Below are 120,196 nucleotides of genomic sequence, written 5' to 3'. Positions count from 1 at the left end.
TGCACCTCTGACATTCCTGCGCCGAGGGGACCGTGCCCATACGAAGGCGAAAATACGTACCTACCACACACCCGTTTGCCGCTAATCTGCGTCTGGTACTCTTTTCACCACGCCGCTGGATTCTGGCGATTCGTGGCAACGACGAGGACGGGAACTTAAAACCTTGTACAGTGAACGCTTCTATACACATTTAGAATATATTACTGGCATTTCTGAGGCTATGGCTTCACTGTTGTGATTTTCGCCGTGTAAAGGACCTCTCACGCACTTCAATTTTCCTGCCGCATATTTAGACATGATATTTCAATTTTACGTTGAGCTTCGATATAGCAGAGAAGCGTATTGCGAAACGTCTCTGACTGTAAAGCTCTGCGGGTGTTGGAAAAATAATACCTTTATCCACTTTCACTCTCCACCGCAATTGGGTATACGGAGCATCCGCGTCCAGTGAAGCCAAGGACGAGAACATATCCCATCATACCATGACAGATCAACGCCGCATCGAGACCCAACAAGCAAGTTCCCACCACCACCGCTGCCTCACGACCGACCTTCAACATTCCGCGCTCATCGCCTCCCCTGTAGATGACCTTCATAGCCGGCGAACCGCTGGGCGACACATCTCCCCAGAAACGACGTGATCAGTGGTCGATCGAACGGAATAATCCAACAACGACAACAACAACAACAACAAGTCACCGAGCTGCTGGTCAGCGACACGCCCTCTTTCCTTCTCTTTCCCTTATACCCCGATCCTCAACCCCACATGCTCACCAAACCCTCCCCCTCTCCCCTTCCCCCTTCTCCTCCGCCCCAACAACAACAACAGCTCTCCCGCGCCATTGGCGCCCTCGCCTCTCCCGCCGCGACGACGCGGGGGAAAGAAAAGTGTGTGTGTGTGTGTGTGTCGCGGCTGCTGCACTCTTCCTGATCTCGTGGGAGGGAAAGAGAGCTGCGGGAGAAACGCAAAGGACAGGGGAGAGAGAAAGAGAGAAGAGCAGAGGGGGCGGGACGAAGTCGTTGGCATCGATTGACGACGCCGACGACGACCCCGCGACGCCGCCGACGACGACGACGATGGCGGCGGCGGCGGCGGCGGCGGCGGCGGCGGCGGCGTTAGAAGCAAGTAGTAGAGAGTAAGGAGGAGTAACAGCGGCGGCGGCGAGGCCGCGCCGTCCTCCCCCCCCTCATCTACTCCCAAAGCGAACCAAATAAGCGTCGACCTACCCACGGCCGTGCTAGCTGTACCTACCTAGGTGGCTACTGCCGTGCGACGTTCAAGTCGGAGCGGCTCTGCTCTGCTCTACTCACCGGCCGGAGCCGAGCCGCTACCTACCGCCGGATCAGCGGGTGCGATGGTGCTGGTGGAGGAAGCCGACGGTGAAAACAAAAGGAGAGGCGGCGACGGACGTGGTTTGGGAGGGCCAGAACGCGGACGAGGCGCTTCTGCGGGCGAGCGGACGCGGGCGCCGGGCGCGGGCCCATGGCGAGGGGGGTGGAGTACCTACGTACGCGGTGGGGTGGTCCGAGGCGGGCGCGCGCGGCGGGCGACGCTCACGTATGCGGTGGATGGAGGCAGAGTTCAGGGAGTGGTCTGGGGTGGGGGCGTGTGCTGGCGGGTGCGAGGGTCGGCGAGGGTGTGGTGGATGTATTGGGGTTTCTTATGTTTTAGACGCTTACGCTTACGGGGGCGGCGTTGAGGGTGAATGGGGCGGAGCAAAGCTGGCGTTGATGTGTTAATTGGGAGGAATGGGGGGCAATGGTGCTTCTGGTGGTGGTGGTGGTCTTTTTGCGGCTGTGGTTGGACCGGGGCATGTACACGAGGCTTAATTCCGGAGACTGCAGCGCGAAGGCGTGAAAGGGCCATTTGGGGCGATGGGCTGGCAGTCGCAGAGACCGCTCAAACTGGTGAGTATGCTCCGCGATGGAGTTGTTCTCAACAATAGTTCTAACTATTTCACAATGGCGGGAATGGGATGTCGTTGCAAAGCTTCATGCCGGGTAAGTGCGGCGTGCGGGGGTTCTGACTGGCTGGGTGGTGAGGGCGATTTCGGCACGGCACCTTCAGCGACAGGCTCTACAGGTATTCGATCCACTAGCCCCTTGGAGTAATTCACATCGGCCAAGAGTGTCAGGTATATTAAAGTCTTGTGACTACTTCCAGGCCGAGTTTGGATGTTGGAGCCAGCTAGCATGGCTTTCCGGCTAAAGTGACTCGTTACGCGGCTAAGTACTCTTAGTTTACTCGTCAAGCTACTCTCGTCTCGCATATCGAAACGTAATCAAGTCGTAGCTTCCCGAAAGGGCCGTTGCTCCGCTGCGATATACAGGCGGCAAATGTGGGCAGCAGATCTAGTGACAGCGCGCAGGCAACTACAGTAGTGAGAACTGATCGACATGGCTTGCAGCCTAGATTCTTGGAAGCCTCGGATCGGGTTCAGCAATCCAATCCAGTTCACTGTGCGCCGCATGTCGTGGCAAAATCAAATTGTCCAAGCGTACCTTGCCGCGCGGTTCCGCAGGTTCCGCAGACGACTAAGCGCGACCCCATCGACGATCAGGGTCCAAGTGGTAATCCGTAGTACAGGTCGACTTAGCAGCTCGCAAAGCAGGTGGGGCTCCGACCGGCATACGAGAAGCCGTTGTTTAAGTAAACGGCATGGCGCTTGAGGCGCAGAAAATGACTAGCTAGCGCCACTGCCCTCAACACTTTCTCACCTGGGACGACACGAGGCTGCAATAGTGCCAAGAAAGTCCCGTCAGTTAGACCCGTATAGGAAGGCATTCCGCATGGTGCAATGGCTACGCCCGGTGTCACTTCAGAGGAACTTTGTAAAGTGGAGGCGTCCTGTAAGAGTGCGGCGCAGCAGCGGGCAGGCAAGACGTCGGGAGTTACCACCGACTCCACGGCATCCTCCGCCGCCGCCAGCCCAGAGCGCAAAGTGGGGTGTGAGGCGCCTAGTGCGGCACAGCAAGCGCGGTGTCAAGCCCGATGGTGTGGATGTCGAGAACAATTCCTAACTTGATCGAGTTGGTCATCCGATGCAGTTGCGACTGCTCTCTCCCGACTTTTCCCTACTCTTGCGGCTGAGCCAATAGTGCTTCGATCAACCGAGATCTGGACAGGTCTGCTGATATTCTCCGATGCCAGCTGCAGAGATCGCTCAGTGATCTCTCGGTGATTTCTCATCACTTCTTTATTTGAACGTGATCTAAACTTTATTCTCTCTTCCACCTGACATGTGAGAATTTCCTGACGCATATACGGGTCTCAAACACTTTATATAAGATTGATGATTAATAACGTCTGACTGCCGACGCTATTTTGGTTTTCAGTCTTTGCATTGGACGGACCGGGCAGTAAGACCCCGAAAGCCAGGGAGATCCTTGAGCTTGTACCCGTGCCATCTCTTCGTCAGCATGTCTTGGTCGTTTAGTGGATCGAGAAAGCTTTTGGATTGGCTCCCAAGGCGCCACCAGCAGGCTGACCAAACTGGACCGACCACAATCGAATGTCAGTGGGCTCATCTTGCAATGTCCAAAAAGACTTCTAAAGCACACTTGGTATCACTGCATCTCTTTCTAGCCGTGCCGAGAGGAAACCTTGTTTTTGAATGTCAGATCCATCCATCAAGGGAAGGGTGAGTAGAAGCGCGGAAAATGCATGTTTGCAACCTTGTCTAATACGGGTAAATTATTACTGTCCCCTACACACACACGCACACACACACACACATATACACCATCCACCTTGAACATCGACATTCTCACCCATCTACGGCATATGCCACAAATGAAAATCCTGCATCGGATCCGCCCACTCCGTCCCGGGCGGAAACGTAAACTGCAGCAACTCCTCCTCCGTCGCAAACGGCTGCGGCAAGACGGGCGTAAAAGCGTCAAAGTCGTTGTCGACATCGGTAGCGAGGGCGGCAGCAGCAGCATTAGCGGCAGCGGTCTGACTACCGTCGTGGGCAGTGGTGAACGCACCGCTCTCCAATTGGCGCCGTACGTCGTCCATTGCACTCCCACCAGCAGCACCGACTCCTGCCCCCGCTATCCCCGTCTCAACCGCACCCACCGTTGCTATCGCCGCCGCTGACGACGACAACGATGACGACGCTGCCGCCGGTTCGAGGCGGTCGACATACTTCTTAATCACAGCCCAAGGGCGGGACTCTGCGCCCTCGTGCAAGGCGACCATCTGGCCGAGGGCGGCAACGGCGCGGGCGCGCAGGGTGGCGTCTTCGGTAGGGAGGGGAGCGGCGGGGGCGTGGGCGTGGTCCAGCTCCTGCAGCTCGGAGAGGACGAGGAAGATGCACTGAAAGGCCGAGTGGGCGTCGAGGAACCACTTGAAGCCCTGGACGGAGGGGTCGGCGGTGATGGCGTTGAGGTTCTCGAGGAGGGAGACGGATTCGTGGAGGACTCTGTTTCGGGCGGAAGCGGAGAGAGAGGGGGGTGAGTGTGAGTGAGTGTTGTTTTGTTGTGTGATGGGATGTGTGCGAGCATGCGGGGATAGAGAGAGAGAGAGAAGTGGGGAGAGGGACGGGAGGGAAATGATTACTTTCGTCGTGCGTCGTCGGTCATGACTTTCTTCCTGAAATGCTTGGGGACGCCGCACCAGAAGGTGAGCCAGCACTTCCACTCCATGCTGCGCGACGTCATGAGGCACAGTTTCTGCAGCGGGGTGCTGTCCGCGTACGAGAAGCGGAAGTACGACTGGATGCGCTCGCGCACGCCGTCCAGCAGCGCGCTCGTGTCGTGGAGCAGTCGCTCGAATTCCACCATCGTCTGGCCCGCGAGTTCGTCCTCGATCGCCGCCGCCGCCGCCGCCGCCGCCGCCGCTCCTGGCCTCTTCTTCCCCCGAAACAGCCTCTGCACGTTGGACGCGATGGACCGCGCGCACGAGATCCAGCGCGACTTGCCGACCAAGAACGTCATGTCGGTCCAGCGGCCCTCTTCGTTCTCCATGTAGCAGTCCAGCAGGCCCGGGTGGCACTGGTCCGACAGCTCCGAGTCGTTGACGTTCTTGGGCACGCGCGTCGTCAGCGCGTCGTCGGTGACGGCGGGCACGACGCCCTTGAGTTCGGCGGCGCGCCACTCGAGGTAGCACAGCTGGTGCCAGATGCGGCGGCGGAGCTCGACGTTGACTTCGTCGGGCACGGGGCGGAACAGGGTGGGTTCCCGGTGCAGGCCCTGGCCGATGGCCATGCGGGTGGCGACGCCGAGCAGCGGCCACGTGCGGCCGATGGTCACGTCGCGGAGTTGGCAGCTCTTTTTCGAGGCGCGTTAAGCCGAGGAGTGCGGAGGGACGGGAGGGGTTTATGACTGACCAAAAGGAGGACGTAGGCTTGGAGGACCTCGAGGCTGGACGAGGAGCAGAAATCCGCGGCCAGCAGCGAGAGCTCGAGGCCTTTGCGGTACGTGGCCATCAGGCGCCGCTTGTCTTCGGCGTAGCCAGAGGCGGCGGCCTGGCTGTAGGTGGCGGCGTAGAAGATGGCAAAGGCGAGGGGACGGAACTGGAGCAGTCCGTCATGGTTGAGTTTCTCTTCGAGGCTTGAACAAGGGTCAGTGAACGGGCAACAGGGATTGATTCTAGGAAACGGCGGGCTCACCGGTCGTCGGAGCGGTTCATGGTCAACCATCGCGGGGTCACGTATTGCTGGACGAACAGGGCGAAACGTGTGTCGAGAGACGGCCTGTGCACCAAGCGCGTGATTGGGTCGACATAGAGGTAGAAGACGCGGAGAAGCTCGTAGCAGTCGGAAGAATCGGCGGGTAGGAGCTGCGTGACATGGCCGGTGGGCACGGCGAAGACGTCTGGGGTCGAAGGCTCCTTGTCGGTGCTCAGGATCTCGCGGATGTCTTGGAGCTGGGCGACACGTCAGCGTCATGGCATTAATTCGGTGATGCGGCCTCACCTCCGTCGCCAGCAAGGACCAGTGGTGAGAAGAAACAAACTGCGAGCCGCCCTTGGCGACCAGCAGGGTGCCGTCGCCGTCGTCCTCGGCCCTGATGGGCTCGGCAGACGAGGCAGCCGGCGAAGGGAGGTCGGGACTGGCGCGCGAGCTCACGTGGCTGGCGCTGGCGCTGGCTTGGCTCTGGTCTCGAGGGCGGGGCGCAGGGGGCCGGGCCGAGGCGTGGATGACGCGCTCGAGCAGGCTTTCCAGGCGCTCGAGGCGGGTGTCGATGGCGTCGAGACTGGAGTCGGGGCGGGGCAGGCGTCTGCGCACGGCAGCGGTGTTGCGGTGGCGGGGAGCGGCGATGCCGTGCTGCCGGACGGAGCTCTCGCTGTAGAGACAGGGGCGGCGGGCGGTGCGGCATGGCGAGCAGACGGGATGGTGGCGGTCGCACTTGACCTTGCGGCGGCGGCAGGTGTCGCACGAGGTGATGGCGCGCCGGCGCGTCCTGGGCGTCGAGGCGGCCGAAGACGACGGCCAGACGGACGACTGCTCGTCCATTGAAGCACTCATGGCTTGTTCGAACAATAATGTCAAGGGCCGTGGCGACCTGCTCAAACTCGGCCCATCCGAGACACCCGATGCGGAGTCTGCCGAGGCTCGGTTTCAGCCAGACTTTTTGCCAAAAGTGGTGGTGCACGCCGCGGCCACTACTTTCCGCCGCCATCCCTCCCCATGTGCACCGTCAGACTCCCGTTACCACTGTCCAGTCTCGGCCTCTACCAGCCTCTATATTAGAAATTATGCTTGCAAAACGACAGTCTCAACAGGACTACAACGTGTCGAATCGGACCGAACAATCCCCAAAACTCCCCCATGACTACCCGGCGAACACCGGCAGTGCGCACTCGGCGATCACCACCCGCCCTCGACAAACTCGTGGCCGGCAGACGGGCACGAAATCCGCAAACCACCACCACCACAGAAGCACGCTCTCAATCAAGTCTTGCACCCAACCGCCCCAAACCCCACCGTCCACCTCACGCTCCCCATGACGACGACCAACCCGCCGACGCCCGCCGCCAAACTAACCGCCCCATACACATACGCATGCCTCCTCCGCAGCGTCTTCAGCTCCAACACCCACGTGCTCACCGTCGTCAAGCACCCACAAAACCCATCCATAACCCCCTGCAACACCTGGCAGCCAACGACACTGGTACTGCCACCACCCCGCTGCAGATCAAAACACACGCCCAGCACGAGCGTGCCCGCGACGTTGGCCGCGAACGTGCCGAGCGGGAAGCGCGGCGCGCGCGCGTTGAGCCACAGCGAGAGGTGGTACCGCGCGAGGCACCCCGCGGGCGCGAAGACGAGGGCGAAGACGGCCTGGCCGCGCCACGCGTCGCGCGGGGGCCGCACGGCCATGATGACGGCGCCGAGCCAGGCGGGCCAGGCGAGGGCCGCGACGAGGGGGTCGAGGAGGGAGCGGGTTGGCGTTGGTTTCGATTTCGATTTCGATTTCGGCGGCGTGTTGGTGGTGGTGGTGGTGGAGTTCCTCTCCGCTCGGGCGTGGCGCGGTGCAGGGAGGGCGGTCTCGAGGAGGAGGGCGAGGTGGGCGCCGAGGCTGAGGGCGCCGAGGCTGGCGGCGAGTTCGAGGATGAGGACGGCGAGGAGGGCTTCGATGCTGTAGCCGGGGTTGCGGGGGCGGGGCGTGGGCGGCGAGGTTTGGCCGGCGGACGAGGTGGCGGCGGTGTTGAGGTCGGCCGAGAGGGCGAGGAAGGCGTCGCGCATGAAGGAGGAGAAGGTGGTGAAGGAGCCGCAGAAGCCGACGCTGAGGCCGATGTACGCGGGGATGGTCTTCTTGATGGCCGTGTGCTCTTTCTTCAGCTGCTCTTTGCCGCCGTTGTGTTTTTGGCTGCGCTGCGTGGCCGGGGCCAGGTCGCGCTGGAAGAGGGAGCGGTCTTCGGCCAGGAAGCCCATGATGAGCGTGCCGCCGACGTTGGCCCAGATCTCGCCGAGGGCGATGGGCGCGCCCGGGTAGATGGTGATGGCCTGCAGCCCGAGGCGTGCCAGCGTGCCGAGGATGGAGAAGAAGACGAGGTACGAGGCGATGTAGATTTTGGACGCGTTGATCAGCTTCGCGGCGGCTGGGGGACGAGCTTCTTCTTCGCGTGCTCCCTCCAGGTCATGTCGTCTCTCATCCTGGGCCGGCCTGTCGGGATGAGGAATGGACTGGCGTTGCTCGAGCGATGGGCCTTCCTCGTGGATGGCGACGGGGCTGGGCGCAGAGAGTTCGTCGAGACCTTCGGTTCCTTGGAGCGTGGCAGCGCTCTCGACCGGGGTTTCCTCCCCCGCAAGGAGGGGCGGAGGATCCACTTCTTTGGCGGACGGCATGGGGAAGGTGTGACAAGATGCTTGGCGTCTGGTGATTGCACGACGTTTGGGATGAAACAAGCCTTGGCCACGCACGTCAGTGGGTCTTGGCTCTTAGTGCGTGCCTTGATATGACTAAGCCCATCACGCATTGCTTGCACTTATCATCGAATGCACTTCAGGGGCCACAACGTGACTTCTATTGCTTCATCCCGCCTCTCTACAAACACCTGACATCTACATCTCTCACATCCCTTCCCTCACCCTCGTGCTGTCCTGTTCCTCGGAACTTCCCCTAGTTGTAACCCATCCAGCACTGGGTCACGCCCTCGTAGTCCCTACACTCGACATTGGACCCGCCCTGATCAATGGCAGACCTGATGCCCGGAGCGCAGGCGTCGTAGCAGTTGCTGTCAGGATCCTTCATCAGCCACCATCCACTCTGACAAAAAGAAGATGACTCACTTGGAGCTCTGGTAAGCGGGGCGGTGGCCCTTGAACCAGCCTCGGGCTCCGCAGTTCTGCGTTGCCATGGCAATTCAGTTGGTTGTGCTGCGGAAAGTAGGTATGAGCGTGCGGGATCTCACCATGCCGTCCCAATTGTCGTTGCGGTACGAGTCCAGGCAGTCCTTGAGAGCCGTCTTGTCGACATCACCTGGCCGACTTGTCAGTAATCCGAGTTGGCCCGAGTGGTGAGGGTACAGATGTGACGGACCGACTGCCTTGATTGTGGTTTCGGCGTTGGCCCAGACCGGGGCAGCGCAGGAAATGGCAGCGGCAGCGATGACAGAGAAGCGCATTTTGAACGATGGCGTGTTTGTGATGTGGGTTGGTTGTAGGCGTTTCGTTGTGCTTGGGTTTGGGGTTCCAAGGTCCGTCGACCGTCCTCTTTATATACTTGGTGTTTCGCTTTTCAGCTCCTGTTGCTTGAAGCGCGAGCTGACAACCGGAGGAATCGAGCCCGCAGACATTGTGGTCGTGTGTTGGTGTTTCCAGCCCCATGGAGCGGTCAGCTGAAAATGGAAGTCGTGCTGTCCGCATCTGGGCATACCCACTTTTCAACGCACCAAGAACTTCCTGTTTTGGAACAGCTACAAGGCCGTGTGCACCACAGACGTGCCTGGTACTGCCAGAATTAGATGTAGTCATCTCCACGCGACAATCCTTTGCTTACTCCCTCCTTGCTCTTAACAGGTGGTTGCCTGCAAACTTCTTCTACTGCCCCAAAAGGCGAGATTTACATCCAACACGGCCACACACTATGGAGCTGTATCCCGGACAAAAGAGATGATGCTCCAAAGAGGTAATGAAGGAATACCTATGAATGCGGATGATTCATGGTGCTCAATGCTGATTCGTTCAGCTCCATGCTGATTCGTTCAGCTCCATGCAACCCAAGACCCGTGCGTGGAGGCTATGTCTCTCTTTGGAAATACTCTTTCAAAGTACGTAATTTGAAGTGTCCATAAGCTTCGCCGAGGACCTCTGTCAATCCATTCCCTTTCCATTCCCTTTTCATTCCGCATGCAGCTCGTGCTGATGCGACAGCGATTCATGGCAGTGCCGATCAGCTCGCCCCCGATTGGTCGCTTACTCATGTACGCGTATCTGCAGGAAACTCAGCCTTGTGTATGACAGTCAAGTTGGCCGGTACGCGTATTTCGCAGCTGCACGAGCGAACATGCACATTGGCGTCTTCTACACGTCTTCTGCACTGCTAAATGACCATTCAGTGCTCAAGACACAGTCATCTCTAACCTCACAACTGAAGGCAATGATTTTTATTTGTTCTTGGCCTTTCGCCTGGTCGAAAAGAAACTTGTTCTACACAGTCTCTACTCTCGATATCAAGCAGCTACGTCGATGGCGTTGTCTGAGCCTCGCACAGTCAATACTCAAGACCGACTTTTATCTGCATGTCTTTCACACTCATCACATCAACACGCTTTCCCATCATCCATCATGTTTCCCAAGACTTCTGGCTACCTTCCATTCCTATTATTCCAGGCCACCGCCATCCTCGCGGAGCCTCGGACTCCGTATCCTTCTACGAATCAAACTCAGGGTATCCAGTGGAGCCCATGTGGCTTCGAGATCGAAACCTTGCCCATGCTCTGCGGATCCCTGTCCGTTCCGTTGGACTATCTCGCGTCCAACTCTACTGAAATGCTCGAGCTTAAACTTGCCAAGGCGGTTGCCACAAAGTCGCCCTCAAGAGGAAGCATCTTGTTCAATTTTGGCGGCCCTGGATCAGGTGGTCGCGCGGAACTGAGCTCTGTCGCTGCACAGATGAATGCGTATGTCGGCGGTGCTGGCGATTGACCTCGAGCGATTTCTGACAGGGATTCTCAGATACACTGGCGGCTATCATGATCTCATAGCATTTGATCCGAGGTAAGACGGTGCAAGCGCAACCGATCTTTCGTGAGTGCTGACGATGAGCGTTCAAACAGAGGAACCGTGGATACCATCCCGTTCTCATGCTTCGGCGACGACACGGAGAAGCTCCTTTGGCAATTGACCAACCGCCTCATCGCCGGCAACGCCTCGGACACAGCACTCGGAGATCTGTGGGCGATTTCCAAAAGCTACGCCGATACCTGCCAAAACAACACCAACGCCACCGGCATTGGAGGCGTCATCGGGACGGCTTACACTGCCAGAGATCTCATCTCGGTTGTCGATGCTCTTGGCGAGGATGGGCTGCTGAGGTTCTGGGGTGAGCAAAGGCTCCACGCTTTCCAGAGGTTCCGACTCCTGCTGACGCTCGATAGGTTTCTCGTACGGCTCGCCGCTTGGGGCAACTGTCGCCGCCATGTTCCCCGAAAGAGTCGACAGAGTCATCATAGACGGCGTGCTTAACATCCACCAGTACTGGCACTATCAGTATGTCTACAGTCCCGTAACAATGAAATGAGCTGACCCACGTCCTCTCCAATAGCGACACCGAAATGTGGGAGGGCACCGACAGGACCTTTTCGGCCTTTCTGGAGGCTTGTGTCGAAGCAGGCGACAAATGCGCATTGAATCGTCCCAACGCCACCGCTTCAAGCCTCGAGGACGGCTTCTACGCGTGGTTGGAAGATGTCAAGTATCACCCCATCTCGCTACCGGATTACTCGATCGACTACAGCGCTTTGAGAGGGTCGGTAGTCGGAGCGCTCTACAACCCGCGAGTCTACTCTGACCTGGCCGAGCTCATCGACGGCATGATGACCGGAAACGTGACGGACCCGGGCTGGCAGACCATGGTGCTCGGGCTCACGTCAACCGAGGCGAGAATCGGCATCCTGTGCGGCGACAAGGCAACGCGGTCTTCGCGCATGGAGGAGACGCTCCCCGCAATCGACGAGCAGATGCGGCTGAGCCGGCTCGGAGGCGACGTCTTCAGCTCCACCGTCATGCAGTGCGCCAGATGGCAGATGGATGCCAAAGAGCGATACCTGGGCGACTTCAACGTCCAGACACGGACGCCCATTCTCACCATCGGCAACACGTACGATCCGGTGACGCCGTTCGCGTCTGCGCTCAACGCCAGCAAGAGCTTCCCGGGCGCTGTGGCTCTCGAGCACCACGGCTTCGGTGTAGGTATCTGAATCCTGCGGCTTTTTATCTAAGCTGACTGATGGCTACTCTGCAGCACGCCTCGATAGCCCAAGCGTCCATCTGTACAGTCAAGGCGGTTCAGGCTTACTTTTTGAACGGCACACTGCCTGAGCCTGGTACCGTATGCGAGGTAGATCAGCCTCTGTTCTCGAATGTGACCTGGAAGGACGTCATCCCTACTGACCTTGTCTGATGCATGATCAAGCAAGGTTTTGTATCCTCTAAAGCTCGGAGTTGATGGCCTATTTACTTACTCGTCTTTTTTGTCTTCGTTTTCCTTTTTGGTAAGACGTCAATGTTCTTCGCAGCAATCGTTTGCGGTCGTGCTTTCATGTAATCTATACTTACATATACCCTTGTACGAAATCATCCATACAAACCCGCTCACTTTACACATTCCCACCGAGCTCCAAAACCTCAAACCCAAACGCATCACCACCACCACCACCACCACCATCATCATCCAACAAGCCCACCTCCCTCCTCGCCCAAGCCACCGACTCCCAAAACTCCAGCATCGACTCTCCTCCTCCTCCTCCTCCTCCACCACCACCCAACCCCTCACGATACTCCTCCGGCGGCCAGCAGCCGCCCATCGACACCGACAACGCCTCTTCCGCCTCGACGACGAGCCGCCTCCCCACGCCGCTCGCCCACCACGCCCTGGCGCCGTGCCGCTCGACCAACACGGCCCAATGCATCAGCACCAGCAGCGCGACGGGCCGCCCGCGCTCGACGGCGTCCCTGAAGGCGCGGCCGGCGACGATGGGGAAGCCGAGCCAAAAGACGTCGATGGCGGCGCGCGCGTCCTCGGCGAAGGCGCGCTCCAGGAACGGCAGGATGGCGCGGGCGTATAGCGTGCGGTGCGTCGACGTCTGCGATTCCGTCTGGACTACAGCCGCATCCGCCCGATCCCCCTCCGCAGTGGTAGTGAGACCGGGACCACCGAAACCATTAACCCCACCCCCATCCCACCCACACAGCCACGAATCGCACACGCGCCCCAGCCGCGCCAGCGCCGCGCGCGTCCCCCCGTCCAGGTGCGCCTCGGCCGTCGCCGGCGCCATGCCCATGACGATCCGGAGCGACTCCATGCTCTGGAGCAGCCAGTTGAAGCCGACGCTGCCAGTACCACTGCCACCACCGTCACCGCTGTCGCTATCCCCACTCCGGGCGGCGAGGATGGCGGCGGTGGCGCCGCGCATGAGGTCGAAGAAGGCGAGGATGGCGGGGAGGACGGGTGGGAGGACGGGGGAGTAATGGTGTTGTCGTTGTTGGGCGGCGCTGGTATTAATGCAGGGCAGTGCGGCGCCGGCGACGTCGACGTGCAGGGCGGCGAGGTGGGTGACGGCGACGGTGACGCCGACGAGGTAGAGCGGCTGGCAGTTGTCGCGGGTGATGGTGGTGACGGCGGCGCGGAAAGCGCGGAGGGAGCGCGTGTGGTAGGTGAGGGCGGTGCGGGCGTAGTGGTGCTGGCGTTGTTGGTGTTGGTGTTGTTGGGAGGTGGTGCTGGTGGATGTCGGGTTGCTGCTGGTGCTGGTTGAGGCTAGGTCGAGGGCGGCGAGGGCGAAGATGCTGTCGAGGAGCCAGGAGTGCTGATGGAGGCCTTGCTGGGGGAGCTCGGTTTGCATCATGGCGTGGTCGCGGGGGATGGAGCAGAAGCTGGCGTAGGTGCGGGTGGACCAGCGGTGGAGGAGTTCGAGCTCGAGGAGGCGCGCGGCGTTGGAGGTGGAGGAGGCGGCGGTGGGGAGGCGCGGGGAGAGGGCCGAGTTGCGCGGGATCATGGGGCTGGCGTGCGGGATGGGTTCGTTGGAGGATGAGGAGGAAGGAGAGGTCCGTTTGGCGGCGGCGGCTGGGTAGGTGCAGCTGGTCGATCGAGCTATGCAGTTGGCGCAGGGAGGGCCTTGTTGGTCGCACTGTTGGCGGTTGTCCGTCAGTTCCAGTGGTGGTGAGAAGACGATCGAGAGCATACTCTGATGTGCCGTTGCTTGCAGCCCAGACATCCTCGGCGGGATTTGGTGTGTGACCTTCGTTTCTGCATGGTGCCGACGCAGGGCGCGGAGAGATTCAAGACTGGCACGAGAGCGGTCCAACTTCCGGGCTTGAGGCTCGGGTGTGTGGTGGTTATTGTGGCTCAACATTCATGGGGTGTTTTGTGGGGTGGTCTTGGTATCTACAGCTCAGCCCCACGCTGTCTCCGATGCTCAGCCACGCAGCTGACGCCAAGCTGGATCCATCTCGGATTCCCCGAAACCACGTTGCTTTGTTAGGAAGTACGCCCCCAAATCCATCATGGAGCCAAGAGCTTTAGCCCTAGAACACATGTGCGACGGTTGCAAATCCCCGTGCCACCAAGGAATTCCAATCTGGGTCGACCACTCGACTTCAGACCGATCTCTCATCAAAAGATCGAATGTTCGAAGGGAAAAAAAAAGGGGTGGGTCAACTGGCTCCATCATTAGGCAAGCAGTGAAAGACTGATCGTGTTTTTGTCAAGAATCCGCTTTTTGGTTGAAATAAGGCGTTTAGTTATTTCTTCGCATCCAACAAAGCCAATGCGTTGGAAAAGGGATAGGGTAGGCATAGCGTTTTCACGCATCGAGCACCAGTTCCAATCTTCGACAGTTGGTCACAAGAGTGGTGGCCGTGTGGGTGCCAATCACGTTGGAGTCACAGCTCTGGCGCAACAACCATCAAACCCACGGCCTGAGGAATTAATACGGAGCCAGAATACAAATATAGAGAAAAAAAAGGAAAAAAGAACATCAAACACGACCAAGTCTCTCCTCTCCTAAACGAAAAACAGGGGAGAGAAAAACAACCAAAAGAGCGTCCCGCATTCCCTTCCTTTCTTCCCTCCCCCCGCCGATCCCCTCCCCCCACCTAAACCCATCACCACCACCACCTACCCCCCCTCACGGATAGACACACCCCACCGGCCCCCTCCCGCCCACCCTCTCCGTCCGCACCGCCCGCGCCCTAAACGCGACGCACCCCTCGCTCCCCCACGGGCCGCGCCCTCCCTCCACCCCGACATCGAGCCAAACCTTCCACGCGCCCTCCCAACCCGCATACTGCCCCTCCCCATCCCCGTCCCCGTCCCCCTCTGGACACGCCAAAAACCCCGCGTCGCCATCAAACGCCAAGTACTCGCCCAGCGCGCCGCCGCTCGCCTTGCTGCCGTCGACGTCGTGGTCGTCGTCGTGGTCGCTGTCGTCGCTGTTGTTCCGCAGTTGCAGCTGCCACGGCGCGGATTCAGCGGCTGAGGGCAAGGCCTCGGCGTCAGGGCCGTAGCCGTCGTCGTCGTCGGCGGTAGGCAGTGTGTACCGCAGCAGGCCCTGGCCCACGACGGGGGAGCGGTCGGTGTAGAGCAGCTGCTGGGAGGAAGAAGAAGAAGAAGCGGAGCCGGAGCCGTTGTAGAGGTGCAGGGTGGAGGTGGCGGCGTCGTGGAGGAAGGTGGCGAAGGCGGGGGAGTTGTTGTCCGCGTCAGGCCAGGCGCAGGTGGCGTTTTGGGGCGGGGAGGGGTGGATGTGGAGGGAGCCGTTGGTGGCGGCGAGGGCGGCGAGGTGGATGGAGGGGGTCGAGGGGGCGTCGGCGAGGAGGGCGAAGACGGTTTGGTAGTCGGACGGTGACGGGGTGGGCGTGGTGGATGGGTCTGGGGGGTAGGAGATGGTCGCCGCGTGGGTGGCGGTGGTGGCGGAGAGGATGAGGGCGGCGGTGAGGGTGGTGAGGTGCATGGTGGATGGGAAGTGTGGGGAGTTGTTTTGGAGTTATTGTCTGAAGTGAGAGCAGGTGGGTTGATGGTGGTGGTGGTGGTGGATTTCCCATCTCTTTATACTCTCTTCGGTGTAGGAGCTCTGTCTTGGTGTACGACGCGATGGCATTCTTTCGTGTAGAGACAGAGGAGAGGTCAGTGTAAGGGTTTACACAGCAGCTCGTATCAACATCTCTGCTACCCTGAGCCGAGACATTCTACAGCAGAGCAACGATATTGTGCCTGAGTTGGTCATGGTGGGGAGTGGCTTGGACTTTCTAGGAGGCACTATGCCGGTAGGAGGTGGGCAGGAGAGGCAGGAGCAGCCAGATGTGGGTTGTTTCTGGTACCTGCAGACGGGTCACGGCATCGACCGAGTAGCAGTCGCATCTCATCCGCCAGCTGTGGAAGGCTGGGTGCAGAGTGCGCGCATCGTGGCTCAAATTTGAAGCGACAGTATGGGTAGAATGTGCACGAGAATTTGGTCTGGCATGTTAGCAGAGAGTCTGAGCGAGGATTGTTGACGAGGGAGTGCTTGGCCGGGAGTAAGGTCCCAACAGCTATGATGTCTTCCAGCGTTTGTGCACCGTCAAAGGTTGTTCTTGTTTGGGCATGGTTAGCGGCGAGTATCCGGGGGATTGAGTGTTGCAGTGAGGGGTTTCCGCTCAGCAGCTGCGGCCGGCTGCAGTCATGGGGCGGAGATGAAGTGATTCTTGCGCAAGCTTGACCGGATTCGTCGATTGAAGTAGATGAGGGTGCGGGGTTGTCCAATCAGTGTTCCATGGGCTGATGCACGGCGGCCAACATCAGGCCGTCGTACACTCGCGGAGAATTTGAGATGAAGCAGAGCGCCGTTGACGGAAGGATTGTCACTCGGGCCCGGGAAGCGTCGGCTCAGGTCGACTTGCCGAGCGGTCGCAGCCATCTCAAACGTTTCAATCCGGAAAATAATACGACTGCGCTGCACCCAAGTAATAATTCGACGCTCGCTCGGTGCATGGACCCTGTCAGTAGTATTCAATCCGAACATCGTCCTTTCCACAGCCCGCAGCGTCTCGCTCGGCTTTCAACCTGCGGCGCCCTGGTCAACCTGTCGCATGCGCATCTCGAAAAAAAAAAATGTGACACCATGGTAGCGTGATCTCCGGTTCGCGTGACCAGTTCCAAAGCGCGTCTGCGTTTACAAGCGGCTTGAGCGAGCCGGAAGACTTCATCTCCCGTACCCTCTCCTCTGCCAGCTGGTCGTCGACAGCGAAATGGAGACGTCCGAGTCTCCTCTCCCGCGAATACTGCTCGCCGTGGTGCCCGCCGCCCTGGTCTTCCTCTTCTTCGTTTCGGTGCTCTTGTACGTGTCTCGCCTTGTGCTGCGATTCCTGCTCACCCGTCCAGTGTGCCCGTGGTGCAGTCGGCGTCGGAGGAGCTCCGGTCTCCCTCAGACGTCATGGTGCTGCTGGACGACAACGCGCCGTCGATGCCCTACGCAGCCTGGGTGGAAGCGCAGCGGCGCAGAGCCTCGTCGCATGTGTTCGAGAACGCGATATGGTGGGTCGGTTCGGCTCCCCTGGACGAGCGGCGGCGGCTCACAGTCTCGCAGCGCCATCTGCCTGGACACGGTGGAGAAAAGGGAGTGGGTGCGGGATCTGCCCTGCCCGCACGTATTCCACACGGGCTGCCTGGACGGGTGGGTGTCTCGCGGGCATTATTACTGCCCGCTCTGCCACCGGCTGGTGCTGCAGCTGCTGCGGGATGACGCGCATGCCGTCTGATAAGGGCGGCGGCCGGTTTCGTCGCAGCTGCAGTTTGTTGAGATATTGGATCGCAGGAGGCTTGAGGGCCCAACAAACCATGCTGTGCTGCTGCTGCTTCTCCGCATCGGCACGAGCGGATGGCGAGACCACCAGCATGCAGGGCGTGCGGGGCGCCGTGCAATGGGGCTTATCACCACCCTCGAGTGCCCCAAGCGCGTCCCAAGCTATAAAACCTGGGAGCTGTCCCCGGAGCCGGGAGGCGATTCGCGAGCCTGCCTTCTGCTCTGCAATAATCCCCCCTAGCCCTGCAGCTGCTGCAAGTCACTACTCTCCGCCTCAGGGTCCCCGACAAAGAGGTGACCGCCCATTCGTCGCTCCTTCCTCGACCCGTCCTCGCCCCGTCCCGCCATGCAGAACACCAAAGACACGTCGACAAAACCGCCGCACCTCACCCACTCGCCCCCGACTCCGCCGCCCGAGAAGCAGCAGCAGCAGCAGCACACGCACACGCACACGCACCATGAAGACGCAGCTTCAGATACGTACACCGAAGACGACGACTACGTCGTCATTGAGTGGGAGGAAGATGAGGCTGAGCGTGCAATAGACCTCGCCAACTCGGCCGACCTCTCCTCGTCGGCCGCCGACCTCGCGGCGTCGGCGTCGTCGCTGGACGACCTCAGCTCGTCGTCGGAGCTGCTGATGGCGCGCAGCACCGGCAGCCAGCGCTCCTGGCACGGCATCCCGTACGACCGCAACCCGGACCAGCACAAGGCCCACTGGTACCACGACTGGCTGCGCGACAAAAAGGTCGAGAGGGCCGACCCGTGGGGCTTCTCCAGCACCGGCGTGTCCAGGACCGCTAGCCCGGCGAGGGGCGCCACGGCTTGATATCGCCTCTCCAGGAGCACTCAAAAAAGGGGAAAAAGCGGGCGTCTTGCGGGCTTTTTTGCATCACTATCCAAACCTTTCATCATCATCATCCAACTGTACGAGTCGACGACGAAACGAACCGTGGCGAGAGGGGGGTGATGGGGCTGTGTTGGCTTGGGGAAAGTTTGTAATGTGTGGTGGATCTCGTTCTGTAGCGGCTTCGATTCGCTGATCTTCCCTGCTTCGTTACCAATCCCATCGCAGTCTTCTGATCTTGGCACACCTGGACGCGACAGTGCTGCTAACCACACAGCTCGCCCTCACCGACTACCTACCCTGACCGTTGCCAGTACACAGTACAGCGCACAGCGGCTGCGGGGCCCTTCGTACCCCCACATGCTCGCACCACGCGAAACACGGCTTCAACCCCAGCTCTGAACACGCTCCGTCGCTTTTGAGAAGGGGCGCGTCGGGTCGAGCCAGCGTCTTTTCCATGCAGCCGTCTGGCAACATGCACGTGAAAATGTTTGGCGTCGCAGCAACAAGCTCCGCAGAGATAAGGCCGTGCGGGGCACGCGAGTCGCGGACCACCAGCTGTGCAGCCTGTCCCAACCCGGCAAGTCCGTGCCCCCCTCCGCCTTCAGTGATATTCCAGAACCCCCGCCCTTCCCTCCACCTTGGGCAGCACATGGTTTTCACCAAAAAGAAGAAGAAAACCATGCTGTCCGACTCCGACATCCTTGCCAAACTCACAGCGCCCAACGGACTCAATCAAGTACATGAGTTTGCCCCCTCCAGCTCAGGCAAAAGGATGACCACAATGGACCCAGAGTAAGCCAGACGGCAGCATTCATCCACCACATCGACCGTCCACACAGAACAGAACTCCCCATCACCACCGTCCACGCCCCAGTCAAGACAATGCGCATCAACACGAGACGCAAACTTTAAGAGAAGAAACTCGGCCGCAGGAGGATTGTATTGTTGAGCGGAGATCGGGTTCCTGATTAACAAGGCTACTCATACCATCTAGCTCAGATGGTTTCGATGTTGCCACCTAGTTAAAGGAGCGTTACAGGCGGACGGGACTGTTTCCTATCGAAGTGTCGGCCCCCAGACTGCCCCACCTCTGACCCCGAAAGCTCTCCATTACCCCGCTGCGGAGAGACGGATCAAGATGCTTCCCAATCCGTTCTTTATCCACTGGCTGGCCAACGGGCGCGCAGCATGGGTGTCCCCTCGTCCATCAGTCCCCTGCGGCCCAAGAGCCCTAAGCGCACCAGCCGACCATATATACCTCGGGTAGAGCTCGCCTTCCTTGCCAGGCCAGACTTTATTTATCGAGTCGAGCTCCTCTGGCCTTTTTCCCCCAACGAACTTCGCCTTCGCCATCATGTCTGCGGAATACGTGGACGTCCTCATCGTCGGGGCGGGCTTCGGCGGCATCTACCAGGTCCACTCCCTCCGCGACGCGGGCCTGTCGCTCAAGGTGGTCGAAGCCGCGCCAGACGTCGGGGGCACGTGGTGGTGGAACCGCTATCCAGGCGCCATGAGCGACACGGAAAGCTACCTGTACCGCTACTCCTGGGACAAGGAAGACCTGCAGACGTACCCGTGGAACGAGCACTACCTGTTCCAGCCCGAGATCCTCAAGTACCTCAACCACGTCGTCGACAAGCACGACCTGCGCAAGTACATGGAGTTCAACACGGAAATGGTCTCGGCCGACTACGACGAGACGGCCAACACCTGGCGCGTCGGCCTCAAGACCGCCGCCGACGAAAACAACAACAACACCAGCAGCATCCGCGAGATCACGACGCGCTACCTCGTCACGGCGCTGGGGCTGCTCACCAAGCAAAACCGGCCCGACATCCCCGGCCTCGACTCCTTCGCCGGCCAGATCGTGCACTCGCAATCCTGGACCCCCGACATCGACGTCGCCGGCAAGCGCGTCGGCGTCATCGGCAGCGGCTCGACCGGCGTCCAGATCGTCACGGCGCTGGGGCCGCAGCCCGTGGCGACGCTGACCAGCTTCCAGCGGCACCCGCAGTACTCGGTCCCGAGCGGCAACAAGCGCGTCGAGCCGGCGTACCGCGCGTGGGTCAACGCGCACTACGACGACATCTACGCGGATATGCGCTCCTCGATGACGGCCTTTGGCGTGCCCGAGTCGACGCGCTCCTTCCACGACGCCGCGCTGTCCCCATCCGACCGCACCGCCGTGTTCGAGGAGCTGTGGGCCCGCGGCAACGGGTTTCGCTTCATGTTCGGCGGCTTCGCGGACCTCACGACGGACCGCGAGGCCAACGAGGCGGCGTGCGACTTTATTCGGGGGAAGATCGCGGCGAAGGTGCGCGACCCGGGGAAAGCAAGGAGGCTGATGCCGCGCGAGATGTACGCCCGCCGCCCGCTGTGCGACAACGGCTACTACGAGCAGTTCAACCGGCCGAACGTGGATGTCGTAAACCTGCAGGAGACGCCCATCGAGGCCGTGACCCCGGACGGCATCAGGACGAGCGATGGTGAGTGAGCGGAGCGAGCGAGCGAGATCACCCACTGATCACTTCCTCCCCACACTAACCCCCTTTCCCCCCCCCCCCCACACGGAGCCTTTTACTTCATCCCCACACACACTAACCCCCTTCCTCACAGGAAAAACCCACGCCCTCGACCTCCTCATCCTCGCCACCGGCTTCGACGTCATCGACGGCAGCTTCGCGCGCATCCGGATCCGGGGCCGCGACGGCCACTCCCTGCGCGAACACTGGGCCGACGGGCCCGTCAGCTACCTGGGGTTCTGCGTCGCGGGGTTCCCCAACCTCTTCACCATCGGCGGGCCGCAGGGGCCGTTTTGCAACTTCCCGCCAGCGGTGGAGAGCGGGGTCGAGTTTATCAGGGAGGCGATCGGGAGGGCGGAGGAGGAGGTGAGGAGGAGGGAGGAGGAGGCGCGGAGGGGTGGAGAGGGGGGTAGTGGGGATGGCGGGGTGGTGGTGGAGGCGACGGAGGAGGCGGAGAGGGGGTGGGTCGAGCTTTGTGAGAGGTTGTCGCGGGGGAGCTTGTTCCGGGATACGAAGTCGTGGATTTTTGGGCATAATGTCCCCGGGAAGCCGATTGCGTGTAGGTTTTATTTTGGGGGGTATAGCAAGCATTGTGACACGGTGAGGGATGTCATAGAGGGCGGGTGGCGCGGCTTCAAGCCGTTTGCGAAGAGTCGGGCGGTGCTCTGAGTGGTTTTTTTTTTTTTTGCTTGAATGGGTCATGGTCGGGCTGGTCTCCGTGTACGATTGATGCCTGGGGCTTGGGCTGGGGGTATGTGTTGTTGTTCTGCGTGGGCTGGTCAGAGAGTCGTCTGGGGGGTTGCAGTTGGTGATACCGGCCTGGAAATCCGTCGCTCTTTACGATCGATAACAGAAGTTGTTGGACATCACGTACATTCAATGACGTTGAGGATGATCGTCATCATCAACCCAACCAGGACATCTTCAACAACGTGTTATCACGAACACCCTTGTTGGGTACCCCTTTCTTCTTTCACCTATATAAACACCATGTAGTAGCAGCGTTTAATAGATCATCCAGTCAACTAGCTCCTTCCCGTGCCCGGCTGTGATCACCAACCGACAGAAGCGATTGACGCAGGAAACCGGGCACCTTAAGCATCAATCACCGCTTCCCATTCAAAACATGAACGATGAAGGCACGAAAATGTGAATGAGCGCGGAGGTTCCTTCCGATGCCATTGCAATTAGAGGTATCTGAAAGTGTTTTCTCTATTCCATGCCATCTGGTTTTCTTCTGAGTGGCTTCAAACGTCGATGCTATGAATAAATATACGTTGGGCTGCACATGATTATCCACCCAGCTCGCTAACAATCATCCAAAACTCCCACCTCCCAAGTCAAGTTTCCCTTTTTGCACCGATCCCGTCCATTTCCCTACCCATGCAGGAAAAGAAAAACTCCCAGAATACTCGTTGCCATGCTGAACGCTCATTAAAAACCCGCAAGAACCGACAAAAGAGACAACAAAACAACACCCTTCCGTCCGTAATCATCCCAGCATCCAACCGCAAACGACACCACGTCGTCCGGCCCATGGAAACTCTAGTACGCCGAGCAAACCGGCGCAAAATCGAAATACGCCAAGTCGACTCCGCCCTGGTTGTTCAACGACGTCCCGGGAGCCGCGCACGTTGGATAGGCAGCAAGATCGAACCGTTTGCTACACACCTCCGTCCCCTCAGGCACCTTCTCAGTCTCAACGGCGGCGGCGGCGGCGCTCGCAAGGTCCGTCGACGGCACAGCCTTGACGTCCAGTACCGTTGGCGGGGTGAAGGATTCGTGGTTGTCGTCACCCACCGGCGCTTCCGGGGAAACCGACGAAGAAGAAGAAGAAGCGTCGTCATGCCCAGCAAGCAGCGCTTCGTCCTGGATACCCTTCGTCTCGCTCTCGTAAGCCTCCGTCAGGGCGGCGATGATGGCTTCCATCTTCTCGAAGGCGGTGGCGAGGATCTCGGTCGACGCCGCGAAGACGGCATCCTTAGATTCGGTTTCATCGACGGGCGTGGGAGATGGGGGTAGGTCGGACGGGCTGACGCTGGCGGGCTGCTCCGACGCTTCTTCGGCCGCGGGGGGCTCTTCGTCGACAACAGGCAGGGCGGAGATGATGGCTTCCATCTTCGCGAAAGCGGTGGCGAGGATCTCGGTCGTCGCCGCGAAGACGGTGTCCTTGAAGTCCTCGACGTCTTGAGCCGCCATACGACCGAGAGTGTGGTCGGCGGCGGCAGGCTCCTCCGGTAGCTCTTCGTCAACAGCGGGGGCTTGAGGGCTCAACGTCTCGAGGACAAAGGCCGTGACGATCGCGGTCGACGTCTGCGTAGCGGTAGCGGTAGCGGTGACGGTAGACGTATGCAGGACCAACGCCTCCTTCTCCAGCTGCAGGTCCACCGTCACATTGTCGAAGCCAACACCCGGCAGCAGCTCCACCCCGTCGAACCCCAGCCGGCTACCCACCTCCATCACATCCGCCGTCTCCCTCACACCTCCCACACAAAGCGCCCACACCAACCCCACGACCAACACCCAATTCCTCCAATCCGCCAGCACCACCCACGCCGCCCTCGCCACCAACGCACCGAGCGAAACCTGCCTCTCCGCCTCCCGCGCCCTCGCCAGCCTCGCCTCCCTCTCCTCCCTCACCCGCCGCCTCTCCCGCCTCACCGCCTCCTTCACCTCCCTCCCCACCCGCTCCTCGGCCAGCCTCCGCTCCGCCGCCGCCGCCACCGCCGCGTCGCCGATCAGCCGCAGCCGCTGCGCCTCCGCCGCCTGCTCCCGCCCTTCGACCTCCGCTTGCACCGCTTCCGCGCGCTGCGCCGCCGCGGCCTGCTCCTCTGCACGCGCTGCTGCGACGGCGAGTTCGCGTTCGGCCTCGGCTTCGGCTTTGGCTTTGGCGGCGGCTTCGGCGGCGGCTTCGGCTTCTCGTTGCGCTGCTTCTGCTGCTGCTGCTGCCGCCGCCTCTGCGGCCGCTAGCTCAGAGGCAGCAGCGGCGGCGGCGGCAGCATCAGCAGCAGCGCGGACACGCTCCTCCTCTTTCTCCTTCTCCCTCTCTTCCTTCTCCTTCTCCTCCGCCGCCGCCGCCGCTTCCGCCGCCGCACGCTGCTCCTCCTCTTTAGCGGCCGCCTCTGCTTGCTGGCGCTGCTCCCTCTCCCTCTCCCGCTCGGCCCTCGCCTCGCGCTGCAGCGCGCGGTGCTGGGCGGCCGTCAGGTGCGGGGTGATGGCGACGTCGACGCGCTCCATCTCGGCCCAGGCGGCGGCCCAGGCGCCGGGGGAGGCGAGCAGGCCGTTGGCGGCGTAGGTTTTGATGGTCCAGCGGGTGGAGGAGGAGGAGTAGTTGGTCGAGGTGGTGGCGGTACTGGCAGCGGGGAGGTGGGCGTGGCATTCGGGGCAGAGGACTTCTTCTTCTTCGTCTTCGTCTTCTTCTTCGTCTTCTGCTTCTTCGGCCGTGGGGGATGAGGAGGTGGTGGTGGTGTTGGTGGCTGCTGCGGTGGTGGCGGAGCGGCTTGGGCTTGACGTCGGGGGAGGAGGCGGCGTCGGGGAGGCTGCTGCGGTAGGCGGTGATGTCGCGGTGGGAGGTTTTGGTGGGGGAGATGGCGGGGCTGCTCGCCATGGCCATGGTGGGCCGCTTCTGGTGGTGTTGGGCGAGGGGGAAGCAGTCCGAGGGCATGTCGGAAATGGAGGACGGCTCGGTCAGCTGGGTGCGGTTGGAGAAGCGACGGCCGCGGCCGGAGCTATGCGAATTGATGGTGTAGCGGCCGTCGGAGGATTGCGATGGAGGACCGAAGATGTAGTAGTCGTCGCGCTCGACGGGCTGGACGGGCAGGTCGGCGTCAAGGAGTGGGTCGTCGACGTCTTCGAAGGGGGTGATGACGGCCGGGTGAGTGGTGACCTCGAAGCGGTCTTTCAGGTGGATTGCGGCCATGGCAGGAATGTGGGGGGGCAGAAATGCGGAACAGCAGTGGTGTTGTGTGATGATGGTCCGAATCGGGCAAACGAACAGCAACGGCAAGCAACAAACCCCCAGCGACCAAAACAACGGGCAGACAGAAGCGAAAGGGGGAATTGGATGGTGTAGCAGAGCTGAGGTCTGGAAGTAGGCATTTATCTCGAGCGGCGGCCGGGATGGCTGGCGTTGGGCGGGCGCGAGGCGGCACTAGGTCGTCAGTCGGTGTGCCCGCCGCCTGATTCTGACGACAGAGCCAATCACTAGCCGCCAGCGCAGTCCGAACCTGGCAACCCTCCACCCTTCCCCAGACCCTCGACCAAGCGCATCGCAACCTCGCCTGGCGCCGCTCTATCCTAGCCGCCACGCCCAACCATGCACCACCGTTGCTGCCGCACCGTTGAGGCCATTGGAACGAGCACCAGCGGCAACAGCATCTTGTGCGACGAGTCGTTGCGCTGCTGTTCCTGCTGCACCTGCGCCCGAGCCGTCCCAGCCACCATCTTTTTCGCCTCGCCTACCATCAGACGAACGACCCATATTACGCCCTGCGCTCGCGGTGCCGTCTGAATCGTACATCCTCACCTTCTGCCATGCTTCCGCCAGGCCCGTTGGGCCGCCGCATCAGGAATTGGCGTGCCCTCGGTTTGGCCGCGGCCTTGGGCTGCTGCGAAGGCGCTCTCAACCAGCTGTCACCGCAGTGACCGGTGAGACAAATCCGCGTGCATTTCCCGCTGCAACCACAACACATCAAGCCGTCTGCTGGTTCCAATGGTTCCAATGGTTCCAATGGCCTTTCCAATGTATTGGCCATCTCGTCATCGGCGTCTGAGCTTTGGCGCCAGAAGTCGTCATTCCCTGATCAGGATTTCCCCGTCAGTGTGCGAGGCTGGGAACGCTCGGGCGCTTATGCGGGGGGCCCGAGGATCCACCCGCTGTGATGATGCGCGCATCTGGAGATCCGAGCTCCACCGCTCCGCCGGCTTCTTTCTAGACGGCTCTTGGAAGAATCGAAGGTCCGAACGCGTGTTTTGTTCCAGATCCTGCCGCTCATGCCGCGTAGAGGAAGGCGTTGAGCGGGGTGACGTTCCATGTGTTCGGTTGTCTAGCTCAGGGCAGGATCCTCGGACACACTAAGCTGCTCCACTGGTGAACCATCCTCTACTACAACTGACGTTACCGCCCGTCCACACGATGCTTGTGACGGTACGGAAACCTGCCACAATTGAGCCAAAGCTTCTCGTATTCCGTCTCAAACTCTTACTTCCTGACCCTTTACACTGGTCATGCCCTTTGACATCATTGTATAACCGAGACGCCCCTTCCAGACGCCCGCTAATGCCAAGATAGTACAACAAGCCCAGCCCCGACGCGTCTTGCTCTAAGCGTCCATGGCCTCCGACGGGGCCCCCTTCTCCGCGCGATCCATGGCGCGTTGCCTCGTCTTGGCCTTGGCCTCGTCCACCCACTGATCGTACGTGCCCTCCTTGACCTTCGCCTTGACGACACCCTTGGCCAGCTCGCCGACGAAACCGACGAAATTGTGCCTGCGCAGCGCATTCTCCCACATCCACGCCGTGCGCTTCTGCTCCTCCCGCTGGAGCCACTCGACGTCGCCGATGTCGCGGGCGCGGATGCGCAGGTCGCGCACCATGGCCAGCAGGTTGAAGCGGATCTCCGTCTGCGGGTAGCGCGCGATGCGGCGCTGCAGCACGGGTATGACCTTGTCCGGGAAGTCGTCGGCGGTGCAGGCGCCGTGCGAGATGGGCGCCGGCTGCAGCCCGTCCAGCTCGTACAGCTGCCCGTTGATGGGCGTGTAGGCCACGAAGTGGTAGACGTCGTCGTCGCCCGTGGCGGCGCGCTGCGTCTCGTCGACGAAGGGGGAGGAGCGCGCGAACGAGTTGTGCGTCTCGCGGATCAGGTCCGAGTTGGAGAGGGCTTCGCCGCGGAGCTGGGCCGCCTGTCAGTGGGCGCCGACGGAACGGGAGACGCAGGGGCATACGTACGTCGGAAGGAAAGGCCGTGGTGAAGTCCTTGAACTCGCGCAGATGTGGGCCGATGTCTACGTCGCCGTCCTTGTTCAGCAGCACCGACAAGAGAGCTTGGGTGCCGCAAGCATTCTGGATTGTCTGGGCGGCGAAGAAGATGTCTTCGGCGGCCTGGTGGTCGAAGGAACCGTCCCTGGGCGTGGCCGAGGGCTTCTCGTCGGTGGGGTATTTGAAGAGGAAAATGACGCCGTAGACGGGGCTGAGCTGGCGCAGAGAGTCGGGGTCGAGGGCAATGAGCTCTTCAAACTGCACGTCCTTGGCTCCGAGGTTCTGCAGCAGGTAGGTGAAGACGCCCTGCGCGCGCGAGGGTCAGCGGGAGAGGCGGAAGAGCAAGGAAAGGCAGCGCACAAACCGCGTCGGACTCGATAGTGTTCCAGCCTCCAGACATGGCTTGGTGAGGTAGCAAAGACAGGTGCGGGCGGTGGAGGGTTGGCGTGCGTTCGGACGTGGAGCTATGGCGGCGATTGCCTCATCGCTGCCGCCCGCGGTTTTGCCATGAAACGGGCAGTCACCTGCTTTCGCTTAAGTTTTTGACTTTTTTTTTGTTTATTTTCTAGGCGGCCTGTGCATTGGAGCCGCGACGAAGCGTGCAGTGGCAGAGTGGGTAATCCGTAGTATAGATCTTATTCCGCAAGGGCGAAGGCCGGCGGAGCTGATGGATCCGATGCTTGATGTGTGTTTCCAGAGGCGCGTGGGGCGATACGCATCATCACAAGTTACAACTGCCCAAGTATGCCGGGCGGCCGTTATCACAAACGGCCCTTGCAGCCTTGCTTGCAAATGCGACCGGCCAATTGCAGCGGGCCAGAGGTGGACGGTGCGACGCGGTTTCCTTGCGGGGCTTGGCGCTCGCGCCAGTGCCCGCACGTTATTTCTCTCCACCGATCCACATTCCTCACCTACGCTTTTCAACTGCAAGCTTTGCACCTGTTGCTGGGCGGCTTCCTGCTCATGTCTTAGCTGCCCCCAATTGCTCGTCACCTGCGACCACGTCTTAGCTGCCGCTGTGCATTGAGCGCTGAAGTCCCACAGATCCACGCCCGTTTGTCTCGCCTCTGCTGCGTATTCTTATCAATTGAATCCCCTACCGCTCAGTCAAGATGCTTGGAGACGCTCAGCTGGATGCCTGCGAGTCTCAGGTCCGGTCGTTCCGCATGATGAACGGCCAGTACTACGAGACGCTGCAGGACATCCTCCGCAAGTACGAGAGCCTGGTCGAGGACTATCGCATGCTCCGCAGCGACTACGAAGAGGAGAAGGAGAACCGCGAAAAGTACAAGCGCCAAGCCCGCGGCCAAGAGAAGAATCCTTTCGTCCTGCTGCTGGTCGACGGCGATGGCTACACCTTCAAGGACCACCTTATCAAGAACGGCCGTGAGGGCGGCGTCAATGCTGCTCAGCTTCTGGCCACCGAGATCCGCGATCGTCTGCGTAAAATCGGCTCTCTCGACCACTGCCGCGTCGTCGTGCGCATCTACTCCAACTTTGCTTCCATTTCCCACGTCCTGAGCCGCCAAAGCCTCGTCGGCGCACATGCCCGCTCCATTGCCCCGCTCGCTGCCGCCTTCACCGGCACCAAGGGCTACTTCGATTATGTTGATGCTGGAGAAAATAGTGACAATGTCTTCACCAAAATCGAAGGTCAATCATCTCGTGCAATCTGGACTGAAACACGGCTGATCATCTGAGTAGAGACTTTCCGACTCTTTGCCGAGGCTGGCCAGTGCAAGCACATCTTCTTTGCTGGCTGCCACGATACTCGTTACATCCCTCTCCTCAGTCCCTACTTGGGCAAGGCTGACAAGATCACCCTCATCAAAGCCCCCGCTCACCAGCCAGAGTACCATTCACTCGACCTCCCGGTTGAGAAATTCTCCTCCGTCTTCCGTGATGCTCCGCTCCCTGGTTGGACCCCCAGTACCGCTGCGACCAAGGGCGCTGCCAGCAAGCCGACCCTGGCCCAACCAGAGCCGGTCAATGGTTCTCTCAAAGAACGCAGTAATGGCGCTACTTCGAAGAACGAGCCAAGTGGACCCAGCAGTCTCGATGAAGAGTCGCTTGGTCCCAAGCCGTGCCCTATGTTCGTGCGCAAGCATACATGCAAATTTGGCAGAAACTGCAAATTCAGCCATCCTCAACCAGGCTTCGACTCCCCCCAGCCGCCTCAGATCAAGACCAAGAGCAAAGAATCTTGGCGGGATGGCAACGCTTTCGCCGACGATTGGGGGAACAACACGCCGGAACCACCTGCCTATGGAGATGACTGGGGTGCAAGCTCGAAGAAGCCGGCCGGCTCGGCCGATGACTGGGACAAAGGCCCCAGGCAGAGACAGGGCTCTGCCATCCAGTCCAAATTCGCTGGCGACTGGAGGGAGGGCCCGAGGCCTTCGACCGCTGGTTTCTCCGAGGATTGGGGCAATGGACCTCAGCAAAACACCAGGAACGGGTCCGTCTCCAGCACCAGTCTTCCTCCTTATGCCAAGAGGCAAGGCTCGATTTCGGAACTTAGCATGGGTTCCCGGCATCAAGAGGAGACGAAACCACACCCGGCCGAGGTTCTCCGAAGCAAATGGGCATCAGACACTCCGGAGCCGCCCAAGGCCAAGGATACCATGCCTCCTCCTGAACGGCCTGGGCCCAAGAAATTCACCAGCGCTTTCACTACTGCAGCAGACCTTCCTCGTCCAACGCCCGAGACGGAAGGCTTGATTCCGGTCAACAAATACGGCGACCGTCTGGACTTCTACCTGCCCCGTCCCACGGCTGAAGAGTATTCCGCATACAATGCCATGGCCAAGGAGCCCGGAAGGAAGCCCTGCAATTCATATCAACTCCGCGGTCATTGCCCCTCTCTTGCAGCCGGCATGGACTGCGAGTTCGATCACAACCCACTCAGCTCGGACCTTTTCCACGTTCTAAAGGTCATCGTGCAGGGCTACCCTTGCCCGAAGCAAGGCGCTTGCCGAAAGTCTGATTGCTACAATGGACACGTCTGCCAGCGCCCGGGCTGTCGAGGAATGTACCCGTGCAAGTTCAAGGGTGACTACCGCGCACACAACCTGGATCCCAAGGTTGCCGAGTGGGTGCCTGCCGTCGACATCGCGGAGCGTGAGGCGGACGATGCATCCAGCGTCACCATGGGCGATGAGGTTCCGGAAGCCGCGCCTAGACCAGCCGCTGCAGCTCCTCTTGGAGTCAAGGCCGAAGCGGAGGAATGGCATCCGGAGGCGGCGGCATGGAACCCCGATGTTGCAGATCAAAAGCCGCAACCCACTATGAGCTGGAAGCCGAACGCGGCGGAATGGAAGCCAGAGGCTACTGCCACCACGGCCACCCCAAGCTTCGATCTGAACAAGGGAATTTGGAAGCCCGATGTCCCCAGCTGGAACCCGACCGCAACGGTCTGGAAATCAGGTGACATCGATCGAAGCGACATTGACAGCGACACGGACAGCGTCGCGCCCCAGCCTGAAAAGGAGATCCTGGACCTCGGTGCCGACGACAACGCGGTCACAAGCATCTTCTCACCCAAAGCGCGCGACGGCCGATTCGACAGTGTCGTCCAGACCGTGGCCGCTCCACAGCCCGATCATGCCAAGCCCCTCGTAGACACTTCGACGGCGCAAGCCAACGGAGGCGTCTCGAATGGCAGCGAGCCGCCTGCGGCGGACCAGCAGCAACAGGCGGAGACGAACCTGATGGACGACGACTGGGGTAACCCGCCGGACGGCGCGGGTATGACCTTTGCCGAGACCGCTGAGCCGGTCAACTTTGACGACGACTGGGGCAGCGCCCCGCCCGGCGTCGACAACCCAACCCTGGCCGACGAAACCGTCGACTTTGCGGACGATTGGGGTCCCAGCAATAAGACGACGGCGGGGAAGCCCCAACCGCACATGGCCCCGCGCCAACAGAACCACGGTGGCCAGATGAACAACAATCAGTCGAGGCCGGTGTGGTGAGTATGACGGCTTCGGGTCGCTCTTTTGTTTCTTTTGCACCCTCACAAGCAGAGCCCCTGGTAACATCGTGTTTCTCGACGATAGGCCATCGGAGATTGAGAAGCAGAAGCAGAGCAAAGAATACGACCACCTCTTGTGGGTTCGAACAGTCGACTAGAACTTCCACGCAACCAGCGAAGAACCAATAGCAAATACGCAAAGTCCTGGAGATCTTCACCATCTTCCGGGATAAAGTTGAAAAGAGATATGAACAAAAAGTCGAAAGTTCTTTTTCTTCGACAAACGACCCCCTTCGGACTGGCTCAGCACTGACAGATATACAATTACACAACCAATTACAAACAAAGCAAGACCCTGATGAGATAAAGAGGAGTGAGGGAAGGAGATACTGCTACTCTGAGGAGTGGTTCACTAGAAACGGGACCACCTCCTTCGAGCTGGCTCACCGAACCCCATTCTTCCGGACTGGCCCACAGTCCAGTACATTTTCTCCGCTCGATCATTCTGCACATTTACTGAATTTTATTACTTTACACACCCAAGCGGCAAGGGAACGGGGAGAGAGGGAGAGATATGTAGATGTTTTGATAAAAGCTCGGGAAATCGAGGAAACCCAAAAGAGGAGAGGAACAATCTACGCTGCTGGGACTCGCTACCATGGGCTTCGTACAAAAATACCCACCGTACGTTCGTATTGCTTTGATTTGTCGAGTTTTTTTCTATTGGTTTTTCGCTCTCTTACCACACAACCTTGCCTGACCCAATTGGATATACAACGAACGCTCTAGGGCCATCTACCATCTTATTTCCTTTTCTACGAGTCTGTAGCAAAAAGAAAAGTTTCTTTTTTGAGAATCCCACGGTAAAAAAAAAAAGTGGAGCGGAAAAAGGAATACGTATTCAGCTAGCATACAAGACTTGTTTGAAAAGGCAATAGAGATTGGAGTTTGGCCTGTTAGAAAACAATTGCCCTCGAGACACTCGTGCGTTTTTAGCCGCGTTAGCAGGACAGGTATGAGCGGGAGGGTTTGAATCGGTTTGTCGAATAGCAGCGCAAAATCTCAGCTCGCTCATGGATGATGGATGGGAAACGAATGTGGAATGATGAACGGCGTGATGATGTCAAGTCTCTTCTTGGCAGACGGATGATCAAGGGGGGAAGGGGGGAAAAACGAGGGTGGCCTTAACGGAGCGGGATGGGATGGGTTGAGTGGTGACAACGCAACACAAGCTAACGGCTGGTAGATGTACATAGAATGGCGGGGGGCCAAATGACGGCTTAGCATTGATGAATCAGCCACGTATCGTGGTTGACGGACATGCATAACTCATGCCGGTGCCGTCCATAATAATATTGGACATGCATGCGAGGCTAGGAGAGAGGGAACAAAAAAAGTGGACGTAGGATTACTGCTGAGGGCAAGCACTCTGCTGCAGGTCTGAGACCTTGTTTTTTCTATTTCGGGAGACGATGCGAGCTGGGGCAAGCACAAGGGGGAGGATCCGGAATACGCGAGGCGCGACATGTGCTCTGCGATCCTGATGCTCACGGATGGGCCGCCGGGCCGCTCCTGTGTTGATGGTCAACTTAGCGCACATGACTATCGAGAGTAGCACGGTACACAAGAGGGAAAGGCAGCGAGTTGAGTGGGCCGAGGTGACGCGATGAGCTCGCGGTTGTGGTGAGTCAGCAGGGTTCCATGCCCGAAAGAAGGCGAGGCGGCACAGCTCGCTGAGTGTCTCCTCTCAGCTGGTCAAGGTAGATCGGTTGGCCGATGTCGGTCTTCCCATTACCGGTTTTCTTTCTGTTCGTCTTTTCTTTCCCACTCTCACCGCCCAGACGGCACAGGCGCATTGCTTCCCGGTCTGTTCCCGCCGATCATCCATGCCGGGCCTACACGCTCGAGGTCGGTGGGTGGTCATTCGGGTCGGCGGCGGACTGGCCGGTAGCCGAAGCAGCACCTGGCTGGCACTTACCCCTCACTCCACAGCGCAACGCAAATACGAGGAGCAAGGCGACAGTTCGGTTGCAGTGCGGGGGACATGCGGGGAGACGACTGTATAAGGAACGGTGATGTGGGCACTATCGACGGGAAGGCGGACGAGAGTGCTCGTGCTCGTATGTACAAATGGCAGAAGCGAATGGCCCGGAAGGATACGAAGGGATGGGTCGGTCGACAGGTCCGATTCAGGAGGTTCGGCTGGCAGGAAGGATCTAATGATGACGATGGAGATGGATCTTCTACAGCCTTCTGCCTGCCCGATCGAGCCTCATCGACGTGTATTATTCTCCGCCGCCTCGCTGAACCGAGGCCCGTGCCTTCCTTCACGCGACAGTCGGGGACGCCACCATCCGAGTTTTCATTGTAGCTTTTCCCCTTTGCTCGCATGCGTGCGAGGCGAGAGCGGCTCATTCCCCGCCACGAAGGAAAATTTCCTCTGTTTTTGTCTTCAATATCGAAGGTCGGCAGTCGACAGAGGGTTTTGAGTTGGACAAAGAATGGTACAGTCGGGCCTGGCCGGCAATTGAGGCAGAAGCGGCAATGGGCGAAAGCTTACCGTCAGTAATCCGTAGTCATGCACGCGGTGATGGGCAGAGGGAAACCATGGTTGAGCAGCGGCCAATGAGAATTTTGACGGCAAGACAGCGGGCGGCATGGCCGGTACGCCGTTCTTGGAGTGCGGACGGTGTGGGGCAGACTACAGCTTGGGGCCCGGTTTGTGCAGGCGGACAAGGTGCAGTTGTGAGATTAAACTGCGCTGATCGTGCTAGCGCAGCGTGGAGGATGGGCGGCGATCTCGACACGGTGCCCGTTTTCGAGCCGTGCGCCGCCAGTCGTGCAACGGGCCAGGCACGCACATGGCGGGCCGCCATTCGAAGACTCGATGTCCAAAGGCCCGTTTGGGCGCGGGTGCGGTTGCCACGACGGAGAGCCCGCCAACCGCGACGCGGCGGATGCAGGAACGCAGCGCGGAGCTGACGGGCAACGACGGTGGACGAGCAGACGGACTGCTGGCCGGCCGGCGGCCGACGCATGGCGCGAGCGAGCGAAACACGCGGCGTGGAAGGCGTTTCTGAGCGTTTCTGAGCACTCGGTCGCGGCGGCGGGCGGGCGATGAAAGGAGAAAGCGCAGGCGAAGCCACTCGAAGCCCTCCACGACCGGCCTGCAAGCAATCGGCCGCACGCCAATCATCGACCCGCCTGCCGTCTGGCTGCCACCCATGCCGCTGCATGCATACATACGAGCACCACTCGGCCCTGCTGACAGCGCAGATGCCCTCTCGCCAGACGCAGCACGAGCTGCAGCCTGCTGTGGGGTGACCTTGAAGCAGACGTTGGAGGCTGCGCTGCCCCGGAAAGTAGCGGCCGCCGCCTGCCGTTGCACCTGCCCGCCCGCCGGCCAGACCTTTCAGCTATTCTTGGGGTCTCGTCCGCAAACATCCAGCTAGCGCCTTGCCACCGACACCCACCACTGAGACCCCCAGCCCAGCCCATGCCAGCCACCGCCCAGTGCAGCCCGAGCAGACGGTTGCCCGCGCCGCCAGCGTAAATCCATCCTGCTGCCCCGCCCGCCCAAAGCTTGGCCAGTGACGCCATGCGCCGTCTGGCGAGACCACCACGAGGACCGCCCACTGCTTGCAGCAACGCCGTCGACACCCATTGACCGCCTGTCTCGCCCGCTGCCGAGTGCTGGACGAGCCGGGACACGAGCGCGGCGCGCCATTGGGCCCTGCTCGGGCCAGGACCAGGTGGCAGCCCGCTGGAGGCCGCTCGCGGTGCTGGGCTGTCAATATTTGTTTTGCTGGCCGGCTGGTCCGGTGAGTGGTGCGAGCTGAGGCATCCTGGTCGCCGCGGTGCCTGCCCAGCATCTGCTGTTGAGCCGGCTGCATTAGCTCCCCGCTTGCGTGCCCTACCGCCCCAGACCGCCGACACCACGCCGTGCCCCATCGGTCTCCTATACGGGATGCAGCCTCTTGCAGCCCGCCGAATGCGCCGGGAATGCTCCACCTCTCATGAGACCCGGATGAGGTCACAGCCGTTAAGCTTCCTGCCGAACATGCAACCCTACCCCAAACCGATCGAGCAAAGCCTGCTGCCCCGGGGGAGGGATATAGAGAGCCTCCTCCTGCCTCCCGCTTACTTTGGTAAATCAAGAAGCCAGCCCCGTGCTTTGATCCAGCCCCGTCAACGCAGCTCGCTCGCTACGGTTGCTTGAAGCCTTCGTTATATACCTGTCGCTATCCACCACTCAGCGCCCTCCATCCAGACTCCGCAATCATGCGTGCCTCTCTCGCCCTCCTCGCCCTGCTGGGCTCCGCTCACGCCTGGGACAAGTCCTACTCTCAGCAGTGGAACTCCACCACCACTGTCCCGAGCACCCACACCTCTACTCTCGTCACCTACGTGACTACCACCATCTGTCCCGTAACCGCCACTTCGGAGAGCACCACCTACACCACTTTGACCACCTCTACTCTCACCGTCACCTCGTGCAAGGGAGGCTGCACTCACACTCCTCCGCCTCCCTCGTCTACCTACGCTCCGCCTCCTCCATCCTCCACCTACACTCCTCTTCCCAGTAGCTACACTCCTCCTCCCAGTAGCTACGCTCCTCCTCCCAGTAGCTACACTCCTCCCCCTTACACGCCTTCTACCTCCAAGACGAAGGTGATTCCTCCCCCGTCTTCGGCGCCTCCGGTCTACCCCAACAGCACCATTGCAACCTACCTCACGAGCACCTTCACTGAGCACACGACCACTTACACCACCGTCTGCCCCGTCACCTCCTCCACCGTCTCTACTACGACTGCCACCTCGGTCATTACTGTTCCTTGCCCCAAGTGCACCGGCGGTAGCACCACCACCGAGACCGTCACCACTTACACGACTACTTGGTAAGCAGCCTTTTTCTCCCATACAAGCTCCTAAACTGACTGCTATGCAGCCCTGTGACCACTTCAGCGACTTCGTACATCACCAGCGTCATCACCCACCCGACCACGAAGCCGACTGTCCCGCCATCGTCCATTCCTGAGACGACTCTTCTCCCTCCCCCGGTGACGACCTCCAAGACGTACCCAGTGCCCCCGTCTTCCGCCCCCGGGACGACTCCTCTCCCTCCGCCGGAGACTACGACCACGAGCAAGATTATCACGCCTACGCCATCGACCATCTACCAGACGACTACCCTTACCAAGTCGTGTGCGAAGTGCTCATCTGGCACCACTCTCATCAGCACTATCGTCCCAGTGCCTCCGACATCCGAGGTGCCCGCCCCCTCGTCGCCTGCGCCAAGTGTTCCAGCTCCCTCTTCTCCCGCACCGTCTGCCCCGGCTCCCTCTTCTGCTGCGCCGTCTGCCCCGGCTCCGTCTTCTCCCGCTCCCTCTGTCCCGGCACCTTCGTCGCCCGCTCCTTCTGTGCCGGCTCCCTCTGTACCGGCTCCCTCTGTACCGGCTCCGAGCATCCCAGCTCCTTCTTCGCCAGCTCCTTCCGCTCCGGCTCCTTCTTCCCCGGCCCCAAGCGTGCCAGCGCCATCTTCCCCAGCTCCGAGCGCCCCAGCTCCGAGCGCCCCAGCTCCGAGCGCCCCAGCTCCCTCGTCTGCTGCTCCCTCTGTGCCGGCTCCTTCTTCTCCAGCTCCCTCTGTCCCGGCGCCTTCGTCTCCCGCTCCTTCTGTGCCGGCTCCTTCCTCGCCGGCCCCGAGCGTCCCGGCACCCTCTTCCCCCGCTCCCAGCGCGCCCGCTCCAGTGCCCTCATCCGAGGTCTCAGCACCGCCGGCTCCCTCCTCTCCCACCACCTACGCTCCTCCGCCCGTCACCCCGGTGCCCAGTTCCGCCGTGCCCAGCACGCCGGCGGCCGGCACGACGACCGGCACCGCTCCGCCCCAGTACACCGGCGCGGCGGCTCAGAACGGCAAGCCTGCTATGGCCCTCATGGCCGGTGTTGCTGCTGTCCTCGCTCTCGTCTAAGTCCCGTACGGACAAAGGGAACCACGACGGTTTAATGTTCAATACTGTTTCTTTTTCTTCCATTCTGACGACACCATGAGACACCGTTTAATGTGCCCGGCACTTGAAACACGTGTCGGGCCTATCACGCTCCTTTACGATACCAACGACCACACCAAACGGAAAATGGGCGGGGGTGGGGTGTTTATCTGGATTTTCAAGGGTGGCAAAGGGGGGAACATTACATAGGCGATGAACGCTTAGGTACATCGAAGGCGGCGGGTAGTGGTTAGATTTCTCCTACCCTTTTTTTTTCTTGTATTCGGACGACTCATCGAAGTAGTTGGTTGGATGAAATTCAACGAACGGGTGTGCTTCGTACTGGTACGTGGGATTAGATCCCATGTTGTTTGGCCGCGGATAATGATGATCAATTCATGGCTCTCTTGAACATATCATTTGGACACATGTACTTCCGAAATATTCATGTGATGGCCCGGTTTTCTTGCTAACATTTTTTTCTACTACGTATGCGCGGCTTGTAGAAGAATCTGCTCAGACGGGGAAACAGTGGTCTGGTGTCAACGATGTGCGGTATATAGGCAAGCCGGGTGGTCAGAAAGGGCATCGTCGATCGCATCATCCGATATTGACGTGTACTTCTCCCCCCCTCAACCTAACCTACCTACTTCTGTTTCTCGTCTTGCATTTCTCCCCCTCTGGGATTTGTACGGTCCCGTACGTGACGCGACAGGCACAGCAAGGCGACCCGCCCCTCCCTCCCCTCCCGCACAGATAGGTACCACACCACTCTGGCCTGATTTTCGCCCGCTGCGTCCAAGGCCCGCCAATCTACCTAGTCCCCCTCTCCCCTCCCCTCCCCTCACCGCCCGGCCCGGCTCCTTTCTCTTGTTTTCTCTATCTTTCTCTTTCTTTCTTTCTCTCTCTCTCCATCTCTCTTTCTCTATCTTTCTCCCTCTCCCTCTCTACACAGATCGGTCGTACAACGCTGACCGCATGCATGCATGCATGCAGTTGCATGGCGTTCAATGCAAGCCATACCGTACCGTAACGTAACCTTTCTTCACCGCCACCCCTTTGCCCTCCCTGGCCCCCCGCCCGCCCCGCCGCCCCGCCGCCACCGTCGTCGTCGTCTTCGTCGTCGTCTTCGTCGTCGTCTTCGTCGTCGCGTGCATTAGGCAGGTAGGCAGGCAGGTAGGTAGGTAGGTAGGTAGGTAGGTAGGTAGGTAGCCTAATGTGATATGCGGGTTCGCAGTGTCTTTCATGCGTGTCGTGTAGTCGTCGTTTGTTGTTGTTTCGCGTGCATATTGCTGCGAGAGGCTTGGTAGGTGATTTATCGTAGTACCTACGCGGGGTCGGTCGGTCGGTCGGTCGAGATTGAGCGAGCGAGGGGCGGGGGGCAGGCCGTGGAAGCACGAGTCCGTAGGTTGATGAAGGGTCGGGGCAGGGCAGGCGGTTGCTGAAGTTGTTGTGCATACCTCACGACCGGGGCAAAAGTGCGAGCTCGCAGCAGACGGGAGCCAAGGGGAGAGAGAAAAGGAAATCAAAAAGAGGTCGTACGAGCAGGGTATTCCGAGAGAAAGAAGACGAAAAAATAAACGGAGGACGAGTTACACGCAGCGACCTCCCATCCTCTCCATCCATCTACAACGCAAGCAACCCCTCTAGGTCCTTTCCCTCTTTTCTTTTTTTCCATTCCATTCCGTTCCATTCCTTCCCTCCCTTCCTCCAACTCCCCCTCCCCCCCCCCCCCCCCCCCCCCCCCCCCCCCCCCCCCCCCCCCCACCCCCCCCCCCCCTCCCCCCCCCCCTCCCCCTCCCCCTCCCCCCTCCCCTTCCCAGCACCCCCAAAGCCCTCAAAGCCCCCTCCACCAAAACGTCTCCCCCACCTCAAACTCACCCCTAACCTCCTCCCCATCCCCACCACCACCACCACCGCCGCCGCTGATATCCCCAACCAACACGTCATACACCCCCCTCTCGACGCACCACGCCCGCCGCAGCTCGTCCCAATAGGCCGCCGCGTACTTCTTGCGCATCTGCACCGCGACGCGCTCCTCGGCACCGGGCGGCAGGGACGACGTCTTGGCGAAGCCTTTGAGCTCCTTGACGGGGCGGCCGATCGTCGAGGTTGATGATCGCGGGGCGACGAAGACTTGGACGACTTGGGCGCCGGGGACGGGGCCGGTGTTGCGGACGGTGATGGAGAGGGTGATGGTGGCGTTGGTGGGGTCGGCGGGGTCGGCGGGGTCGTCGATGTGGAGGGAGTGCGGGGCGAAGGCGAAGGAGGTGTATGACAGGCCGTGGCCGAAGGGGAAGAGGACGGCGCGGCGGGTCTTGTCGTAGAAGCGGTAGCCGACGTAGACGTCCTCGCCGTAGAGGGCGCGGCCGCGGTCGGAGCGGTAGTTGAGGAAGGCCGGGTTGTCCTCGTTGCGGACGGGGAAGGTGAGGGGGAGCTTGGCCGAGGGGTTGGCGCCGCCGAAGACGACGTCGGCGATGGCGTTGCCCGTCTCGTTGCCGCCGTACCACGCGTGCAGGAGGGCGGGCGCGGCGTCGAGCCAGGGCATGGCGACGGGCGTGCCGGATTGGAGGACGATGGCGGTGCTGGGGTTGGCGGCGCAGACGGCGGCGATGAGGGCGTCGGTGTGGCCCGGGAGGGACATGTGGCGCCGGTCGTAGCCTTCGGATTCCCAGTCGCCCTGTGTGGTGTGTTGGTGGTGGGATGTGGTGATTGTTGGGGGGAGTGACGTGTGTTGTTTGGATAGGGGGAGGAGGGATGGGTGGGACTTGGGAACTTACGTTGAGGCCGGCAATGATGACGACCTGGTCCACCTCCTTTGCCAGCTGGACGGCCTTGTCAATCTCAGCCTGCGGCTCGGTGACGAGGGTGCCGCCGACGCGCACGCCGCCGCCCGCCATGACGGTGGCGCCGGGCGTCTTCATGTTGGACGTCGTGCTCGAGCCGAACTGCAGGTACACGTCGTACGTCTTGCCGGCCTCGAGCTTCATCGTGCCCGTCTCCTCGACCGTGCCCGAGCCGAAGAAGGTGTCGCCCTGGCGCTGGTTCTCCGTGTTGTCGACGACCAGCTCGCCGCCGACGAACAGCTTGGCCGTGCCGCATACCGACACCCCGAAGATGTACTCCCCGCTCGTCTCGGGCGTCAGCGTGCCCTCCAGGTCCATCCAGAAGGTGTCGCTCGTGATGGCCGGGTGCTTGTAGTCGGACAGCAGGATATCCGACGCCTCGACCGCGACTTCGTCCACAGGCTTCCGCCCAGCGTCCGTCGGCGGCGCGGTGAAGAACTTGGCCGTCAGCCCGGGATTGCCGTCCTTCTTCGTCTTGGTCAGATGGCTCAGCACCGGCAGGCTCCGGTAGCCCACGGCGCCCAGCGCGTACTTCACGTCTTCCTTCTGCGCGCGGATTCCATCGTAGGGCGTGACGGCGTAGTAGGGAAGCAAGTTCGCCGACCCGCCGCCCGCGTACGCGGCCATCTTCGCATTGGGCCCGATGACGGCGAGGGACTTGTCCTTCCTGAAGGGGAGGACGCCGTTCTCGTTCTTCATCAGCACGATGCTGGCGGCGCCCAGACGGCGCAACGCCGCCGCCGTCTCGGGCGTGTCGATGGTCTTCTCGGGCGCGTTTTCCGGGATGTTGAGCTTGTCGACGCGGTTGACGAGCTCGAGGACTTTGCGCACCCGGGCGTCGATGGTCTCGTCGCTGATGCTGCGCACGCTGTGGGCGATGAGGGTTTGCTTGCCGCGTACACGGGGCGGGCCGGGCATTTCGAGGTCGAGACCTGCGTTGACCGAGTCGGCCGACGTGTAGGTGCCGAACCTGTTGCAAAAATTAAGAATTGGAACAGAGACAAAGAGAAAGAAAGAGAAAGTACCAATCGCTCATAACCATGCCCTCAAACCCCCACTCATCCCTCAAAATGCCCTGCAGAATCTCCTTGTTATCGCTCATATGACAGCCATTGACCCTATTGTACGCCGTCATATACGCCGCGGGCTTCGCGTCCCTCTGGGCAATTTGAAACGGCATCAGATAAATCTCCCTCAGAGCTCTCTCCGTCACGATGGAATCCACCGCCTGCCGCTCGTGCTCCTGGTCGTTGCACACAAAATGCTTGATGGTGGCGGCCACGCCCGTCTCCTGGATGCCCCTCACCGTGGCGGCGCTCATCATGCCCGCGAGGTGCGGGTCCTCGCTGAAGGACTCGAAGCCGCGGCCGCCGAGCGGGGACCGCTGCATGTTGGTCGTCGGGCCGAGGATGACGTGCGCGCCTTTGGCTATGGCTTCGCGGCCCATGAGCGTCCCGCCCGCCTCGATGAGCCCCAGGTCCCAGGTGGCGGCGAGGGCGGTGCCGCACGGGAAGCAGGCGGCGGGGACGCCGTTGAAGAAGCGGGTGCCGCGCACGCCATTGGGGCCGTCCGAGGTGCGGATCGAGGGGATGCCAAGGCGGGGGATGGGTTTGGTGTGCCAGAAGTCGATGCCTGAGTGTGTTGGTACTGTGTTTTCTTTTTCGTATGTGGTTGATACGCACCAGAGAGCAGCTCGACCTTTTCGCTCACGTCGAGCTTGGAGAGGGCGTCGTCAATGTCTATGGGCGCCATGCTTGTGGTTTTATCTTTCAGGAACCGCGCCCCGCACAGCAGGACGGAACAAACAAGAGACAAGAAGGAGAGCGTTTATCTTTTCTTGGGCCAGCGCGAGGGCTGCATGTTTTGTAGTCCCCTTCGCAAAAATCTCGTGCTGGCTTCATAACCCTGAACACCACGGACCCAGGCGCCCCGGTGTACCTGGTACGGAAGATTATCGGAGCAGTGACGTGTAGTCCAGTGCTCTCGTTGGAAGAAGAGGGGCACAGCGCCGATAAGCGGGATCCCGGCCCTTGATCCCGTTAGTTTGCTGTATCATGTCCATTTCTCCGGCAATGAGCCGCGGATCGATGCCGGCTGTTGATCTTTTGTTGGTAGACTCTGGCGGTGGGAACACCACCAAGCGTTGCTTTATCTCGCCCGCATGTACTTCCGCCGACCCGGTCGCGTGTCTCATGGCCATTCGTCACCGTTTCTGCCCCGTTACTCGACGCCGACGGCAGACGCGGAAAGAGACAGCAACAATTGCAATCCATACCGCTTCCGGCCGGCATCCGGTGACGCAGTGTGGGCCATCAGCCCTAAGTGAAACGAAACACCAAATCACCCGATCCATGAATCATAAGTACGTACCGTGTAGTCCGAAGCCGCAGAGATCAACTCGAGGAATATTCATTGCCCGATGGGGTACCAACTTACCAATATCCTCCACCTTGCCAACCCATCTGCATCTTCACCATCTTCTCCTAACCATCTCTTACCCTTTCAACCCCAGGATCCTCATCCCATCCATCCCCTCGCCCACTCACTCATCGTCATCCTCACTACTCCCGTCCTCTAACCCGCTATCCCACCCCTCCTCATACTCATCCGCCAGCGACTTCAACCCGTTGGACAACTCCTCGCGCACATCAACACCGACGAGGCGACCGACGAGCAAGCCCATGGCGCGGAGGCGGCCCGAGGTGGCCGAGGACGTGGACAGCCCGGTGCGGATGGCGAGGTTGTTGTTTTCGTTATCGAAGGAGAAGATGCGGGGGTAGCTGTCGAGGGAGGAAGGGAAGAGGAGGGGGGTGGTGTATCTGTCGTACCGTGTTAACGTTAAGAAGAAAAAAAAGAAGACCAGGCACCACTAACCTCTGCACCATCGGCCCTCCCGCAAACCGATCCCTCGCCCTCCGATTCATCGCCTCAACCTCTCCCTCTCCCTCCCACGCACCCCTCAGCGCCTCCGCCCGCCCAAACAGTCGCGCCTTCTTCCCTCCTGCCCCCCTCCTGCCACCACCACCACCCCTCTTCCCCCTCTTCATCATCGCCACAACCTGCTCCTCCGGCCCCAACCGCGACAAATCCACATCCCACTCCCCGCCCCCGCCCTCGCCCTCCCCCTCCCCCTCCTCATCCTCATACACAACACCCGTCCTCCCCGTCCTCTTCCCAGCCGCCCCATCCTCCCGCTCCTTCTCTTTCGCCCTCACCCTCTCGTCCAACACCTCCCTCAGCCTCCCCTCCCTCTCCACGCACATCCTCGCCTCCACGACGCGCCTGTTCCCGCCGTTGTCGAACACCGCCTCCATCTGCGCCAGCGGCGCCATCCTCCCGCGGTCGCGCAGACGAGACGGCAACGACGCGGATTCGACGAGCGCGGCCTGCAGGGCTGCCGTGTGCCAGCGCGAGGCGGGGTCGAACGATGCGCCGTCGAGGTACGCTGGCGGCGGGCGGCCGGACGCCGGGCATGAGGCGGCGGCGAGGGGGATGTAGGCGGAGGCGGTGGAGGCGAGGCTGTGGAGGGAGAGGGAGTGGTTGGCGAGCTGGGCGAGGCGCTGGGACCGGGATTTTTTTTCTGCTGCTTCTTCTTCCAGCCCCCAGACCCAGATGCTGAGCTTGCCGAAGTCGTCGCGGAGGCGCTCGGCGTAGCGCGAGGAGAAGCCGCCCCAGGCGTCGTCGATGGAGGTGAGGAGTTGGAGGCCTTGGAGTTGGTCGCATTCTTCGAGGAAGGGGCGGAGGTCGCTGGTGGAGGGTGAGTGAGTGGGTTGGGTGGGTGGGTTGGCTTGTCGTTTTTTAGGATGGGGGTTGGGACGTACCGGTCGAGCAGGTCGTGCTCCTTGTCCAGGCCGTCGAAGAGCTCGTCGCCCACGGCCCAGCTCTCGAACGGCATCAACTGCGACTGCAGCTCGTACTCGTGCAGCTGGATCAGCCCTTTCGGGTGATAGTAGACCCGGTTGTAGTCGGACCAGTACCGCACCGTTTCCTTGGTCAGCGCGGGCGGCTGTAGGCCCGTGTCGAGGGCTTGCTGGTACGCGCTCGGCGGGATGGCGGGCGCCCGGTGGGTGACTGTGGTACCGGGCCTTTCAGGATGGAGATGAAGAGAGTCAGTGTAGAATCGGAGGTGTGGTAGAAACTATGATTCCTAAAGGATGCCCCGCTGCTCGCCGGCTGTGTAGGAAAGAAAGCTCGCTTTCAACTCTGGGCTCTGCTCTTTCGAGAGGGGAAATGAAAAAGGAAATAGGACGAAACAGTGAAGCAATGTCTAACGGAAAAAAAAAAAGAAAACTTACCACAACGCCGCATTCCCGTCATCCTCGGTTTCGTAGAGGGCATTAATCTTCCGCAAGCTGCCAAACGCACCCTTGAGGTCATAAATCACCGCGCGGGGCATGAAGGTATCCGAGCCATCGGCGCCGATGCCAGGCCTGAAGTGGATGTCGTGGTCCACAGGCGACGGCTCTGCGGCTGTTGCATTCCCTTTTTCCGGGTCGTCGTACGTGAAATACGACTCCTGCGCGAGGCAATGTGAGTGGAATGTTTCTCACGCTCGAGCTGAAGGCAGAGGGCATGTACCTGGGCATTCCAGAAGTGCGTACCGAGGTAGTTGGCCTGCTGGCCGAACTGTAGTGTCACGATTTCGTGCATGGCTGCGGTGTTGAGCGGAGCAGCGGGGCGGACGCGGGCGCGGCGTTTGTCTCCGCCGAAGCTGCCGGTTGCGTCTCTAGTTCGGGCCGGAGGGACACGCCCAGAACTTGAGCAACCTTGACGACGATGGTGTTCTTTGCGGGAGACGGTGAATGTCTTGGCGCGAACCTACCCAAGTACTGGCGACGTCATGTTGTCTGTCCCCGCTTCCATGACTCTTCTTCACCTGGCCATCACTTCTGCCGTGACAAACTGCATCGTGCTTGTTTCTTATCTACTCCAATGACCAGGTATCTATATATATTCCCTTTACCCCATGAGCTGCAGCTGATCGTGCGGTGGCCATCTTGTCTGCGCGAAGCTCAGGCATCGCTTGATGCTCTGCAGGTATTTTCTTGTCGTCTCGTCACTCATGATATGCGCCGTCGCCTTGTCGCTTTCGTGCAGCTTCTCTCGTGCCGAACGCTCGTGGATACCAACCATAGTAACCCCAATGGGCCAGGCACTGCGTCATGAGTTAGCAACCCCTCAATACGACCGCACGAGGATGCACTTACGCCTTGCCAATGCTAAGACGGAGATAGCCGTCGTTGGCGTCCACGTAACGCCTGTCCTGCGCTGCTTTGACAATCTCAACCACTGCCTCTAGCACGCTGTCGTCGACCTCGTTCTTCTCGAGCTTTCGGAACAGCGGCCGCAGATTCTCCTTGGCCTGCACCATCGAGTTGTATGCCTGCTTTCCCTGAAAGCTGGTCTTGACGCCCTCCTCGCGCTGGCTCAGCGCGATATCCCACTCCAGTAGCACCATGTTGAAGTATGAGCCAAGCTGTCGCCCAAGGAACTTCTTGCCCTCCTCGTCACTTGGCAGCGTGCCCGCCACCAGCATTTGTCCTCCAGGTACGGGCTCCAGCGCTGTGGGGATCGGGCCGTCGTAGAGCTTTGCCACTGCCGACTGCCCGGTAAGCCTCTTGTAGCGCTTCAACCGCTGCCTGTGCGTCTCTCCAAACAGTCGTGCGGGTTCTCCGAGCGCACGGAGCTTCTCCACCAGCTCGTCATCGGCCATGTCCTGCTCCCCATCGCGCAACGGCGTGTCCTCCTTCTCGCCGTCCTTGTTCTTCGGTGGCAGCTCGGACAGTCCCAGGCGCTTTCGACGCTCGCGCTCTTCGGCCTCCTCTTCCTCCTCGCGTAGCTTCCGCGAGTGCTCGGCCAGCCGACGCTTCTTCTCCTGGCGCTCGGCCTCGCGCTCCTGTTCTTCCTCCTCGAGCTTGCGTTTCCTGTCGAGCTTCTCTAGGCGTTCTTGTTCGGCTTTCTTCTGTTCGGCAAGGTAAGCCTCTTGACGCTGGGCTTCGACCTCGGAGCGCTTCAGGTACTTCTTGGATGAGTCGGCCGACGTCGAGGGGGTTTTGCTCTTTTCAATCTGCGCGGACATGAGCTTGGCGAAGTCCATCTTGAAGGTGTTTGGTCGAGCAGTGTATCGTGCGGAAACGAGGAAGACGGTGCATCGGACGGCGGAGGGGGAGGAGCCAGCGCCAGCGCCAGCATGGAAAGCGGCCGTCCGGCGAAACTCCGGCAGCGGAGGTGCACCGCACCTTTGTCGAAGCTGAGCTTCACCATCGCGCGCGCATTCTCCACGAAACCCCAAGCCATTGCGCCAGGGCACCTCAGCCTTCGCACGCGCCCACACCTGCACGCAGCCTGTCGCGCCGTCCACCAGCATCGCACACGACGCTCCGCGCGAACATCAGACCCTCACCCCACTCCACCCACGCGCAAATCGGCCGCACGACGAATAAACAGACAGCCCAAGCCCAGCCAGCCCGCAACCATGAGCAGCAGCGGTGGCGCCGCCCCCGCCAAGGTCGACCGGCAGACGACGACGCCGTTCCTGCTGAAGCTCTTCTACCGCAGCAACGCCTTCCACCGGCTCGACGAATTCTCACCCCACAGCTCCGCGCCGCCCCCGCCGCACCTGCAGATCTACACCTGGCCGACCTGCTCCCTCCGCGAGCTCACCCACCTCCTCGTCTCCGCGCTACCCTCGCTCCTGCCCGACCCGGCCATCGGCACGCGCCTGGCCTTCCGCCTAATCTTCCCGGACACGCGCAGCGGCGGCGGCAGCGGCCCCGGCGGCCCCGGCGGGCCCGGCGGACCCGGCAGATTCCTGAGCAAAGAGCTCGGCAGCGTCATCGTCGGCGGGGGCGGGCCGGGCGTGGACGAGGACGACGGCGGCGCGGCGGCGGCATCGGCGGCAGCAGCAGCAACAGCAGCGACGACGACGACAACGACGAATGGCCGCGGCGCGCTGGAGAAGCTCGAGGGCGACGCCGACAAGACGCTGGCGGACGCGCGGTTCGTCATCGGCGACTACGTCTCGTGCTGCATCTTGCCGCCCGGCGCGGATGGCTCCGTGGCGGCTGGCCCGCCGCCCGCGAGCCGGTATCCGGCTCCGAGGGAGTTTGGCGGGATGAGCAGGGGTGGGCCGCCGCCGAGGGAGAACGGGTACGGCGACAGGAGTTATGGCGGGGGGTATGGGAGAAGAGGCGGGGGACCGAGGTACGAGGGCGGCGGCGGGAGGCTGGGCAGCGGGGGGGTGCCACCTGGTGAGTGGAGGCGGGGCGAGATACCGAGTGGTGGACCGCCTTCGGGCAGTGGGTATGGAAGGGGGCGTGGTGGACGTGGGTCGAGGCCGTACTGAGCGGCAGTTGCTTTCGAGCGTTTATCGCGATCATCATGCGTGCCTTTTCGAATCTTTCCAAAGCAGTGGACGACATATCGGAGCTTGGAGTTGGCAAGCATCTCGGAAAATTCGACTTTAATTGGGGTCTTATGGCAGCTTGAGATAACCACCAAAATATCACGGCTACGCACTTGATAGGCCTGGGAAGAGGCACTATATAACAGCAGAGCAATTATCTGCATGTGGAGCTGGCTACGAGAGAAGCTGTCTGACGTATTCAGTGTCATTCTACAGCGATGCAGAGGAACCTTGAGCATGAGTCTCATGAACAACAAAACAATAAAAAAGCCATTCGAGAATATTCACTGAGAGCTTCGGCACAAGGATTGTTTCGTGAATACTGGGTCTCCCCAAGCCCGAGGGTTCCTCGGACAGTGGTCGTTGGCCGAGTGTCTGAGCGGGCCTTGGCAGGCGGTCAGAGGCGGTTGGCCGAACCAGGCCGTCGGGAAGTCGCTCACTTACACCGTCTCACAGAACCTACATCATTGACTGCAGGCTTCACAATCTGCAAGACTCAGTCGCAGTCCTCATCACTGCCTTCCGGCTCCGACACTCTTCACACCTAGATATCTTCCGAGCATCCAGCACCTGTCACATAGCATCCATCGCTCTCCCAACAACAAGCTCCCAAAGAGCGGAGCCATCAATACACGCGAACCAACTCCCGAACGACGACCACACCCACATAAACGATGCGACGACCACAGAGCTCCACCGCCGCGGCGTTGCTCCTGACAGCGGCGCTCCCGTCGCTGGTGTCGGGCGTCATGTTCGACTGCAAGGACGTCGTGGTCGACGGTGCGCGGTACGACTTCCACGAGCTGGGCGGGCCGCGGTCGGTGCACTGGGTGGAGAAGCAGCCGCCGGCGGTGCTCAACACGACCTTCACGGTGGACATCTGCAGCCCTCTGAAGCCGGTGAAGGGGGTGGACAAGAAGGACCAGTGCCAGACGGGCACGCGCGTGTGCGGCGTGACGACGAGCTACAACCCGACGGACAACACGTCGGCCATCACCAAGGTCGTGCCCATCGCCGGCAACTACGCGTCGTCGTCGGGCGCCCACCTCGACCCGCGCTGGACCAAGCTGAAGGGCTCCGACTCCAACGCCGACGCCGAGAAGGAGGGCCTCCGCCTCGAGCTCAACGGCGGCAAGTACCCGTTTCACAGCAGGAAGGGCCAGAAGCAGAAGGCGCTGATCGAGTTCATCTGCGATCGCAACCGCACCGGCACCGAGACCGACCTGGACAACCGGGATACGGTCGATGACAACGAGGACGAGGAGAAGAAGGAGAAGACGAGGCGGCAGTTGGCGAAGAAGCTGCGCGCGAGGGAGGACAAGAAGGAGGACGACGACGAGGGCGGAGACGGGGACGACAGCGACGATGACGACGACGACGACGACGACGATGATGACGAGACGCCGGACAAGAGCAAGGCCCTGCAGTTCGTCAGCTACAAGCGCGAGGACGACTTGGACGTGCTGCGGCTGACGTGGTACACCAAGTTCGCGTGCGAGGACGGAGGGGACAGCGGGTCCGGCTCCGGCAAGTCGGAACACTGGGGCTTCTTCACCTGGGTGATCATCATGTAAGTCAGATTCCGTGCTCCCTTCCCTTTTCTTCTTCGCCCCTTCTTCTCCCCGTTTTCAAACGCCGCTGACTCCCCCCACAGTCTCTTCCTCGGCATCGCCGCCTACCTCATCTTCGGCAGCTGGCTCAACTACGAACGCTACGGCGCTCGCGGCTGGGACGCCATCCCTCACGGCGACACCCTCCGCGACTTGCCGTACCACATCAAGGACTTTGGCCGCCGCATCACCAGCTCATTCCAAGGCAGCGGCTCGAGAGGTGGTTACAGCGCCGTGTAAGTATTTCTATATCTTTGTCGCACTGAGATTCAAAACACAACATCGTCTCCTAGACGGAGAAGACGGAGCTGGGGCGCCTTTTCTCCACCCCTCTCTTTTCGTGTATTATGCATCGACGCTGGGGGTCAGGGCAGGAAGGTTCAAAGGGTGGAAAGTAAAGTGAAGAAGGGGTCAGTGGAGGATACGGAAAGAAAGACGGAGAAGCAGCAGAGGAGGAGGGGCGAGGGTATCCGGCAGGAGACTTGGCAAGGCATGGCATGCGATGGTTGGTTACTGCATGCACGCTCCCTGTGTATCTCTCCCTCCCCCGAAGCAGTGTGCGGCACCCATTGCTTTTTTTTTTCGAAAAAAAAAAGCAAATCCCTATAGCGTTTTTCTTCTTACCCTCGAATACACACTACACACTACACACATACACCCCTTTCTGAGGAAGGACTCTTAATAACCTCCCTTTATCCGAGGCTACAGGACACTCTGAGCTTGACGGCGCATTGGAGAGATGAATACGTGCGGTTAGCAGAAGAGAAAGAGGAAGACATTAGATGGATGTTGTTCTGCGGCAAGCACGTGATTGCCTCTTCTTTTGTCATTTTTTTTTCAAAGGCTGCTTCTTTCGTTGGAACTTGGATTTGAGATGTTTTTTTTTTTGGTCGTGGTTACTTTCACTTCACTTTCAACTCGGCACCGAATTTAAGAGGCGTCTTTTCGCCGTAAGCATAGGTTAGGGCTCTTCTCCTTTCTTCTTTGTCGTTACTGCTCCATCATCGTGTAAGTCGTTCAATGGGTTACGACATTAAAGGGAAAAAAGGCATGACTACCGACCGGTATATGTGTGTAACATAGGCAGGCAGGCAGGCGCATCTAAAGAGAAAAGATTCATCTCTACTACATACAATCGAGCGCCGCTGACGGACTGACGCTTGCAGCATGCGTTCGTGCAAAAGGAAGGGAAGGGAAGGGAAGAAAAGCAGTTATGTGATGAGATACTGCTACTACTACTCTCGGGTGATGATGAGTCTTGCGTACACACACACACACGACACACCAAGAAACCCCCGAACGCATAGCCACCTAGGTATACCTGTACACGTTGCCAAGCCTCAGCCATATCGGCCCCGCCCCGCCGCGCGCCCCGCCCGCCGCACCCCGCCGCACGCCGCAACGCCGCCGGTCTGCCAAAAGCAGTAAAAACCACAGCAGCTCCCCCTTACGCTTCACAACTTCCAACGTCTTGCCAAGGGTTTGGCAAGGCTCGACGCGCCTTGTTGTTATTCGATCGGTCGGTCCCGCTAAATTAGCCGGCCGGCCGGCCGGCTGGGCGGCTGGGCGCGCTGTGCGGCGGCCCTCTTGGTTCTTTTTGTATACAGATGTTGATTTCTTTGCTGAAGGCTGTTATGAATAAGACTCTAGAGCTTCTCGTCCTTTAAGCTTTTTAGCCTTTTGGCATTATCGTCGCGAAAGGGAGGAGCGGCGGGGAAGAAAAAAAGAGGGGGGGAAAAAGACTTGGGAGTAAACGGACATGATCAACGCCTCGGCCATCCCGCCGCCGTCTTTTCTATTGCTTGGCAAAAACTCTGTGGTCCATTTTATTCCCTCCTGCTAGCTACGGACGGAGATAGTACTAATGCGTGCATAGTCTATATTGTCTTTCGAACGTATATATATATATACATACATACAGCAAGTAGTAGTGGTAGTTAGTAGTAGTAGTAGTAGTAGTAGCAGTGCTCCTTTTTTCTTCTCCCATTTCGCCATCTTTTCCCCTCTTCTCTTCCCGAACGATCCTACATGCCAAAAAAGAAAACGAGAAGAAGAAACAACGAACAAGGAAAAGAAAAAACTATTCCAAGATACTCCAGCCTCGTATCGTCATACGTACTTAACTTACCGTTACAGCAAGATATAATTCGTGGGGAAAAAAAAAGGAGTCAGTTCAGTCGGTCCAGCATGAAGTAAACATAAGCTCTTCCTCTCGCTCACTCGCTCACTCGCTCACTCGCTCACTCACTGTCTCTCCCCTCTCCCCTCTCCCCAAACGCAAAAAGCCAAGCCACCACCCATTGCAGGGCGCCCTAAGTGTAGGTAGGTATCACGCAGCAGACAAAAAGAGGGAAGGGCAGCACAAAGGGGGAAAACCAAACAAAAAACCCTCCCACCCTTAGGGAGAAAAAAAACAAGGACCCCCCAACTCCCCATCTTCCCCATCTCCCGCTTCATTCTTTCTTCCTTTCTCACGACACCGGCACCGCCACCCCATCATCATCATCCCCACCATCCACAACCCCAGTAGTCCCAGTCCCATTCCCCTTCCTCCCCCTCGCCCTCGCCCTCCCCCTCTCCCTCTCGCGCTCCCTCTCCCTCTCCCTCTCCCTCGCCGCAACCCCAAACTCCTCCCCCAACCCCACGCCCGCCGCCCTCGCCCCCGTCACCGCGCCCAAACACCTGCCAATCGCCTCCAAGTCGCCCAACAGCGTGACGTGGCCGCGATCGGAGCTGACGCACCCCCCGCGCACGACGCCGTACCCCTCTGGCACCTGCGCGGCGCGGGCGAGGACGACGCCGTCGCCGCTGGCGAAGGCGAGGTCGTCGTAGCAGTCGGCGTGGCGGACGTGGTCGAGGGAGGCGACCTTGGCGCCGTAGACGGTGGGGATCGACTTGCCGTAGATGACGGCGGCGGGCGGGTAGGCGTTGCGGCCGCCGTGGCGGAGGGCGGTGCCGAGGTGTGGCTGGAAGGCGAGTTCTTGCTTGAAGCGTTTTGTCTCGGCGAGGGTGCGGGTGAGGTAGGCGATGGCGGCGTCGCGGGGGATGGTGACGGCCGTGGCGGGGTTGCTGTTGTTGTTGGTGCTGGTGCTGTTGTTGGTGCTGTTGCTGCTCGTTGTGTTGGCCGTCGACGAGTATTCGTCGCCGTTGCTGTGGTTGCCGCCCATCTGCGGCGCCATGCCGCTGCCGGCCGCGCCGCCTTCGGCCTTGGCTTCGGCGTTGGCGGTTCTGGCGGCGGAGGTCGCTTTGGCCTTTTCGTCCTTGGCCTTTTCGAAGAGGTTGTTGCTCTTGGGTATGGAGCCCTTGCGGCCGAGAGATGGCAGGCTGGGGAGGGCGCTTGCCATGGAGCTGATGACGCCGGTGATGCCGCCGGAAGGAGTGCTGTCTTTTAGCGGCGGGAGAGGCGTTGCGACGACTGGCGAGAGGGCGTGGTCGATCCATGTCTTGGGATCAAAGAAGTCGATGTCGAATTCTTCTTTGGTGTCCTTGTTGAAGAAGCATTTGCCGTCGAGTGGCAATAGTGCGAAGCTCGTCCTGATGGTGAAATTGACCTGCGCAGTCAGGACTCGTGAGCTGAGGAGCACGTCATCTCCATTTCGGAGCGGACCGAGGATGTTGACGCATGTGTTTGGTGTGCCAGCATAGATGACGCCGGAAAACAGCTCTGGTCTCTGGTTGATGGCGTGGCGAGTGATGAGACCGCCGAGACTGTGCGCGATGACGATGGCGCCGCTCTTTTCTTTAGGCGTGCCTGGCTGATTGCAAGGCAGCTTCTCCAAGTACTGGATGAGTTTGCGGCTGAGCAGGTGCGGGCTCAACCTCCAGTCATACGAGTACTCATGAACGCGAAGTTCACCATTCACTGCATTCTCCGAAGCCCTCAGGCGCTTGAACAGCCTTCGTGCAACATCAACCGGCCCGACATGCGTCAACATGCCCCCAGGAATCACGCGCTCCTCCATCGTTTCCTCATCCTCTGGATTGAGACCAACCTCAAGATCGACTTTGCGAAGGTTCAGCCCGACTTTGATCGGCACCCAAAGCTGGCGGTGTGGGGGCTCCGCAGAGCGTAGGATCGAGCCTCGATAGCCTCCCAAGATAACAACGTCGCCCTTGAGCTCCTGGACAGCCTTGGTGAAAAACGGGTGGTGAGCAGCAGCGGTCTGTGTCATACCGAGAGTGGCGCTGCCAACTCTCGGGCTCTTCTTTGCACTTTCCGCGGTAGCTTTGGTCAGATTCAATGGGCTTGGGGTTGTCTTCCGCGTGTTATTTGTAGAAGAACCCTTCAGCGAGCCAGCTCGGCCCCGAGTAAGGTCGGTGAGAGAGGACGACAGAGACGAGGGTATATTGATGCTTGGCATTGAGGGCATGCCGGGAAGTTTGAAGTTGGCATCCTGCCACGAATCCTTGATCGCCTTCAACCGGCTGTTCACCTGCTCAGACACATGCTCAAATCGGCTGTCATCACCAAGAGAGGAAGCTCTAGACAGTGTACGGTGGAGGACAAGAGACTCGTCTGACGCCGTTCTCCTCAGACTCCTAGGTGTCAGCTGCCTGTTCATCGGTGGTCGCGCGGGCGTAGGCTTCTCGACAATCACTTGAGGAGGGGGCTCTTGAGGGGCAGGGGGCTGGTCGGGCGGGCTTTGTGCGCCGTCGTTCTGAATGGTCGAGCGACGGGTTTGAGCAGACACGCTGGAGCCACTTGCACTCTTGGTCGAGGTAGAGTCAATGTCCGGGCGAGGACTTGCGGGGGCCATCAATGTATTCGACCTCGCCTTCCTCGAACCCGGCGCAGTATCACTAGAGGGCCAACCGGGAAAGGTGAAGCCGTTGAGGAGATTGGGGCTCTTGGGCATGCTGAAGGTGTAGCGCTTCTTGGAGCCATCGGTCTGGGAGCCAGACGAGGCTCGCCGCCTGTGGCCGGCGAAGCTCTCCCGCAGCGATTGGCGCAGCTCGTCGGACCTCTGGAAGACCTTGGGGCCGGAGCGCCACGGCGACGGCAGCCTCTGGGGCGAGGCCTCGAGGCGCGGCGTGGCGGGCTCGGGCGGGCTTTCTCTGGGCGACTGCAGCAGCTGCGAGCTCTGGGCAGTCGGGCTGGAGGTGCCGGTGCTGTCGCCGGGCTTGGGGTCATTGACGCCCTCCAAACCATACTGGCTTGTGTCCCCAAAGGGCGCCTCCATCAGGTCGTCCATGGCGGCAGCCTTCTCGGCGGCGGGGGTGGTGGGCGAGGTGAAGTGGGTCTGGGCATGGCCGATGCTGACGCCGACGAGCGACTGGGCGTCGTGCGAGGGGAAGTCATGGGTCTCGTCGTCGGAGGGCGTGGAGAGGTCGGAGTGGTTGATGTCGCGGAAGCGGGCGTCGTGGAGGGCATTGGGGACGGTGGCATGGCGGGCGTGGCGGCGGGCGGGGGCGGAAGGCGGCGGCAGGGCAGACATGTTGTATTTCTGTTGCAGGGAGCACAACATGGGCGGGATGGAGCGGGTTACTTGTGGATAGGCAGTCGGGGCAGTGCATGGTTCCGCGCGGTGCCGCGGTTGCGGCAGGAGCGCGCTTACGGGCGTTGGTCGACGAACGGTGCTCGGGCTGGTGGGCCAGGCCGTGCCCTGCAGACATGGGGACGACCATAGGCGACACGTAGGGCACGTAGGGCAGGAATGGTGGACGCATTTGGGCGGTGCGAGCTGAGGGCCATGTCGTCATGTCGTCAAAGAGCGCGAGTTAGTGAGGATGCTAGCTGCGCCCTGCAGGGAACACCTAGCGCGGGCTTTCTGCGGGCTGCCCCTTCAAATTCCACTCCCGCCCACCGCCGCGTCCGCTGTGCCGCCCGCCGCTCGGGCCCCGGAACTCAGGCCCTCCGAGCCTTTCCCCGCCGTCGAGCCTGCTCTCCGCCGCCGCCGCCCTCTTGCCTGCCAACCCGGAGACGCAAACAGCGAGCCCGTACGCCCACTCGTCCGACCAGAAGTGAGACGTGTCGCATTCCGCACCACCCTCACCCGCCGCTGCCTCCTCGGCCTCCCGCCAGAACCGCTGCCTCCCCCGTCATGCCTGTCGCCGTGCCAACCCTCGCTTGCGCGCCCCGTTCAGGAGGCCCCGGCACAAGGCCGCTGTCGGTCCTGGCGCCTGTTGGTAGTTGCGCCTGTTGCTGAGAGCCTGTGTCCACTCCAGTGCCCGGAGGCCAGTCGCCAGCCACTCGTCGCCCTTCATCTAGGCGCCTGTTGGGATCCGCAGCTCTTTCAGGTGCTCCAAGCCCTTGACAATCGCAAGCTTTGTCAATGAACTCTATCATCATCAACTGTCGAGGTTGCCAAGGACCGCTGCATATCCAAGGCCTTGAGCACGCTCCATAGTGTCGATGCTGGCTTGCACATCCAGGTGAGATTTCTCAGCTTCCAAGGAACGGTGGTACCCTCAGTGTAGAGCCAAGGTTCTGCCACCCGACGGAAATCGCTGCAAGTCCTGCAAAGTCTGCTGTTGTTGTTGATTCGTTGTTGGCGCCGTGTGACGAGTGTCTTTGGATTGTCGTACTTTAGAATGCCATCAGTGGTTCAAAGTAGTAGCAGTTGTATAAAGCAAAAGCAAGGGTTTAATGGTGAACGCTGCCCGTTGCGATTTCTCAGGGCTTCTCAAACCATGGGTCACTGCGTACCAGCGTCCAGAAACAGTATCTCACCTGCATGGCCCGAGAGAGTCTGCCATTGCTCGACATGTTTCTCACAGCGGGGCCGCCATAATGGTAAACCCCCTCAGCTGTGCCCCAGCACGGTGGAGACCGTCGGTTCGCGTCGGAATGGAGAACACCGAAGGGCCCACATACTCAAGGAACCCCTCTTCCGCATCACAGCCAGTTTCGGCATCTAGAGAGGCATGTGCTCTCATTCATTACCTTTCTCGGTTAGTATGGCTTGACCGGGCAGGTAGGTGCCCTTTATCACGCCTTCCCCCCTGTCGATCTCAAACGGGGGATGCACAACCTCCACGCTCCTGGTGCCGGTGAGGACAACGTCGAGGTTGATCTGTGTGTCAATGATCCTCAGACGCTTCACAGGGATTAGAAGGTACTCTACGAGAAGTACAGCGAAAGTTGCAGGAGAACCGAGCCCTGCATCAAATTCCCCGTTTACTGGAGGTTTGTATGGCCTGAAGCTCTAGGTTCGAGCATGCGGGCCGCCGTTGGTGATGATGATGGGGTTTCTTTTGCCCTTCAACAACAATCTGGCGCGCCTTATTGCAGTCTTGTTTGTTCAGAGGGCGCCAATTTCCAAAGTCTCCAAGCATGGTTGCTCGATGGATGTTGTGCAGCTTCGTGGGGTAGTACCAGCCAGTACAAATTTGAAAGATGTCAAACGAGTCTGTTCGGCCTTCCCACCGCGGGGCTTTGATTGTATTCTTAAATTTACTGATTGACGAAACGCCTCAGTGAAAGGGGAGCTGCCGGCAAATTCTCCTGCAGTAATATCTGTCAGTCATCGCTGCTTGATGACATGAAGAATGTCGAGTTGTACCTACCATGATGTTGCGAAAGTTGAAGAGGGATGTAATCTTTCAGACCCTGAACAACAAGTTGGTAGCCTTACCTGTCTCATGCAGCATAGCCTTCGGATCCGCCTTTTTATTAACAGATTCGTATGTGCCAAACAGCGAAGTTGGTTCCCCAAGCACCGTTCTTTCTCAGTTCCTATGAGGTCAGTTGTGCACATCAGATGATTTTCATGCTCTCCAGGAAGAAAGCAGCCAGAGATCCTCCTTGATCTCCGGTTGACTTAAGGCCTTCGGCGATGTCTCCAAGGCCTTGGACCTCTTGAATTCCCGAGGGCAGCACAAGCGACGTGACTGGGATGGTGACGGAGGCGCGTTCCTGAATCGCTTGCCATCGCATCGACTGGCGAAATTCAGCATGGACCCATTTACAGCGACTAGTACAAGTGACGCACCTTGAGTTCGTCGACAAAAGTGCGTACGGCAGTGGCTTCTCCCTCGACGAATACGCTGCCCGGATAGCCCGGCTTCGAGAAGCCACCCAAACCAAGTTCCTTCGAAAGCTGCACAATCGCCCGGCGCTTGCTAGTAGCTAGCAGATGATGCATCCATAGAACCACGCGAAGAGCTTGAGTTTCCGAAATACTTCGGGTCGAGTGATGCTCAGCGCGCTCCTCGTCCCTTTCGCGGGCGGAGGCGTTAAAGTCGTCCAGAGCCTGCCGAAAGTCGCCAATGATAAGGTCGACGCACTCTATATCGGGCTCCTGCTGGTCTACAATGTCTCGCAAGTAAGCGCGCAACTGCCTTCTGCTGTCGTTCGGAACGTCGGATCCAAAAGAGAGAAACACTTGTGGGCCAGAAGACACCGGGTACGTTTTGGGCGAAAGGACGAAGGACAACGAGTAAGCAGGGCCGAGGCGGACTTCGAGTTCGAGGTCGTCATCCAGGCCTTTTGGGTGTTTGATGATTTGTAGCTCCTCAGGATACATGCTCTCCAATAGCGTGACTTCGTTCAACTGCCGCTCCCGATTTTCAGCAGTGGTTGCATGATCGACACCATCACCCCGCTTGTCCATTTCGAAGCAGACGCACTAAATGCGGTTCTGTTGGGGTTGGTGAAATTTGATGGTATCGCTTCCGAAGAGATATGTGGGAGTGACGTAACAGAGACGCGCCTCAGGCTTACGCGACTTGTGAGTGTGGACAGTGCGCGGCAAGGACTTATCTTCACCGGGCGACGCTTCCAGAAACTCGTTGCCAAGCACATTCCAAATCGCGTCAGCCTGGCCTCCACGCTCTCGCGTTGCCACCTGACCGCGTCTTCATCAACACCCTCGACGCGCGACGGCCTTTCCAATGCATCCGCAACCATGCTCAACAAACCCTTCAAGCCCCCGGCCTTGATCCGCAAACCCTCAGAGTCCCATCCGATACCGGGTCCCCCAGTTGAACCACCGTCTGCCCCGCCCTCCAAGAAACGCCGCATCTCCTACGACAATGACGATCCGCCGAGGCCGTCGCCTGCCCCGGTCCCAGCGCGCAAACCCCTCCTACAAGTCGTAAATCCTGCTCGAGTCGACACACCATACGATGACACTACGTCAGGCTACTACACGGTATTGTGGCGCAAGCCTACGGCAAAGAAGCACAAGACATGGGACGGCGACGCCATACTCTGCCTATCCAACGGCTATGCCCAGCTTCAGGATACATCCGGCCGCCCCATGGGAAAAACAATGTGGTCAAAGCCACTGGAGCCTGGCTCAACCCTCTCGGTTGGTGGCAAGGAGCTGGAGGTCGACGCTGTCATCTCCAAACAGGACTTCCTCGCAGGACGCCATGTCTTGAGCGCCAACGGTCCTGTCGCGCCTAAGCCTGCAGTGACCCAGTCGAGCAATAACAAACCCCTGCTCACAGTAAATCCCACACAAGTCCAGAAGATTGCAGTCAAAAGCTCGGGGAAACCAGACGTCGGACTTTCCGTTCCAGCTTCAACGCAGAGTCGCCCTCCGACTTCCAAATTCAGGAATCCGCTTTTGACGAGTACTACTTTACCGAAACAATCCAACACAACGATGCCCCAGGCGCGTCATGATCCCGACGCGCCCGGTGCTCTTGTCATGAAACGCCCACTGCCGATGCATATTCCCCGGGGCAAGCAAGCAGTTGACGTCGTGGTTGATCCAGTCCTCTCCAAGCACCTCCGCGACCACCAGCGCCAAGGTGTCCAATTCCTCTACGAATGCGTTATGGGATTTGGTGCCTATAATGGCCGAGGTGCCATCCTAGCTGACGAGATGGGCCTCGGTAAGACACTACAGACTATCACTCTGGTCTGGACCCTGCTCAAGCAAAACTTCGTTTACGATGACCCACCCGCGGTGAAGAAAGCCATCATTGTTTGCCCGGCCGGCGTTGTCAGCAATTGGCGTAAAGAGTTCCGCAAGTGGCTTGGGATTGAGCGACTTGGTGTCTTCGTTGCTGACGAACCAGGGAAACGGCTGACGGATTTCACTCGGGGTAAATGCTACAATGTCATGGTCATCGGATATGAGAAGCTGCTCAAGTCTCATGAAGATATCAAGAAGCATTGTAACGTCGACCTGATTGTCTTGGACGAAGGTCACAAGCTCAAGACAGCCAAAGGCAAGACGGCGCAGGCAATCCGTAATCTCGGTACAGATCGTATTGTGCTGCTGTCGGGCACTCCGTTCTCCAACAACCTGCTCGAATTTCATACCGTTGCTGATCTGGTCAATCCCGGCATCTTCGGAAAGCTGAATGCGTTCAAACGCGAATTCGATGGCCCAATTGTACGCGGCCAGCAACCAGACGCTACTGCCAAGGAGAGAGAGAAAGGAACTGCGCGATATGAGGAACTTGACAAGCTGTCCAAGCAGTTCATGCTCAGAAGGACTGCTGATATCCTCTCGAAATACTTGCCGCCAAAGACCGAGCACGTCCTTCTCTGTCGCCCGACTGCGGCTCAGGCACAAGTCTACCGCAGTGTACTTGCATCCCCGGCCTTTGGCGCTGCTCTTGGCAGCAATGAGAATGCACTTCAACTCATCAACATTCTTAAGCAAGTCTGCAACAGCCCAAAGCTATTATCCGCCACGAAAAAGGATGAAAGTCCAAACCCAGTCATGGCGGCCATACTGGAAGCGATTCCTTCCAAGCTGCTCAACAGCAGAGCCAGCGCGAAACTACACGTTCTCGACGGTCTCCTTCACCGAATCCGAACGACAACTGACGAGAAAGTCGTCCTCGTTTCGCACTACACATCGACACTGAACATCCTCGAGGAACTGCTAAATTCCCTCTCGTACACTTGCCTGCGCATCGACGGGTCCACGCCAGCAAGCAAACGGCAGGAAATGATCAACAAATTCAACAACTCCAACGCAGACCGATGCTTCGTCTTCCTCCTCTCCGCCAAAGCCGGCGGCGTCGGCATCAACCTCATCGGCGCGTCCCGGCTCGTGCTCTACGACATCGACTGGAACCCGGCCCACGACCTGCAAGCCATGGCGCGGATCCACCGCGACGGCCAGAAACGGCCGTGCAGGATCTACCGGCTGCTGACCATGGGCGCCCTGGACGAGAAGATATTCCAGCGGCAGGTGACCAAGCAGGGGCTCGCCGACAGCGTCATCGACAGCAAGTCGTCTTCGGCCAGCTTCACCAAGGAGGAGCTGCGCGACCTCTTCACGCTGAACGACGACGCCGAGTGCCAGACCCACAGGCTCATCTGCTGCCCTTGCGGCGGCCGCGGCAACGGGGGTGGCCTGGTTCCTGCTGCTGCTGCTGCTGCTGCTGCTGCTGCCGCAGACGAGAACGGTGGTGCGGCGAAGGATTCGGCAAGCGAAACCACGGCTGACGACGACGACGACGACGACGACGCCGGCAACGACGACGACGCCGGCGACGGCGACAGCGAGGACGACCTCCCGGACCTCCCGACGTTGCTTCGGGCGAGCCAAGTCGACATGGAGGGGCAGGAGAAGCGGCTGAGCGAGGCGCGCCGGGCTCCCAAGGGGGAGAAGGCGAAGATGGTTTCGCTCATGCAGTACGCACACGTCGACACGTCTCTCATCTCCGGCTGCTCGGACGGGCTAGCTGCCGCCGCCGCCCCTTCCGAACTGGTCGTTGCAGGTCCTTCGGGGGACGGTCACGCTGGCGGCGAGCAGGACGTTGTCGATTTCGAAGCCCTGATCGACGACGAGCCCCTCATGGACGTGATCAAGGAGGAAGGCTCGAGGGTCAGATTCGTCTTCTCGAAGACTTCGTCGTGATGTGGCCGTTGTTGTTTATTTTTGCGGGTCGGTATGTTTGTGGATTGTGTCCGTGTCCATCACGTCTCATTTTTAGCTTGCACGATCCTCGTCCATTCATCTATTTGTTCGAGAGCGGGGGCCTGTGCATGGTGAGTAGGCCTACGTAAAGCAAAATACATACGAGAGGCGAATGCGGACCACGCTTTTTTTTTCTCTTTCCCACACTTTAACAAACCTAACGAATACGGAAAGTTGCACGGTTAGATAGGCAATATACCCAAGCATTTTTTTTTTCGCGCCATTCGTCATCATCCCTTCTTCATCGTCGGTCGAATGCCTTTCTCTGTTTTCTTACTACTATATCATTATTTTCGCCATGACTGACCGACTGTGGCGGCGATTTCCCGGAGATTTGGTTTGCGCCACTCGTTCGATATCCACCTTCCTTCCACATCATCGCCCCCCCTCTCTCTTCTCTTCTTATCGTCCTGATTTAATTTAGCAAAATGATGAACGCAGGGCTGTCTTCTTCCGCTCTTGCCGACCCGGCCCCACTCATACCCACCTCTCTCTCGGCAAAAGCTTGTTCGAGACAAGAGATTGTGCTTAGGTACGTACGCACGCACGCACGAGCGAACGAGAGCTGCGCGTTGGCCGCTTGGTGTCTCTGCTGTCACGGCACGTCGCGTCGCGTCGCGTCGAGCCAATTGGTTTGTGCACTTTTTTTCTTTTTTCTTTTGACAAACGGAGGAAGGGAGGGAGGGATGAACGAACGAACGAACGAATGAACGAATGAACGAATGAACGAATGAACGAATGAACGAATGAACGAATGAACGAATGAACGAATGGATGGATGGATGGATGGATGGGTTCAGGTAACTCATTTGCGTCGTTGGATGAAACGATATTACTTACGGACGGGACGGGACGACACGGGGGCTGATGGCTGGTAATAGTCAGCTGGGTAGCTAGCCTAGCCCGACTTTTGCTACGATTGTTTCGTTTCGCTGGGAAAAAGGTAAAAATAAAAAGGAGATTCAGACGGTCATAGTAGGGATATGGGGAGAAAGATGTGGTGCAGACAGAACAAATGGGTTTTGTTTGATATTGGTCTGGTTCGGTTTTGGTATGTATATGGACAGCGAGCAAGAGGCGAAATATCCACAGTCAAGAAGAAGAAGAAAAGTACGACACCCCGACGGTTGACTGAGCACAGCTAGCCGTCTCTCACTTTCTCCCTCTCACACACTCTCTCTCCCTCCCTATGCAGCGAATAAAAAACAAAAGATCGATACACTTAAATGTACGAAGAATCAACCCAGTCCGAGTAATCGCTACCCAACACATCCGACATGGAGACGGCGGAGCTCAACTGCTCCGAGAAGCTCGCCCTGCTGCTCGTCGACGCGCCATCGCCCGTGTTGCCGTACTCGGCAAAGGTGACGGCGTCGGTGCGGGTGTCGGACGAGCTCCACTGGGCCCAGCCGGCGGCGTTGATGATGTCGGCGAGGGCGGTGTCCTGGAAGACGACGCGGGCGTAGTTGCGCCAGGGGCGGCCGAGGTAGATGGCGCCGGAGGCGACGCTGGCGCCGTCGGCGGCGGCGACGTTGGAGTTGCTGATGACGTAGTAGGAAGGGTTGGAGTCGCTGTCGCGGCCGTTGGCGGTGAGGTAGCCGACGCTGGCCGAGGCGACGCGGATGTCGCAGTTTTCGAACCAGGCGACGGCCTGCTGGCCGAAGATGAAGTCGGTGGCGCCCTCGATGTACGAGTTGGCGTAGATCTGGGTGCCCTGCTGGGCGAGCAGCGTGTCTTGGAAGCCGGTGAGCTTGAGGCCGTAGTAGCCGTGGTTGCCCGAGGCGTAGGCCGAGAGCGCGACGGCCTGCGAGCCCGAGCCGCGCGTGTTCTCGACGTTGAGGTTGTACACCTTGACGTTGCCCGTGTGCACGGCGAGCGTGGCGGTGCCGTCGTTGTCGAGCCCGTCGTCCTGGGACTTGCCGGCCGAGATGGTGACGGTGTTGCTGCCGTACGACGTCTCGTCGTCGGACTGGCCGTAGACGCTGAGGGCGCCGGAGAGGGCGGGGATCACGACCTGCTCCGAGTAGGTGCCCGAGTAGATGAAGATGACCTGCTCGGACGAGGACGAGGTCGAGAGGGCGTCGACGGCGTCCTGGATGGTCGAGTAGTCGCCCGAGGAGCCGACGGTGAGGGCGCCAGAGGGAGGCGAGCTCAGGGCGAGGGCCGGGGCCGCGATGGCGAGGATGGTGGTGAGGCTAGGCATGGTGTTTTGGTAACGATTGATGCTGTGGGACGAATGGTAAAAAGAGTGGATCACGGTGAGAATGGAAACGAGGGGAGAGAGAGTTCAAAAAGGCGCCTGGCCGGGAAAATGCTCGCTGGGAGGGGTGATGGATCGGGGATCATCGGCAGGGCGGGTGGAAGTTTATATACGGGAGAAACATGGTGCAGCGGTAGACGGCGGGCCGGGGGGTGTGAGGATCGGAGGGATTGGTGGAGCCATGTGCCCATGCGCGAACGATTTGCCGGATCGTGGAGGGTGTTGTTGTGTGTAAGTGCCTACAGTGAGTGTTTCATTAATACGCGGGAGAGTAGCTGGTTCGGGAAAGCACCGAACGCGCCATGGCCGCCCGTCTGAAACGCTCAGGTCGCATGCACCCCGCAAATAGAAGGCCGAGCCAAGCTTTCGTCTAGGGCTAGTTTCATATATGGGGCGATCTTGGGCGGCTTTGTTTGGTGGACTTTTGCCGGTTCCTTTGTGCCCGCGTCGCCCATGCGGTCCGCCGGCCGGCCATGCAGTCGACGGCTTCTCGGGGCGCATTGGCGCATCTTCTTGTCCAACATGGCTGCCCGCCAACGGCGAATTCGCCTTCCGCGCCAGGCTCCGGGCTTGGACGTGTCCGGGGACCACGCGGCCTGGGACTTCTGATGACGCGAGTGGAGTGTGTTTCATCCCTCCTTTTCTGTCACGACCCTGGTCCGATCACGGCCCCAAGAAACAAAACCGGCCGGCCCGCCGCAAGGGGGAAACAAGAAAAGAACATGACAAAGGCCTGACGCGCGGCAAAGCTCTACCAGGAGGCCGGCTGCACGCAGTATCTCCACCAGTGCTCCTCCGAGTCTGCCATCCTAAACACTGACATGCCGCCTTCGACGCCGTCGGCCCCGACCGCCCAGAGCCCGCTCTCGACCAGATCCAGCCAATGGTCCAGGATGACGTGCAGGGGTGTGTGGTGCCCATAGGTGAAAGCGTTATTGCCAAGCTGGAACAGCGAGACATAGGCTTCACACCCATGAGCGGCCCGGGTTTCGTCGTACATGCGCCAAGCATAGTCCATGATCTCGCGCCCGTCGCCCCAACGCGCCCAGCCGTATTGCCTGACGCAAAACGGCGTTACGAGCTGCACGCCGTCCTGGTACGAGTCGCGGTGCGATGCCCCGTCCATGTACAGTCCGCCGAGCACGCCGGTCAGCGTGGCCTTGTACCACCCGTAGAAGTCTCCACCGTCGACGTCGTCCTGCACCCGCTCATCTGATGGAAACAGGAGCACCGGCAGCGCGGCCGCATCTCGTCCGTCAGCCACGTAAGATTCCGGGACGGGCGGCTCTGCCAATATGGACTCGATGGTCTCGTCCGTGGGGCACTTGAGGCCCGGGGCTATGTAGTCGAAAGGACAGCCGGCGGCTCGAGTCAGGAAGAGGTGGAGGAAGCTGTTCCGGGGGGCGGCGGGGCCATGCTCGCGCAGCAGTGATGTCTCGGAGATCATGCGCTGCTGGTGCCTGAGCTGACGTTGCGCGGTCTGGGCCTCGGCGGGCATACGCTCCCAGATGGCTTGCATCAGGAGGTCGAGCTTGGCGATGGTCCTCTCGATCCCACCATTGGTTTCCCACGCCATCTTGGCCCACGGCGGGTGGACGAGGTCCAGGTCCTGCCGCTCTTCGATTGCTTTGAGCTGCGCAGGAGGCAACGCGACATACTTGCCCGCCTCGATCATGCCAAGATACGTCCGCAATGCCAGTTCCAGTGGGAACCAGTTCACGTCGGCGCCGACGCCGTCCTGCCACGGGAAGAAGTGTACCAGATTGTCGCGCTTGTCAAAAGCCAGGCCAAACATGTCTCCGCCCACATCCCAGGGCGCCTCGTAGAGGAGCAGCATATACTCACCCTCGTCGAAATGGTCGAGATACGAAAACATGGTGTGCGGGTGCGCGAGGCCGGCCAGCTCGTGGGTGAAGGCCAATCCTTCCTCGGGCATCTGGGCATGCTGCAAGAAGTCGATCAAGTCCGGAGTGAGGCGTTCCTGGATCTGCTCGGCCTCGTGCTGGTGCCTGGCCCACCATGTCGTCGTGTCCCTCGTCGCTGCGTCTCTTCCGCTGCCATTGTTGTATCCCAGCCAGCCCAGCTCGACGATGCGGTTGTGGAGCAAAGCGCAACGGGTCCAGTCGAGGGCAGGCCGTGGTGCATTCGGTACAACGAGGTCTTCGTACGGCACCCATGGTTCATGTTCGAAGAGGCGCGTGACCAGACCGACGTAGGTGTCCAGGCCGCGGTCGAAGGCAAAAGCGGCAAGTTTCACGCCAGCGAGGAGCGCGAAGCCAAGAGCAGCGTGCCGGACGGCCGCCCAATCGATGGCGGGAGCGGCCGGGCGCATGTCAAAAGGTTCATGTTGTCGGGTTTAGAAGGAGCGGTTCATGTCGAGAGCTAGACGTTCGTGGGATTCGTTAGTGCGGATGACGAGACCGCTTATCGCCTGCTAAGTAGATAGCCATGGCAACTTCCACGACGCAGTACAGCTCCGGTTCATGTAGAATGAGAATTGGCGCTACCCACGGTTTTAGCTGCGCACAGTTGCAGGTGAAATACATGACTTTGGGCACCAGAGTTCTACCCGACGAGCGGCTGAATTATGTCTACTTCTCGCACGACTACGCATTATAACAAGCTGAAGCAAAGACATGAATTCGTGATGAATTTCCCCCATCTCTATTTCACCTTTTCCACCATCAGGGGCTCATTTAGCCATCGAATGTGGGTTGCGAGTGGTATTTCCAACCGACATTGACCTGATTCCATGGTCTGATTGCAGCACCTCGCAGTGCTACGACACGCATTTTCTTTGGAAATTGAGCATTCATTTGATCGTGATTTTGTTTTCGAGGAGAGTAGTATCTCTCTGATGTGCCTCTCAGCAGTGCTGACCCTCCATCGGCAGCGACGGGAAGCAAGATTATAACAAATATAAGCAGCCAGCGCCCAAGTGTACTTCCCTCACCAGCCATCGCACGAAACCGTCCTCTCGCAGCTCAAGCGCACGAACGAACTCTACCTCCTCCCAGCATGCTCGCTCGCGACCCCACTGGTCGACCTGTCCTTCGGCGCCTCGCTCGCCACCTCTTCCGCACTCGCCGGCAGCCTCTCCTCGGCCGGCGCACCACCAACCGTGCCCCTAGTGCCCGTCTCAACGTCCTTGCCCAGCGCGCGCTGGCTCGAGAAACCCGGATCGTGCGCGTCGACCGTCGACTGCTTGTCCGTGGCGCCGACGCCCGCGAGCCCGCCACGGTTGCCGTCGTGATGCAGCTCCTGAGACGTCTGGCCGGATCCCGGGTGGCCGAGGCCGGTGTGCACGTCGCCGGAGGTGGCGCCGGGGAGGGAGTCGAGGGCCGTGGTGGAGCCGGGCGCGATTTCGGGGTCGTTTTGGGGAGCGTGGGTCGACGAGGCGGGCGCGGTGCCGGCCGGGAGGGTTTGGATGTGGAATTCGCCGGCGTGGTCGGCAGGGGTGGCGAGGACGCCGGGTTTGTGCTGTGGGTGCGAGGTTAGCTGAGGGGACTTTGATGAGGTGGAAGCGAGAGGTGAGTGGATATGAGAAGGAGATTGTGTGGAAGTGAGACGGATTGGGTCGACACTTACGCCGCCCTTCTCGAGAGGCTCAGACGGGGGGACCTTGGAGCTGAACTCTCCCTCCTGGTTGGAGACGGCCTTGACGGCGTCGTCGTTGGCGGTGGCGGACATGGTGTGAATTGGTGGAGTGGAGTGTTTGGTATTGGATGAGACTGAGGTGGAGCAGTGAAGGATGGTGTTCAGAAGTTTGAGTTGGAGCGCAAGCTGTAAGATGTAAGCTGGACAAGGAGTTTGCGAGCTGGTCTATATAGGCAGGCACCGTTCCAGTGACCATGATGTATGATGTAAGACTTTGCTGTTTCCCAAGTTGGTGGCTCTCTCATCGTGACATCACTCGTGCAGACGCCCAGACCCGACCAGACCCCACAAGAAGAAGCAACATATGGGGATCCACTGTGCATCGACGTGATTCGCATGTTTTCCACATCGAAATCGAAGTGGCAATCGCGAATCGCAGTTGATGGAGCATGCAGCAGCCGTGGACGGCCCATGCAGCAGCGTCCGTGCACAGATTATTGAGATGCAAGTGGCATCCCCGCGGCACAACTTCCGCCACCCGCTGGCTGCCTCTGGTGCCCATCACAGCCCAACCCCGCTGACGCCATCCGTGCCATGCCAGATAAGCCTACCCTGGCCCGCAGCCAGAGAGGCAGGGTCTGCAAGCTGTGCAACAATCTGGATCCGCGCAGCCATCCCGCCACCTTCCATGACCAGGACAGCACAACTCGCTCCATCGCCCGCCTCAGCCTCCGCCTCGACCCTGTAGGCCTGAAGCGCTCCGAGGAAAGCTGTCCGCGCTGTCGCCTGATTGCCCAGACGCTTGATGCCCACTTTGCGAGCTGGCGGAAGACGAAGCCGCGTCTGCTGTTGGATCTGGTCGAGTGCGCCTCTCTTCGGCTCGAGGTGCATCCTGCTGCAGCCAAATGCGAGAAGATAGAAATATATGCTCCCTTCCGTAAGTTGATTTTCTTCGCTTCGTTGACTTTATCTGGATCCATCCCCGTTTCTCGATACCATGCCTACCGCGAACCAATCATAAATATCGTACTGCTTTCTAAGCATGGCCAGACAAGCCGTTGCCATGGCCGACCCTGGCCTACGGTCACTCAGTTCCAAAGCATTCCAACTCGGACGACTCGTTCGAGTTTGCCCGCCAGGCCGTAGAGGACTGTGTCAAGAATCATAAACACCGTCTTTGTGGCCAGAGTTTACGCCACGATTTCATCCCAAAGCGGCTCATATACCTGGCCAAACGCCCAAATTCCACGCCCCACATCAAGCTGTGCGAGACCCTCACAACCAAAGTCAAGTACATCACCCTCAGCCATTGCTGGGGCAGCAGCGGTCCATCCTTCATCACCACCACCGCCAATCTGCCCGAGCGCAAGCGCCACATCGACTTTGACGCCCTCCCGAAATCCTTCCAAGACGCCGTCACCATCGCCCAAGAGCTCGGCGTCAACTACCTCTGGATCGACGCACTGTGCATCATCCAAGACTCGACCGAAGACTGGGAAGTCGAATCCGCGCAAATGGGCTCCATCTACGAGAACGCACACCTCACCGTCGCCGCCACCGCCGCCCCCAACAGCACCGCCGGCATCTTCTCCGCCCGCCCGCGCTCCCACACCCTCACCTACCGCGCCTCCCCCCGCGCCAAAAGAACCCACAAGCTCCACGCCCGCCAGATCCCCTCCCACCACCCCCACCCTCCCTCCTGCCACCCCTCCCCGTCATCCGCCCGCGCCATCCTCCTCCCGCTCGACCACTCCCCCCCAACCACCCCCAGCGGGCCCCTCCGCCGCCGCGCCTGGGCCCTCCAAGAACATGTCCTCTGCTCGCGCATCCTGCACTACACGGCGCACGAGCTCCTCTTCGAATGCCGCGTCGCCGCCCGCTGCGAATGCCTGCAGTACTACCACCACTCCCAAACCTCACCACCACCACCACCACCGCCATTCCACCCCTCCATCACCACCCCCGGCCTCCTCCCCCGCCTCCTCACCACCGCCGCGCCCCGCCGCCACGCCCGCACCTGGCGCGCCCTCGTCGCCGCGTACTCGGCCCGCGAGCTCACCGTCCCGGGAGATAAGCTCCCCGCTCTCAGCGGCGTCGCGCGCGGGTTGTTGGAGATGCGTGGCGCGTTTGGCGGCGGTGGGAAGGGGGCGGGCGAGTATGTGGCGGGGTTGTGGAGGGGGGGTTTGCTTGGTGCTGGTGGTGATGGTGGTGGTGGGGGGAAGGAGTTGTTGTGGGAGAGTACGGGGGTTGGTGGGGGTGGGGATGGGGATGATGGTGAAGGGCGTTACAGGCCCCTGGTGCCGGTGCCGCTGGCTTGGCGGGCGCCGAGTTGGTCGTGGGCGAGTGTGGATGGGGGTGTGGGGTGGGAGTGGGTTGAGGGGGAGGGGTCGTTATCATCATCGGCGACGGCGGGCAGCGGGGATGGAGAGGGCGGTTTGGGTGGCGGTGGTGGTGAGGCGGCGGCCGAGTCGTCGTCGTCATCGTCGTCGTCGTTGGTGGACGTTCAAGAAGTGGTGGCGAAGCCCGCGGGCAGGAACCCTCTCGGTGCGGTGAAGGAGGCGTGGATGAGGCTTGTGGGCCCGGTTTTGGGCCGTCATGGTGATGGCGGCGTAGCCGTCACGTTGGTCGCTGCGCCGGCGGCTCATGCGGAAGCGGCCGGCGTTGGCGGCAGCAGCAGCAGCAGCAAAATCGGTACCTCTGAGAGCGGGAAGCAGCAGCGGATCTCGAGATCGAAAAGGAGATACTACCTGAAGCGCGCGGACGGCGCGGGACGTGGCGGCGTTGTAGACGTGGTGCCGGATTCGCTGCTTATTGCTGTCCCTACCGCTACCGCTTCTGCTACCAATGCCGATGCCGATGCCGACGGCGGCGGCAGCAGCGGCGGCAGTGACAACAACAACAACAACAACAACAACAACAACAACAACAACAACAGCGTCAGAAGAGCGAGGGTGGGCGAAGAGCAGGAAATAGAGAGGACAGGCGCCGATGCTTTCGAGGCGAGCGTTCTGTGTTTGGGCGTTGCGAGATGTGAGGGCTCGTGGATTGCGGGGCTAGTGCTTGTCCCATCGTCGTCGTCGTCGTCATCGTCGTCGTCGTCGGAGGTGGCGGCGGCTACGGCGGCGGTAAAGGGCGATGGGAGTCGAGGGCCCAAGGGCGGGAAAGGTTTGGTGGACGAACGACGCTATAAGAGGGTGGGCACGTTTTCTTGCGGGGACGAGTGGTTTGCTGGGGCGGAGAGGATGGGGTTGGTTCTTGTTTGAGAGAGGAGTTGTGGGTGGGCGTGCGTGCGTGCGTAGGTGGATGTTTTGTGTATATATCCCTCTGGCTGTGGAAGGCCGTGGATATTCGTTTTTCGCTTACTCTTGCATGGCAGTAAGCACATGGCGATGCATGAAGGACGAGGACATAGATGTTACGGGGTCGTCATGACTGGACGCAGAAAAGGTCGCAGTATAGAGATTGTAAGTACTCAGTCCCATCTCTAGCCGTCGTCATAACGCATTCACCTCTAGGACTCTCCTTGCAACTTTTATGACCGTAAACCTCCCAGCAGACGTCACCACACAATTCGCCTCCGACTACGACCTCAACACCAATGACGGTAGGGCGAAAATTGCGGAGTTTGATGCAAGGCGAACCATGCATGGGCTAGCAAATCCATCGGGGAGAACCATCATTTGAGAGAGCTAGTTGTTGGGTATATGTGATGCTCTGCGAGTAGACGATATCACCTAAATACGAAGAATCACAGGGAAAAAAAAAGAGAACGCAAACACATCAGCTCATGATACACGCCGTCAGTCCGCCAACCAAGGAAGAACACATCATGCAATCCGCAAACTCCCCTCGTCCAGAAAAAGAAGAGAAGAGAAAAAGGAAAAGAAGAAAATGCGCTGCTCGGGGATCTTTCTCCTCTCTCTTCCCCCCCTTCTTCTCTTAAAAAAAAAAAAGAACTCCCCACAAACCAGGAACGGAAACCCCTGATAAAAGGAAACGAGAAAAAAAAGGCAAAAAGGCCACAACCAAACAAACCCAACCAACCTCCCCTCCCCATCCCCATCCCATCTCACTTCCTCCCCACCAACCTCTCCACCTCCCCATACACCTCCTCAGGCCGATCGAACACGGTCCAAACCCCCCTCTCCACGCCCTCAAACGCCCTCTCAAACCTCTCCACCGTATTCTTCGACGTCCGATCGATCTCCGCCACGCCCGTCACGCGCCTGATGAGCACCTTGCCCACCCACTCTGGAAACAGCCTCGCCATCTCGCCGTACGCCTCGGGGTCGCTCTGCGTGCTGTCGCCGACGAGCACGAAGCGCCTGCGCGGAAACATGCGCTGCAAGTCCCGCATGCGGTCCGTCTTGTACGCTTTGGTGCCGGCGGTGAGGGCGACGAGGAAGCCGGCGAGGTCCATCCACGACGCGTTGCGGAGGAGGAGCGGGCCGTCGGGGAAGCCGAAGCGGGCGCGGAAGTCGCGGAGGAAGGGGTACAGGTTGTAGGGCGAGGCGGAGAGGTACCAGAAGGGGGGGTTGCCGCCGAGGGAGGCGCGGATGTGCGCGTAGAGGGCGGGCATCCCCGCGACGGGCTGCGGGTCGTCGACGAAGGTGCTGCGGAGGATGCCGGCGGGGGAGGGGGTCTGGGTGATTTTGATGGTGTCGTCGATGTCGGAGATGACGGCCCAGCCGGTGGGCTCGGCGAAGGTGGTGGTCATGTGGCGGGTGGCGAGGTGGTTGATGGAGTGCGAGGTGATGGTGTCGCCGTCGGCGTGGCGGTGGCGGTCCGGGGTGCGGATGAGGGTTTTGGAGACGCCGCTGCGGTCGCTGGGGCCGAGGGTGGCGATTTGGCTCTCGTCGCCGTCGTCGTCGTTGTTGTCGCCGATGCGGATCTTGACCGTGTGGGCGGGTAGGATGGAGTCCATCCACGGCTCCAGGCGCTTCGCGATGGTGGCTTCGGCGTGCTTGTTGCCGGCGCCCAGGCCGGCCTTGTCGGCGATGTCGGCCACGACGCGGCCCCAGTCCCGGCCGCTGTTCTTGACGAAATAGGCGCACACGAACTCGGCCTCCCACACGTCCTTGGTCCCGTTGGGGCGGTAGGCCGTGTTGTCCTGCAGCCAGACGACGTGCTTGTCCGGATCGACGGGGCGGGCGAGCGGGTTGCGCTTGCCCAGGTACGACGACACGTTGTCGACGACCGAGATGTCGCGGAGCCGGCTGAGTGGGAGGTGCGGCATGGTCTTCTCAAAGTCGGCGAATCGCCCGGCCGTCCGCAGCTCGCGGTCGCTTTCCGTCTCTTGTGCGATGTAGCCCAGCGTTTGCCAGAAGGCATCTCGGGCGTATTCGACGGCCATGGCGCCTCCTTTTGTTTGGCGGCAGGTCCAATGGCAGGCAGTAGGGGCAGCGGCAGTCAGGTGGGCAATGTGATCTCTCAGGCACCGGGCTTAGGTCAGAAGGGGAGTCAGGGCTGGGGAATGACGAGGAATCAGGCGGGTTTTGTAGCTGGGCGAGGCCAGGCGCGGCGGCAAGGCGTTTGATGTGCCTTGCCTGAAGCAGGGCGTGTGGAGCTCGCTATGACATGTTGTGGTGTGGGAGGCAGGACACGCCAGTGGTTGGCTGCAGCAGCTTGGCCCGCGCTACCCGCTCCAAGCACCTGCAGCAGCGCGCCGGAGCCTTGGCGGCGACGGTAGCTTGGCGGCGAATGATGCGGTCATGTTGCGGGAGGCGGGAGCCGTCGTTGGTCTCGGGGATGGCGGCGAGCACTTGGCGGCCTGGGTGGGCGGAGGCTGAGCAGCACCGCGGCCGTCCTAAGGGGTGGTCACAGGGCGACCTCGAGTGCTGCCACTTGCACTCCCCGCAAGGCGCAGCGGGTGATCTCCAGGGACGGGTGCACGGTCACGGACGCGCATATGCACGGCGACTCGGTCGTGCCGCGCTCGCCGGGTGCGTATGCGGCGATTCGCTCGTTGCTCGAATGGCGAGTGTGACTTGCATGCGAGAATCAAGGTACCCACCATGTCCGTGTACTGTGTACTGTGTAGGTACCTGAAGGATCTGCAAACAGAAGGATGTCTCAGCCTTCCCCCGGTCTTGTGACACGGAGCTGCTGCATTGCACAAGCCAAGCTAGTGTGCCTTGCTTATGTCAGATGCGAGTGCGCCCAATGACGACTTCATGTCGATCTCTCTTGCAAGTTGGCAAACCTTCTTGCAAAAGGACTGCCAAAAGCCCACGTTGAAAGGGGAGACTCGTGTCGGGATCCGTGACTTGAACTCCACAGTGCTCATTATTTCGTCTCACATCGTTACGCATGGTGCGTCGGGGTTGCAGCACCTCGCTGAAACTTGTCTGATCAAATCATGCCCTCTCGGTGCTGCCGGACCATTTTGGCTAAAGTCGTGTGGTCGTCGACGAAATGGAGGGGCTTTGAGGTCAGGCAAACGGACCAGGTGCACCGGCGAAACCGGCATCCATAATTGTGCGTGTATAGGTGTGGGTGGGCGGGGACGAGACTGAGCCAGCCAATCAGAGCTCAGAACCTGTCACTGTCACTGTCAGCATTAACAAACTACTCCACCTCCTCTCCAAATGGCATGAGCCAAAGCAGCAAAGAAAAGGCCGCAAGAAAATCTCAGCCAAACAGTAAGGGGGATGAGAGGACGAGAAGAGAGAAAAGGACCAACCAAGTCTTTCACTACACCACACCGACTTTTCCTTACCTACCTCATCCTATCGCTACTCGCACGCTCATAATAATCCCAAACAATGGAGAAGAGGTGAGTTTTTTGGTGTGTCTTCCGGCCGCGAAGCCGTCTCCTCGCTCGTGAGTATTCTATAAACTACCGCTCTGAAAAGCAAAAGATGGATGGCTTTCTAATTCTATCACCATCTCCGATGGAATAAACACCCCGCATTGGCACCAGCCCAGCAGTTCCATTTACTCCGCCGCTTTTGCCTGCTGAATTCCTTGTTGCTGTCCCTGCGGCTGTCCCTGCTGAATTCCCTGCGACTGTTCCTGCGGCTGTTCCCGCAGCTGCCCCTGGCTTTCTTCCTCTCTCAATTGCAGCCTCTTCACACCTCTCCGTGTCCGCTTACCACCCTACTCGCCCTGCTGCTGCTGCTGACCATCCCCCTTCTCCTTCTTCTCCTCCTTCTCCTTCTGCTCCTTCTCCTCCTTCTCCTTCTGCTTCTTCTCCTCCTTCTCCTTCTGCTTCTTCTCCTTCTTCCTCTTCTCCTTCTTCTCCTTATTCTTCCCCTTAGCACCACCACCACCATCACCACCACCACCACCACCCCGCGCCTCATCCCCCGCCTCGGCCGCCACCTCATCGCCGCCGCCGCCCTCAACGCCCTTTTCCTCCAACTTCTCCTCCTCCGCCAACAGCGCCTGCAGCGCCGGGACGTACCTCTCCAGCTCCGCAAACTCGCCCACCTTGACGCGCATGTAGTCCGACGCCACGCCGACGCGCATGTCGCTCCTCGACCGGATGCGCGTCGCCAACGGCTCGCCGCTGTCCTCTGTCTTGAGCAGCTCCGGCGCGATCGGTTTGGGCGGGCCGTCCGGGTCGTCCAGCGGCTCGTTCTCGTCCGGTTCGACGGCCTGCTGTTGCTGTTGCTGTTGCTGTTGCTGCATCTGCTGCTGCTGCTGCTGTAGCAGCGCCTCGTCTTCTTCTTCGTCCTCCTCGCGTATGGCGTCCACGTCGTCGACGACGCCGTCGTTGTCGTCAATGTCCATTTTGTCGACGGCGTTGTCATCTCCATTCTCCGCCGCCGGCTGTTCGCGCTCGACGACGGGCAGCTTCTGGTAGCGCTGGCTGAAGTGGGTGAGCAGCGTCATCCGGGCGCGCATGCGGGCGCCGATGGCGAGCGCCTCGGACGTGGTGCTGTGCTTCTTCGCGACGGCGTTGCCCTCGAGGCCGTCCTCGAACGTGGCCTCGTGGATGAGGACGGTCGAGTGGCGGCCGATGCGCGCAAAGTTGGGGCAGGGGCGGCAGTCGCCGCTGTAGCTGACCTTGAACGGCTTGCTGGCCGGGTCGGCCGGGTCGAGGCGCGTGGCGTCGGGCCAGGTGAGGGAGACGGCGCGGGCGCCGTAGCAGTGGACGACGTGGACGGCCTCGAGGTCCTGCAGGCCGAGGAGCTGGGGGTAGAGCGCGCGCGGGATGGGGACCGGCGCGATGAGCTCGGCCTCGGGGGCGAGCGGCGGCGGCGCCTGCAGCCGGAGCATGGGGAGCTCGTTGAGCTCGTCGGGCTTGGCCCACGGGTTCTTGGAGCCGGCGGCCAGCGGGAAGAGGCGGCTGTAGCCGTAGTCCTCCACCGCGGCGTACTCGGCCAGCCAGTTGACCATGTTGAGGTCCGCGATCACGGCCAGCCGCTTCTTCTCCGACGCCAGGCTGGGGTCGTTTTTGATCGCGGCCATGGCCTCAAACGCCGTCTCGCTCGTCGGCTGGCAGCCGTGCACGACTTCGTACCATGCTTTGATCACGGAAACGATTCCTAGGATGTGGTCCGCGTGCATGTGGCTCAACCAGATCACGCGGAGTTCCTTGAGGATCTCGGCGAGTTCGGCGGGCTTGAACACACGCTGGAGCTGGCCGAGCGTATTCTCGCCGGCGTCAAGCAGATACGAGCCATAGCCTGGGACGCGGACCAAAGTGGCCGACACGTTGCGGTATTTGGAAGGCAACGCTGAGCCGGTACCCAGAGCAATGATCTCGGCTTCGGGCAGTGGTATCTTACGGCGCCACTGATCGAACTGCTCCGATGAGCTCTCCACACTCTCCTTGACTGTTTTTGCGATGGCGAGGACCTCCTCCGGAACCTCGGCAGATGTCTTCGGGTCGAAACGCGGAAGAGCTGATGTTTTCTGCAGTTCGAACTGAGGCTCCAGAGACAGCTTGAGGCCTCGTTCTGCCGGCGTGGCGAATTCAGGCAGTTCCTCTTTTTGAGATTTGTACGCAACAAACCTCTCCTGAGGCAACACATCATCATCATAGTGAGGCGCACCGTATCTCTTCTCGTCCACTCTCCCAAGGCGCAGAGTGGCTCCACTGACGCTGTCGAAGCTGATCCGATTTGGCAGAACATCAACCGAGGAAACGATGTGCTCCAAGTGGGCTCTATCCGCCATGAACTTCTTCAGTGCGGGATTGGCAGCCACGCCGGGACCGAGAATCCACAGGAATGCCCCAACGCCATCCATGATTTCTCCGTGGGTCCATTCTTCCCGTTGAATCAAAGGCTCTACATACGATGACGTAGGAAGGTCCACAATGGCAACTCCTCGGCCTCTCCGCGGAGGGTCGAGAATCATGTCGGGGGTAATAGTCTCGCCTCGCACATTCTGAACAGGCTCCCCAGCCTGGAGCTTGGACCATAGTTTACCTTTGGGGACGTCATGTTTGATTGCATTCCGAACATCGAACTTGCCCGTTTGAGGATGGTTGCGGATGATGTACGAGACGGCCTGCGGCGCAGGCTTGGTAGGCGGGAGAGCCGAGACCTTCACCGCGGGCCATGGCTCTCTGACGAGCACCTGAAGATCCGGATTTGTAGGATTGGGGATGGGGCCATTGTACTTCTCGATTGCCTTGGTCAACGAATTCCTGCGGAAGACTGTCGCCGGGAGCTTCACTTCGGACAAGGGCTTCTGGTGGAGAGCATCCAAGCGCCAGTTCGAGTTGAACATGTCGTTGACGACCGACCGAGTGAGCTGCTCGTGCCTCGCAGCCGTCTCCTCCGGAGTTTCCTTGGGTGTATCCGCTGCCGGCTCGGGGCCGTTGACTTCATCGTAGCTCCGCTTCCTCGACTTGGAGGCCGCCGAGGGCCGTTCGGGGCGCTCCGCGTCGGTGGGAGTGATGGACATGGCCCAGACGTTGGTGTTGGAATCAACAAACAGCGGGACAGGAGTGCCATTCTCGTCCTTTTTGACTTCTTCGTCCTTGATATCGACCGCATTTATGGGCATGCCCTTCCTGAAGATGAATCTTCGGCAAGCAGCGATAGTGTGGTTCAAGTTTGGCGGACCAAACATGGATAATATCTTCGGGGTGGCGTCGAGGCCCCTTTCTTGCTTATCCACATTGGACGCTGCCAGCACGTCAGACAAGGTCAGCATCATACCCATCAGGCCGCCGGTGTTGCGCCACTCGCTGCGGCCGGTGATGAAAATTTCCTGCGTCTTGAGCAGGCGTGCGCCCATCTGGTTCATCGCCCGCTGTGTGCCCTCACCCAAGCTGCCAAACAGGTAGCGCTTGTTGTCGAAATGGAGAAGGAACGTAGTGCCAGGCGTGTCCGCCGTTGGCGTGGTGAGGACCTGGACGTAGGCCTTCATGCTTTTGTTTGCGTAGTTCTTATCGAGATATTGGACAACCTGGTTCTCGGGGACAGGTCCGTATGGAGTGATGATTTGGTCGGACGTAAACGGAAGTTTAGAGCATGACTGGGTCGAATAAATAAGATGGGTGCGGTAGCGTGAGAATGGGTAGAGCGAGGGAGCGCGGTGGACAATGTCTAGCCCAAGGCCTGGGGGAGCGTGCGACCGCTCGTCAAACTTGCTTAGGTTCACAGGTAGAGCCGTATCTGCTGTTACGGCTACAGTTCGCTTCTCCTTTATCTCATCTAATACTTCACGGAGTGTGTCAATGGCCGGAGAAGGGTTGTCGTTGCGGGTCGAGGTCTGGCGGCGGCGAGAGACAGAAGCCGCAGGGCGGGCAGTCGGCAATCTCTGACGGGGGAAAAATTTCCTTTGTGCCTTTGCGACCGATTTTCGCTTCCACTTTATCTTGTCTAGTGTTTTGCGGATGGCGTCGAGGACGGGAGAGTCGTCGTGGCTGGTCGAGTTGAGGCGGCAAAAGGACGAAGGAAGGGAAGCCGCAGAACGGGCACCCTGCACGCGGCGCGCGTGCAGCAGAGGATTCCGCGCTGCAACAGAGACGGAAGCCACGGCGGACACTGGAGGAGCCGTAGCGGCGAGCGGGGTTCAAGGACGTGGAGGCGCAAGAGGCGGGCGCTGCATGGCCATGCAATGGAGCTCTCAAAAATTCGGGCGCGCTGCAGGCCCGCGACGCGCCAGTCTCGGTTACGTCAGCGGAGCACCGGCCCTTCCCCGCCGTCTACCCGCAGAGCAACCACCCGTGACGGTCGAATTGAGCTCACTCTGCAAATCCGCACAAAGGCGCCAGCTTTCCAGACTATGCATAGAATTTACTCTAGATCAAGTAGTGCAGTAGACACAGCTATACAACCAACGCTAATTTGCCGAGTCCGCTCGGGCGTCTCGGTGAAGACAAAAGAAAAAAATTGCTTGTGTAAGCGCTCCTTTTTCGGCGCCTGTGTCCACTCTGCTCTAAGGCAGGTCGAATCAGATTCAATCCCAGTTACCAAGTGTCGCTTCCCGTGCTAAAAAAGAGAGTCGTAACCAAACCCAAAGTCTTCGCTTCCAAATATTCACAGAGTCAAGTAGAAAGAAACATTGTCACTCGCGACGAGCTCTACAGCATCATGCTCTGCATCCTCTCGTACACCGCGTCGAACTTGGCCACCGTGCGCTCGAGGCGCTGCTGCAGCTGCTCCGAAGTCTCCTGAGCAACCACCACCTCGATGCGGCCGAAGGCCTTCTCGGGAGCGATGTTGCCGAAGATGGATTCCGAAGGTGCGGCAGCCGAAGGCGCGGGCGAGTTGTAGTACAGAGCGAAGTCGGCGTTGCCGTCATCGACCTCCTCGGCCTCGGCGACAGCCTCGGTGGGCTCCTCGCCCTGGATCTGGGGGCGCTCGATGACAGGGTAGTCAGGCTTGATCTCCTTGATCCCCTCGACGGGAGAAAAGGTCGAGTTGCCCTTGCCCGAGAGAATCTCAGTGTCGAAAGGGTTGGCGGGGCCCTCGGGAACCTCGAGGACGGCGAAGACCTGGGGCTGGCCGAAGTTGAAACCAGCGTTGAACGAGTAGTTCATGTTGTCAAACCCCATGTTGCTCGGCTGCTCGGGGATCATGGACATGCCCATTTGAGAGTTGTTCTGCGAGCTTTGCTTAATCATCTGGGGAGCGGGCTGCTGGGGAGCCGAAGCAGGCTTGGCCGGCTCCATGAGAGCTGGGTCACGGCTGAGCTCATCCAGGAAGGGGCCAAAAGCCTGGTGGCGAAGCAGGCGCTCGATGAAGGCACGCGAACGAGCGTTCTCCTCCATGAGAGCACGGTTCTGCATGCGAAGCTCCGTATTCTCGTTGCTCTTGCTGGCGACCTCGCCCTCGAGCTGACCGATGTACTCTGCAAGAGATAGTTAGCAAACGCGACTGAGAGCTGAGAATGGATGATGCTTACCCTTCCTACGGGAACGGAAAGCGCGGGCGGAAACCTTGTTCCTCAGCTGGCGGCGCTCCTTGCTGCTGAGCTTCTTGCCCTCCTCACTGGCAAGGAGCCTCTCGTCCTCGTCCATATCCTCCTCATCCTTCTTCATCTTGATGATGTGAGGAAGAGGGTTGGAGCCGCAGTCGGAGCCATTGGAGCTCAAAGTGCTGTTGTGGCGAATCTGGTTGACAACACGGGCAATGGTCTCCTCGGTGCGGGCATCGGTGAACTGAGCAGACTTCCTCTGGGCGTGCTGAACGCGGTTCTGCTGTTCCCTCTGCTGCTGCTGCTGCTGCTGTTGCTGTTGCTGCTGCTGGAGCACCTGCTGCTGCCTCTGCTGCTGGGCCTGCGCCTGCGCCTTGGCCATGGCAGCTTGCTGCTGGTGCATACCAGGGAAGAAGCGCACCTGCTGGGGCTGCTCTTGGATGGCGCTGGGGTCGACGAAATCGTCGTTCTGGCTGTTCTCGCCCTGGGGGAAGAAGAAGGCAGGCATGTTGTTGCCCATGTCCATGTCCATGTCGCCCAGACCAGAGCCCCAGCCGTCGTCGAAGCCAATGCCGGAGTTGCTAAAAGGCTGGCTGTAACTGCTGCCGGCGGACTGCGACATGCTGATGCCGGGGACAGAGCCCGAGGGCAGGCCGGTCTGCTGCTTGAAGAGGTCGTACTCATGGCTCGGCTTGGCCGGGGTCTGGTGCTCCGACTCGTGGTCCAGCGGCATGATGGTGGTCGCGGGGCTCGCCATGGTGGACGCGACACTCGAGGGCGGCATTTGCGACGACGAGCTGGCGGGCCCAGGCGAGGGAATGGCGTTGAAGTCGACCAGCGAGTCCATGTCGGGGTCATAGCACTGGTTCGGGAAGGGCGCGTAGCCCATGCGTTGTGCTGTGACGGTCGACATTGCGGGCAGATGTGAGCTGGAAGAGTGATGGGGATCGAAAGGGTGCCTCAGTGGGCGGCGGGAAGTCTGGCGCGGGCTTCCCGGGGCGGTGATGTCGACGGGTCTTGAGGTGGTGCGGGTCGCTGATGCTGAGGCTAGGCGCTAGCAGGCGTCGTAAGCTTTCTATTTTGGGCTACGGCCAAGGCTGCACCGGGCGGAGTGCGGGAGAGGCTGGGCAGGCGGCGGCGGGCGGGAGCGTACTGTAGTGCGTAACGAGAGAATCGGTCGGGTTGCTGCAGCTGCGGTTCTTGTTGTATGGCGGGCTCGCGTGGAGAGGTAGAGATGTGGGTTGGGACGAGAGCGAGGCGGGCGACGGGCTGGTTTTGCGTGGGATAGGGAGTGCGGCCGTTTCAGCTGGGCAGCGCGCGACTGCGCCCCGATGCGCAGGCAATCTCCGCGTCGGACGCTTGGGCACGCAGCAGGGCACAACTTGCCGCACTTGAGCCGGCCAAAGGTGCTGGGGCGTGCGCGCGGCCCTGCAAGTCCGGCCCTGTCGCCGCCATCAGCGCCAGCCCTGGAGCACCGGCCCCGACCCGTCGCATCATCGTGGCCCCGGTGGCCCCGGTTAGGTCTACTCAGGCTCATCGTCGGGATCGCGGCGCGCAACAACTGCCGGCCTGGCGCCGGTCTGTTTCTGCTCGAACTCATCAACCGCCGTCTAGCGCGCACCAGAAGCTGGCGGGCGGGCGACGCGCGGTGTGCCCGGAGTGCTGGTGACGGCTGCGGAGCGGCCAGGTGCCAGGGCGAGGAGGGCTACGCAGGAGGCTGTGAGTGGCCAGCAAGCACACACGCCGAGATCCGAAGCTTGCCAGGACAGCAGCCACTGCCACACTCTGGCGAACGAATACGCACCTCTCACCACGGTCGCTCCGCCGATCGCTCTGACAGGTCGTGGTCACGGCACCGCCGGGCGGCAGCTCGAGTCTTGACAGCCAGACGCTCCGGATCGGCCGCCGCAGCAGACAGCGCCGCAGCCTATCACCCCCCGAGCCGCATTCCGCTAAAATCCCACCACGCTACCCAGAGCCACCGTCACGGCCCGAGGCTTGGGGGATCCAAACGGCCCTCTGATTCAGGAGGGTTTCGGCCTTGACCGTCGGCGGTCGGGGCTTGCATGCTCGGAGATAACTTTTGTTATAGCATTATAGGTCGGACTTCTCCCAGCGCTTCCGTATTACATGACTTGGCTCGCCGCCCGCTGCTCAGCTACGGCCGACCAAGCCCGAGGCCTTGCAGCAGAGCAAACGCAAATTTATTTTTTTCTGACTCTGCCTCACTGGGACCTGTCGCGGAGAGACGAGGAGCTACTCATGCCCCCGGCCTTCTGCAAAGCATCAGCCACAGCAATGTGACGCGTGGTCTCGCGTGCTTGTGTCTTTCCGGCTTAGCCCGCACATGGGCCTCTCTGCGCCAGCAAGGTTGAATAGCTCCTCCGCAAAGCAACTGCTGCCGTGGTAGGTAGCCAAACCGTAAACGCCTGCTCGTGCTCAGAAATCACTGACTTCCCACAGGCCGCAACACACCCCGGCCGAACCGGATGCACTGCAGAGATCGCCCCGTTGCTATTGAATCAATAAATCCGCCCGCCTACCTGACCGCCTTTGCGTGCGCCCGCAATGGTGTTGTTCGCTGGAAACACAACTGCGCCATGGAGAAAAAAAAAAGCATACGCGGCCTTAGCACCCCCTGTCGAGCGTGCTATTTCCAGCGCACCGCAGCACTGCCGCACATTGAATTTTCGACAGAGACGGAAGTCTTTCCATGAGGCCGCCCTCCCTCTCGCCGCAGTCCTGCCTTGACTTTCCCTGGGTTGGACTGGACCATCCAGATTGATGAACGCACCCAGCACTAGGGATCAGGCCGCGGACCACGCTCTATTGCGGGTAGCTTGCCCGCCTTGCCTGGTCTGTGGAAGCACGAGGGGACGCTCGGCCGGCCGAAGCTTGGAGGACCGTCTGACCGTCTGGCCGACGCCAACCACTCCTCGAAAGGCCCCATGCCCTCCAGAGTCTCGATCGCCTCGACAGACACAATTTTCATCCCCACTCATGATCGCCACTTGGAGCTTCGGTTGAGGCTGCAAGCCTTCAAAGCGCCCGCTATCCGCCTTGGCGCACGACAGTGCCGTCCCTTCGCACAAAAGTCCAAGGCTGAAACTTTGTCGCTCTACATGTGTTTTGGCCGAGTACCCCAGCGCCACGCCATCGAAACGCGTCCCTCCTTGCAAGGAGCCAATCCCCGGCAACGGGCGAGTCTTGCCGGACGTCCTTCTTCTAAGACGTCTTCTGCCCCTCTCTGTCCCCATCTCAGAACGCCTTTGATGCCAAGAGCCACTTATCGGACCAAGACTGAGACATCCTGAAGGGATATCACCGAGGTCCGAAGTCGCATTGGGAACCATCCGACCTCGAACAGCTGAGCGGTGGAGTCTTCTGGCCCAATTAGGGCCTAAATGGCCCCTCTTTCCCGCTTCCGCTGGCATAAAGTTGCAAGGCCCAGGGCTGCCCCGTTCGCTTCTCCGTTCGCTTCTTGCGGGACACTTGGTGATCTCCTGAGCCACTGACGGCGCAAAGGCCCCTGATCACGTTTATCTGGCCATCCGCCTCGTTCGCACCCGGCCGTTTGTCTTGGCCGACCTGACAAGCATCTCCCTACGTAGGAGACGAAATCCGGGCCATGAGGGACTATCGCCTGGATCGGGAAACAGAACCGACATGGAGAGGACATTCCTTAAGGAGCGAGGGAGATGCGACAGCTCAGACTCGCATGCATTGATGAGAATGCCATGTTTGTTTCATTGCTGTGATCGCCCGTCCCGAGAAGCATGTGGAGCCGATGCGGCTGCCGGCTGTTGGCGAAACGGCCCTCAACCGAAGTCACAGCTTGGCCGAAATGTGGAGTCAGGATGCGACAAAGGGATCTCCCTATACACTACAGGCGTTGATCGCATAGGAAAGACTAGTCGGAGGCGAGCAGAGCGTGAGCAAATTCCGAGTAGAGCCCGATCGAACGATCTTTGGCTGTTCCTCTAGCACTAAGATCTGGATGGACCTCCTTCTGGCCGAACCGCACTCCTTCTAGAGCATCTTAGAGCCTCGCAATGTGCCAACTTCGCCGGTGTCGGCCTCGACATTATTACCTGCCAATTGGACAAAAGTCCGCTCCATCTAGCGCGCTCATTTATTACGGAGCTATCCTCATTCACTGTACAATAAATCCGGACACAACAATTATCCGGGGCATTGAGCTGGAGTAGCTCTGCCCTTCTATTGCGATAGCCGTGAAGCGGAGCATTAGCGTGAGGCTTAGTATGTATTGGAAAGCACTGATCCTGTCTTATGCACGGAGTCCAAGGGCTGGAGCTGGCGAGTTGTCACCGTTTCTTTGGGGTAGTGGATATCCGGTTTCCGTCGAGACAGCCCAGACAAGCAGAAGAAGTGAGGGCTTTTCCATAGCCGGATCCGCCGTCTGACGATCAAGGTACTCATTGGATGTATCAGACACCTTCCCTTCTCATACAAGCTCAGGTATGTTGCGAGACCCGCCTACCGTTTTTGTCTTATCACTCCATCAATTCTTCTGCGTCTCGCCGAATCTGCATTTTGCAATCTTCTCCTTTCAAGCTGAAGCTCTGCTTTGCGCTACCTTGCGATAAATGCCTTTGCAAATTTTCACTGCCTTGGCTCAGTCCTGCACAACCCCTGCTGCTTCTGCCCAGCTAGCGAGTACAGACTCCCTTCTCTCTTCTCGACTGCAAACTAGACTCCGCTATATTTGATATAGAAGTCGAAGCTTTGGAACCGAGAAACACCTTGATATGATGTTATACGAAGTACGAGTATTGAGATGGCTTTGTGAGACAATAGATGCAGACTTCTGAGGAACCATGCGACGTGCATACAAGCTAAGGAAAAAAAAAAAAAAAAAACTTCTGGCAGGCTCCCCTCTTCCCGCCTACTTCTCTTCCAGGAGCGCTGGTGAAGCCCCCGAGGTTGCCCTTCCCCAAAAAACCACTCAGCCTGTTGAAGTATTATTGAGACAGCGTTCTGCATCGCCTCATTCGTAGGTGGAGTCATAGGCATAAGCCCTAGCTTGTTGACAATATTATACGGGATATGCTTGGGAAGGTGAGCCTCTCCCTTTTTTGCGGCCTCCAAAATGCTGCCTTGTGTCAGGTCTGAGCTAACGTCAGATGCCGTATCCTAGATGGCGACGGGTTCTCGTAAACAGTTATCTACATACGTTGAGAATGGACTCTCCACCATTGCCATCAAAGTCCTCACGTGTATGACTATGGTGACTTGCATCTGGAGATGGTAAGCGACGGCCTTGGCTCCGGTTATGGACTCTGACCAACAAGCTACAACCTTTACCGACGACCACCACCTGACACGGCAAAATACGATGAACACCAATAGGAAAATTCGGGCAAGCACCGAAAGTCAAGTGGCGGAATGCATGGCGGATCCCCCACATTTGCCGACGTCGGGAAAAGGTTATGTATGTTGGGTCGGAAGTGCAGCAGAGCAATCTCCAACACAACTGAAACAAGACTTCCCCGGCGGAAGAACGAGAGACACGGCTCTGCTCGCTCACCTCGGTTTCAGGGCGCCGTGGCGGCTGCAGCACGCACGGCAAATCGACGATCCCATTAAAGCAAGCGAGACAGTTGCACAGCCGAGCCTCTTTTTCGGGCGCAAGACGCGAGATGTCGGTTCGAGAGGCTCTCTAGGGAAGATGGAGGGCGGTTCTGATACACGTGGCGTTGCAAAGGCCGGGAGTGGTCAGACCTGTCGAGGAGTTGGTGAGTTGCTTCGGACATACAACACACGGCTGACGTTGCCAGCGATGATGATGAAGTGTAAGCGTGCGGTGCGGAGGAGAGGGCGTTGCCGAGTTGGCGCCGTGCTGTCCCCCACAAGTTGCGGGACAGTGCGGAGTGGCTTCAGCGATCGCAACGGCTGGCCCCATTCCTTCGCACACCATCGCCGCAGCAACCACCATTCCCATCCGTCTCGCACGCTGCCCAGCCCTCGGCGCGCTCGAGTGATGCCGTCATGACCAGCCCGGCAGCAAAGCTCTCCCGTGCTCTCCCCTGCTCTCCCGCAGACAGCCTCGGGAGCAAGCAGCTCGCATGCCCCGGCTTGGCGACGTCATGGGCTATCCACTTTTATTGCTCGCCCCGGACAGCTGTTGCAACGCCTTATTTCGCTTACACACTGCGCTCCTTACTCATCCAACCGCCCGAACAACGCTGCACGCGTCTTCGTGCGCACCGTCGAGGGCAATGCCCAAAAGAAACACCACGGCTGCTGTATATTTTTCCCGCCGAAGGCAGCGAGGCGCATGCAGCCCGAGCAGCCCGAGCAGCCAGAGCAGCCAAGGCACGCTGCGAGCCGCGGCGATCGCTACCGCCGTAACCCTCTTCAGCCAAGCCATGCGGCGACAATCCACGCCAGCGGGATCTCTCATGACCCTTGAGGGAGGATAAATCGGGGCACAGCTGCATGTGCCGGTCTGGCCTGATTTTTCGATTCTTGCGACCAGCAACTGCGTGCCGACCGCCAATAAAGACGCGCCTACTGCCGCCTGCGACGCGTCTCGATCTTCGTCTCTCTTCCCTCCGCCCATCTGCTTTGCATCATTGTCCCGCTAGACTGCTAGTTTTCAGCTTCCTCTTGCACCATATAGCTTGTAGCTCGTCCCCTCCAGCTCCTAGAGCTCCAATTGACCTCTTGTCCCACCCCTTCCGCTGGCCTGTACACCTCCATCGCCGGCTCGGCCCTGAATTGACATTTGCTCAACCCGACAATGCTATCCAACATCCTCTCGCTCGGCCTCCTGGCCGTTGCACGCACCACACTGGCGCAAACCCCGCCATACTTCACTCCCAGCACCGACGTCAATCTCCCCGCCACCTTCGACGCCAACAGCACCACCCCCGATTTCTTCGTAGTCGGCGGCGTCTTCTCCATCAACGGTAAGTCAAAGAAACCTACCTGCCCACCCACCCACCCACCACACGCCCCCAATCCTTCCTCCCCCTCTCAAACCCTCGCCAAAAAAAAAAAGATCAAAAACCAAAAAACCAAAAACCCTCCACAACCCACGCACTAACCCCCATCCAGCAACCCAATCCGCCCCGCAACTCTACCTCCCCTCCAACAGCACCTTCGCCACCACCTCCAACGCCTCCAACCCCGCCACCTTCATCCTCCTCATGTTCGACCCGGACGCGCCCTCGCCGCAAGACCCGTCCAAAGCCCAAATCCTGCACTGGCTCCAACCCGGCGTCCGCCTCTCCCGCAGCATCGAGCCGACCGCCTCCCCCTCCTCGGGCGCGCCCCTCTCCATGCTCTCCGCCGCCGACACCTCCACCCCCGCCCTCGTCCCCTACCAAGGGCCGCAGCCCCCGAGCGTCGCGCCACATCGGTACATCGTGACGTTGTGGCGGCAGCCGAACTCGACGGGTTTTGAGGTGCCCGAGGCTTGGAGCGGGTATGTCGGCGGGGAGAATCGGACGGGGTTCGATGCCGCGAAGTTTGTGGAGGATGCGGGGTTGCAGGGCGGACTGGTGGCGGCGACGTATTTTTTGGCGGGGAAGGAGACGGTGGGCGAGGGGAGGGAGACGTACGAGGGGGACGATGCGGCGGCGGGGATTGGCGGGAACACGAGTGTGCCGGTGAATGCGTCGGGGAGTGCGGGGGCGGCGACGGCGACGACGACGACGGTGAGCGGGGGGAGTTCGAGTGCGACGGCGGATGCGGCGAGTGCGACGGAGTCGAGCGGCGCGGGGAGGCTGGGGGGTGTCGGCGCGGTGGTGGTGGCGGGGGTTGTTGGGGCGGTGGCGTTGCTTGGGTGAAGGGAGTGAGAGGGTGCCTGGCAGGTGGGTGGCATTGGGGGGAGGTGGATTGGTGTATTATTAGAGGAGAGGTGGAGTGTGGAGAGACGACTATTTACTATACCCGAAGGCTGGTCATTCCTTACATTGCGACTTTGATATGAAAGGTCGAACAACGAAGGCCGAGATTGCAGGTCTTGAATAGTGGAGATTATATGTAGAGAAGAGATGAGTAAAGAAATAAAACACATTCAAAGGGGAGTCAAAAGTATTCTTAGAGACGGTGGCATTTGTATGCGAACGTTACATATCAAAAGGACCGTGATGAGATTCCGGAAGCCGTATAGGGATTAAGATTCTTTCAGAAGAACGCCCGGCCTCATCTGTTACGTAGATCCAGAAGATGGCCGCCATAGGAAATGCATTCCGGAACCTGTGAAGCGAGAAAAATTTCCTAAATGCATTTATTTTTGATACTTGGAACGACATCTGGATATCTACTTTAAATACATATGAAGAACGGTCGTTTATATCTATCTTCGTCGGGATACGTGCAATTCAACTGCCTATACAAAGGATTGCCGTAGGTTGAATCCTTTCGTAACCCACTGTAGTTGCTTATGATTGCGTTGTATTGGTTCTAAACTGCACTTGATGTAGACGGGCCGTAAGATGGTATCTTCACTTTTTAATTCCTGCCAACCAAAGTGGCCGCTGCCTGCCCCGGAACGCCGTTATGCTCTTGAAATTCAACATGGTATGATGCTTTTTAGTCTTCGTGCATGACTGCCATGTCTAGCACTTCGGCTCTTGCGCGACCCTTCGTCTGTCCACTGATGAACTCGCCCAGCGCACGGAAGGCTCCAGGCTCAACGAATCCGGTGCATTCCCACTCGTCACCCAGGACATCTTGGTTCTCGATTTCCTCGACGTAGCTCAGGATGCGATCCTTGACCGTGCCTGTTGCCTTGTCCTTGTCCTCGCCATCGTCTCCGGCTTTCGGTGCAGCCTTGACAGCCTGCTTGAGGACATTGGTGGGGCAGGTGATACGCAGCCTCATACGAGCACGCGCAACGGGGATGGGCTGGTACGCGATGAGCGCCTTCATGGCTTCCAGTGCCTGGGACTTTGCCGACTTGTTCGAGTTGACTCCAGTCCATTTGGGCAGATCCTTTTTCGAGACCTCCTTTCCTTCGCTGTTTTGCGGGGTAGATGTGCCGCTGTTGGAGGCAACCTGGGCCGTCTGCGAGCTCAGCTGGTCGAGCGCTTTCTCAATCATGCCGGTCGTGTAGACTCTCTTCGACTTGGGGTCGACAAGCTTGCCAGCAACAATATCGATGACCTCGGCGTGCACGCGATCCAGCTGGGCGTTGCGCTCCTTCTCGCCGACCTGCAACTCGCCCTTCTTGAGGATCTCGAGGATGATGTCGTCGCGGGACTTGTCGGCGCCAAAGGCCTTGGCCAGGTCCTGGGAGTTTGCGGTTTGGCCCTTGCTGACGTTCAAGAAGACGTTGGGGATTTGGAGGACGTTGTCGAGGTCCTGCTCGACGCCGCTGCGCCATTCCAGAACCTTGTTCTTGTAGCATGCTATCTCGAAACGCTTTTTGCCTGCGAGCAACGGTCAGCTTGGGCGGGCGCATTGCAGGAGCAGCGGTGCTCGATACCTTTTTTCATGCGCACCAACGAGACGTTGGTGAGCTTGATCTGGTTGACGGGCTGGGAGCGGGTTAGCAGGATATCGCACAGACGGGCGCGCTCGTGAAACACGTACGGTCTGGATGATAGGCATTTTGCGGGAGGAGAGGGGTGGTGTTCCGGGGTGCGGGACAAGGCAGACAGCTTCCTAAGTTTTCGGGCTGAGCCCATCGAGCCACGGACGGCCGCTTCTGACGTCAATTATTAAGCCGCGCGCCAAGCCCAAGGCGGTTAAGCGGCAGGGCTCGCAACCCTTATCGCTGCGCATTGGCTCCACTCACGCGGGCAGCGCACGGCCGCTGCTCCCCCAACCTCCGCGCTTGTGCCAGTCCGCGCCAGGCACCGCCGACAGCTCATCTAGCTCCCATCCCCCAGCTCTCTCCCTTCTTCCCCGAACACCTCTTCTGGGACCTTTCCATCCCATTCATCTCCATCCATCGTCCATTCCATCTACCCCCTTCCCAGCCCAGCCAGACTCAGGCTGTGCTTGCAGCTCCATCGGCTCTTATCAGCTTCTGTTGTGTCGTCATAGCTAGCACCATGAGGGCTGCAACATCCGCCCTGCTCCTCGGCGCTGCCACCACGGCCCTGGCCGAGCAGCAGCATGTCTTCCAGATGCCCAGGCCTCTGGCTGAGGCTGCTGGATCTTGGTCCAAGCCGCTCCACAACCTTGAGGATGCCCTCAAGTCGTTGACCGGCGAGGCCCGCCAGCTCTGGGATGAGGTGGCGATGATGTTCCCCGACTCGTTCGACAACGCCAACTTCTTCTCCTCTCCGAAGCCGCACTCGCGCAAGCACGACAGCGAGTGGGACCACATTCTGAAGGGTGCCGACATCCAGTCCGTCTGGGTCGACAACGCCCAGGGTGAGAAGGAGAGGGAGGTCGAGGGCAAGCTCGAGCAGTACAGCCTCCGCACCAAGAAGGTCGATCCCTCGTCCCTCGGCGTCGACAAGGTCAAGCAGTACAGCGGCTACCTCGACGACGATGAGGAGGACAAGCATCTCTTCTACTGTAAGTCACGCGACTCCACCTCCCGCCTCGTTGCATTCTCTAACACGAAGCGCCGCAGGGTTCTTTGAGTCCCGCAACGACCCCAAGAACGACCCCATCGTCCTCTGGCTGAACGGCGGTCCCGGCTGCTCGTCGCTGACGGGCCTCTTCATGGAGCTCGGCCCGGCCTCCATCACCAAGGACATCAAGGTCAAGCACAACCCATACTCGTGGAACGCCAACGCTTCCGTCATCTTCCTCGACCAGCCCGTCAACGTTGGCTACTCGTACAGCGGCGGCTCCGTCAGCAACACGATTGCCGCCGGCAAGGACGTCTACGCCTTGCTCACCCTCTTCTTCAAGCAGTTCCCCGAGTATGCTACTCAGGACTTCCACATTGCCGGTGAATCGTACGCTGGCCACTACATTCCCGTCTTTGCTTCGGAGATCCTCTCTCACAAGAAGCGCAACATCAACCTCAAGTCGGTGCTCATCGGTAACGGCCTTACCGATGGCCTGACGCAGTACGAATACTACAAGCCCATGGCCTGTGGTGATGGTGGCTGGCCCGCCGTTCTCGGCGAGAGCGAGTGCCAGGCCATGGAGAATGCCTACCCTCGCTGCGCCAACCTGATCGAGAGCTGCTACAACTCTGAGAGCGTCTGGTCTTGCGTCCCTGCCTCCATCTACTGCAACAACGCCATGCTGGGTCCTTACCAGCGCACGGGCCAGAACGTCTACGACGTTCGCGGCAAGTGTGAGGACAGCAGCAACCTCTGCTACACTGAGCTCGGCTGGATCTCCAAGTACCTCAACCAGGATGACGTCAAGAAGGCTCTTGGTGCCGAGGTGTCCAGCTACGACAGCTGCAACTTCGACATCAACCGCAACTTCCTGTTCCAGGGTGACTGGATGCAGCCCTTCCACCGTCTTGTCCCCGGCATTCTCGAGCAGATCCCCGTCCTCATCTACGCCGGTGACGCCGACTTCATCTGCAACTGGCTCGGCAACAAGGCCTGGTCCGAGGCTCTCGAGTGGCCCGGCAAGAAGGCGTACGCTCCTCTTCCTCTTGAGGACCTCAAGCTCGGCGGTGACGGCAAGAAGATTGGTGAGGTCAAGAGCTCGGGCAACTTCACCTTCCTTCGCCTGCACGCCGGCGGCCACATGGTCCCCTACGACCAGCCCGAGGCCAGCTTGGACATGCTCAACCGCTGGCTCGGCGGTGAGTGGATCGAGAACTAAGGTCTCGACATGCACTTTGTGTTGAGTACGAGAATGTTCTCGCTCAAATTGTGACGATTAGGAATTGGAAACCAGGGTGTATGAAACGCATGTAGATATCCTTACCTGGGATACGGTAGTGACGGATTGGGATGCACAACTGGAAACGCCAGGTGCGGCGCAGTTTAGAAATCAATGTTTTTGTTCGAATCGTCTCTGGCTACGCTATAAATGTCGTGCGGTCTGGATAGGTCCACTCCATGTGCAATACTCGTCTGGGGATTCGTTCGCAGCTCGCTTCACTCACTTTCCAATGGGCATGGATTACAGAGCTCCGCGTTCCCCACCCACCATCAGCCGACATCTGCTCATGCAAGCCACGGTCACACCTCGTTTCTTCAACCCTGCCAAACCACCAATCGTAGTCGGTAAGAATTCGAATGCGTCATTTTGTCCGCAACATGCGCATGGGGCGGTAGACTTGATTAGCAGTGGAAGAGGAAATGTGGCGCTGCTGTGTTTTGCTATAAAAATGACTGGCTGCTTTGACACTCGCTTCCTCCGCTTCCTCCCTTAGATCTGCTCTTCTCCTCTTCCCGGCGAAATCCAGAACTGTATATCTCCCCCATCCTTGTGGTTTTAGTTAATGTTTGATTCCTTTTTAAAAAAAAAATGTGTGATATGAGGAGTCTGTGATTGTCTTTTGCGTGTATGTTTTTTGCTTCTACCGAGCAGATTTTCTCTTGTGTCGTTTTTGCTACACCTTTAAAAAGAGAAAGGAAAAGAAAAGAGCGACGCCTGGTGGACATCTTTTTTCTTTCGAAGTGATTGCGGCGGAAAGAAGACGACTATCGTTCATGGGAGAAGGAGGAGGGGGGAGAGAAGGAGGGGTAGGGAGAGGGGTAGAGGAGATAATGTCAAGTACTTCACTGATACCACGCAGTCGTCAGCCGTCACCAACCATCACCACCACCGCACGAGCAGAGGATTCGGCCGCGACAGCCGCAGGTCGGACAGCCTTGAGCAGCGGGAGTGGCGGAGGAGGAAGCAGCAACACGTCACCACCAAAACATGCCGCAACCCCACCATCGTCCATGGCCTCGTCCTCCTCCGCTCCGGTAGATGACGACAACGACCACGATGGCGACTTCTTTGCCCGCAACAAGCTCCATGCAATGGACAAGCTCATGTGCGACGACATCGCGCAGAGCCTGCTGGCGGCGAGCGGCTACGAGCGAAGCGTCGGGCACTACGCGTGGCAGGGGTGGTGCAGTTATTCGGTGTTGCTGACGAGGCGGAAACGGGGGGAGCAAGGGAAGGAAGGAGGAGAAGGAGGAGGAGGAGAAGAAGAAGAAGAAGAGCGAGACGATTACGGATCCGCCGTCCTTGTCCAGTTCCGCCCTCCCCGCCACGCAGTCGACTCGGACGTGCTGGACCTCGCGCGCGCCATCTACGGCGCCGCGCTTGTGCCAAGGTTGGTGTATGCGGGGACGGTGGCGCTCTGGCCGAGGGCGGTGTCGCCGGCGAGGGAGCTGGCAGCACTTGATTGTCGTCGTCGTCGCCGCCGCCGCCGCCGCCGTCGTCATGCGTCTACTGCTTCGGATTCCGGTTCCGCGGCTGCTACTGCCGGTGATGTTGGCTCTGCCTCTGCCACCAAGAGTACACGAAGTAGCAACGAAGAAGAGGAAGAGGAAGACGACGACGACGACGACGACGACGACGAAAACCACGAGCAACGCCTCTGCCTCCACCCTGCACCTACCCATCTAGACATAACAGCCACAACGCTCCTCCCGGGCCTCCCCTACGCCGCGGCGCAGCCCCGCCCCTCCCGCTCCCACCACCATCATCACCATCACCACCACCACCACCACCGAGGCGAACCCCCCTCCTCCTCCTACCCCCCCTCCTGTCCCCCACTCCCACCAACCGACCTCCACCGCCAACAAACCCTCATCCGCGACTTCGCCGCCTTCATGGCACGAGGCTGGACCCACCGCCACGCCAGCACCGCGTCCATCGCATCCACCGCACCCTCCTCCTCCTCCCCCCCTTTCCCCTCCCCCCGTTCCTCCCCAACAACAAAAACAACACCACCACCACCACCACCATCAAAACCACCAATCTCCACATCCTCCCTCCTGACCACCGCCCCCCGCCCTCCCTCCCTCCACGCCCGCACCCCCGCCAAACTCGCCCACCTCGCCGCGCACCTCCCCACCCCGGCCCTGCGCCGGCGCGCCGCGAGCGCGTGGCGGGCGTGGCTGGATGGAGGGCTGGATGGGGAGGATGACGATGACGATGACGACGACGAGCAGCAGCGGAAGCGACATCATCCGCGTCCGCTCGTGCCGCTGACGCTCAATCATGGGGATCTCGTGCCGGGGAATCTGTTGGTGTTTGGTGATGGTGATGGGGAGGGGGACGATGCGGGGCGGTTGGCTGGGGTGGTGGACTGGGCGGAGGCGGAGGTGGGGCGGTGGGGGGTGGGGTTGTATGGGGTCGAGTTTTTGGTGGGGTTTGTTTCGTCGGTTTCGTCGTCGTCGTCGTCGTCGTCGTCCGGGGCCGGGTCTGCTCGGGTGGAGGAGGGGGAGGAGGAGCGGAATTTCGGCGGCGGGGTGGCGTGGGGGGCGGAGGCGGTGAGAGGGGGGACTGGGGGAGGGAGGGGGACGGAGAAGACGTTTGAGTGGACGTATTATGCGGAGGCGGGGGGGCTGAGGCGGCTGTTTTGGGATGAGGTGGAGAGGGGGGTGGGCGGGGAGTTGAGGGAGCCGGGGGTGCGGGAGGCGGTGGGGGTGGTGAGGGATGTGGGGGTTTTGTTGTGGTTTGGGTTCGCGTGGGATGAGGGGAGGATTGATAGGGTTGTCAATGAGGTGGATGATCCGAGGGAGGTGCTGTTGTTGAAGACGTTTTTGGGAGTGGGCGACGAGGACAGTGTGGGGCGGGAGAAGGCAAGATTGTGAAGTGAAAGCACTGACTTGACCTGGCGGTAGGGAGATGGAAAAGCGTAATTTCTACATACAACGGACAGTTGGACACGTACAATGTACAAGACGGTAACATGCTTAACAGCATCATAGATGCAAACCCCTTGAAACCATGCTAGGCAGCTCCGAAAGAGCAAACAAGTAAAGTGGAATGGCCAAAACTGAAACCAGTGCCCTACTCGAACAACGATCTAGATGGTCTTTGGTCCAAATTGGTATCTTGAAAGGGAAACGGCAGGGTATGTGAGGGACAAATATACAGCAGGCGAAGGGAAAACAGAGAGTCGTAATCGTCAAATCATAAGCAATCAGCCCTCCAGCTCGGCGGGCGAACTGACGGAAATGTGCGGCACAGAACCAGCAGACTGAGATCTACTATGCGTAGAGTACTGCTGAGCCGAAAGGTGCCGCGGTTGCGCGTTGGTGGGACGATATGCAGAATAGCCGTGCTGCGGCGGCGGAGGTCGGTAGGCGGCGTAGTTCCGGTTCGTCGCGGCGTGTGCCTGGGCGGGTTGGTAGGCCATGTAGCTGTGCCTCTGGGCCTTGCGCGGGTTCAACGGCTCGGGAACGAAGGAGCCGTCGGCGCACATCTTTGGCTTCTCGACAGGCGGCAATTGCGGAGCTGGTTGCTGGGGAGGCTGCGGAGGGCCGGGAAGCTCTGCGTATTTCGGAAGCTCGGAATACTGTGGAGGCTGCACCGGGGCGGGCTGGGCTTGAGTAGCAGCGTGGTCGAGGCTCGCCGTGTCGCTGAAGGTTCCTGACGACGAGAGGGTCGGGGATGCGGGGAAGCCGGTGGCGGTGCCGACGTCGTTGGAATGGAGCGAGGCGGGCTCGCTGCTGGCGACGGATATGCGCTGGTTGTCGACCTTGACCTGTTCCAGGCCGGCCTTCTCCACCAGGCGGTCGACGAGCACCGAATGGGCTTTGGTCAGGGTGCCGCGGACGAACTTGGTCAACATGATGTTGCAGCGCATGTCGCAGTCCTCGCGCAGGTAGAGGCCCTGCTTCGGGACCCCGAGCCCCAGCTCCACGGGCTCGGCAGCCTCGCCGGGCAAGCTCCCCCCGACGGACCATTTCTCCTTGATGTCGAGACCAAGAGGAGCGTAGACGTGCGTCTGCACGCCCTTGGCGAGGTCGTGGAAACAGGCGTTGTACGTCACTTTGCCGTTGATGCCGGGCAGATAGCTGACGCGGTCTGCGCAGCATTAGCAGAGGTTCGAAACAAACGACTTCAGCGATGGCTTACCCGTGAGCGAGTACCAGGTGCAGTGGAACTCCTCTGCGTTGGCGTCGCGAGGCGGAGGGCAGATATGACGTTCGATGACGAGTGGGTTGAGGTCGATCATTTCGACATGGTTGTGCAGCGTTTCGAGCACCACTTGCCGTGTTACACCCGCGGGCAAGGGCGTGATGGTGGTGAAGACGGTCCTTTTCGACATGGCTGCGGTGGATGTGTATGTGTGCGCGTGTAGGCACAGCTCGAGCGGGAAACTTGGAAGAGAAATAGAGAGCAGCGGCGATATTGTTATGCTGATCGCCGTGGGGATCGCCGTCGAGCTGACAGAGTGGCCGGCATGGTTGGCATCCGAAAGTAGACTGGCGATTTGGGGCTGAGGATGCGCTTGACCTGTCTGGTTGGCCCACCAAACGCCACACTGAGTAATCCCCGCCTAATTTTAGCTTACCGCTCCACCGTCGGCGCCGAAATCAGTGGCGGTGTCGTCCGCAGCAGGACGAGCTGTCGCTTTTGACCATGTGTTTCCTGCAGGGGACCCTATTCGCCTGCCAGCGTGTCACCCTGGGTACGCGCCAATAATATTGATCCGCTTGATGCCCATACTTGTTGACGGGCTGGACCGAGGCCAGGAGCCTCAGCTAGATATTTGGCGGGCCCGAGATATTTAGCTTTTGCGCAAAGGGCGCCTTATAGTTGAAAGCGGAGAAGCCTCCGGCTACGATCTGTGTATTAGAATTCGCTTCTTCGTGAGTCTTTCCTTCGTACCGCTTGCGCATCTTGAAGACCCATGCAGGTCTTGCAGAACACTTGCTTGCTTGTTTGCTGCTTGAAAATAGCCCATCAGGTGTTCAATGCTGAGCTATCGAGCATGCACTTTGACCTACAAGCGAAATCCAATCGGGTGGCTTATAAGCAAGCGTACCGAGCGGCCTTCTTCGTGAATATACATCTACTTTCCATATAAGCTTTTTGTAGTATCCAAAGTGTTTAGGGCCAATTGCTTTTTATAGCCCAGGGGTCTCGTTAAGTCCGCCAAGCGAATCGCTACCAACCGCCCGCACCAATCATCATTATCTGTTTCTTTCGAGAGAAACATCAGATAGTCCTTTTGCCTGCTGAGAACATTATAGTGAGGGGTAGGCAGTAGTGTGTGCTTGAAGTTCCTTACGGCATTCCAGAATATGGTAGATATACCGTTGTGCCTTGTTGGACGCTTCCTTGGTGTTGCTCTTTTTGTTTTCCTCCTCTACTATATATCAAATGCGGCACATGGCTTCTCAGATGCAGCTCTTGCGGGAACGGAATGAGCTCGGGACGGGTGGAAGAGGTTACAGCTGGGCGAGATCCATCACGACGCTTCCTCAACACCATATCGAGAGTGCAGCTCCAGAAAGATGGTATTTGAGCATGACGCCAACCAAGGGTGCCTCCTCGCATCTGAAGGTACCTTCTGGCAGTTGGTATAGCGGTGAAAGTGTGTTAACACTCGTCAGGGTGGGTGGTGGTTTCCCAGGAGTGGTCGTAGCGGCATGGTCTGCTGCCGCCGACACACTGTTCCAAAACATCGCAGCTCTTAAGGCTTCGCCCATCGCAACCAGACCACTCCTCTTCTTTTCCACCGTTTCGACTCACCCGGAATTTGGTACCGGCTCTTGACAACTTCGTTTGCATTGCGCCCTCCGAACGTCCTTGCTTTCCAAGCACCGCTACCACTTTCGAAACACTTCTCGACAACCCAAACACCGTAACCTCGACACCAACCGCTCCGCAACCCGACATCGCCGACAACATGGCGGACACCATCCGAACTGCCAGGTCTCCCACCAAGGTCACTTCTGCTCCCGCTAAGAAGAAGGCAGCCGGAAAGAAGCGCGTCCTCGACGATGTTGATTTCGAGTCCGATGTTGGCACCGAGCTCCCCTCACCCAAACGCGCGAGGAAGGTCGATACCAAGGTATTTAACCCCATCACCAGCGTCGAGGCTTCCACTAACCATCCCCCCAGACCCCCGCTCGCAGATCCATCACCAAGCCCAAGAGTGTCAAGAAGGTCGACACCAAAGCTTCTAAGTCTGTCAACAACGAGAGCACTCCCGCTCCCCCCACGCCCGCCGCCGGCAGGAAACGCGGTCGTGCCACGACTAATGTTGGCGATACCACTCGGTCCAAGCGCCAGCGCGTCTTCAGTGTCGACACCAAAGACACTGACTCCACCAAGAACGCTGAAGCTCCCTCCGCCCTTCCCGCGCGCGGGACCCGTTCTGCTGTCAGGATCTCAGCAAAGAAGGCCGCGAATAAGGCTCTCACCCCAGCTGAGCCCACCCTAGTTCCGGAAGAGGCAGTCGACACCGTCCTAAGTGCCGATGCCCAACCTGATACTCCCGCCCCAAGGAGGGCCACACGTGCTTCGAAGAAGGCCGTTGCTTCGGAGGAACTTGTCGTCGCTGGTCCGTCCACGGAGCCGAAGGGGACGGTTGACACTCAGGTCACAACAGCCCTTACTCCGAGGAAGCGTAGACCGGCAACGAGTGGACAACAGAAGATTACTACTTCGAGTCTTGCTACGACCGAACCCGTGATGGAGCAGGAGGAGGCGGTCATCAAGGCCGCTTCAAGTGTCGACGACCAGACCATCACTGCTTCAACCCCGAGGAAGCGCGCTGCCTCTAAGCGTGCCACCGCCACCACCCGAACGAGGCGCGGTAGTCCGGTCAAACGTAGTCCGGTCAAGCGTGCCCCGAAAACAACGGCCCAGCTCTCTCCCATCCCAGAGGAGAAGATGCCTGTCATTGACCCGGCTGCTGCTGCTGAGTCTGACCTGACTGCGCTCTTGCAGCAGGGTCCTGACACCAAGGGAAAGGGTAAGGGGAGGGCTGCTCGGAAGCAGCCGGTGCAGCGGGCGAGGAAGGCAGTGGGCAGGAAGGTTGCTGCGAAGCCTGAGGCGACAAGCAAGCTGTCCGGCGTCGAGGCTGGCAGGGAGCCAGCCAGCGAGAAGGAAGAGAAAAAGAAGGACGTAAAAGTCGCGGCTTCGTCTGATGACAGGGAGCAGACATATCTCAGCCCTGCTGCTGCTGGTCCTTCGGCTGGCTCCAACTCCTACTTTACCAGCACCAAAGCGGCCGGGAAGAAGCGTGCCTGGGAGGAGGAAAAGGAGACTGAGCTAGACGAGTCGGAATCCCGTCCCACCAAGCGTACGAAGACGTCGACGTCTGCCGGCAGAAACGGTCCAATCCCCCAGCAGTCGGCGCGCTCTGGACCAGTCGACAGCGAAACCGGCGGTGATGACGTCCACGACAAGGATACCACCGCCGGCCAGGAGGAGCCCAACGACGACTCCGACAGCGCCGACGCCAATTCCAACTGCTCCAGCTGCAGTAATTCGAGCTCCTCCGACGACAGCTGCTCCTCCTCCTCCTCCTCCTCCGACAACGACGACAACCCCACCACCACCTACCCCCAAGGCACCTACCCCACCGCCTGCCTACAAAGCAACACCCTCTTCAACCCCCTCCAAGCCCGCGTCCCCTCCTCCCTCACCATCACCCTGCACCTACAACACGCCGACACCGCGTCCAACCACCCCACCTCCTACCCCATCCCCGTCCGCATCCCCGTCCGCCTCCTCCTCCGCACCTCCATCCGCACCCAATCCCTCTACGCCCGCCACGGCCTCACCGCCCTGACCGCCCACAACAACACCACCAACACCATCCACCTCCCCCCATGGGCGACGCGCGACGCCCTCGTCGGCTACGCCAAGTACGTCTGCTCGGCGGGGAACCGCGTGGTCTTCTGCGCGGACGCGGACGCGGATGACGCAGACGCAGACGCAGACGATACGTGGTGGACGGCGGGGCGGGTGTTGGGGGCGTATGCGGTGGCGGTGTGGATGGGGGATGGGGATTGTTGTGATGGGTTGGCATCGGGGATGGTTAGGCTTGTCAGGAGGAGCGGGGAGGAGGTTGGGCTGGGGCTGGAGCTGGAGCTGGGGGTGAGGGAGGTGGCGGGGTTTGTGGGGGCGTTGGGGGAGGTGGCGAATGCTGGATGGGATGGGGGAGTGGGTGATCAGGAGGAGATTGAGGGGGGGAGTGGTGATGTTGGGGGGGTTGTTGCCGCGGTGTTGGCGGAGGGGAGGCCGATGCGGAATCTGCTGCTCGACTTGTTGTGTGCGAGTCCTGAAAGGGCGGCGAGGACGCTGGCGGAACTCTCGGCTGCTGAGAGCGGTGGGTTCGTGCGGGACGGCGGCGGGGACGTCGGCTTCTTCGAGGAGTTGGAGGAGGCGTGCGAGAAGCGGATCGATGGCAGGTTGAAGAAGACGCCGCTGTTTATGGGGCAGGAGATGAGGTGGTGCGAGCGGTACCATTTCCACCCGTACTGGTTCGCGCTCGACGAGGGCGATGTGTTGTTGCCGAAGAGCGAGGGCGAGGGGTATATCGACCGGAACTGCCACGCGCTGAGGGCGCTGCACAAGGCGACTGGTGGGCGGGGCGAAGAGGAGCAGATGCCCGAGACTCGTGGGAAGAAGGAACTGATTGCGGAAGAGAAAGAGACGTTCCGGAGGTGGCAGAAGTGGCAGTTCGAGAACAGGGAGGAGGATATGGAAACGTACGAGCAGTGGAAGGGGAGGATGAAGGACAGGGAGCAGTACATGGAGCTTCTGAGGGAGAAACAGGGGGCGTCAGGCATCAAACGCGTGGACGACTCTGCTACGCGCGTGTCCTGGAAGGATGGGAGCTCCAGTGTCGAGGGTTCCGACTCTGAGGGCGAGAACGAGGACTGAAAGAGCTTGGAAATAGGACTTTGGCATTTTTCCGGTTTCGGGACTCTCTTTGCCTTCATGGGTTGCTCTTGGATGGGAGACAGGCATCCTGCTGACTATGGCTACATTCTGCAGAAGCGAGCTACGGATGACTCTTTCCATTTGTCAGTTTTGCATTAACGATGGTGGATGGAGACTGGATTTCCATTCGGGTTTCCTTATTTTGATCCACTCTGCTTGCGTACTTCCCCCACAAGCGTGCCTTGGGAGTTTATTTCCTGTTTCTCTTTTGTAAACCCGGGCAGTTGCTATTACACTTGGTACATCATTGGGCACACAGGCAAACTGTTTGGCGTCAGACATTGGGTTAGGTGGATACCCGTCGCAGCGCTTGCGACACAAATGGCGTTCTTTGATTTCTAGCATTTCATCATTAAACGACACAGACAAACACAAATGGATGTATACAAACAGTACAGCGGATGCATAGCAACAGCACCCATATCTCATATCTCTCATTTCGTCAAGTGTGCCTCTCTCATATCCCACAATATCCGGCCCAAACGCCCAAGACTCCCATCCCAATGCATCCCCGCTTTCGTCTATCGCATGGCCAACATTTTCGATGACACGCCGCCGCTCTTCTAATCGGCGCCTGCATTGGCAAACTCGCTGACATAATACTATAACACACACACGCACCCAATCAGCATTCCACTCCACCACATCCCCGTCAGACACTACACACCCGTATAAATCGGACACTCACATCCTTGACATGCTCGGCCACGGCCTCGGTCGTATTCGCATGCAGCGCCGACATCTTCCAGTCGTTGACGCGCCACCACCACCGGCGCACGCGCGCGCCGACGCCGGCGCCCGACAGCTGCGACGCGCGGTTCCAGTGGCGCCAGCCGCTCAGCAGCAGCGTCCACAGCGTGCCCTGCAGCAGCGGCAGCAGCAGCTGGTCGCGCAGCGTCACGTACGCCACGCCCCACGCCGACTCGCACCGCTCGATGCTCTTGAGGTAGCTCTGCTCGAAGCGCAGGTCCGGCAGCGGCGGGAGGTGGTGGTGGCCGGGCCCGCCGCGGCCGCGCGGGCGCGGGGCCGGGTGCAGGGCGGAGAGCGGGACTTCCTCGTCGTCGTCGGAGGAGGTGTCGGAGGAGGTGCGGTGGATGCGGACGGGCTCGCGGGTGCTGGCGGCGGTGGAGGGGTTGATGTCGTGGTGTGGGGAGGGGTCGCGCTGGATGGAGGCGGTTTGGATGGTCGATGCGATCTCGAGGGGGCCGGGGGCGGCCATGGCGACGGGCAATTGGGGGGGTGGTCGATGGGTTGGGGGAGGCGGTTGCGAGCGTTTCGAGCTCTGGTGTTTGCTGGCTGGCTGGCGGCGGTGACGTTCGGCGTGGAAGCTCGCTCGGCGGCGGGCACGTGACTGGACGGCGGGCGGCGAGCGGAGTCTTGAGTCGCGTTGCGTGATTGGCCCGGTCGGGACCTTGGGGCGGCGGCGGCGCTCCTGAGTGAGATGAGATGAGCGAGAGCGTGGGGCTGGCTGGCTGGCTGGCTGGGCTTCCCTGCGGCTTGCTTCCCACGTTGTGTGCATCACCACCCTACCTGATCCTCCGCCTTTGCTGCCTCCAGCCTCTCGACACCCCTCCCCCACGCCCACCCAGCCAAGCAACCCCCTGCCGCAACCGCCAAAATGGGCAACGCAAATTCCCAGATGCTGGACAACATCGTGTCCGGCTCCAATTGTGCGTCCAATCCTTCTTTTTGTGCCCGCCACGGCGTCCGCCCTTCAGCCTGTGCCGGCGGGGTAGCCGCTGCCTGGTCGCCGAATGCCGTGCTGACTTTTCGTGTCCAGTCGACCGCGAGGAGGTCGATCGCCTGCGCAAGCGCTTCATGAAGCTCGACAAGGTACGCCCGCCTCCGCCCTTGCCACATCCAGCCCTCACCCAACCCGCGGCCGTGGGGCCCCTCACTCCCTCCGCCATGCTTCCCCCCCTTTCGCATGACGCAGCCGAAATTCGCATGAAGGCAGACCCTGACGACACTTGCCCTCCCTCTCTGTAGGACAATTCGGGCACGATCGAGCGCGACGAGTTCCTGTCGCTGCCGCAGGTGTCGTCGAACCCGCTGGCGACGCGCATGATCGCCATCTTCGACGAGGACGGCGGCGGTGACGTCGACTTCCAGGAGTTCGTGTCGGGCCTGTCGGCCTTCAGCAGCAAGGGCAACAAGGAGGAGAAGCTGCGCTTCGCGTTCAAGGTGTACGACATCGACCGCGACGGCTACATCAGCAACGGCGAGCTGTTCATCGTGCTCAAGATGATGGTCGGCAGCAACCTCAAGGACCAGCAGCTGCAGCAGATTGTCGACAAGACCATCATGGAGGCCGACCTCGACCACGACGGCAAGATCAGCTTCGAGGAGTTTACCAAGATGGTCGAGAACACGGATGTCTCGATGAGCATGACTTTGGGTGCGTTGGTGCTTTGCTGTCTTTTGTCGAAGCTAGGCTTTGCTGACGTTCCGCCTCCAGATCAATTTTAGAGTCTCCTCCTTTTTCTCTTCCAAGTTCTGATTGTCTTCTTGGCATGGAAGCAGCATGGCGTTCGGGTTCTCTTGGGGGGTTACGGCTGTGGGTATGTGTGGTTTGCGGATGAAGGCAGCATCATGATGCAACGAGAGCAGGGCAAGAGCAAGAGCCCATCTTCGAAGAGGTCAAATCAAAGGATCAACAACCCCCTTGTTCCCATCAAGCAAGCTTTGGCGAATCCGCAAATCGAGTAAGAGGATGGGAGAGATGGCCACTCCGCGCATGAGTTCCTACCGCCGTAGGAGGCAGTTGCGATATATGTCTGGAATAGTCGGATCGCTTCCCGCAGGCATGGGACGCTTTGCTAGCACGGCTGGGACGTGCAAGGGCTGAGAATCGCGTCCAAAAAGACATCGTCTTCATTCCCAATTTCCTTCGCGTACGCTCCGCCATCGGCTTGTTCAAGTACCAGAAACGAAGACGAGGTCCGTGAAGGTTGTCAGAGTGCTCTGTGCTCCAGTCCTCAGTCGACGTCCCGATGAGCCCCTATCATTGCCGCGGTACAGTTAGCAAGACAACCAATATACTACCACGTTGGGGTGCCACTGCCATTTCCCTTTGGTTCGCACTGGTTCTCGAAATATAGTGCATCTCTACGAGACTGTCTGATGTAGATTGCTAGATGAAGATTCGGGGTTTTGGAACTCTACAAAGCATCCCTGCGTAAAAGGCAAGCAGAGTGCAATATCTATGGCGAGTTACGCTGAGAAGAGCAAGTCATTTGACAACCGACTGCCGTTGTTGGTTAGGAATAAAAACCGGTTGTTCATCTCTTTCCTCTTCAAAAACCAAATTGGCTATGGAGTTCCTTCGATAACTTGCTGATCACCAAATACGTTGCGGATTTGCCTTCACTCCTGGACAGGGGCCGACAAGATCTGATATTGCAGGAGTCTCGGCATAAGGATTGATCAACTTGACAGCGGGGCACATTGGGCCGAAATGTTCGTGGCGGCAACGTCTTGTCGCAGGGCGGCGGAGATGGCGCTCTGCAGCCGAAGACAGCTTTTTGCTGGGGGAGCTCTGACCACCCGAGCGCCATCACCAACCTCGACTCCACCGCCGTCAGCTCCGCGCGCACCAGTGTGCGCAAAGCTTTCCCCATCCGAAGCATGACTCAATAACACAACTCGCCGTTTTCTTCACAACATTCGACGGGTGTTTCTTTTTTCCTTTTGCCTTTTTTTTCCTCTTCGTTCTCCTTCTCCGTCTTGCTTGCAGTACTAAAAGAGAAAAAACCGCCATGAATCCCTTCCGCATCATCCAATCCTTCCTCAACCGCCTCCTGCCCTTCACCAGGCCCGGCACGCCGCTCCTTCAAGACCTCGTCCACACCGCCGCCCTCTGCGCCTTCCTTTACTTCGCCCCCGCCATCTTCGAGAACAACGGATCCGTCGCCCCACCCCGACGACCCCTTGCCGACGACGACGCAGCAGAGCCGCAACAGCAACAGCAACAACAGCGCGCGAACAACACGCACGCCATCCACCCCGGCGCCGCCACCGAGCAAGATGCAGCGCAATTCGACGACGACGACGACGCCGACGGCGCCACCGAAGACGAAGAGGAAGACCTACTCCTAGCCCAAGAAGAAGAAGAGCGCGACGCCCTCGCCGCCTTCGAGGCCGCCAACAACCCCAACAACAACCCCGACGACCCCGCCGCCGACGCCGACGCCGACCCCGCCACCCAAGCCGAACGCCACCGCCGCGCCGCCGCCGCCGCAGCAACAGCAGCCGCGCGCCAGCAGCAGCAAGCCGTCGTCGGCGCCAAGAAGGCGCGGTCGCTCGCGCGGCGCGACCAGCGGCGCGCGTACCACGAGTTCGTGCGGGCGCAGGGCGAGGCGCAGCGCGCGCGCGAGCGCGAGGGCGCCGACGAGCGCGAGGCCGAGCTGTTCGAGGAGAAGCGGCGGCGGGCGGTGGCGGAGGCGGCGGTCGAGGAGCGCCGGCGCCGGGAGCGCGAGGAGCGACGGGAGAGGGAGGCGAGGGCGAGGGCGGAGGAGGAGAGGGCGAGGGGGGTGGCGGTCGGGGTGGCGAGGAGGGAGTTGGATGTCGAGGAGGGGGGGAGGGGGCTGGTGTCGGTGGAGGAGGTGTTGGGGAAGGTTGGGGGTGGTGCGGGTGGTGGTGCGGGTGCGGGTGCGGGTGGGGGGAGGGAGTGGCTGGAGAGGCTGTTGAGGGCGGATGGGGCGGTGGGGAGGGGGAAGGGGCCGGATGGGAGTGTGAGGCTGGTCACGGCCGCGGGGTGGGTGGTCAGGGTCGAGGAGGGCGATATGCGGGAGGCGTGGAGGAGGGTCGGGGAAAGGAAGATGGCCAAGGTCACGTATGCGGATTTGGGCGAGGCGCTGGAGGAGCTCTTGCGAGAGAGGGCGGCGCGTAGATGATGGTGGTGCAGCAGCAGCATCAGCAGCCGGTAGATTATTGCGCACAGATTGTTATCGATACCCCCAAAAGTCAGCTGTGATCGATTTGATCAGGCGTGCATTGATAGATTGATTAGATATTGGAGTTTTGCTTTGACACGATTCGGAAGTTGGAATCATCGCCGTAGTGCTTGTATCTCGGCCAAATTAGTGGTCCTTTGTAGACCTTACTGTGGATTTTCTGCTTGATCTTTTCTGGGTGTATGTCTGGTTGACTTCTTGTGAGTCGAGGAGACCATTACAAGTGGCGCACGGCCGATTTCTGGCGAGCTTCCTCGCTACACACAAAGGTCGCGCGCAGTTGCGGTTGGAATTGCCAGCAATACGCAGCACAACCGGTGCGATTCTGGTTGAAATGTCTGCGAGGGGAATTGGTTTCTCCAACGCACGCACAAAATGTTTCCGTTGCCAGAGCCGGGAAATGCTTGCGCTGCGATGCGCTGCGCAGATGGGTCGCAATTGGTTTGGTGCTGGCGGATCACGTGCGGGCTAAGCGAGTGCGTGCGGCACTCAATTGATCCGACACTCTGCTGAAATTATCCTCGACCTCACCGACGACAACCACCACCCCCGCCGACGACCCGCTCACGACCTTCCCTTCAACTTACGGCAGCGTCGTATCGTCAACCACCGGCAAGCATGTCTGAAGGCGAAATCGAGGTCGAGAGCCCCCAGGGCTACCCCGTCCTTCCCAAGGACGTCACCGAGGAGATTGGCAGCATCAAGCTGTTCAACAAGTGGAGCTACGAGGATGTCGAGATCAGGGACATCTCCTTGACGTACGGATCACCCTTCCCAAGAGCGAGCCTCTGCAATTCGCGCGCCGGCTTTTGCTGCGCGGGCCGCTGCGAAGATGTGTGCTGACGCCTTTCCGCGCCTGCAGCGACTACATCCAGATCCGTACTCCCGTCTACCTCTCCCACTCGGCTGGCCGCTATGCCATCAAGCGTTTCAGGAAGGCGCAGTGCCCCATCATTGAGCGCCTGACCAACTCGCTCATGATGAACGGCCGCAACAACGGCAAGAAGCTCATGGCCGTCCGCATCGTTGCCCACGCCTTCGAGATCGTACGTGTGCCCCGCGAACACGCGCACTGGGCGCCCAGAGTTCTAACGGAGCGATGCAGATCCACATCATGACCGACCAGAACCCCATCCAGGTCGCCGTTGATGCCATCGTCAACTGCGGTCCCCGCGAAGACTCCACCCGTATCGGTTCGGCCGGTACCGTCCGTCGCCAGGCCGTCGATGTGTCGCCCCTGCGCCGTGTCAACCAGGCCATCGCCCTCCTCACCATCGGTGCCCGCGAGGCCTCTTTCCGCAACGTCAAGAGCATTGCCGAGTGCCTTGCTGAGGAGCTGATCAACGCCGCCAAGGGCAGCTCGAACTCGTACGCCATCAAGAAGAAGGACGAGCTCGAGCGTGTCGCCAAGTCTAACCGGTAAAACCCCTTTTACGGTATTCTTGGTTATGCGTGGGCTGTGGGGGGTTCTGTCTGTGGAGGATTACTTTCTCTTCAGCGTGATATCGGGAAAGCGGTCGGAGAGAAGTCAAAAAGAAAGGTGTCTCATTTGGAGGTGGTTCGTATAAAATCATCCATCCAAAGAAATCAAATTCGGTTTTCAAGCTCTGGGATATTGGTTTTGTGGACCGGGTTTGCTTTCTCGCTACCGAGGGCGAGTGCATGAATGTTTTTGTTAAGGGAAAAAGGGAAAGCCTCGCCTCGTGGTGTGTTCACATCTTCATCGCAGACAGAACGGAAAATGCCATGATCTTCGGACGTTCACGCAAACATTGCTTTCCCAAAATAGCCCTCGTCTGAGCTGCCGCTGCTGCGAGTCCAGACCGCCATTAATTGGCGATTGTCCTGGCAACTGAGTGTGGGCGGAACAATGGACATGAGACCCGAATTACAAAGGTCATTTTCACCCTGGCCCCACGAAATGGAAGATTTTACATCATTTACACAAGGTCTAGGCGAGCTGGCCCAGGCGCACCTAGGGAGACAAGTACAAGCTGACGTAGTTCCCGCGTGCTCAAGGGTCTCCCTGCGTGGATGTTCATGCCGATCTAGTATGTACTGAGGCCTGTGCAAGACTGGCGGCGACTCGTCGTGTTGACCGGTGGCTCCTTGTCAACTGTCGGCTCATCCTCGTCTGACGATGTGTAGATGAGGCCAGCGTCGTCATCTTCGTTCCGCTTGCGCTTATGACTTCCTGCTCTGTGAGCGATGGAGATAGAAACGTTAGCTGCAGGGGATGGCGGGTAGCTATTCGAATCGCGGACGGTAACCACCGTACTTGGTGGATTAGACCGTGTTTTTTCCTTGCTACATGCAAATCTTGTCCTATTTTCAACACTGATTCAGAGCTCGGGGCTGAATGGGAGAGAAGAGATGGGAGAAGTTTGAAGTGTTGTTCTCAGCAGCCTGGCGATGCAGACGCAGCCCACCGTAGAGGGAGGAGGCACGATCGACAAGCAATAGATACAGCTCAATCACCTTCCGAGATCCAGCGTAGATGTTCTTCCCGGCGGTAGAAAGACGTAATTGAAAACAGCTCCTCAACCTCACTCATCATCGCTAAACCCATTCCACTCATCTTCCTCCTCCTCATCGACCTCCTCAGCATTCGCGCTACCACCCTCCATCTCTTCCTCACCACCATCCCCATCCTCACCCTCCCTCACAAACCCCACCACAAAAAACCCCATCGTCCCCTCCCCCGTCCCCTTCTCCCCCCTCACACACGCCTCCCTCACCACCCCCTCCTCTTCCTCACTCCACCCCAACGACTCCGCCACATCGTCACCATCACCATCCGCCCCCCTCTTGTCCCCTCTCTTCTCCCCCCTCACCCTCCAAGCCCTCATCCCACCCACCTGCTCCTCGCGCCTCAGCACGCGCCAGCCGCGCGCGGTCGCGACGGGCGAGCGCAGCGCGCGCAGGACGACGTGCTCGTTTTCCTGCGCGTGGACGCTGCAGGTGGAGTAGGTGAGCTTGCGGGCGGCGGGGAAGCGCATGGCGTGGGTGAGGAGCTTGAGCTGGAAGGCGGAGAGGGAGGAGAGGCGGGTGGCGAGGGGGGTGGTTGCGGTGGTGGTGGTGGGGTTTTCGTCTTCTGGGTCGTCTTGTTCGGTGAGGGGGAGGGAGAGGGTTGAGGGGGTGGGGGAGGGGACGGGCGGTTCGGTGGTGGTGGTGGTGGTGGTGGTTGTGCCTTTGCGTTTGCGCTTCTTGGACGAGCTGGATGGCGGTTGTTGTTGTTGGGGAGCGGCGGCAGCGGCGCTGGGGAGCACCAGTTTGACGTCGTCGTCGCGGCTGATGATGCCGCTGCCGGAGCAGCTGGGGTCGAGCAGGATGGCGCCGACGGAGGCGAGGTCCGGCGCGGTGGGGTCGAGGTTGAGGAAGTCCTGGCGCGGCTTGACGGTTACCAGCTTGTTCGCGCCGGCCAGGCTGACCATCTTCTCCAGGATGGCGGAGCGGCGCTTGTCGCGCTCGCAGGCGATGATGTGCTGCTTTCGCTGCTTGTTGCCCTTGGTGTTCTTTGGATGCCCGCTGTCGCTGTCTGCTGCTGGCCTTGCGGCTGCGTTCCGAGCGACGATGGCGGCGAGGTGCGTGGTCTTGTTGCCCGGCGCGGCGCAGCCGTCTATGATGTCGCCGTCGTCGGGCTGGACGTCCAGCAGGTAGGCCGGGAAGCAGGAGGCCTTGTCTTGGATGATGAGCTCGCCCGCCTGGTAGGCCTTGACGCGCGACAGGTCGGCGCGCGGCGGCAGCGCCAGCAGGTCCGGGATGTGCTCGTCGACGTGCAGGACCTTGGCGCTCGCAGGCGCGGCCATGACGTCCGCGAGCGAGGCCTTGGGCGCGTAGCCGGCGAAGGTGGTGCTCAGCTGGGCTTGCAGCGTGGTCCGCACCGCGTTCACCCGCACCCAGCGCGGGTGCTCGGTGATGGTGGTGGGGGTGGACGAGGCATCGCCGGAGGTGGCGCTGGTGCCGGACTCGGCGCACGCGTTGATGTGCTTGCGGAAGGCGTCGAGAGAGCTGAAGCCTCGCTTTACGCGTAGCTTGGTGAACTCGGCGCTCAGACGGGCTTTGTGCCTGGTGATGGCGAGTTTGAGCGGGTGGGCTGCCGGTGCCGCTACGCCTCCTTTCGAGACCAGGAGATCATGGGTGAGGAGGACGGCAAGAAGAGGTGTGAGCTGGGGTAGAATGTCAGGATAGGGCATCTAGGAATGCTGAGCAGCGGCGGGGAGATAGATTCGAATCATTAAAGGGAAAAAAAATTCCATGACGGGCTCGAAAGACACAAAGACTGGCAGGAACGATGTGAGACAAGATGCGAAAAATCACAACCAACCTTCTTCTCCAGCTTCAGGGTCCCACTGTTCTCGACGACATCCTTCAGGACAGCGGACCACTTGGTGGCCTCGGTGACCAGAGCATAGATGGCAGTGGGCTTGCTCTTCAGCCCTTTCTTTCCATAGATCCTGGAAGTCAGCGATCCGCCGGTCTTTTCAGCATTCTCTAGAATGGCTGCCGCCTCATAGTAGAGCGACATGGCGAGAGGTGGCGGTTGAGTTGAAGCAGGCAAGCTTTTTCCATGGCCGGTGCGCGATGAAGCCGCCCCGCCGCCCGTAGATGGGCGGGAACGCTACGGCCGCCTGCAGCACATCAGGCGCAGCACATCAGGCGCAGCACTCGTTCAACGCGGCGCCGCCCACAAGGTCACACAGAGAATATCGGATTCTGCAGCCATTTCAGCTCATGTCAGCGGAGCGGATCTGCGAGCCGAGTCCAAACGGCTGAAACGGTCGCGGGGATGCTGTTGCCGCGAGACGTGCAACGCGTAGGTGGCGGGCGGTTGCCGGGGAAACCAGCGCTTACAGGGCCAAGCCTTCATCAACACCTATCTGCCTGCCGTCTCCTCGCACCTGCATCAAGCCTCCACCAAGAAAATTAATTCTCCCTCCCTTCCCCCTCTCCCCAACGCGAAGACCAGAACAGCTCGCAACAGCCCCGTGAGCACAACTGATCCAGTGCAATGGATCCGCCCACAGCACAACTACCACCGCAATCGCCGCCCGCTGGCACGCCGCTCGCCTCCATCTCTCCCGAACGCCTGAACAACATGCGCTCCCCACCCCTCCTGATGACCGCCACCGGCCGCGGCAGCATGCCCACCTCTCCCACCTCCTCCACCTCGGCCGTCTCGGACAACGCCAGCAACACCAACTACTACGGCAGCCTCAAGCTCGGCTCGCCGCCCAAGCTCCGCGCCTCCCACCACATGCGCAACTCATCCTCGTCCTCGGACGCGGGCGTGCGCGCCGCCGTCGCCCGCTTCGAGCAGCTCGATCCCCACCGCGACCAGGCCGCCGCCGTGCGCCGCGCCGAGATGGCTCGCGAGATGGCCGAGCTGGACGCGCGTCGGCTGCGCGACGACAAGGACGGCTTCGAGCGCGAGGCCCGCCGCATCCGCGAAGAGTCGCGGAAGATGAAGAAGGAGGTCGAGGAGAGCCGAGAGCGGGAGCGCAAGGTGGCTAAGCGCTTGGAGGTCGTCATGGTAATTTCTGACTCGATTCGCTAAACGATAGGGATCGTGTTGCTGATTGCGATCGCAGGAGGAGCTGCACCGTGCCAAGGAAACACACAGCCATGCCCAAGGCCTTTATGAGAAGGAGATCCGCAAGGCACGAAAGGAGGCGTTCAAGTCGTCGTCCGCCCTGGTCAAGATGCAAGAGGAGCTCAAGGCTACCCGAAACTCTCTCCGCATCACCCAGTCCGGGCTCGAGTCGGAGAAGATCAAGTGCCAGAAGCGCGAGCAGGAGGCGTTCCAGGCAGAGTACAAGATGGTCGGCGTGCAGGAAGAGCTGTCCAAAGCCAAGCAGCAGATCAAGACTGTTGAGGAGGAGCGTGATGCTCTGAAGACGAGTCTCAAGGAGGAGGAGGTTGCCAGGATCGCTGCCGAGGGCTTGATCGCTCTGCCTGCGTCCAACCCCGGCGAAGAGGATGAGTTTGATTCCCCCAAAAAGTCGCCATCCAAGCTCAGGGCATACGATGGCTCGGACAAGGAGAACTTTGTCCCTTCGAGCCCTTCCTCGAGGAGCGCAGAGCTCAAGGCTGTGCACGAAGAGCTGGCTGCCGAGCGCCGCCGCCGCGAGCGTGCTGAGGACACGGTCGACTTCATGAAGATGGAATGCCAGTTTCAGTGCTGCTCTTGCAGAATGGCTGAGCTGAGCGGCGACAGCTACGTCCACGACGACACGTTCGAGAAGGAAATGTCCAAGATCAGGAACAGTCAGCCCGTCTCCATGACCCCTCCAATCAGCGATGTTGGCGATGCCGATGTTGACGCCATGGTTAAGCGTCCAGTGCCCATGAACGTGAGCCGGCCGGCAACCCCGCCGGACTCAGCAACGCTCACAGACGAACAGCGTGAGCTACTTTTCTCACCAACGACCGGCACCTTCCGCAGTGTGCCTTCACCGAACAAGTCCGCTGAAACAGAGGAGAAGCCCCAGATCGAAGATGTTGAAATGGCCGACGCCGACGCACCCCCGCCCGCAGAGCCTACCGCGCAACCCGCAGCTCTCCCAACGCCGGTAGAGCCCGCTCCCATGGAGGTAGAAGCTGCCGTCGAGCAGCAACGGCAGCAGACCTCGATGCGCCCTCCCTCCCCGCCTCGCACGCCCGCCCCTGTAGAACGCGGCCGCAGCCACACCTCTCACGGCCACCACCACTATGCCTCCCGCAACGCCTTCCACGAACAGCCCTCCCGCGCCGCCACGGCCACCCCCGCCAACATCAACAACAACTTCTTCCACCGCACCGTCACCACCACCACCACCATCCCCATGTGCTTCGACTCCCCCAAGCCCGTCCACAACAACAACAGCAACCAACACTTCCACACCGTCTCCCGCTCCACCTTTGCGGCGTCCTCTTCGTCGGCGCGCCCCGGCGTGCTCGACGCCTTCGCGACGCCCACCGCCGCCGAGAAGCACGCGCTCACGCGCACCCCGTCGTTCAAGGACCGCCCGTTCGACCGCGAGGTCGCGCTCGAGCAGATCCAGGAGAGGAGGAGGCGCGCGCGCAGCGTGGCTGAGGGCCGGGCGACGCCGAGGAGGCAGATGGTGGAGGGGGCGGGCGTGAGGAGGGATTGTTCGGCGCCGGTGTAATAGAGGAAAAATGAGGGTGGGGAAAGGAAAGGGTGATTGATGTGGGATACCGAATTGTTGTAATCTGACCTTGCGTCTTTTTAATTTTCTTTTTCTTTTCTTTTTCTTTTTGGCTGGCTAGGGAAGGAAGGGTTGGGGGGACATCGGGATTGTTTCTTTTTTTTTTCTTCTTCTTTCATTTTCTTTCCTTTCTTTCTTAGGGACGGATTGTTATCGATCGGTCGATCAATCATTTAGGAGTGGAAAATAAAAGCAAGGGGAGGATGGGGTTGGTTGGTCGCTGGGCTTGCTGTTTTTTGGGTATACCAACCTGGACTGCTGGGCTTCTTCTTTTTCCACCATACCCCCATACACCATACAATGGCGTTTTTCTTTTGTTTGGTTTTTTGCTCGAAGGTCTTTCTTTACTGAGAGCGTTCTCGAATATACCACACTTACCATCCTTCCATCTATCCATCGTCCATTCAGTTGTGCTGCTGCATGCACGCATGCATTTGGCTTTGCGTCCTGTCGTCGTCGTGTTCTTCGTGCGTGGTCGGTCGATTAAGCAGAAACCTTACTTAGCATGGCATTGACATCGACGTCCATGTGGACGAGTGAGCGAACGGCGGTAAGATCCCGTTTGACAGGAGAAGAGGGGTTGGCGTTTCTGTCAACACGGCGGGCGGTAGAAAGTGTTGGTATGTGATGGGGTGTTTTCTATCAAGCATCGGAAGATGGCGATGGCTAGAGAGTCAACTTTAACTAGACGGCACTCGAAGACGGCACCATCGAATGCGCGCCCAAAATACCCATTTATACTGCGGATACCTTTGGCCTCAACCAAGTTATCGCAGGAGCCGGATCAGGGGCCGACATCCTTAAATTACAGGATCGGTTCAACGGTGAGGAAGGCCAGCTCGGCGTGAACTTGTCGAACAGATATTAACCAGAGTGTGCGCACCATGACCCTGATAAGGCCGCAGGATGCCACATCCTGAACGCATGGCCAAAAAGGAAAAATGGTACCCCAGTCTTATAGGATGCGCAAGGATCACACAGCCGGGAGGCAAACCACTATAATGATGCCTGGGCACAAGCAAGGAACGTTGAGCAACGGAGAAAAAAAGGGGACCATGTTTCCTGAGTCCCGGCCAAAGAAGAAGCACGATCCTAGAGAATTATCTATGTGTAACTTTCTTCATCAGTGGAGGAAATTTGAGGCTATGATGAACGCGCCGTCTTTGTCCACTAGCGATTCTAAATCGTGCTGCATGGTCTGATCTGGATGTTTTCTTATTCCCCCATCATTTCAACGGCGAAATTGGAGAGGAAAAGGTGTCTTGCTGAATATCCTACATACATGAGTAGTATATCCTTGTGTCTGGATGCACCCGTCGATCTCATATATACACATCCACGTCCAGACACTTGTTCTAACTGCCCACATCAAAACGTTCGAAATCTCCGCGGCCCGTTACCATCGAAGCAGCTTTACAACATCCTTTATAAGAAACAGAACGCTAAGGTATTGTGCAACCTACTATGGTGTTCAATATTACTGATTAGACAATCGGACAGACTGAGTAGAGTAAACAAGAACATAAGTATATTCATAATCGTATCACGTCTCATTCGCACTGTAGCCAATTCTTTCCCCATCCATAACCGGAGGGGAAGTTCTATTTCTTCCGTAATCCTCAGAAGTACTTCAAGCAAGGAAGCAAGAAAAGGAAAGGAAGAGACAACTCCCAGAGCAAGTACATCATCAAGTCTCAATCATCATCACACATACACACACACATCATTCCTTCCAGCGGCCCGGGACCGGGGTGACTTTGATCATCAGCGGCGGCTTTGCCCACAGCGCAAACACCTTCTGGTCCATCCAGCGCGCGCTTTCCTCGCAGAGTTCAAAGTCAAAGTGCCACACCAGGTAGGCGAGAAGGAGGCGAATCTCGTGGTAGGCAAGACTAACGGGACCCAGCAGTCAGTAATCGCGAGCTTCACAGAGAGAGAGAGAAAGAGAAAGAGAGGGGAGGATACATGTGCTGCCCGGGGGAAAAGAAAAAAAAAGAGACGACCGGAAAAAGTAAAAAAACTCACTTCATGCCCAAACAATTCCTTGGCCCCACACTAAACGGCTGGCACGCCCTCCTCTCATCCGCGCCGAACCGCTCCTCCCCCTCGGGCAGCCAGCGCTCGGGGCAAAACTCGTCGGGGGCCGTCCAGCTCCGCGGGTAGCGATTCGCCGCGTACTGCGTCACGAACACGGTCGCGCCGCCGGGGACCCACCTGCCCGCGACCTCGACGCCGGCGCCGGGGACGCGGCGGGTCTGGGCGTCCGGGACGGGCGGGTAGACGCGCAGGGCCTCGTCGACGACGGCGGCGAGGTAGGGCAGGCGCGACTGGTTCTGCAGGGCCTCGAGCGTCATGTCGGCGCGGACTGCAAACGCGGCGCGGAGCTCGGCGGCGAGGCGGGCGTGGGCGGGCGGGTGCGTGGCGAGCAGGTAGGCGGCGCCGGCGAGGAGGGTGGCGGTGGTCTCGGTGCCGGCGACCATGAAGAGCGAGGCGTTGCTTTCCATCTGGCCCATGGAGAGGCGCACGCGCTCGTGCGAGCCGTCGTAGGTGCGTAGGACGAGCGTCCAGATGTCCGGGCGGCCGGCGAGGGCGCCGCCGCGGGCCAGTCGTGCGTGGACTTGGTCGGCGGCGTATTTCATGTGGGCTTTGCGCTTGGCTTGCAGCGAGCGCGGGAGCAGGAGCGGCATGAGCCAGTCGAGGAGGGGGATGTAGTAGGAGAGGGCGGCGCGGATGGAGAAGAGCTTGATGCCGGCGAAGGTGCTGCGCACCCAGTCGGTGTACTCGGCGCGGTCGAGGAGCCCCATGGGGTTGCCGAAGGCGAGGTCGGACATGATGTCGAAGGTGGCGAAGTTGAAGAACTGGGTGATGTCGACCGTGTGCGAGGGGGACGCGGCGGCCACGTCGTGGATCTTGTCGGCGAAGAGGTTGATGTATTTGAGGAGCAGCGGCTCTTGCTCCTTCAGCGCGCGCTGCGAGAAGGCGGGCGAGAAGACGTTGCGGAGGTTGCGGTGCTCCTCGTTGTCGGTGGTCAGGATCAGGGACGGCTCGCCGTCAACGCCGCGCGGTTGGGTGCGCAGGTCGCGCGGCAGCGACCCTTTGGACCCGTAGCCGTATATGTCTGTGTGTGTGTGAGAGAGAGGCGTGTTAGTCCAGGGCTCTTCTTGGCAACGGTCGTGCAGCAGCACATCATGCAGGGGCTGATGGGGCATTGTGGCGTCACACCTTTCCAGGCATCCCCGTCGCAATAACTCAACTCGTTCGGGCTCACGCGCACTACTTTGCCGTAGCGCTTGTGGAGCTCGTGGGATTGGAACGGGCTTCGGCCTGTCAGACGGGCACGCATGCGAGGTAGCGGCGTGGCCCGGTTGAGCAAGGGCCCAGGATAGTCACGCAGCGGGTGCAGAAAGAGGTTGTACACCACCCGCTCGGCAGCCCAGGCCAGCTATCATGGTGTCAGCGCATGGCAATTGGGAAAGCGGTCTGAGTCGGTAATTACCACCAAGAGGGCGATGAGCTGTGCTGCAAACATGACGTAGATGGGTGAAAGCCGGTTGATGTAGCGACCAAGTGCAAAAGCAACAGAGGATTTGTGAGAAAGGCGGTGTTTTGCAACGTCGATATGGGAGGTTATGTAGGTTTGCTGGCCATGCCGTTGTAAGGATGGTGCGGGGTTGTGTCTGAAGCCTGTCCCACAGCATAAGCAGCCATTAGTGCCACCAACACCCTCGGCCAATCGCGGCCTCGAAGCAAGAGGATCGTCTTGTTTGCGCTTTCGTGATTGGCCGTCCTCTTCTCTGTCGCAAACCATACCCAACGAGACACGCCTTGGTCTCGCAACACTCACCGAACGGGGCAATGTCGCTGAGCTAATAACGCGCCAATAAGGGCCCGACACTGCCCGAAGGATCTCTGCATGATGCTCGGGAAGTGGGAGATTGATATTCTCTAATTCTAATGTACAATGCAGACCATGCATCAGCCTCTTCAACCGTGACCACTTACGTGAATGGAAATCGCCATCTATTGAAGAAGCTCTTCAACCGCGATTTCTCCTCCGGCTTCGCCTCTGCTCTTTCGGTTGATGTGCTCTCGTCTGGCAGAGGGTCCGAGTGGACGGATGGCGCCACAGCCTTCGGTGCCAACTCTGCTGCGGTTCGTGTGCTGGTGCCGTCGTCATGGGTTGGCAGCAAAGCAAACTTCCCCGTCCTCAACACCACTGCTGCGGGTCCTAAATCGGTGCCGTGACTGTGCGGTACCGCTCCGAGCCCTGAAAGCGTCTCTCCTTCGGGCTGTGGAGACCGCAAATCAACGTTGTCGACGAGCTCCCTCCAATTGACTTCTTGGGCCGGCCTCTCCCCATCGTCGATGCCAGCCTCCTTGATGGCCTGGCCCTTGTCTTCCTGCTCTTGGCTCTTGTTCGGCTGATACAACTCTTCCGCTTCTTCCAATCCTCCCCGCTCTTGCAGCAGCATCTCCTTCTGGTCCTCATCCCCCTCCTCATCCTCCTTCTCCTCTTCCGCTTCCTCCTCTTCCTCTTCCTCCTGCGGCTGCTCTTGCTCTTTCTGATCCTCCAACTCCTGTTCCGCGCGAAGCTGTTCTTCCAACCTACGCGCCTCCTCCCTCCGCGCCTTCTCCCTCCGCGCCGACGCGTCCCTATGCGTGGTTACCGAATATTTACCAGCAAAGACGCGTAGCAGTGAGTCTCGTAGCTCGTTGCTGATGTTGTCCCGGGCGGTTGTGTCTCGAGCATACATTCCGTCCATCATCTCCCGTTCTTGTTGGTCCAGCTCCCGCCGCTTCCGTGCCAACTCCTTCAATCCTGTCTTCAGTTCGATCGTAAGCATCCGCTTCGCCTTCTTCGCCTTTTTCGTCCGCACGCCCACTTCGATGAGCACGCTCTCCAGTTGATCTGCACGCTCGTATTCCCCGAGCGCCTCGGCGAAACGTACAGCCGTCTGGATCCAGTCCTTCAAGGTCACATCCCCCACCGGGTCGCGGTGAACGGCATGGTTTCGCACCCTGACACACGTGTTCATAAGGTGGCCCCACTCGCGGCTCCCCATGGCCAGTCCGGCGCGGCTCTTCAAAACGCCAAATGCTTGCAACATGTGGCCGGCCGATATGTCCAGCTCGGCCATCTCGACCGTGTCCCATTCCATTTTTGCAATGTACTCGGGCGCAAACTCCTTCAGGAAGTCGAAGCAAATGTGCTCCAGGATGGTCTGGACATTGGTCAAAATGACATGCTGGGCCCGGTAGCTGATCAAAAGACTCTTCCTGTCAAGTATGCCTTCCTCGGGGACGTTCTCGGCGTCTAGCAGCAAAGGTCAGCCGACAGCAGTCTTGGCGAGGCGGGGGAGAGGAATGCCCCAACCTTGAACCTCAATCTCGTGAGCCATTTGTCTGGAGTGCTCGGCAATCTCATGGGGCGTCATGGCAGCGACATCTTCCATGTACTTGCAGTCACCCGAGGTCAAGGCCTCGTCAAGTTCTTTGATGGTTGGCGGCTCCGGGAGAGGGTGGTCCAGATCGGGACAAAGCATTGCGGCTGCCTCAGCCGATTCGAATCCCTTTCGTCTGCGGTACTCGGATACCAGCTCCCACAGGTTGTCCAATGTATACTCGCCCGTGAGATGTTGGAACAAGGGCTCATACTTCTTGTATAATAAGTAAAAGGCTTTCCTGGAGCGTTCCGGTGTTCTGTTCCTGTGGAAAAAAGGTCTGAAGACAAGAAAGACTCTCTGATGCTGACTCCAAAAGGACGCTGGGAGCTTCCATGGGTTATTCCTCAACTTTTGGGCTAGGTCTGCGGATACACCTCTTCTCGTTGGAGTTGGTGCCACAGCATTAGTAGTCTGTTTTGTCGCCTCTGCGGCGCCTCCGGATGGGACCGGCGGTGGTGTAGATGCTTCTTCTGTCGCTTCTCCTTTCGCTTCCCATTTCGTTGCTTTGCTCGCCTTTTTGCCCTCTATTCTTTTTTTGCGGTCCAGTATACGTTCATCTATCGGGGATGAGGGCATCTGTTTTTGAGCGTCTGTGGTTGGTTCGCTTGCCATGAAGCGCACTGATTCATAGGCTCGGGGGAGCATGATCGGGTGCTTGGTGAGCGCTCGCCAGCGCCCGGCTGGTGCCCTGAGCCGTAGTCGGTACATGGTGGCCGGAATTGCGAAGCATCACAAACGCAACTGCAACCAGGCCAACTGACACCTCCTTGCAAGGTTTGAGGTCCGATCTGCTCGGGTTGAAGGGGTTGTAAAGTTGAAGCAAAAAGTTTTGATGCGTGTCCGCGCCGCCATGCGCTTCGCCAGACGGCAAAATGTCGGCGTTGCCCTGTTGGCAAGTACTCCTGCTCAAGTCAGAGAAAACACCGACTGAATTCTACCGCACTTTTATACTTCTGCATCTTTGGAACAACGAAATACGCCAAGACCTTGGGATATTTCTCCAGTCAATCCTGACGTCAGTGGTTTCTCCCCAGTCTCCCTAAATCGAAAGTGCTTGTTGGAGCCAAGCTCTGTCTGCTCGCACAACGTGGATACGGCTGCTCAAAATAACACCGCAGCCGAGCTGACGTTACCGATCTCTTGGGCATACCAACGAAAATCATGGCTGATGTGGAGCGCAACTCCCTTGTGACTTCATTTTTGTAGCGACCGGGCGCAGACGCTCGTCACAATCCATACCGAGACGTCTTCGCCATCCTAAATCCCGTGCCAATATCCCTCAACCGGGTCCATGGTATGTGCCTTCGCAGAATCTAACGCGACCTTGGCCTTCTCCAACCGCATGCGCCATGCCGTGCCGGCTGCCTCGTTTGGGTATTAGGCGTACCCGTTCGTGTCTGCAACAAACTGGAGGAACTCGCGCCGCACTCACTCCTCCTCCGGCGGGGCGAACGGGTTGGCGATCTCTTCGCTGCCATCCAGTGGCGAGATGAGGACAAGCAGGGTGCCGCGCGCAACAGTAAGGCCGAGGGAGCGGGTGGTCTCGTTGCCTTCGTCGTCTGTGTGCAGCTGTAGTTAGTCTCTGGGGGGGCTTTGGCCTTGGAGGCTCGTCGAGTGCATACCGCGCATGACCTCCTTCACGTCGTCCAGCACCAGGTTCATGAGCTGGTCGTAGCCCTTCAGCGTGCCCGTCACTGGCCATTGGTCGTCAGCAACACATCTTCCGGGCTTGCGAAGCTCACAGGGGCGGCTGGAGGAGACATACCCTCACGACCGCCGTTGAACTTGACGCAGATCTCCTTGTCCATAAGCTTCCCCAGGTCCAGGATGTTTTCCTTCTTGGGACGCTCCTGCTGGCCGCCGTGCCCGCCTCTGCCGCCTCCGCGTCCGCCACGATCGCCGCCTCTACCGCCCCGGCCGCCCCGGAAATTGCCGCGCTCAGACATGATAGGTGGTGGTGTTGAGCTTGCGTGCCGTGGGTGCGTGTGTCCTGTCGCGAGCTGCTGCAGCACGGGCAGTAGTGACGCTGCAGCGCGCGATTTTGAGCCCCGCCGCCCATGGGCTGCCGCCCGAGCTTTAGCCGGCCAGGTCCGCCAGGAGCGGAAAGAGGCACCGGTGGTGACTGGTGACTGGCGAGCGTCCTTCTGATGACGCCTTGAGAGCAGGTGTTTCACTGCACAGCACTACAGGCGAAATTGCATTACCCGCTTGCAGCGCGCGCCGCAGCCTGCCACACCAGCCGGCTCTAGTCGAGGAACTTCTCCAGAAGTCGCGGATGATGCGTGGTGGAATCGGCGTGTGGCCGGCGCCGTGCATCACCCACACGGCTCCGGGCGGCCTTCCATTGATGCTCAGGACGAGCTCCTTATCTCCAAGCCGGTGCGGAGTGTGCACCTCTTCGTCCGCTCGCGTCACCCCTCACCTGCTGCTGCCGCGCCTCGATTCTGATGGAACCCGTCTCGAGCTCCCCCCCGCCGGTCAAGGCCTGCGGTATTTTAACCCATTCCGCGCTGCCGCTCTACCGCCACGCTCTTCTACGTAGGTCCCGTCGCGCGAACCCGCACTGGCTGGCTGGCAAAGAAGTTCATGCGAGCAGCATGCACCAGCCCGGCTTTGCATCCGAGAGACAAGCTTTGGGGGCTCGGTATTGGAAACGGCTCGTACGGCGTGTCTGCACTCGAGCCGACGCACCGAAGATGCATTGGCCGGCCCCCGCCAGCCCGGCGACGGGAGAGGACGACCTGCTACCTACGTACTGCCCACGTAGCAGGGTTCGGGAAGTCCGCACGTGTGCTTTCCGTCTCGGATTATCGCCCTGCGCGGCGAGGCGGGCTAGCTGGTTGGCGAGGGCATGGGGTGCATCCTGCTGCAGCCGTGGCGTGGCGAGCTCCTGAGCTCCGCTTTGAGGATTGGCGGGCTTGGGAGCTGCCGTTCCGCCATCTGTTAGAGCAGAAGCGCTGGTGGGCCCGGATCCGCTGTGGCTGGGGCGTCGCGAGCCATTGTTTCCGTGGGCCTAGCGGCGGGCGGAGCGCAGTGCTTCTTATTTCCAAGGCCCAGCAGCAGCAGCACGCGCCGACGACGACGCGGCCCTTGTCAGCGGTCCATGGCCCCAGGCATGGCCCCAGGCATGTTCCAATTGCGAGGCGTGGCCCGACATTTTATCCCGCAGCCGCTGGCCAGAGGGCGCCGGTGGACGTAG

General features: G+C 59.7%; 43 protein-coding genes across 43 annotated transcripts; 18 read left to right on the top strand and 25 right to left on the bottom strand.

The window, feature by feature from the left end:
- Positions 1 to 3,775: 3,775 nt before the first annotated feature.
- BKCO1_5600055 (c6 transcription factor) lies at positions 3,776 to 6,473 on the bottom strand (the record flags this gene model as incomplete). The annotated part of the gene is made up of 5 exons (XM_020277417.1): positions 3,776 to 4,427; positions 4,565 to 5,274; positions 5,334 to 5,556; positions 5,616 to 5,872; positions 5,922 to 6,473. The coding sequence occupies 5 exons, from the start codon at positions 6,471 to 6,473 to the stop codon at positions 3,776 to 3,778; spliced, it is 2,394 nt and encodes a 797-aa protein (XP_020127041.1).
- Positions 6,474 to 6,899: 426 nt separating this feature from the next.
- Positions 6,900 to 8,297, bottom strand: BKCO1_5600054 (chromosome condensation protein; the record flags this gene model as incomplete). Its single annotated transcript, XM_020277416.1, has 1 exon — positions 6,900 to 8,297. One exon carries the CDS (start codon positions 8,295 to 8,297, stop codon positions 6,900 to 6,902), a length of 1,398 nt encoding a protein of 465 aa, XP_020127042.1.
- A 274-nt stretch (positions 8,298 to 8,571) lies between these two features.
- BKCO1_5600053 (uncharacterized protein) lies at positions 8,572 to 9,076 on the bottom strand (the record flags this gene model as incomplete). Its single annotated transcript, XM_020277415.1, has 4 exons — positions 8,572 to 8,686; positions 8,742 to 8,797; positions 8,864 to 8,931; positions 8,992 to 9,076. The coding sequence occupies 4 exons, from the start codon at positions 9,074 to 9,076 to the stop codon at positions 8,572 to 8,574; spliced, it is 324 nt and encodes a 107-aa protein (XP_020127037.1).
- A 1,162-nt stretch (positions 9,077 to 10,238) lies between these two features.
- Positions 10,239 to 12,075, top strand: BKCO1_5600052 (tap domain-containing protein; the record flags this gene model as incomplete). Its single annotated transcript, XM_020277414.1, has 6 exons — positions 10,239 to 10,573; positions 10,629 to 10,670; positions 10,730 to 10,995; positions 11,051 to 11,162; positions 11,218 to 11,860; positions 11,917 to 12,075. 6 exons carry the CDS (start codon positions 10,239 to 10,241, stop codon positions 12,073 to 12,075), a joined length of 1,557 nt encoding a protein of 518 aa, XP_020127038.1.
- Positions 12,076 to 12,271: 196 nt separating this feature from the next.
- BKCO1_5600051 (c6 transcription factor) lies at positions 12,272 to 13,885 on the bottom strand (the record flags this gene model as incomplete). The annotated part of the gene is made up of 1 exon (XM_020277413.1): positions 12,272 to 13,885. The coding sequence occupies one exon, from the start codon at positions 13,883 to 13,885 to the stop codon at positions 12,272 to 12,274; it is 1,614 nt and encodes a 537-aa protein (XP_020127039.1).
- A 912-nt stretch (positions 13,886 to 14,797) lies between these two features.
- On the bottom strand, positions 14,798 to 15,619 carry BKCO1_5600050 (uncharacterized protein; the record flags this gene model as incomplete). Its single annotated transcript, XM_020277412.1, has 1 exon — positions 14,798 to 15,619. The coding sequence occupies one exon, from the start codon at positions 15,617 to 15,619 to the stop codon at positions 14,798 to 14,800; it is 822 nt and encodes a 273-aa protein (XP_020127040.1).
- A 1,273-nt stretch (positions 15,620 to 16,892) lies between these two features.
- Positions 16,893 to 17,402, top strand: BKCO1_5600049 (ring finger domain protein; the record flags this gene model as incomplete). The annotated part of the gene is made up of 3 exons (XM_020277410.1): positions 16,893 to 16,981; positions 17,026 to 17,178; positions 17,231 to 17,402. 3 exons carry the CDS (start codon positions 16,893 to 16,895, stop codon positions 17,400 to 17,402), a joined length of 414 nt encoding a protein of 137 aa, XP_020127045.1.
- A 390-nt stretch (positions 17,403 to 17,792) lies between these two features.
- Positions 17,793 to 18,275, top strand: BKCO1_5600048 (uncharacterized protein; the record flags this gene model as incomplete). Its single annotated transcript, XM_020277409.1, has 1 exon — positions 17,793 to 18,275. One exon carries the CDS (start codon positions 17,793 to 17,795, stop codon positions 18,273 to 18,275), a length of 483 nt encoding a protein of 160 aa, XP_020127044.1.
- Positions 18,276 to 19,650: 1,375 nt separating this feature from the next.
- Positions 19,651 to 21,487, top strand: BKCO1_5600047 (cyclohexanone monooxygenase; the record flags this gene model as incomplete). Its single annotated transcript, XM_020277408.1, has 2 exons — positions 19,651 to 20,782; positions 20,913 to 21,487. The coding sequence occupies 2 exons, from the start codon at positions 19,651 to 19,653 to the stop codon at positions 21,485 to 21,487; spliced, it is 1,707 nt and encodes a 568-aa protein (XP_020126999.1).
- Positions 21,488 to 22,363: 876 nt separating this feature from the next.
- On the bottom strand, positions 22,364 to 24,737 carry BKCO1_5600046 (uncharacterized protein; the record flags this gene model as incomplete). The annotated part of the gene is made up of 2 exons (XM_020277407.1): positions 22,364 to 24,443; positions 24,499 to 24,737. The coding sequence occupies 2 exons, from the start codon at positions 24,735 to 24,737 to the stop codon at positions 22,364 to 22,366; spliced, it is 2,319 nt and encodes a 772-aa protein (XP_020126998.1).
- Positions 24,738 to 26,139: 1,402 nt separating this feature from the next.
- BKCO1_5600045 (ubiquitin carboxyl-terminal hydrolase l5) lies at positions 26,140 to 27,194 on the bottom strand (the record flags this gene model as incomplete). The annotated part of the gene is made up of 3 exons (XM_020277406.1): positions 26,140 to 26,709; positions 26,765 to 27,100; positions 27,159 to 27,194. 3 exons carry the CDS (start codon positions 27,192 to 27,194, stop codon positions 26,140 to 26,142), a joined length of 942 nt encoding a protein of 313 aa, XP_020126997.1.
- A 712-nt stretch (positions 27,195 to 27,906) lies between these two features.
- On the top strand, positions 27,907 to 30,768 carry BKCO1_5600044 (zinc finger ccch-type protein; the record flags this gene model as incomplete). Its single annotated transcript, XM_020277405.1, has 2 exons — positions 27,907 to 28,447; positions 28,499 to 30,768. 2 exons carry the CDS (start codon positions 27,907 to 27,909, stop codon positions 30,766 to 30,768), a joined length of 2,811 nt encoding a protein of 936 aa, XP_020126996.1.
- A 4,280-nt stretch (positions 30,769 to 35,048) lies between these two features.
- On the top strand, positions 35,049 to 36,736 carry BKCO1_5600043 (uncharacterized protein; the record flags this gene model as incomplete). Its single annotated transcript, XM_020277404.1, has 2 exons — positions 35,049 to 35,665; positions 35,716 to 36,736. 2 exons carry the CDS (start codon positions 35,049 to 35,051, stop codon positions 36,734 to 36,736), a joined length of 1,638 nt encoding a protein of 545 aa, XP_020127036.1.
- Positions 36,737 to 38,591: 1,855 nt separating this feature from the next.
- Positions 38,592 to 41,352, bottom strand: BKCO1_5600042 (beta-glucosidase; the record flags this gene model as incomplete). The annotated part of the gene is made up of 4 exons (XM_020277403.1): positions 38,592 to 39,434; positions 39,535 to 40,570; positions 40,626 to 41,232; positions 41,283 to 41,352. The coding sequence occupies 4 exons, from the start codon at positions 41,350 to 41,352 to the stop codon at positions 38,592 to 38,594; spliced, it is 2,556 nt and encodes an 851-aa protein (XP_020127035.1).
- Positions 41,353 to 42,142: 790 nt separating this feature from the next.
- BKCO1_5600041 (protein dml1) lies at positions 42,143 to 44,250 on the bottom strand (the record flags this gene model as incomplete). The annotated part of the gene is made up of 5 exons (XM_020277402.1): positions 42,143 to 42,419; positions 42,475 to 43,347; positions 43,422 to 43,685; positions 43,896 to 44,116; positions 44,179 to 44,250. 5 exons carry the CDS (start codon positions 44,248 to 44,250, stop codon positions 42,143 to 42,145), a joined length of 1,707 nt encoding a protein of 568 aa, XP_020126995.1.
- Positions 44,251 to 44,559: 309 nt separating this feature from the next.
- BKCO1_5600040 (mrna splicing factor) lies at positions 44,560 to 45,697 on the bottom strand (the record flags this gene model as incomplete). Its single annotated transcript, XM_020277401.1, has 2 exons — positions 44,560 to 44,755; positions 44,808 to 45,697. 2 exons carry the CDS (start codon positions 45,695 to 45,697, stop codon positions 44,560 to 44,562), a joined length of 1,086 nt encoding a protein of 361 aa, XP_020126994.1.
- Positions 45,698 to 46,075: 378 nt separating this feature from the next.
- On the top strand, positions 46,076 to 46,945 carry BKCO1_5600039 (sin3 associated polypeptide p18; the record flags this gene model as incomplete). Its single annotated transcript, XM_020277399.1, has 1 exon — positions 46,076 to 46,945. One exon carries the CDS (start codon positions 46,076 to 46,078, stop codon positions 46,943 to 46,945), a length of 870 nt encoding a protein of 289 aa, XP_020127034.1.
- Positions 46,946 to 47,679: 734 nt separating this feature from the next.
- BKCO1_5600038 (autophagy protein atg27) lies at positions 47,680 to 48,855 on the top strand (the record flags this gene model as incomplete). The annotated part of the gene is made up of 2 exons (XM_020277398.1): positions 47,680 to 48,575; positions 48,660 to 48,855. The coding sequence occupies 2 exons, from the start codon at positions 47,680 to 47,682 to the stop codon at positions 48,853 to 48,855; spliced, it is 1,092 nt and encodes a 363-aa protein (XP_020127015.1).
- A 2,231-nt stretch (positions 48,856 to 51,086) lies between these two features.
- Positions 51,087 to 54,050, bottom strand: BKCO1_5600037 (uncharacterized protein; the record flags this gene model as incomplete). The annotated part of the gene is made up of 1 exon (XM_020277397.1): positions 51,087 to 54,050. The coding sequence occupies one exon, from the start codon at positions 54,048 to 54,050 to the stop codon at positions 51,087 to 51,089; it is 2,964 nt and encodes a 987-aa protein (XP_020127028.1).
- Positions 54,051 to 56,311: 2,261 nt separating this feature from the next.
- BKCO1_5600036 (uncharacterized protein) lies at positions 56,312 to 57,167 on the bottom strand (the record flags this gene model as incomplete). Its single annotated transcript, XM_020277396.1, has 2 exons — positions 56,312 to 56,494; positions 56,547 to 57,167. 2 exons carry the CDS (start codon positions 57,165 to 57,167, stop codon positions 56,312 to 56,314), a joined length of 804 nt encoding a protein of 267 aa, XP_020127029.1.
- Positions 57,168 to 57,461: 294 nt separating this feature from the next.
- BKCO1_5600035 (dsdna-dependent atpase) lies at positions 57,462 to 60,386 on the top strand (the record flags this gene model as incomplete). Its single annotated transcript, XM_020277395.1, has 1 exon — positions 57,462 to 60,386. One exon carries the CDS (start codon positions 57,462 to 57,464, stop codon positions 60,384 to 60,386), a length of 2,925 nt encoding a protein of 974 aa, XP_020127026.1.
- Positions 60,387 to 61,668: 1,282 nt separating this feature from the next.
- BKCO1_5600034 (carbohydrate esterase family 8 protein) lies at positions 61,669 to 62,649 on the bottom strand (the record flags this gene model as incomplete). The annotated part of the gene is made up of 1 exon (XM_020277394.1): positions 61,669 to 62,649. The coding sequence occupies one exon, from the start codon at positions 62,647 to 62,649 to the stop codon at positions 61,669 to 61,671; it is 981 nt and encodes a 326-aa protein (XP_020127027.1).
- Positions 62,650 to 63,457: 808 nt separating this feature from the next.
- BKCO1_5600033 (s-adenosylmethionine synthase) lies at positions 63,458 to 65,038 on the bottom strand (the record flags this gene model as incomplete). The annotated part of the gene is made up of 1 exon (XM_020277393.1): positions 63,458 to 65,038. One exon carries the CDS (start codon positions 65,036 to 65,038, stop codon positions 63,458 to 63,460), a length of 1,581 nt encoding a protein of 526 aa, XP_020127032.1.
- A 671-nt stretch (positions 65,039 to 65,709) lies between these two features.
- Positions 65,710 to 66,396, bottom strand: BKCO1_5600032 (uncharacterized protein; the record flags this gene model as incomplete). The annotated part of the gene is made up of 2 exons (XM_020277392.1): positions 65,710 to 66,186; positions 66,295 to 66,396. 2 exons carry the CDS (start codon positions 66,394 to 66,396, stop codon positions 65,710 to 65,712), a joined length of 579 nt encoding a protein of 192 aa, XP_020127033.1.
- A 501-nt stretch (positions 66,397 to 66,897) lies between these two features.
- On the top strand, positions 66,898 to 69,566 carry BKCO1_5600031 (het domain-containing protein; the record flags this gene model as incomplete). The annotated part of the gene is made up of 2 exons (XM_020277391.1): positions 66,898 to 67,240; positions 67,354 to 69,566. The coding sequence occupies 2 exons, from the start codon at positions 66,898 to 66,900 to the stop codon at positions 69,564 to 69,566; spliced, it is 2,556 nt and encodes an 851-aa protein (XP_020127030.1).
- An 806-nt stretch (positions 69,567 to 70,372) lies between these two features.
- Positions 70,373 to 71,656, bottom strand: BKCO1_5600030 (actin filament organization protein app1-like protein; the record flags this gene model as incomplete). Its single annotated transcript, XM_020277390.1, has 1 exon — positions 70,373 to 71,656. One exon carries the CDS (start codon positions 71,654 to 71,656, stop codon positions 70,373 to 70,375), a length of 1,284 nt encoding a protein of 427 aa, XP_020127031.1.
- Positions 71,657 to 73,401: 1,745 nt separating this feature from the next.
- Positions 73,402 to 76,632, bottom strand: BKCO1_5600029 (ribonuclease z; the record flags this gene model as incomplete). Its single annotated transcript, XM_020277388.1, has 1 exon — positions 73,402 to 76,632. One exon carries the CDS (start codon positions 76,630 to 76,632, stop codon positions 73,402 to 73,404), a length of 3,231 nt encoding a protein of 1,076 aa, XP_020126985.1.
- Positions 76,633 to 77,791: 1,159 nt separating this feature from the next.
- On the bottom strand, positions 77,792 to 79,540 carry BKCO1_5600028 (bzip transcription factor; the record flags this gene model as incomplete). Its single annotated transcript, XM_020277387.1, has 2 exons — positions 77,792 to 78,561; positions 78,616 to 79,540. The coding sequence occupies 2 exons, from the start codon at positions 79,538 to 79,540 to the stop codon at positions 77,792 to 77,794; spliced, it is 1,695 nt and encodes a 564-aa protein (XP_020126984.1).
- Positions 79,541 to 85,390: 5,850 nt separating this feature from the next.
- On the top strand, positions 85,391 to 86,441 carry BKCO1_5600027 (protein heading date 3a-like; the record flags this gene model as incomplete). The annotated part of the gene is made up of 2 exons (XM_020277386.1): positions 85,391 to 85,559; positions 85,708 to 86,441. The coding sequence occupies 2 exons, from the start codon at positions 85,391 to 85,393 to the stop codon at positions 86,439 to 86,441; spliced, it is 903 nt and encodes a 300-aa protein (XP_020126991.1).
- Positions 86,442 to 87,189: 748 nt separating this feature from the next.
- Positions 87,190 to 88,209, bottom strand: BKCO1_5600026 (uncharacterized protein; the record flags this gene model as incomplete). Its single annotated transcript, XM_020277385.1, has 3 exons — positions 87,190 to 88,028; positions 88,085 to 88,136; positions 88,192 to 88,209. The coding sequence occupies 3 exons, from the start codon at positions 88,207 to 88,209 to the stop codon at positions 87,190 to 87,192; spliced, it is 909 nt and encodes a 302-aa protein (XP_020126990.1).
- A 446-nt stretch (positions 88,210 to 88,655) lies between these two features.
- BKCO1_5600025 (carboxypeptidase y) lies at positions 88,656 to 90,348 on the top strand (the record flags this gene model as incomplete). Its single annotated transcript, XM_020277384.1, has 2 exons — positions 88,656 to 89,127; positions 89,186 to 90,348. 2 exons carry the CDS (start codon positions 88,656 to 88,658, stop codon positions 90,346 to 90,348), a joined length of 1,635 nt encoding a protein of 544 aa, XP_020126993.1.
- Positions 90,349 to 91,241: 893 nt separating this feature from the next.
- On the top strand, positions 91,242 to 93,290 carry BKCO1_5600024 (protein kinase-like; the record flags this gene model as incomplete). Its single annotated transcript, XM_020277383.1, has 1 exon — positions 91,242 to 93,290. The coding sequence occupies one exon, from the start codon at positions 91,242 to 91,244 to the stop codon at positions 93,288 to 93,290; it is 2,049 nt and encodes a 682-aa protein (XP_020126992.1).
- A 332-nt stretch (positions 93,291 to 93,622) lies between these two features.
- BKCO1_5600023 (uncharacterized protein) lies at positions 93,623 to 94,753 on the bottom strand (the record flags this gene model as incomplete). Its single annotated transcript, XM_020277382.1, has 2 exons — positions 93,623 to 94,509; positions 94,561 to 94,753. The coding sequence occupies 2 exons, from the start codon at positions 94,751 to 94,753 to the stop codon at positions 93,623 to 93,625; spliced, it is 1,080 nt and encodes a 359-aa protein (XP_020126987.1).
- A 1,587-nt stretch (positions 94,754 to 96,340) lies between these two features.
- Positions 96,341 to 99,330, top strand: BKCO1_5600022 (uncharacterized protein; the record flags this gene model as incomplete). The annotated part of the gene is made up of 2 exons (XM_020277381.1): positions 96,341 to 96,505; positions 96,556 to 99,330. The coding sequence occupies 2 exons, from the start codon at positions 96,341 to 96,343 to the stop codon at positions 99,328 to 99,330; spliced, it is 2,940 nt and encodes a 979-aa protein (XP_020126986.1).
- Positions 99,331 to 99,953: 623 nt separating this feature from the next.
- On the bottom strand, positions 99,954 to 100,609 carry BKCO1_5600021 (uncharacterized protein; the record flags this gene model as incomplete). Its single annotated transcript, XM_020277380.1, has 2 exons — positions 99,954 to 99,992; positions 100,079 to 100,609. 2 exons carry the CDS (start codon positions 100,607 to 100,609, stop codon positions 99,954 to 99,956), a joined length of 570 nt encoding a protein of 189 aa, XP_020126989.1.
- A 399-nt stretch (positions 100,610 to 101,008) lies between these two features.
- BKCO1_5600020 (calcineurin subunit b) lies at positions 101,009 to 101,859 on the top strand (the record flags this gene model as incomplete). Its single annotated transcript, XM_020277379.1, has 4 exons — positions 101,009 to 101,060; positions 101,171 to 101,223; positions 101,380 to 101,788; positions 101,849 to 101,859. 4 exons carry the CDS (start codon positions 101,009 to 101,011, stop codon positions 101,857 to 101,859), a joined length of 525 nt encoding a protein of 174 aa, XP_020126988.1.
- A 1,289-nt stretch (positions 101,860 to 103,148) lies between these two features.
- Positions 103,149 to 104,285, top strand: BKCO1_5600019 (uncharacterized protein; the record flags this gene model as incomplete). Its single annotated transcript, XM_020277377.1, has 1 exon — positions 103,149 to 104,285. The coding sequence occupies one exon, from the start codon at positions 103,149 to 103,151 to the stop codon at positions 104,283 to 104,285; it is 1,137 nt and encodes a 378-aa protein (XP_020127016.1).
- A 678-nt stretch (positions 104,286 to 104,963) lies between these two features.
- On the top strand, positions 104,964 to 105,768 carry BKCO1_5600018 (40s ribosomal protein s5; the record flags this gene model as incomplete). The annotated part of the gene is made up of 3 exons (XM_020277376.1): positions 104,964 to 105,103; positions 105,208 to 105,391; positions 105,451 to 105,768. 3 exons carry the CDS (start codon positions 104,964 to 104,966, stop codon positions 105,766 to 105,768), a joined length of 642 nt encoding a protein of 213 aa, XP_020127017.1.
- A 1,123-nt stretch (positions 105,769 to 106,891) lies between these two features.
- Positions 106,892 to 108,873, bottom strand: BKCO1_5600017 (nol1 nop2 sun family protein; the record flags this gene model as incomplete). Its single annotated transcript, XM_020277375.1, has 2 exons — positions 106,892 to 108,514; positions 108,673 to 108,873. 2 exons carry the CDS (start codon positions 108,871 to 108,873, stop codon positions 106,892 to 106,894), a joined length of 1,824 nt encoding a protein of 607 aa, XP_020127018.1.
- Positions 108,874 to 109,356: 483 nt separating this feature from the next.
- Positions 109,357 to 111,493, top strand: BKCO1_5600016 (chromosome segregation protein smc-like; the record flags this gene model as incomplete). Its single annotated transcript, XM_020277374.1, has 2 exons — positions 109,357 to 109,878; positions 109,937 to 111,493. 2 exons carry the CDS (start codon positions 109,357 to 109,359, stop codon positions 111,491 to 111,493), a joined length of 2,079 nt encoding a protein of 692 aa, XP_020127019.1.
- Positions 111,494 to 113,276: 1,783 nt separating this feature from the next.
- BKCO1_5600015 (cytochrome p450 protein) lies at positions 113,277 to 115,082 on the bottom strand (the record flags this gene model as incomplete). The annotated part of the gene is made up of 4 exons (XM_020277373.1): positions 113,277 to 113,445; positions 113,579 to 114,671; positions 114,776 to 114,995; positions 115,050 to 115,082. The coding sequence occupies 4 exons, from the start codon at positions 115,080 to 115,082 to the stop codon at positions 113,277 to 113,279; spliced, it is 1,515 nt and encodes a 504-aa protein (XP_020127020.1).
- A 469-nt stretch (positions 115,083 to 115,551) lies between these two features.
- BKCO1_5600014 (ubiquinol-cytochrome-c reductase cytochrome c1) lies at positions 115,552 to 117,705 on the bottom strand (the record flags this gene model as incomplete). Its single annotated transcript, XM_020277372.1, has 2 exons — positions 115,552 to 116,867; positions 116,928 to 117,705. The coding sequence occupies 2 exons, from the start codon at positions 117,703 to 117,705 to the stop codon at positions 115,552 to 115,554; spliced, it is 2,094 nt and encodes a 697-aa protein (XP_020127021.1).
- A 720-nt stretch (positions 117,706 to 118,425) lies between these two features.
- Positions 118,426 to 118,943, bottom strand: BKCO1_5600013 (small nuclear ribonucleoprotein; the record flags this gene model as incomplete). The annotated part of the gene is made up of 3 exons (XM_020277371.1): positions 118,426 to 118,556; positions 118,620 to 118,691; positions 118,763 to 118,943. 3 exons carry the CDS (start codon positions 118,941 to 118,943, stop codon positions 118,426 to 118,428), a joined length of 384 nt encoding a protein of 127 aa, XP_020127022.1.
- Between the last annotated feature and the right edge of the window lie 1,253 nt (positions 118,944 to 120,196).

Source organism: Diplodia corticola (genome assembly GCF_001883845.1).
Source record: "Diplodia corticola strain CBS 112549 chromosome Unknown scaffold56, whole genome shotgun sequence".
NCBI lineage: Eukaryota > Fungi > Ascomycota > Dothideomycetes > Botryosphaeriales > Botryosphaeriaceae > Diplodia > Diplodia corticola.
The sequence above is the reverse complement of the archived record's forward strand: the minus strand, read 5'-3'. Positions and strand labels throughout refer to the sequence as shown.